Source organism: Leptodactylus fuscus, chromosome 7, assembly GCF_031893055.1.
Source record: "Leptodactylus fuscus isolate aLepFus1 chromosome 7, aLepFus1.hap2, whole genome shotgun sequence".
NCBI classification, from domain to species: Eukaryota; Metazoa; Chordata; class Amphibia; order Anura; family Leptodactylidae; genus Leptodactylus; species Leptodactylus fuscus.
In genome coordinates, this window is record NC_134271.1 from 10513061 (window position 1) to 10637378 (window position 124318).

General features: G+C 44.2%; 1 protein-coding gene across 2 annotated transcripts; it reads right to left on the bottom strand.

The window, feature by feature from the left end:
* Positions 1-11704: 11704 nt before the first annotated feature.
* On the bottom strand, positions 11705-119369 carry DENND2B (DENN domain containing 2B). Of its 2 annotated transcripts, XM_075280966.1 has the most exons (21): positions 119273-119369; positions 88474-88590; positions 61644-61748; positions 47582-48766; positions 46998-47134; positions 37896-38044; positions 36688-36903; positions 36514-36610; positions 36384-36428; positions 35853-36037; positions 32607-32716; positions 32172-32241; positions 17812-17889; positions 17015-17155; positions 16788-16936; positions 15685-15862; positions 15447-15488; positions 14693-14804; positions 13806-14045; positions 13593-13679; positions 11705-12106 (listed from the first exon to the last, which is right to left on the bottom strand). In XM_075280966.1, exons 3-21 carry the CDS (start codon positions 61721-61723, stop codon positions 12072-12074), a joined length of 3336 nt encoding a protein of 1111 aa, XP_075137067.1. In that variant the 5' UTR covers positions 61724-61748; positions 88474-88590; positions 119273-119369; the 3' UTR covers positions 11705-12071. The 2 variants fall into 2 exon arrangements, with proteins under 2 accessions (XP_075137067.1, XP_075137068.1); XM_075280967.1 differs by lacking the exons at positions 88474-88590; positions 119273-119369 and adding an exon at positions 85248-85495.
* Positions 119370-124318: the final 4949 nt, after the last annotated feature.

The window sequence follows — 124318 nt, forward strand, 5'->3', positions numbered from 1 at the left end:
GCCTCTCCTCTCCTGACATGGCTGATAAAAGATAGTAATAGATTGTATTCCCCTGTCCTACAGTCGGCCTCTCCTCTCCTGGCTGATAACAGATAGTAATAGATTGTATTCCCCTGTCCTACAGTCGGCCTCTCCTCTCCTGGCTGATAACAGATAGTAATAGATTGTATTCCCCTGTCCTACAGTCGGCCTCTCCTGACATGGCTGATAACAGATAGTAATAGATTGTATTCCCCTGTCCTACAGTCGGCCTCTCCTCTCCTGACATGGCTGATAACAGATAGTAATAGATTGTATTCCCCTGTCCTACAGTCGCCTCTCCTCTCCTGACATGGCTGATAAAAGATAGTAATAGATTGTATTCCCCTGTCCTACAGTCGGCCTCTCCTCTCCTGGCTGATAACAGATAGTAATAGATTGTATTCCCCTGTCCTACAGTCGGCCTCTCCTCTCCTGGCTGATAACAGATAGTAATAGATTGTATTCCCCTGTCCTACAGTCGGCCTCTCCTGACATGGCTGATAACAGATAGTAATAGATTGTATTCCCCTGTCCTACAGTCGGCCTCTCCTCTCCTGACATGGCTGATAACAGATAGTAATAGATTGTATTCCCCTGTCCTACAGTCGGCCTCTCCTCTCCTGACATGGCTGATAACAGATAGTAATAGATTGTATTCCCCTGTCCTACAGTCGGCCTCTCCTCTCCTGACATGGCTGATAACAGATAGTAATAGATTGTATTCCCCTGTCCTACAGTCGCCTCTCCTCTCCTGACATGGCTGATAAAAGATAGTAATAGATTGTATTCCCCTGTCCTACAGTCGGCCTCTCCTCTCCTGACATGGCTGATAACAGATAGTAATAGATTGTATTCCCCTGTCCTACAGTCGGCCTCTCCTCTCCTGACATGGCAGATAACAGATAGTAATAGATTGTATTCCCCTGTCCTACAGTCGGCCTAAGTTATCAGCTATGTCAGGAGAGGAGAGGCCGACTGTAGGACAGGGGAATACAATCTATTACTATCTGTTATCAGCCATGTCAGGAGAGGCCGACTGTAGGACAGGGGAATACAATCTATTACTATCTGTTATCAGCCATGTCAGGAGAGGCCGACTGTAGGACAGAGGAATACAATCTATTACTATCTGTTGTCAGCCATGTCAGGAGGGGAGAGGCCGACTGTAGGACAGGGGAATACAATCTATTACTATCTGTTATCAGCCATGTCAGGAGAGGAGAGGCCGACTGTAGGACAGGAGAATACTATCTATTACTATCTGTTATCAGCCGTGTCAGGAGAGGAGAGGCCGACTGTAGGACAGGGGAATACAATCTATTACTATCTGTTATCAGCCATGTCAGGAGAGGAGAGGCCGACTGTAGGACAGGGGAATACAATCTATTACTATCTGTTATCAGCCATGACAGGAGAATACAATCTATTACTATCTGTTATCAGCCGTGTCAGGAGAGGAGAGGCCGACTGTAGGACAGGAGAATACAATCTATTACTATCTGTTATCAGCCATGTCAGGAGAGGAGAGGCCGACTGTAGGACAGGGGAATACAATCTATTACTATCTGTTATCAGCCATGTCAGGAGAGGAGAGGCCGACTGTAGGACAGGGGAATACAATCTATTACTATCTGTTATCAGCCATGTCAGGAGAGGAGAGGCCGACTGTAGGATAGAGGAATACAATCTATTACTATCTGTTATCAGCCATGTCAGGAGAGGAGAGGCCGACTGTAGGATAGAGGAATACAATCTATTACTATCGGCGGCAATTTAGGTGCAAAACCGGTTCACAGTATAACAGAAATGAACTCCTTAGGGAACAGATTTATGGCAGTATGAAAATCACTAGACCTCTCCTGGTTATTTTGGTAGCCGTGTTATGGGGGCACTGTGTGGTGCGGTTACCTGTACCCTGTGAGAACTTGCTCCCCTGCTGGATCAGTTGCAGGATGTTACATCAGTCTCAGGAAAGAGACATCGGGGGCCGTGACTGCAGCAGCGGTGGTAATAGCAGAGGACTGACAACAGGAGAGTGTCTGGAGACGCCCATACACATTAGACAGTCGGTCGATCCCATGTGCAGGTTTGTCCGATACACAATGTGTATGAACAACTACAATTACACTGCGCCTTTACTGGAGCATATTGATGCTGATACTAACACAGCTTACACTAGCATTTGAGTCCGCATGGGAACTTTAAAGACGGAGGCAGGCACAGAGCTCAGAGTCATCGTGTTGATCTGCCTGATCATTGTTCCTGTGGCTGTGATTACTTTCTGACCCTCCTTTCTATATTTGTGATAATCTTGGGGTGATCGTGTCAGCTAGAATCTGTGACCCCATCCGGATAAAACATCACTATCCAGTCATGAGGCCATCATCCGCTGTAGGAGGAGAGCAGGGGAGAGGCCACGACTCCACCTTCCCAGGCAACACATCCTCCTCATCAATCTGTGAGACTCCAAGCAAACTCCACTCAACCCTGGGACTGGAGACTGCGCAAGTCTCACAACTGGACACTGCAGGATTAGAACTGGCAACCCAGGAGATAAGCACCAGCAGCTTGACCTCTGAGCCACCAGCAGCATCCTCAGCATGAGCAGCTGGAATCACCGGAACCCTTAGAACAGGGATAGGGAACCTTCGGCTCTCCAGCTGCTGTGAAACTACAACTCCCAGCATGCTCCATTCACTTCCATGGGTGCTCCAAGAACAGCAGAGCAAGTATGCATGCTGGGAGTTGTAGTTTTGCAACAGCTGGAGAGCCGTACGTTCCCTACCCCTGCCTTAGAAGAACCAAACACAATCAGGAACGTCCACAAGGAAGTCGTCCAGTCTGATGGAAATAACGCTTTTCCTGCAGGTCTCACCATCTGCAAGATCTCTGCTTGCTGTCAGCGAGTAACTAGAATGCACAACTGGGGGTTTGTTACAGGGTGAAGGAGAGAAATGAATTTATAGAGGACTGTCCACACTGGATACATTGTGACACACCCTCAGCTGTGGGATATAACAGGTCAGGACAGATTCCTGTGCAAAGAATTAAAAGACGTTTACGTGTTGTGCGTCAAATTTGTTTTTTAGTAAAAAGCAGCAAATTGACCTTACAGCGGGCTCCACTGTGATGAATTTGGCGCACTTTTTGGTGGTCCGGTCCACTTTCATCCCAACATTAGGACAGAAACAATAAATCTGCCCCACAGTCTATTAGGAAGTGTCAGAGCTGGACACTGGCGCCATCTACAGTCACTGACTGCAGCTGTCATCATTCCTCCAATCTTGTGACAGCGGGGAAGTTATACAATAATCATGAAGAGCCCTCCAACAATACAGTATATAAGTATCCTGGAGAGTACAGGGAAATTACAGCGCCCCCCATGGATCGCGCACCGACATTGACCGCATCTTTATTCTCATGAGACTTATCTTCGGCGTCCCTTCCAAAGCGGGGTGAACCCAGCCTAACTATAGAAAGGTGTCCCCCCTCCCCAGCCAAATAAATAAATAAAAAGAAACCCCTCCCACTTATCTTTGGTTGTGTGATGGGGCCCCCCTAATTAGGACATGCCTGTCCCTTTTGGCAGCTCAAAATATCCTCTTATTTAGCACCCACATAGTATAAAACCCTCTCTCATTCTGCCTCCAGCTCTGCAAAACAGTGATAACCACTGAGCCAACATGCTGCCCTGGTATAAAAACCCCTTTCTTTTGGCCCACACACAGTATACAAACACCCCCCGTACATTACCCTTTTTCCTGGCCCCCACATGATATATGACCACCTTTTTCTGGGCCACCACACAGTATATGACCCTCGTTCTCTGGCCCATCACATGGAATATGATCCCCTTTTCCTGCCCCCCACAATGCAATTGACCTCCTTTTTCTGTCTTTCATTGCAGTATATATCCATCACACGGTATATGACCCCCTTTTCCCACCCCCTCCCCCAGGATATGATTCCCATTTCCTTTACCCCCCCCCCCCAGTATATGATTTCCCCTATTTACTTCTCCAAACATCTTATGAACCCCCTTTATACACACCCCACACACAGTATATCACCCCTTTTTTAAAGTCCACCTGCAGTATTTAACCCTTTTTTTAATTTTTTTTTTTTTTTTTTTTTTAACCCCACACAGTAGTGGACGATAAGTTTGGCTGACCTGTCCACACTCCTGTGCAGGCTGGCTCTACTCCTATCTCCAGGGTGTGCTGTAGCCAAAGCTGAAGAACAATGTAACCCTGTATGTAGCAGAAGCAGGGGAGGACAGGGCTAGATCAGCAATAAGTAGCTGTAGATGAAGAAATTAAAAAAAAAAAAAACGCTCCCCCTTCTTCCCCCCAGTGTATTGTATGAGGCACCGCCTGAGCCAGGTAACCTCATGGAAGATGTGTCCTTGTCCGAAGGACTTAAAAAAAGGACAAAATCTGCAGTATGTAAATTTAGGTATCGTAATCCACATCTTCAACCTTGTCTAGATCCCCTTTGGCATCGCCCATTCCCTATCATATCCCTTTGTGTCCCCACACAATATAATACCCTTTTAGTGCCCCTCCCCTTGTGGTCCCCACATGTTCTCTTGTGTCCCCTACAGTGTAATCTCCCACTCATTGTGGCCCCGTATAATGCATATTTAAAAAAAATAAGTCCTCATTTTGCCCCATTTTTCCCCCACTCCTATCATTGCTTGTGTCTTGGAAGTAGTAGGTCTGATATAGTGGCATCACTGCATCCCCTCTACCTGCTTCCAACTTGCAGGGGAAACGGGGGAGGGAATGGCTCTCAGCTCCACTAATACACCTGGCTCCATCTGTGTCCAAAAAACACATAGATGGAGCAGAAGCCAAGAAATACCTCCTGTCACCTGAGAAAGTGGGACAACACCCAGAATTCAGGACTGTTCTGCTGTATTGAGATCAGAGCTATCTATATCTGTGGGCGTCATATCATCCCTTCCAGGACTCCTCCTCCAAAGGACAAAGGTCACACCAGATATTGACGGGATTTATATTTTCTTCATTCACTTTGTATTTTGTTAACTGACAAAAATAAACTATTAACCCTTCTGTTACTGAAAGCATTCTTACTGTAGGGCATTTTTCCCACACTTGCCTAAAACTTTTACACAGCAGTGTGCATATGTGTCTATAAGGATATGCGGGGGAAGGAAGGTCCCAAATAATCCTGACAGATTCCCTTTATCACTGTGTTATCTGTGCAGTTACATAGGACTGCCGGTGACATCTACTACATTACCTGTACTCAGAGAGTTATCACTGTGTTATCTGTGGTGTTACATACGACTGCCGGTGACATCTACATTACCTGTATATAGAGAGTTATCACTGTGTTATCTGTGGTGTTACATAGGACTGCCGGTGACATCTACTACATTACCTGTATATAGAGAGTTATCACTGTGTTATCTGTGGTGTTACATAGGACTGCCGGTGACATCTACTACATTACCTGTACTCAGAGAGTTATCACTGTGTTATCTGTGGTGTTACATAGGACTGCCGGTGACATCTACTACATTACCTGTATATAGAGAGTTATCACTGTGTTATCTGTGGTGTTACATAGGACTGCCGGTGACATCTACTACACTACCTGTATATAGAGAGTTATCACTGTGCTATCTGTGGTGTTACATAGGACTGCCGGTGACATCTACTACATTACCTGTATATAGAGAGTTATCACTGTGTTATCTGTGCAGTTACATAGGACTGCTGGTGACATCTACTACTTTACCTGTATATAGAGAGTTATCACTGTGTTATCTGTGGTGTTACATAGGACTGCTGGTGACATCTACTACATTACCTGTATATAGAGAGTTATCACTGTGTTATCTGTGCAGTTACATAGGACTGCCGGTGACATCTACTACATTACCTGTATGTAGAGAGTTATCACTGTGTTATCTGTGGTGTTACATAGGACTGCCGGTGACATCTACTACACTACCTGTATATAGAGAGTTATCACTGTGTTATCTGTGGTGTTACATAGGACTGCCGGTGACATCTACTACATTACCTGTATATAGAGAGTTATCACTGTGTTATCTGTGGTGTTACATAGGACTGCCGGTGACATCTACTACACTACCTGTATATAGAGAGTTATCACTGTGCTATCTGTGGTGTTACATAGGACTGCCGGTGACATCTACTACATTACCTGTATATAGAGAGTTATCACTGTGTTATCTGTGGTGTTACATAGGACTGCCGGTGACATCTACTACATTACCTGTATATAGAGAGTTATCACCGTGTTATCTGTGTGTTACATAGGACTGCCGGTGACATCTACTACATTACCTGTACTCAGAGAGTTATCACTGTGTTATCTGTGGTGTTACATAGGACTGCCGGTGACATCTACTACATTACCTGTACTCAGAGAGTTATCACTGTGTTATCTGTGGTGTTACATAGGACTGCCGGTGACATCTACTACATTACCTGTATATAGAGAGTTATCACTGTGTTATCTGTGGTGTTACATAGGACTGCCGGTGACATCTACTACATTACCTGTACTCAGAGAGTTATCACTGTGTTATCTGTGGTGTTACATAGGACTGCCGGTGACATCTACTACATTACCTGTATATAGAGAGTTATCACTGTGTTATCTGTGCAGTTACATAGGACTGCTGGTGACATCTACTACATTACCTGTATATAGAGAGTTATCACTGTGTTATCTGTGGTGTTACATAGGACTGCTGGTGACATCTACTACATTACCTGTATATAGAGAGTTATCACTGTGTTATCTGTGCAGTTACATAGGACTGCCGGTGACATCTATTACATTATCTGTATATAGAGAGTTATCACTGTGTTATCTGTGGTGTTACATAGGACTGCCGGTGACATCTACTACATTACCTGTATATAGAGAGTTATCACTGTGTTATCTGTGGTGTTACATAGGACTGCCGGTGACATCTACTACATTACCTGTATATAGAGAGTTATCACTGTGTTATCTGTGGTGTTACATAGGACTGCCGGTGACATCTACTACATTACCTGTATATAGAGAGTTATCACTGTGTTATCTGTGGTGTTACATAGGACTGCCGGTGACATCTACTACATTACCTGTACTCAGAGAGTTATCACTGTGTTATCTGTGGTGTTACATAGGACTGCCGGTGACATCTACTACATTACCTGTATATAGAGAGTTATCACTGTGTTATCTGTGCAGTTACATAGGACTGCCGGTGACATCTACTACATTACCTGTATATAGAGAGTTATCACTGTGTTATCTGTGGTGTTACATAGGACTGCTGGTGACATCTACTACATTACCTGTATATAGAGAGTTATCACTGTGTTATCTGTGCAGTTACATAGGACTGCCGGTGACATCTACTACATTACCTGTATGTAGAGAGTTATCACTGTGTTATCTGTGGTGTTACATAGGACTGCCGGTGACATCTACTACACTACCTGTATATAGAGAGTTATCACTGTGTTATCTGTGGTGTTACATAGGACTGCCGGTGACATCTACTACATTACCTGTATATAGAGAGTTATCACTGTGTTATCTGTGGTGTTACATAGGACTGCCGGTGACATCTACTACACTACCTGTATATAGAGAGTTATCACTGTGCTATCTGTGGTGTTACATAGGACTGCCGGTGACATCTACTACATTACCTGTATATAGAGAGTTATCACTGTGTTATCTGTGGTGTTACATAGGACTGCCGGTGACATCTACTACATTACCTGTACTCAGAGAGTTATCACTGTGTTATCTGTGGTGTTACATAGGACTGCCGGTGACATCTACTACATTACCTGTATATAGAGAGTTATCACCGTGTTATCTGTGTGTTACATAGGACTGCCGGTGACATCTACTACATTACCTGTACTCAGAGAGTTATCACTGTGTTATCTGTGGTGTTACATAGGACTGCCGGTGACATCTACTACATTACCTGTACTCAGAGAGTTATCACTGTGTTATCTGTGGTGTTACATAGGACTGCCGGTGACATCTACTACATTACCTGTATATAGAGAGTTATCACTGTGTTATCTGTGGTGTTACATAGGACTGCCGGTGACATCTACTACATTACCTGTACTCAGAGAGTTATCACTGTGTTATCTGTGGTGTTACATAGGACTGCTGGTGACATCTACTACATTACCTGTATATAGAGAGTTATCACTGTGTTATCTGTGGTGTTACATAGGACTGCCGGTGACATCTACTACATTACCTGTACTCAGAGAGTTATCACTGTGTTATCTGTGGTGTTACATAGGACTGCCGGTGACATCTACTACATTACCTGTATATAGAGAGTTATCACTGTGTTATCTGTGCAGTTACATAGGACTGCTGGTGACATCTACTACATTACCTGTATATAGAGAGTTATCACTGTGTTATCTGTGGTGTTACATAGGACTGCTGGTGACATCTACTACATTACCTGTATATAGAGAGTTATCACTGTGTTATCTGTGATGTTACATAGGACTGCCGGTGACATCTACTACATTACCTGTATATAGAGAGTTATCACTGTGTTATCTGTGGTGTTACATAGGACTGCAGGTGACATCTACTACATTACCTGTATATAGAGAGTTATCACTGTGTTATCTGTGCAGTTACATAGGACTGCCGGTGACATCTACTACATTACCTGTATGTAGAGAGTTATCACTGTGTTATCTGTGGTGTTACATAGGACTGCCGGTGACATCTACTACATTACCTGTACTCAGAGAGTTATCACTGTGTTATCTGTGGTGTTACATAGGACTGCCGGTGACATCTACTACATTACCTGTATATAGAGAGTTATCACTGTGTTATCTGTGGTGTTACATAGGACTGCCGGTGACATCTACTACATTACCTGTATATAGAGAGTTATCACTGTGTTATCTGTGGTGTTACATAGGACTGCAGGTGACATCTACTACATTACCTGTATATAGAGAGTTATCACTGTGTTATCTGTGCAGTTACATAGGACTGCCGGTGACATCTACTACATTACCTGTATGTAGAGAGTTATCACTGTGTTATCTGTGGTGTTACATAGGACTGCCGGTGACATCTACTACACTACCTGTATATAGAGAGTTATCACTGTGTTATCTGTGGTGTTACATAGGACTGCCGGTGACATCTACTACATTACCTGTATATAGAGAGTTATCACTGTGTTATCTGTGGTGTTACATAGGACTGCCGGTGACATCTACTACACTACCTGTATATAGAGAGTTATCACTGTGCTATCTGTGGTGTTACATAGGACTGCCGGTGACATCTACTACATTACCTGTATATAGAGAGTTATCACTGTGTTATCTGTGGTGTTACATAGGACTGCCGGTGACATCTACTACATTACCTGTACTCAGAGAGTTATCACTGTGTTATCTGTGGTGTTACATAGGACTGCCGGTGACATCTACTACATTACCTGTATATAGAGAGTTATCACCGTGTTATCTGTGTGTTACATAGGACTGCCGGTGGCATCTACTACATTACCTGTACTCAGAGAGTTATCACTGTGTTATCTGTGGTGTTACATAGGACTGCCGGTGACATCTACTACATTACCTGTACTCAGAGAGTTATCACTGTGTTATCTGTGGTGTTACATAGGACTGCCGGTGACATCTACTACATTACCTGTACTCAGAGAGTTATCACTGTGTTATCTGTGGTGTTACATAGGACTGCCGGTGACATCTACTACATTACCTGTACTCAGAGAGTTATCACTGTGTTATCTGTGGTGTTACATAGGACTGCCGGTGACATCTACTACATTACCTGTATATAGAGAGTTATCACTGTGTTATCTGTGGTGTTACATAGGACTGCAGGTGACATCTACTACATTACCTGTATATAGAGAGTTATCACTGTGTTATCTGTGCAGTTACATAGGACTGCCGGTGACATCTACTACATTACCTGTATGTAGAGAGTTATCACTGTGTTATCTGTGGTGTTACATAGGACTGCCGGTGACATCTACTACATTACCTGTATATAGAGAGTTATCACTGTGTTATCTGTGGTGTTACATAGGACTGCCGGTGACATCTACTACACTACCTGTATATAGAGAGTTATCACTGTGCTATCTGTGGTGTTACATAGGACTGCCGGTGACATCTACTACATTACCTGTATATAGAGAGTTATCACTGTGTTATCTGTGGTGTTACATAGGACTGCCGGTGACATCTACTACATTACCTGTACTCAGAGAGTTATCACTGTGTTATCTGTGGTGTTACATAGGACTGCCGGTGACATCTACTACATTACCTGTATATAGAGAGTTATCACTGTGTTATCTGTGGTGTTACATAGGACTGCAGGTGACATCTACTACATTACCTGTATATAGAGAGTTATCACTGTGTTATCTGTGCAGTTACATAGGACTGCCGGTGACATCTACTACATTACCTGTATGTAGAGAGTTATCACTGTGTTATCTGTGGTGTTACATAGGACTGCCGGTGACATCTACTACACTACCTGTATATAGAGAGTTATCACTGTGTTATCTGTGGTGTTACATAGGACTGCCGGTGACATCTACTACATTACCTGTATATAGAGAGTTATCACTGTGTTATCTGTGGTGTTACATAGGACTGCCGGTGACATCTACTACACTACCTGTATATAGAGAGTTATCACTGTGCTATCTGTGGTGTTACATAGGACTGCCGGTGACATCTACTACATTACCTGTATATAGAGAGTTATCACTGTGTTATCTGTGGTGTTACATAGGACTGCCGGTGACATCTACTACATTACCTGTACTCAGAGAGTTATCACTGTGTTATCTGTGGTGTTACATAGGACTGCCGGTGACATCTACTACATTACCTGTATATAGAGAGTTATCACCGTGTTATCTGTGTGTTACATAGGACTGCCGGTGACATCTACTACATTACCTGTACTCAGAGAGTTATCACTGTGTTATCTGTGGTGTTACCATACACAGTCCTGCTATATTAATGTCACCACCTGTCAAAATCCCGAATAACCCCCTTTGGCAGAGCGGACCGCTGCGAAACGTGCAGGAAGAGAGGGGATGTTGTGATGATGTCACTGGGATGTTGAGCCATGCCAACTCCAGTGCCGTGGCCAGCTGCGCTAGGTTACGCAGTTGAGCATCCATGGCGCGAACAACCCGATCTAGGTGGTCCCACAGATTCTCAATTGGGTTCAAGTCTGGGGAATTTCCTGGCCAAGGGAGGAGGGTAAACTCATCCTGGTGCTCCTCGAACAACACACGTACACTGCGAGCTTTATGACACGTCGCATTGTCCTGCTGGTAGATCCTATTATCCTGAGGAAAAACATTTTACATGTAGGGGTGAACATGGTCCGCAAGGATAGATGCATACTTGTGCTGATCCATCGTGCCTTCCACAATGATGAGTGCACCCAGATGGATGATGATACGCGCCTTCTGAGATTGGTTATTTAATATTGACGTCAACAGTAGGTGGTGGTCACATTAATATGACTGGTCTGTGTATTACTGCAGATAATATTGCTGTGTATGGCCGAGGTGTGTGTTGTGTGCAGTGTGAATGACAACATGACCTCAGCAAGGCTTCAATCTCAGCGTTTATTACGTCAGGCACATTAGTCGCACTGCTCGCTACGATCAGATCTTCTTCATTGGTGCAGTCATAGTGCAAGTCTACTGACCATAAAACAGGAGGAGAGTGCAGAGCGAGCAGCCGCCATCTGTACACTATTCACCTCGCGCCTTCCGCTCCATTTACCACAGTTCTTTCGCTTCATAAAAAAATGACAAGTAAAAAAAAAAAAGCCACAATATTTACAAATCCATAAGTGGTGATTCCCGATCGCTCAGTCTCTGCCCCCCTTATATCAGTCCACGGGGGTCATGTGGTTTGTTATCTGCAGCTCTGATGCCACTGGCGTTGTCCAGAGATGAAGCTGCCGGCACCTCAGTTCTTCTTATGGAGAAACTTCATCTTGTTTCCTGTGCAAAGTCATAAATAGTCAGAGGCCAATCTCTCCGAAAAGAGAAAAGAGGCTATCACATCTCCTGTAAGGCTGGAATCTCACTGCTGCCCCCTGCTGGATCAATGTCTATACAGTGTACTGTATGTGATATAGGGGGGTTACTAAGGAGAATGACTGTAGGACAGGTGAATACAATCTATTACTATCTGTTATCAGCCATGTCAGGAGAGGAGAGGCCGACTGTAGGACAGGAGAATACAATCTATTACTATCTGTTATCAGCCATGTCAGGAGAGGAGAGGCCGACTGTAGGACAGGGGAATACAATCTATTACTATCTGTTATCAGCCATGTCAGGAGAGGAGAGGCCGACTGTAGGACAGGGGAATACAATCTATTACTATCTGTTATCAGCCATGTCAGGAGAGGAGAGGCCGACTGTAGGACAGGGGAATACAATCTATTACTATCTGTTATCAGCCATGTCAGGAGAGGAGAGGCCGACTGTAGGACAGGGGAATACAATCTATTACTATCTGTTATCAGCCATGTCAGGAGAGGAGAGGCCGACTGTAGGACAGGAGAATACAATCTATTACTATCTGTTATCAGCCATGTCAGGAGAGGAGAGGCCGACTGTAGGACAGGGGAATACAATCTATTACTATCTGTTATCAGCCATGTCAGGAGAGGAGAGGCCGACTGTAGGACAGGGGAATACAATCTATTACTATCTGTTATCAGTCATGTCAGGAGAGGAGAGGCCGCCTGTAGGACAGGGGAATACAATCTATTACTATCTGTTATCAGCCATGTCAGGAGAGGAGAGGCCGACTGTAGGACAGGGGAATACAATCTATTACTGCCTGTTATCAGCCATGTCAGGCTCAGGCTTACTGTAGAGCAGGGGTGCCCAATACGTCGATCGCGATCTACCGGTCGATCGCAAAGGACGTATGGGTTGATCGCGGGCTGCAGCCAGGGATCCCCGGTGTCTGCTTGTTCACAGCGCAGGTTGAGAGTTGACTCTTAGCCTGCGCTGTGAACAAGCACTCCAGACACTTGCAGGCCGGGCACCAGCAGTTCCAGGGGATGGAGGGAGCCGGGGTGCTGCTTGTTCACAGCACAAGCTGAAAGTCATCTCCGGACACTTGCAGGCGGGGCTGCCGCAGCCCCGGCCTGCCAGTGTCCAGAGATAACTCTCAGTCTGCGCTGTGAAGAAGCAGACACCGGGGATCCCTGGGCGGCCACAGAACAGCTGTCTTCTGCACTCGCGCTCTGCCCGGCCCTACCCACATGCCCGGCCATGCCCACAGACACGCCTGCCCCGCCCACAGGCATGCTGACAAAAAGTGGGTGGTAGATCTTTTGTCAGGTCAGTTTCTAAAGTAGCTCACATGCAGAAAAAGTGTGAGCACCCCTGCTGTAGTGGCTTTGGGGTCCATGCGTATGGGCACAGGGGGTATCCCAAGAACCCCTCTAGCACAATAAGCCAGACTCACCGAGGCCTCTCCAGAACTTGTTGACACCGCTCTGCTCGTGCTCCGGCAGCTCCTCTAAGTATTGCTCCACCCGCTGCTCAAACAGACCTGGAAGGAGAAGCAGAGGATATGGGTTATTTATTCAATACTTAGAATATGGGTCCAGGATCTAGTGCGGAGTAACTTGGGGTCACGTGCAAGATGGGAATCGAGGTCCATGGTGTTATCACTCACCTTTGGCTCGACATTTGCGCAACTCTCTGTCCTGGATAAACCCAGCAAACATCTGAGACTCCATGAAGACCTCTAGAAATCGGCGGATACTCTTGGAGGCCACAGATTTGCGGAATGCTTCTCTCTGAAAGACTCGCTCCCCTCGCTCGTTCTGAGCCAGGAACAGGGAATAATGGCCAATGGTCTCCACAAAGAAGCGGATGAAGACCTCAGACACGAGACCGTTCAGCGTGTTACACTCTGTGACACGGAGAGAAAGAGACAGCGTTACTGATGGGGCGAAATTATCAGTCGCATCCTCAACAATGAACCATTTGTCACCTGATGGTTTGGAATCTGAGCAATCCGCCAGGTGAATCACATCCCAGATCATCGGAATCTCACCGTTTACACTACACGTGGCATCTAATTCAGTTGAATTTATGGGTTAACCTTTATTTGTTTGACAGTCATGGTCCTGTATAAGAGGAGCTTATTGATCTGCACAGCTCGTTACAGTGTGTCAGCGCTCTTTTTTTGGTTATTGGCTGTGTACAAGAGGAATTTTCAGCCACTGAAAGTGAATGTTCACAGATAGCAAACCGAGATCTTGAAAGTGATGCAGAATTGAAACATTATATGACATTTACGAAGAGTGGTGCTTAACACACTGGTCTATATCGATGGAACGCTGGCATCAGATGTTCCACAACTATTGAAGGGGTGCAAGCTCCCCCGAATGTGGTGCATCTCAGAATTCAAGTATATACAAGCTAAGAGCTGGCGCAGAATTCAGGCATCGTTTGCACAGTCACGGATATACTCTTCTCTCCACCTCAGTCAGGCAGTCACTGATGTTGTGTTGTCCCTCTTTAGGCTTCCTCCATGTATCTCATGACCGCACTCACCTTCATCTGTATCACTATCCGAGTCCTGACTGATCAGCTCGCCTTTCCTCTCCAGCGCCTGCTCCAGAGCCGCCTGCAGCTTCCGGGGTAACAACGCATCCTCATCATCCATCTGTAAACAACAGAGCAGACATCACTCAAATGCCCAGATATCCAGGCCTTAATATCCCACTAAGGGCCCCTCAGTCTAAAGTCCGGGGCCAGCAGAAGCCACAGTTCACACTGAACACCTCCTGCCTGTGATGGCAAATTTCAGGTTCACATCTGCACTGGAGCCTCGGTAAGAGAGTCTACCACTGATTCTGTCTAAAACTGTCATAGAGAAAAGTCCTGTCTATAGGGTGTGCAGGTAACCCCTTTCTCAGTGGAATGGCGCTCCTTCTTTCGGGTACCCATGCTGATCCAAATGATGGAGAGATGAACAGTAGTGTGTACCTAGCGTCAGTTCACACACTGAGATCTTTCTGCTTTTTTCATGTTTTTATTTTCACTTGTTTTTGTGCTTGTGACATCTGAAAAACCTTTATCTGTGGCAGGATCTTACCCGGCACACGTAGCAGCCGCGCACACTCCGACAGTCAGATGTGGTGAACTGCGGCATATCTGATTGTCAATGTCAACTCTGCTGCATAGTGAGGACTACGGATATCTCATCTCCAGTAATAAGAAATTGTCTCAGATCTGACTTCATGGTCAGCAATCAATGATACAATCTCAAATCGCAGCATTAACCCTTAAGGTGCTGTAAACTCACCTGTCTTATAAATCGATCGGAGCCGAGATCCACCATCAGTGCCTACGAAGAGAAAGGAGAGTCACATGACAGGTTAGCATAGGTGACATGGTATAGCTGAAGACACAGCTCAGTCATCCATCCCTGATAATGAAAGGTCTGCTGCGATTCTCTGGAGCTGGACCCCTGCGATACTGAGAACTCCGCATGAGACAGCCCAGTTTTCTATTGACATACTGGACTTCAGTTTTGTTCTTACCTCTTCTACCGGCAGCTCCTTCAGTTTCGGCAGAGAGTTGGAAAGCAATCCGACCAGGAAGGGTGTCGGGCAGCATACGATGTCTATCATGGAGGAGGGCAGGACCGGGATGAAGGTGTGTTGCCAGGAAAAAGGGTAGAGAAGAGCTACAACAGCATGAGAGCAGCTGGACAGAGTGCTAAGGAGAAAAGGGGAGACACAGGGGTCACATAAGGGGTCTTCTCTTAATCCGCTGAACACAGGACTGGCGAGAACAGTCTATGGTTCCCTGTTATCAGCCATATGTGACTGATATCAGTCGTTTCTTTTCTAACCCTTCAGCACTGATACTATATATATATATATATATATATATATGTATGTTAACCTGTAGAGGGCACTAAAGCTTAAGTGGAAATACTAGAGCAAGATCGGATGTCCGGCCAATAATCACAGAATAGAAGTATACTCTGTGGTAAAGCTAAAAAAACTTTTGCTGTCTGGCATTGCAGCACTTGCGTTTGTACATTTACAGAGAATAATGCCACCCTGGACTATCAGGACCAGCTATGTGATACTAAGATGCTATGTAACTGCTGCACAAGCATCCACAATAGCACTGACTCCCTCCGTGCAGCATGTCCATGATACTGTAGAGGAGCCGGTGCAAGGAGTGATCTGGGCGGTGACATCACTCAGTGTTAGGCTGGGCTGCGCCTGTCCAGTTCCCACGCTTCCATGTCTGGATAGAACAAGTGGCCCCCACTAAGCTGGGAGGGTGAGATGAGTGGGAATGAACGCACAGCTCTATATGTCCACTCTGAAAATATCTGTACAATGTGCCAGGACGAAGCCCTTCTATAAATAGTGATATCAGATCAAGCGGGGTGGTTATGTCCCTGCTCCTAGACAGCAGTGATGTACTACTGGATGCCCCATCCCATAAGTGAGGCCATGATATGTCTGGAGAGCAGTGACTCAATATATGACATCATCACCCCACTCTTCACCGTTATGTGACATCACCGTATGGCATGTTAGGAGATATAATTCCACCATAGCTGGACAGTTGCAGGTTGCTGGCTTAAATACTTGCACCAGGTGCCGCCATGCCCTGTCCTTACCTCAGCTTCTCTGCCACAAATATGACTCTTCTTTCCAGCAGCAGCGAGGCAAATATCCGGATGATCTGTCGGACACTCAGACATCTGAAGAGACATTCGAAATCCACATGTTCCAGCCGTGAATCCATTGGTCTCCGCAACTCGATGACCTAAAAGGGACAGTAACATGTATGAAAGGTGGAGGTGACCACACGAGCGATAGTAAAGATACAAGACGGCTGCTGTACCTCGTTCCCTGCGCCTGGGAGGAACGTCTTCACCCGGATTGTTTTCCCAGGAGCCGGAAAGGGAGACTCCATCAGACTTCTCATAAACGGATAGACAAGTGCAGCAGAAATCCCTCTCCTCCGCTCCACCTCATCAAGGATCTAGATGCAGAAGAACAAATAACACATCTAGTAAGTACAGACCTTGACTAAGAAGAACCAGGTCTAGACCCTCCAAGAGTACAAGCCACAATACTGCTGAAATCCCAGACATTATATAAGGTTATCAGAAAATCTTACATGGAGACCACAGGAAAACTTGTCTCTGCTACATCTGTACAGATCTAAAACCTTGTCTAATATGGACATCTGTGTAGTGTAGGGACCTCTGTACGAGCAGGGACGCACCATGGAAGAAGCAAAACATCAGTGAGTTTTCTCTGTATTGACTGACGCCAACACAAATACGTCTGAGCTCTGCGCTCCCAGCAGTATGGCGGGATGAAATGAAGAGCTTGAGTATTACGGAACTTAGTGGTTTGGCCTGGACACAGCGGTATTTCTGTCCATTCTTACGTCAGGAGTATAAGAAACGAGCTGGCACTAAGTACGGTCCGGTGAAATGCCGCATCTGAGCACCCAGGTCAGGACAAGCGCCAAATGTTAAAAATCCTACAAGAATTTGCTGCAGTCCTCTATGATGGATCAGATGGATAAAACCTGAAAAGTTGCACAGCTGATAAGAGCTGGATGCCCTATATATTGTGGGTTCGGTGCTCACGCCATCTTCACCTCCACATTAGTTGTTGCCCTCTTACCTTGGAGAACAGGTCGAAGCATCCCAGCCGGCTGATCACACAGTAAACCTCGGGGAGCCGGGGACCCTTCCCACTGGGCTGTGAAGAGAGACGTGAGAAAAAAGTATATATCAATGGGAAGAAGTCTGTGAAACCCCCAAAGTAAATTGTGCACCCTTCTCCCCCTCCCCCCCAGCGCCATTAATAACCAGTGGAAAACTCCATTCATGTACACAGCACAGAGGTCAAAAGTCGCTGCACATGGACCTGGCTTTAATAGGGGGATGTATTGAAGCAATACAAAATCAAAATATGGTTAGTAAAGTGCACATGTCAGGGCCGGCACCTCGCAGGGGAACACTCTGCTGATATTAAGAGGTTTGCTGAAGATGATGGCGGCCGTCCTCCCCATTCATTATCATATTGTGGTGGCTCCGCAGCCTGTAATTTGGGTTCTCCAGGCTGTAATTTGGAGCCGGTCAACGCTGCACTGACATTAATACTAAGCCAGATACAGTTAATGTTATTCTAGAGCAAGTTCAGGGCTGTGTGCAGCACGGCGGGTGGTCAGGAACACTCGGCTACTCTCCAGCACTGCTACAATACAGGAGGAGAATAAAACCCGTATTATTAGTGCCAGCCTGTCAGGGTTATCATCCTTGTAGAGGAAATCCTGGATTCCTGTTCACACGAATAGGATATTCACAAGTTCTAGAACTAATCTGCCACGTGGGAATATTTCCTAAAACATGATGGAACGTCAGAATTGTGAGTGCAGCTCTGGATGTGCTTAGGGTATGATATATATGTTATGAGTGCAGCTCTGGATGTGCTTAGGGTATGATATATATGTTATGAGTGCAGCTCTGGATGTGCTTAGGGTATGATATACTGTATATGTTATGAGTGCAGCTCTGGATGTGCTTAGGGTATGATATATACGTTACGAGTGCAGCTCTGGATGTGCTTAGGGTATGATATATATGTTATGAGTGCAGCTCTGGATGTGCTTAGGGTATGATATATACGTTACGAGTGCAGCTCTGGATGTGCTTCGGGTATGATATATATGTTACGAGTGCAGCTCTGGATGTTGTTAGGGTATGATATATATGTTACGAGTGCAGCTCTGGATGTTGTTAGGGTATGATATATATGTTACAAGTGCAGCTCTGGATGTGCTTAGGGTATGATATATATGTTACGAGTGCAGCTCTGGATGTGCTTAGGGTATGATATATATGTTATGAGTGCAGCTCTGGATGTTGTTAGGGTATGATATATATGTTACGAGTGCAGCTCTGGATGTTGTTAGGGTATGATATACTGTATATGTTACGAGTGCAGCTTTGGATGTGTTTATAGTGTATATGATGAGCTGTAACTTACAATATAAGTAAAGCTGTCATTACTTACAAAGTTACTCTGCAGATGATATTGGGATGTAAATGGTTTTCTAAGGTGGACCTGAGCAGTAATGGTGAGGAGTCGCTTCCTGACGCAATGAAGATTCATCATCTTCATCCACAGGTTAATGATACAGAATGAGCAGGAGACAAACCTGCGCCAGTCACATATCAATGTAAATGTGGTCAGAAAAGGTCAGAGAGTGAGCCTGAATTATAGACCGATAAGTTCTGTTGTGGGTAAATTGTATGACTGGTTTCTAAGAGATGCTTTATCTGGACTGTGTTAATAACCGTATAATACAGCATTACCTTGGGTTTATAAGGAATTGGTCCCTTCACACTAATCTGATCAGTGAGGACGTAGGGTCTAGACTGGACTGGGGTAATGGGTGGACATTGTACAGTGCCTACAAGTAGTATTCAACCCCCTGCAGATTTAGCAGGTTTGATAAGATGCAAATAAGTTAGAACCTTCAAACTTCAAACAAGAGCAGGATTTATTATCAGATGCATAAATCTTACAAACCAAAAAGTTATGTTGCTCAGTTAAATTTTAATAGATGTTAAACATAAAAGTGTGGGTCAATTATTATTCAACCCCTAGGTTTAATATTTTGTGGAATAACCCTTGTTTGCAATTACAGCTAATAATCGTCTTTTATAAGACCTGATCAGGCCGGCAAGTTTTCAATTGGGTTAAGGTCAGGAAACTGACTAGGCCACTGCAACACCTTGACTTTTTCCCTCTTGAACCAGGCCTTGGTTTTCTTGGCCGTGTGCTTTGGGTCGTTGTCTTGTTGGAAGATGAAATGACGACCCATCTTAAGATCCTTGATGGAGGAGCGGAGGTTCTTGGCCAAAATCTCCAGGTAGGCCGTGCTATCCATCTTCCCATGGATGCGGACCAGATGGCCAGGCCCCTTGGTTGAGAAGCAGCCCCACAGCATGTTGCTGCCACCACCATTCTTGACTGTAGGGATGGTATTCTTGGGATCGTATGCAGTGTCATCCAGTCTCCAAACGTCACGTGTGTGGTTGGCACCAAAGATCTCGATCTTGGTCTCATCAGACCAGAGAACCTTGAACCAGTCTGTCTCAGAGTCCTCCAAGTGATCATGAGCAAACTGTAGACGAGCCTTGACATGACGCTTTGAAAGTAAAGGTACCTTACGGGCTCGTCTGGAACGGAGACCATTGCGGTGGAGTACGTTACTTATGGTATTGACTGAAACCAATGTCCCCACTGCCATGAGATCTTCCCGGAGCTCCTTCCTTGTTGTCCTTGGGGTAGCTTTGACTCTTCGGACAAGCCTGGCCTCGGCACGGGAGGAAACTTTCAAAGGCTGTCCAGGCCGTGGAAGGCTAACAGTAGTTCCATAAACCTTCCACTTCCGGATGATGCTCCCAACAGTGGAGACAGGTAGGCCCAACTCCTTGGAAAGGGTTTTGTACCCCTTGCCAGCCTTGTGACCCTCCACGATCTTGTCTCTGATGGCCTTGGAATGCTCCTTTGCCTTTCCCATGTTGACCATGTATGAGTGCTGTTGACAAGTTTGGGGAGGGTCTTAAATAGTCAGAAAAGGCTGGAAAAAGAGATAATTAATCCAAACATGTGAAGCTGATTGTTCTTTGTGCCTGAACTGCTTCTTAATACTTTAGGGGAGCCAAACAGAATTCTGGTGGTTTGAGGGGTTGAATAATAAATGACCCTCTGAATAAACTTTTCACAATTTAAAAAAAAATTAAACAAAGAAATAACATTCTTTTTTTGCTGCAGAGCATTTCACACTTCCAGGCTGATCTACAGTCCAAATGTCACAATGCCAAGTTACTTCAGAATGTGTAAACCTGCTAAATCTGCAGGGGGTTGAATACTACTTGTAGGCACTGTATATCTTTATTATTCTAAAGCATTTGAATTATGGAATTATGGAATCTGTACCTGAGACACACTAACCATGAAGTGCTAGAACTGCTAGTAGGTACATAATCCTACCCCAATGTGGACTGATGGACAGGTCATTCAACTACATGTGAGTGGTGAGAGAGACCAAGCTCTTACTACAGTGTAAGAGTCCAAAAGGAATGAACGAGACAGTCTATTAAAGGGGTTGTCCCATCTCAAGGATCTTATCTATACTGGTAGCTTATGTGAATTGAAGAATTTTCTTAAATATATTGCTTTACAAATTCTGCTTTGTTTGCCTGTTTATGTGAATTTATTCCTCCCATTGTTTACACTGCGTTGCTATAACCACGGACCTGGGAGATAGGACAAGTGACGTCACTTACTCAGACAGGACAATCCATTCAGCTAATTGTATTTTGCTGATAAAGCCAAGTCTGTTATCTCTCTAAGTAAACACACAGATAACACGGAGTCCAAGAATCTACAGATTATCTGACCTGCGAAAGTGTTGTGTGTCCCGTTCAGCAGGAGGGAGAGAAATACAGGAAGTGAGAAGCAGACACTGCATACAGCCTGGCTGAAAGGCTGAGATAGGTGAACCCCTTTAAGACCAGTTGTGATGCCACCTGTCAATCTTTCTGAGAGACAGAGGGAAGGAATGCATTATAAGGAGTATGCTACAGACAACTAAAGGATTGAGTTATATACAAGAGTCTGTGCTGTTGTAACAAGTTGTGTGTCTCTGCCAAAAGTGGAACTGGTAAGACCTGTGCCTCCACAAAGACATGGAACTTGCAGGGTGTATGCTGTCATCAAGCGATTGTAATTGCCACGCTATATACCTCTTGTAAGGTCCTTGTAACCACTAAGCCTGTTACCTCCTGTAAGACTGTTGTAACCACCAAGTATTTGGTGCTTCTCATAAGATCCTTGTAACCATTAAAGCCTCTTTCAAGATCTCCATAACTACCATGCCTTTTGCCTCTTGTAAGATCCTTGTAACCACTAAGCCTATTGCCTCATGTAAGACAGTTCTAACTATTAAGCCTGTTGCCTTTTAGAAGATACTTGTAAATATTTGATCCTTGTAACCAATAAGCTTGTTTCTCCTTGTCGGATCCTTGAAACCAACAAGACTATTACGTCTTGTCAGATGCTTGTGACCACTAAGCCTGTTGCCTCTGTAGAAATGTTGTAGCCACGAAGCCATTGCCTCAAATATGAGCAAACAGATGTTCCTGTTATATTTCCTCGTCGGTGGGCCCCAAGACACTGTCAGGACCATTCATTTTGAGAAGGAGTGACAACTTTAGAAGCATTATAAAGACGTGTGACATTGGATGCCTCTTACACATCACCTGCTATACACAAGGTCCGGGTTGTCTCTGTTGTCACAGCCCCGACCACCTGCAGTGTTATTCCTGTTTCCAACATCATAGATCCAGCTATTTTTACCGCTCCGATTTCCTGGATATTTCGGCATCTACAGAGAATTCCTGCCGGGATAATCTACCTGCCTAAGACGATTACATCTGAAGGCAGCGAATGACACAGGAACAGGTGCAGAATCCTACATTTCCAGATCTCAGCACATCGGAGGGACGTGATCTCTTCTTTTGTCCATATTAGGCAGGAGACACGGCCGGCCATGGTGATTAAATCAACTATGTTGGATTTTGGTTAAACCCCATTGTGTCAAATCTGAAGGAATTCTGAATGCAGCCAGGGGTCCTGGAAAGACACCAGGAAAGAGCGCGGGTGCTGTGTGCCAGTAAAAGCATCACATTCCTGAGTCCCGCAGCAGTCCAGGAATAATATCTGCTGAGAGCTCAAAGAATCCACATCATGAAATCTCTCCGGCTGCATAGAGAAAGCGTTAGCTTCAGGGACACTGGTGACTTTCCATTGTGAAATCCGGGAAACTGGAGAAGGAGAGGTCGCTACATGTCGTGAGGAGTCAAACCTGATAGACACAACCACCGGAATATTATTGTTATTCCTCAATCAACTCCTGACCCAATGACAATCAGACCTGTCTATAATAATCTCTGAGTGTATGGTAACATGTCCTCACTGTGCAGGTGGAGGAGGGAAGGAAGCATGGAGAAATAGGCACAGGAAAGGAGGAATAAAGAGAGGAACAAGGGGGAATGAGGAGTGGAATAAGGGGGAATGAAGAGTGGAATAAGGGGGAATGAAGAGCGGAGCAAGGGGGAATAAAGACTGAAATAAGGGGGAATGAGGAGTGGAATAAGGGGGAATGAAGAGTGGAATAAGGGGGAATGAGCAGTGGAATAAGGGGGAATGAGCAGTGGAATAAGGGGGAATGAGCAGTGGAATAAGGGGGAATGAGGAGTGGAGCAATGGGGAATGAAGAGTGGAATAAGGGGGAATGAAGAGTGGAATAAGGGGGAATGAAGACTGAAATAAGGGGGAATGAGGAGTGGAATAAGGGGGGGATGAAGAGTGGAATAAGGGGGGGATGAAGAGTGGAATAAGGGGGAATGAAGAGTGGAATAAAGAGCAGAATAAGGGGGAATAAAGAATGGAATAAAGGGGAATGAGGAGTGGAATAAGGGGGAATGAAGAGTGGAGGAAGGGGGAAAAATAGGCACAGGAAAGGAGGAATAAAGAGTGGAGCAAGGGGGGGAGAAGAGTGGAGCAAAGTGGAGGAATAAGCATAGGAGAGAGTGGAAGTAAGAGTGACATAAGCGGGAATAATGAGAACAGGGAAGGGGGGAATGAGTGCAAGAGGAATAGGAGACTGAGTGCAGGAGAAGGAGCAAGAGGAGGGATTGGCAAAAAGGAAGGAGAACAAGTATGGGGGGAAACGTGGGGGGTGGAGATGAACATAGAGTAGGTGGAAATGAGAGATGGAGCAAAGGGGAACAATTATCTTAAAAGGAAGGAGAATAAGCACAGAGCCAGGGGAAAGGACTGTAGAAGGGGAGATAGCGGAATGAATGTAGGAGGAGGGGAAATGGGTACAAGTGGAGGAAGGAAGGAAAAATAAAAGTTATATTAAAAAAAAGTAAAATTTATTCAGGAGTTAGCAATAAGCAAAGGGGATGAGGGGAAATTGAGCACAGATGGAAAAAGGAATAAGCAGAGGAGGAGGAAGGAACAGGAGGAAAGAAAGGAGTGAGCCAGGTATAAGCAAAGAGGGTTAGGGATTGTACAGGAGGAGGAATGTGGATGACGACATTAGGTTGGGTTTACACATGGCCGCCTGGTGCAGGTCTTGATGAATTTATCTATACACATCATGAATTAAAGCTAAAGACTTTTCTGCTTTTCCTATTATATATAGTTTGACTAAAATAATGTATAGATGCCAATTGTCCCATATTTGCTAAAACAGTCCCTAATTTTCGCCAATAGTCCCGGGACACGTTGTCAGTCCCAACCTGAAGGTGGTGAGGCAATGCCATGATTTACAAACCTCCACCTAGGCGGTCAGGGGGCCCATACATTTTATGAGCGTTGTCCAGGACACAACTTATATGACCTTATTTTACCAACTTCAGAGTTTGGTCAGTATAAGGTGCCTCAAGGACTTCCAGTTTTGCAGAGAGCCCGGCAGTCGCTGGTCGATGTTACATCATGAATTCTCGAGTAATCAGATTATCAATAATGAGGAAATGTAAGTGATCCAGATCCTAACCCCGGTAATGACTTTATTCCGGGCCCTGTTTGTGTCTTACAATGTTAGTCTCCATAGTGATCTATGAGTAATCTCCGAGATTTGCCAATACAATAAGAAGTGAATGTAAACCACCCGTAGCTCGAATCCCAGAGCCGCAATCCTCAAGACTTCTCAGGCCTTTCACACGAAGTGATGTGTGATCTCAGGCTCTGAGGTTTTGCTCCTCTGGAAGAGGAATTGTACCCAATGGCCTTCGCTGTCGCCTACAGACCGCATTTCTATAAGGGACGCCGAAGCGGCGCAGTGTTACACAATGATTTATTTGGACCGTAAAGTGAGCGAGTCCTCATGCGATTCCTGTCCTAAGAACTTCAGTCACTCCATCAATGACTAATGACTGTTCTGAGTAATTGCAGCTCAAGTAGTTCCAAGAAGACGGCTCAATCCCTCTTCTAAATACATGGTCAGGGGCCAACACCGTCTACACGCTATCTAGGAATCTTGGAGCTGATATTACACAGTATCTTGTACCAAGTTAGAGTAAATTTAAAGGTCACAAACATCAAGAGTACATATAATTTATGAGGCTCCTCTACTTCTCCTTACTAAACTGACCTTCACTCTGAAATCTCTGCCAAATCCATCTTGACCTTCCAAGACAGACTGCAGCTCCACATACTATGGGAAATCATAGCAGCTAGTCGTCGGCCACCAGCTCTCGTGATGCTGATGTCTCGCTACCAAAAATGATCTGCTCTCGTAACCCTGTAAACTCAGATGATTGCAGAAGAATACCCAATTCTGAGGATCCACCAGCTCTTCTACAGTCGGAATGTCTCGTAGGTTTAGTGCAAGGTTGGGATGGATTTCTTGGCAGCGGTGATGGGAGTTTTGGAGTATCTGGTAGTCCGCACTGCTTTAGTGCTGACTAGAGATGAGCGAACACTAAAATGTTCGAGGTTCGAAATTCGATTCGAACAGCCGCTCACTGTTCGAGTGTTCGAATGGGTTTCGAACCCCATTATAGTCTATGGGGAACATAAACTCGTTAAGGGGGAAACCCAAATTCGTGTCTGGAGGGTCACCAAGTCCACTATGACACCCCAGGAAATGATACCAACACCCTGGAATGACACTGGGACAGCAGGGGAAGCATGTCTGGGGGCATAAAAGTCACTTTATTTCATGGAAATCCCTGTCAGTTTGCGATTTTCGCAAGCTAACTTTTCCCCATAGAAATGCATTGGCCAGTGCTGATTGGCCAGAGTACGGAACTCGACCAATCAGCGCTGGCTCTGCTGGAGGAGGCGGAGTCTAAGATAGCTCCACACCAGTCTCCATTCAGGTCCGACCTTAGACTCCGCCTCCTCCGGCAGAGCCAGCGCTGATTGGCCGAAGGCTGGCCAATGCATTCCTATGCGAATGCAGACTTAGCAGTGCTGAGTCAGTTTTGCTCAACTACACATCTGATGCACACTCGGCACTGCTACATCAGATGTAGCAATCTGATGTAGCAGAGCCGAGGGTGCACTAGAACCCCTGTGCAAACTCAGTTCACGCTAATAGAATGCATTGGCCAGCGCTGATTGGCCAATGCATTCTATTAGCCCGATGAAGTAGAGCTGAATGTGTGTGCTAAGCACACACATTCAGCACTGCTTCATCAAGCCAATACAATGCATTAGCCAGTGCTGATTGGCCAGAGTACGGAATTCGGCCAATCAGCGCTGGCCAATGCATTCTATTAGCCCGATGAAGTAGAGCTGAATGTGTGTGCTAAGCACACACATTCAGCACTGCTTCATCAAGCCAATACAATGCATTAGCCAGTGCTGATTGGCCAGAGTACGGAATTCGGCCAATCAGCGCTGGCTCTGCTGGAGGCGGCGGAGTCTAAGGTCGGACCTGAATGGAGACTGGTGTGGAGCGATCTTAGACTCCGCCTCCTCCAGCAGAGCCAGCGCTGATTGGCCGAATTCCGTACTCTGGCCAATCAGCACTGGCTAATGCATTGTATTGGCGTGATGAAGCAGTGCTGAATGTGTGTGCTTAGCACACACATTCAGCTCTACTTCATCGGGCTAATAGAATGCATTGGCCAGCGCTGATTGGCCGAATTCCGTACTCTGGCCAATCAGTGCTGGCCAATGCATTCTATTAGCTTGATGAAGCAGAGTGTGCACAAGGGTTCAAGCGCACCCTCGGCTCTGATGTAGCAGAGCCGAGGCTGCACAAGGGTTCAAGCGCACCCTCGGCTCTGATGTAGGAGAGCCGAGGGTGCACTTGAACCCTTGTGCAGCCTCGGCTCTGCTACATCAGAGCCGAGGGTGCGCTTGAACCCTTGTGCACACTCTGCTTCATCAAGCTAATAGAATGCATTGGCCAGCGCTGATTGGCCAATGTATTCTATTAGCCTGATGAAGTAGAGCTGAATGTGTGTGCTAAGCACACACATTCAGCTCTACTTCATCGGGCTAATAGAATGCATTGGCCAGCGCTGATTGGCCAGAGTACGGAACTCGACCAATCAGCGCTGGCTCTGCTGGAGGAGGCGGAGTCTAAGATCGCTCCACACCAGTCTCCATTCAGGTCCGACCTTAGACTCCGCCTCCTCCAGCAGAGCCAGCGCTGATTGGCCGAATTCCGTACTCTGGCCAATCAGCACTGGCTAATGCATTGTATTGGCGTGATGAAGCAGTGCTGAATGTGTGTGCTTAGCACACACATTCAGCTCTACTTCATCGGGCTAATAGAATGCATTGGCCAATCAGCGCTGGCCAATGCATTCTATTAGCGTGAACTGAGTTTGCACAGGGGTTCTAGTGCACCCTCGGCTCTGCTACATCAGATTGCTACATCTGATGTAGCAGTGCCGAGTGTGCATCAGATGTGTAGTTGAGCAAAACTGACTCAGCACTGCTAAGTCTCTGCATTCGCATAGGAATGCATTGGCCAGCCTTCGGCCAATCAGCGCTGGCTCTGCCGGAGGAGGCGGAGTCTAAGGTCGGACCTGAATGGAGACTGGTGTGGAGCGATCTTAGACTCCGCCTCCTCCAGCAGAGCCAGCGCTGATTGGTCGAGTTCCGTACTCTGGCCAATCAGCGCTGGCCAATGCATTCTATTAGCCCGATGAAGTAGAGCTGAATGTGTGTGCTTAGCACACACATTCAGCTCTACTTCATCAGGCTAATAGAATACATTGGCCAATCAGCGCTGGCCAATGCATTCTATTAGCTTGATGAAGCAGAGTGTGCACAAGGGTTCAAGCGCACCCTCGGCTCTGATGTAGCAGAGCTGAGGGTGCACAAGGGTTCAAGTGCACCCTCGGCTCTCCTACATCAGAGCCGAGGGTGCGCTTGAACCCTTGTGCAGCCTCGGCTCTGCTACATCAGAGCCGAGGGTGCGCTTGAACCCTTGTGCACACTCTGCTTCATCAAGCTAATAGAGTGCATTGGCCAGCACTGATTGGCCAGAGTACGGAATTCGGCCAATCAGCGCTGGCCAATGCATCCCTATGGGAAAAAGTTTATCTCACAAAAATCACAATTACACACCCGATAGAGCCCCAAAAAGTTATTTTTAATAACATTCCCCCCTAAATAAAGGTTATCCCTAGCTATCCCTGCCTGTACAGCTATCCCTGTCTCATAGTCACAAAGTTCACAGTCTCATATGACCCGGATTTGAAATCCACTATTCGTCTAAAATGGAGGTCACCTGATTTCGGCAGCCAATGACTTTTTCCAATTTTTTTCAATGCCCCCAGTGTCGTAGTTCCTGTCCCACCTCCCCTGCGCTGTTATTGGTGCAAAAAAGGCGCCAGGGAAGGTGGGAGGGGAATCGAATTTTGGCGCACTTTACCACGTGGTGTTCGATTCGATTCGAACATGGCGAACACCCTGATATCCGATCGAACATGTGTTCGATAGAACACTGTTCGCTCATCTCTAGTGCTGACTCTTGAGTCCTTCAGTGAACAGTGTTCCTGTTTTCTTACTTGATCTCCCTGGGTAGATATGGGACGGTGCCCAGGCCTCGTTGTTGGCAGCGTGCCCTCACTGCCCCTTGCTACGTGTTCACAGTTAGCGCACAACTCAACAGTTTCATTCCTTTTACTGACTGTGAAGTGTTTTCCATTTTCTGTTGATATAAAATACCAGAAATTATGATCTTCTATAAATATACAAGTTTTACTGGAGAGCACCGAGCCCAGAATTCTTATCAGTCGGTTGGACGTGGTCCAGCGATGTGTTTGTGGCCAGATTAGTGTCTGTGACACCCAGTTACAGTTTCCAGCTTTGTGATAACGCCTCCGAAAAGTTCTTTTTTGTTGTTTTTTTCAGAAAACGACATAAGAATTATGGCTCCTGACGGTGAGGATCAGCTGGGGAAGTGATCGCAGCCAAGATCATGTTATAGATCAAAGATAAAATATTCCAATTCTTGGAAGGTAAAGCAATCCAGTCCACCATAATGGTTCACGCATCCCTCTCCTGTACAGACTTTGTGCTCCTGATGGTGGGGGATTGGTTTCCACACTAGACAAGGTTGTGGTCATTCTCTCCAACACACTTATTTTCCCACACCAACGACTGTGTCAGACTCCACCAGTTTGTCCGATATCCTTTACCTTGGCTTCCAAGGATGGAGAAGATTTCGTATAGAGAATTTAATATTGATGCGTTATGAGTTGAAAGTCTATCACTTTAGGACTAGTCTCCTACAGGGAAGAGCGATGTGTTATATCCAGAGTTTTCTTATAACACCTTGACACAATGCTAGATTCTAAAAATAGGCAGTCTATAGGTGACATACATGGCTGGTACATCCCTATTCCTCATGGCCTGTCTAAACCTACAGCAGCTTGGTACATTCCCATTACTCATGGGCAATAAGAACGGTCACCACATTGGTACATTCCCTTACTCAGGGGCAATAAGAACGGTCACCACATTGGTACATTCCCTTATTCAGGGGCAATAAGAACGATCACCACATTGGTACATTCCCTTACTCAGGGGCAGTCTAAACCTGCACTACGCTGGCACAACAGAAATCTGCGCTGAGCTGGAATATGGGGCCAACATATACCCCCCTTTCTTATTGGGCCATCTAAACCTTTCCTAGACATCGTCATCAGTCTAAAGTTGGACAGAACTGGCTGATCCATCTTCTTCATGCAATAGACTGGCACATCCCCATTAGTCATGGACAATCAGAATTTGCACCACACTGACGTATTTGCCCTACTTCAGTGTAACCTGCGTTGGCCTGACACGTTGCCCTTGCTCCTAGGCAGCCTAAATGCATCTGCCTTCTTCGTTCCCTTTCTTCATGGGTGGCCCTTACTTGTAGATAATATGGACCTGCACATTTTCATTTAACCCCAGTGTTAGTAAACAAAGGTCACCCTGGCTGACATTCTTACAAGGATGTGCATGGGAGAAATGAACTAGGATTTAGCGCCGGTTCACATCCCTGCTCTCCACTATCAATGGGTGGTTTAGATTTTTTCATCTGGCCCCCTCTCTCCTTTGTTTCCCCTGAACATCCTCCACTTTATCACCATTGGAATCGTCTCATCTCCAGAACAATATCTGATTGGACGGAGATCACTTATTTGGCTCAGAAGACGCAGAAGACAAAAGTAGATCATTCATTCTAACAAAACAAGAACATTTATTTCCAGGAGACGGAGACACAAATATTATAAGATCTGCTGAGAAACAGCATCATTTATGGGAAGAGTCTGGAGTAAACTCCATCTGTCCCCACAGCAGTCCCACCAGTCAGCAGAAGCCAAAATAATGAGAGGAACAGAGACCCCAGGAGACATATACCACCCCGTAGGTGCCTGCACATGTACCAAGAGAGCAAAGAATAAGAGGTCACAATAGAAGCACACTGTCATACTGTATCTAAGCCTACCAGGAGTGATACTGTCTGCCGAACTGTGTATCTAATCTTAACATGCATGATAGTGTTGCTGTATCTAACCCAATAGTGTTATTGTTTGCCAAGCTGGTTTAGCTAATTCTATCATGTGATAATGTCTTCCGGGCTGTGCATCTAATCCTACCATGTGTGATACAGTTTGCTGAGCTGCTGTATCTAATCTTAATGTGTCACTGTCTGCTAACCTGGCATAGCTAATCCTACCATACTGTCTATAAAGCTGCTGTATCTAATCATATTGTCTCTTACTATCTGCTGAGCTGGTGTATCTAATCCTGCCAGCACTGTATCTAGGCACTGCACCCCCCATTCCTGCCCTGTGTGCCTGGCTGTGCTCCCTGTAGCTGTGCTGACACGCTCTATGACAATAACATTCCTGCGGGTTGCGCCGTCTACCAAACAAAAGCTGTAAAGGAAAATAAGAGATTTGATTGCACAATCGCATTGTACAACTTCTGAGGAATCCTGAGCGTGGACACAGGTCACCAGGGAGATGACAATAACAGTCCTGTGACAACAGTCATGGAGGGGTCAGATTTTAACCATTTGATATCCCTCAGGTGTTACAGGCAATGGCGCAGTTCTGGGTCCGTCCTTTCTCCCAGAGTTCATCGTTGTGTCATGAAGAGTCAAGAAAGCTGAGTGATCACTACTGTGGCCATAGTAATGGTGGCCACTCATGGTTGTCCTCAGTTATCCACAGCCGAGGTTACACTGAAGAGGGCTGTAACATGGGTCCGCCACCTTCTTCATCTACCTGATATGGATCCCACTGTTGTTATATTACTATCACTTATGTAACAGTGTGTATTACCGTGATGTTATGTTACACAAATGACGTGTCATGGCTGACAGGTAGATCTGCTATTGACTCAAGAAACATCCCACGTAAAGCGTTGCAGGGTAGATATGGGGTAGAGTAATGGGTGAGGGTTTTGTACTGTATTCTAGTAGAGTGTGATCATAGAGAGCCATGGCTGGGGCATGGGGTAGTGTGGGGTCAGCCCGGCATGTATACACCCCCCATTAACATCAGCAGAGGTCAGTCCCGCGGACGGGTGCCAGCTTACTACGCCATAGTCAGCTAGCAAGTGGCGGGAGTAGCATATGTATTTACCATGCGCAACCCTTTGGCCATAGGGGTAGTCTATGGTTCCGGTTCCAGTAGGGCCGTGACCAGCCATAGAAGAGACTGCTGCTGTGACAGAGACTGGTATTGAAGCCGCCGATGCCAGTGAAGTGTCACAGACCGAACCACCTGCTTGCTCTTCTAATTGCCTTGTTAGTTGCTACTAAGGAGTGATAAAACCACTCCAACACCAAAGAGCCTTTATTTAAAGGGATTCTCCAGCCCACAAGATTTCAGAACAAGACAACTCAGGCTAAGACTTCCAGGTCCACCTTTATCAGTTCAAGGGGAAACCAATCATACAGTAAGTAACTTACAATATCAGGTACTTACCAGTAATCGCCGGCAGTAGCCAAATCTCCTGCTGCCATCTTCACCCGTCAGCATGAAGGAGAAGGTCTCACTGTAACAGAAGACACGCAGCTATATGAGAGGAGGTCCTCACATCTAAATGGATTTCACAATTTTTCCAAATAGTCCAGTTCTACCACACAGTGTCGGGCTGAGATTTCCTGGGCACAGCAGATAAAATGATTCTGAGAGCCCACTCTCCAAAAACCCTAGACAATACACCACAGTCGTCTTCATATTTAGGGGTCTTCTGCTGGACCATTTTTTGTCTTAGAGCCTGGGCCACTTGAGGATCCTCTGGGATTCCAGTCGGCCAGTCTGACACTTCTACCATATGTGTTACCATGTCCCTCAGGTACCTGGCACTAGGATTAAAGGAGAAAACCTGACATCTTAAAAAGATGAGGAGACTCCTACCTGGTGTATTCAGACACTGGCACCCAGTCCCGGGCATCTGGAAAACAGAACTGAGGAATGGCTTTCAGTCTCTCCTCTGCCTCCCGCACCTGCTTTGTGGGGCGTTCTAGCTGTGAAAGTAACAAGGTAAAGAGGAGAATACAGGCAAATTACAGCATAGAAATAGAATCTCCATAGGGGGCAGTATTATAGTAGTTATATTCTTGTACATAGGAGCAGTATTATAGTAGTTATATTCTTGTACATAGGAGCAGTATTATAGTAGTTATATTCTTGTACATAGGAGGTAGTATTATAGTAGTTATATTCTTGTACATAGGAGCAGTATTATAGTAGTTATATTCTTGTATATAGGAGCGGTATTATAGTAGTTATATTCTTGTACATAGGAGCAGTATTATAGTAGTTATATTCTTGTACATAGGAGCAGTATTATAGTAGTTATATTCTTGTACATAGGAGCAGTATTATAGTAGTTATATTCTTGTACATAGGAGTCAGTATTATAGTAGTTATATTCTTGTACATAGGGGGCAGTATTATAGTAGTTATATTCTTGTACATAGGAGTAGTATTATAGTAGTTATATTCTTGTACATAGGAGGTAGTATTATAGTAGTTATATTCTTGTACATAGGAGCAGTATTATAGTAGTTATATTCTTGTACATAGGAGCAGTATTATAGTAGTTATATTCTTGTACATAGGAGGTAGTATTATAGTAGTTATATTCTTGTACATAGGAGGTAGTATTATAGTAGTTATATTCTTGTACATAGGAGCAGTATTATAGTAGTTATATTCTTGTACATAGGAGCAGTATTATAGTAGTTATATTCTTGTACATAGGAGCAGTATTATAGTAGTTATATTCTTGTACATAGAAGCAGTATTATAGTAGTTATATTCTTGTACATAGGAGGAGTATTATAGTAGTTATATTCTTGTACATAGGAGGTAGTATTATAGTAGTTATATTCTTGTACATAGGAGCAGTATTATAGTAGTTATATTCTTGTACATAGGGGTAGTATTATAGTAGTTATATTCTTGTACATAGGGGCAGTATTATAGTAGTTATATTCTTGTACATAGGAGTAGTATTATAGTAGTTATATTCTTGTACATAGGAGTAGTATTATAGTAGTTATATTCTTGTACATAGGAGTAGTATTATAGTAGTTATATTCTTGTACATAGGAGCAGTATTATAGTAGTTATATTCTTGTACATAGGAGCAGTATTATAGTAGTTATATTCTTGTACATAGGAGGTAGTATTATAGTAGTTATATTCTTGTACATAGGAGTAGTATTATAGTAGTTATATTCTTGTACATATGGAGGCAGTATTGTAGTAGTTATATTCTTGTACATAGGAGCAGTATTATAGTAGTTATATTCTTGTACATAGGGGGCAGTATTATAGTAGTTATATTCTTGTACATAGGAGTAGTATTATAGTAGTTATATTCTTGTACATAGGAGGTAGTATTATAGTAGTTATATTCTTGTACATAGGAGTCAGTATTATAGTAGTTATATTCTTGTACATAGGAGTCAGTATTATAGTAGTTATATTCTTGTATATAGGAGCGGTATTATAGTAGTTATATTCTTGTACATAGGAGCAGTATTATAGTAGTTATATTCTTGTACATAGGAGCAGTATTATAGTAGTTATATTCTTGTACATAGGAGCAGTATTATAGTAGTTATATTCTTGTACATAGGAGTCAGTATTATAGTAGTTATATTCTTGTACATAGGGGGCAGTATTATAGTAGTTATATTCTTGTACATAGGAGTAGTATTATAGTAGTTATATTCTTGTACATAGGAGGTAGTATTATAGTAGTTATATTCTTGTACATAGGAGCAGTATTATAGTAGTTATATTCTTGTACATAGGAGCAGTATTATAGTAGTTATATTCTTGTACATAGGAGGTAGTATTATAGTAGTTATATTCTTGTACATAGGAGGTAGTATTATAGTAGTTATATTCTTGTACATAGGAGCAGTATTATAGTAGTTATATTCTTGTACATAGGAGCAGTATTATAGTAGTTATATTCTTGTACATAGAAGCAGTATTATAGTAGTTATATTCTTGTACATAGGAGGAGTATTATAGTAGTTATATTCTTGTACATAGGAGGTAGTATTATAGTAGTTATATTCTTGTACATAGGAGCAGTATTATAGTAGTTATATTCTTGTACATAGGGGTAGTATTATAGTAGTTATATTCTTGTACATAGGGGCAGTATTATAGTAGTTATATTCTTGTACATAGGAGTAGTATTATAGTAGTTATATTCTTGTACATAGGAGTAGTATTATAGTAGTTATATTCTTGTACATAGGAGTAGTATTATAGTAGTTATATTCTTGTACATAGGAGCAGTATTATAGTAGTTATATTCTTGTACATAGGAGTAGTATTATAGTAGTTATATTCTTGTACATAGGAGCAGTATTATAGTAGTTATATTCTTGTACATAGGAGGTAGTATTATAGTAGTTATATTCTTGTACATAGGAGTAGTATTATAGTAGTTATATTCTTGTACATATGGAGGCAGTATTGTAGTAGTTATATTCTTGTACATAGGAGCAGTATTATAGTAGTTATATTCTTGTACATAGGGGGCAGTATTATAGTAGTTATATTCTTGTACATAGGAGCAGTATTATAGTAGTTATATTCTTGTACATATGGAGGCAGTATTATAGTAGTTATATTCTTGTACATAGGAGCAGTATTATAGTAGTTATATTCTTGTACATAGGAGGTAGTATTATAGTAGTTGTATTCTTATACATAGGAGCAGTATTATAGTAGTTATATTCTTGTACATAGGGGGCAGTATTATAGTAGTTATATTCTTGTACATAGGAGCAGTATTATAGTAGTTATATTCTTGTACATAGGAGGGAGTATTATAGTAGTTATATTCTTGTACATTGGAGTAGTATTATAGTAGTTATATTCTTGTACATAGGAGCAGTATTATAGTAGTTATATTCCTGTACACAGGAGCAGTATTATAGTAGTTATATTCCTGTACACAGGAGCAGTATTATAGTAGTTATATTCTTGTACATAGGAGGTAGTATTATAGTAGTTATATTCTTGTATATATGGGCAGTATTATAGTAGATATATTTTTGCACATATGGTATTATAGTAGAATTAGCATGATAGTATATAGTATTATAGTATACTTTGGAACATACATACCTTGGGGAACTGATACGTGACCTCAGGGATGTAGGTGTTTTTTGAGGGTTTTTTCCTCATAGAAACTACGACAAAATACTCAAACAGTTCTCGCTCTTGCCATTCGATCAGTTCCAGCTCCAGTGTGCGGTAACTGGGGGCTCGGTTTAGCATGGACTGGATGAGGACCAGGCGCTGGGTGTGTGCTAAAACGAGAACCAATGGCCAAAAATCAATAAACGTTATCTACGAATTGTGACACAACAATAAACGCAGGTGATGGACTACACGTGATGAATATCAGGATTACACAATTTATATGTAGAACTTAATATTATCTGTAGATATTTTTTAGAATCGTATATATTTTAGTGACAAATTTTGCGTCTCAGCTCCTTTTGTGATGGTCGGTGACTTCTGTGGGTTCTGAGGTTCTGACTTAAATCCACCCCTTATTTCTTCAGAGGCTCAAGCTGATTTTCTTTCTCCCCTCCATATTTTACACTACAGCTCCATTTCTAATTCCCCAAAGTATAAAGCCCACAGGTTCACCTTTGAATCGGTCGTCTGAGTCGCTTTCGCTCTCGCTGTTGTCATCTGCACAAAGAAGAAAATATTAGTTGTGAACATCTGGCAGGATTATAGAAAGATCCTATAGAAGGATTGTCACATTATTCACTACCTCGCAATGACGCCGTCTCCACATTGGACATGGAAAGTTTTTTCAACCTTTTCTTGCCCCGTTTGGCGCTAAAGATGGAGTTGATCCTTTGCACAAGCTGTATTATACAGGTCAAAGGTCAGGAGTCAGCCAAATATCACCTGGACATCTTGCTCAGCAGCATCGAAACCTTACCTTGGGGATCCGCCGGGCCCTACGCGAAGTCAAGATCCCACTTGTAGTGCTGAGGCTGTCTTCATTCAAGCTGGAGGGAGAGGGCGGGATGGTCAGCTGTGCCAGGAGCAGCATGTCATCGTGGCTGTGCCGCTTCGGCAGGCGGGCTGTACGGTGACCTTTCCTCTCAGAGGAGTTACCGACTCGCAGTGAATGGCTACCACACTTAGACGTGATCTAAAATGAAGAAAGTGGACATTAGAAACAGAAAGAGCAAGGAGGAAAGGGGTCACAGGTAAAAGGGGATAATTTAGGGACAATAAGAACCAACAATCTCATATACCCCCTTCCCAGTAACCCGCACTAACATAGCAAACAGGTAAATGTTAAAGGGGTTAAAAATTTTCTCTACTTAAGATAACAAACTTTTTTGTAATTTAATGCAGTAAAAATTGTACAGAGTACAGTGGCTTACATTGCAGGTCGCATCCAAAAAAAAAGGCAGAAATAAAGTTATATAAGATATGATATGACCGATATCATGAGCAGAAAACTTTGTAATAACTGATGTACTAAGATACTTTGGGGATCCCCTCTGTAAGGCCTCTTGGCCTACATGTGCACCCTGCAAGATCCCGTATTAGCAGGATCAGACATAGATGCATGTATCATGTTCATACAGAGCAGGTTGGTACGTGTATGACCAAGGTCTGGGTATAGATGCTTGTGTAATGTACATACAGAGCAGTCTGGTGCAAGTATGAACAGATCTGGGTATAGATGCATGTTTAATTTATACACTGAGCAGACTAGTATATATATATATATATATATATATATATATATATATATATATATATATGAACTGATATGAGTATAGATGCCCATATTATGTATACACAGAGCAGACTAGTATATATATGAAATGATCTGGGTATAGATGGACATATTATGTGTACACAGAGCAGACTAGTATATATATGAACTGATCTGGGTATAGATGCATGTATCATGTACATACAGAACAGGCTGTTACATGTATGAACTGACCTGGGCATAGATGTGTGTGTCCTGTTATTACTGACATTAGACTGGATGATGGAGGGGCCCTTTAAAGGGTCTCACTGAACACATCCTATAGGAGACTGTCCCTGAAAGACTCATCCTCCACATACGTATCTGGCAGTCTATAGGTTCCTGGCTACATGATGTAAGTATGGGGTACGTACCTGGGTGGGCGTCGTGTACTTCCTGTCTGGCGTCCTCAGCATCCTGTTTGAAGGCTGCTTCGCACTGTCAGGTGACAGCTGGGTCTTGCGGGCTGAGTGTCGTCCCTTCAGGTCCACATCCTCGTAAGGGTTTTCCTTGGGTGATTCGCCTTGTTTTTTAACAGAGAAGTAAAAACAGAGTCGAGTTTAGAAAAATACGAAGAAGTGAAATGAACAAGAACTCCGCTGCAAAATCTCCGAAGATTCCTGCGTGACTCATTCTCCCATCTGCAGCTGGAATCTGGCACCGCGTCCACCAGGACGCACACACAAAAAGAATTCAGGAGAGTCGCTGCAGAGATCAGCCAGCTGCGCCGTGTCTCTGGACTAGGCTCTTGTAAGCGGGAATAGCGCCGGTCTTCCCAGGGGCTGCCATCTAGTCTGTGACTAATGATGTCTTATAGTTAAAGGGCTGATTAACCTTTACAGCACCACAGTCATCTGTGCCAAAAAGATGTGGGAGAGGGACGGGAGCCTTAGTATTAATAGACCGGAGCTGGGCAGGACAAGAAACTGGGCAGCCAAGGGAACGTGTCGGGTCTGGGGTAGGATTTAGACATTTCAAACAATCTGAGGGCATGAACCCACCAAGGGTCTAATGTGTATGGGAGCGACATGCACGATTATGGGGGCTGGGGAGGAGGGGGGGGGGGTTAGACAGCTCTGGGCCAAAAAAGTCAAGCACTGGATATCAACCTGCTCTGTGCCTGGGGATACGTCCAGATGGGATATAGATATATATATATATATATATATATATATATATATATATATATACACTGAGACTATGTGGGCAGAAGATGGTGCAGAGACTGAGCCCGGGTTTCTAGTGCAGTTTTGCAAACATAGCCTAGAACAATGGGGCCGATCGCGATAAGGCTATGCTCTACGGTTTTGGCAGCGAGTCTCCTGCAAGATCCGGCAGGACGCCTCTTTTATCATTGCAAGAAAATGGGAGGCAGATTAGAGAAGGCTGCTTCACTATCCTCTCCAAAATCCTCCACGTGAACAGATCCTTATTATAGCAGCCAAGCGGATGAGATTTCTATAAATCTTAGGTACACAAAAAATCCAAAAATACAATTTAAAGAGGGCTCACATAGAAAAACCAAATCTACTGTTTTCCTAAAACAACGCCACACCTGCGTAAAGGTTAGGCGTGGTATTGCAGCTCAATCTCATTCACTTTAATAGAGATGCGTTACAGTACCAGATGCAACCATTAAGCAGGTGTGGTGCGGTTTCTTAAAATGAAGTGGTAAGTTTTCCTAACACTATACAAATTCGAAGGTTATAGCAAATTTTAGCCCATTTTGGTTTCAACCTATGGATAAGAGACCTAAGACAATGCTGTTGGCCTGATCGGATGGCGATATTCTTGCCATGTTCCCATCAAGTGTCCTCTCTCCATATCACGCCACCGCGTCCTGCGGGAACACACAGAGCAATGACGACAAGATTTCCAGATCTCTGGGCTTTTTCACGAGAAATTGACACAAATGTCCCAGCCAAGTGCGGACAAATTCTGTAGGAAACAGAAAGATAAGAGCCCCTGTATCTGATCATGTGTGGGGTCGGATGAATCGCCCATCCATGTACCCGGCCTGGGGTAGGAGGGCTGAGCGCCAAACAGGAAACCAAGAAGGAGCTGTGGAAAGCTGTAAGGAAAGGCAGGCAAAGAAGACGATAAGGAGAAGAGGTGGAAAGTCATCTGAATGTTATAGGGCAGCAGCACAGAAAGAGAGGTATGAATAAAATACTCTGTGCTGCTGGAGACTCTGCTCCTTCCACTATGCAATGCTCAGTCTGTGGCCTCCCCTATTACATCAGCACACTCCCCTCCTGAAATACTCTGTGCTGCTGGGGACTCTGCTCCTTCCACCACTGATAATAATTCTGCGTCCCTTAATAAACTAATTATTCCAGCATTCCCGCCGTCGCCGCCTTCTTCGTCTCCCTGACCCAAATTAATTCAATGATTTTTGGAAGTGAAGTGATTTATAATTTACTCCATATCTGTTCAGGAGCTCAGACTGCGCCCGGTCCGCCCCGGCTGATCATCCGCTCCTCAGGACACATACGAGGGGTATACGGTGACTGCGCTGACACCGCCGGCGACTTGTCTTCTCGGCCCTCACTAATGGTTTATACAACAAGACGAGACACTTGGCGCCCGGCCTCGGTGCCGCTCTACATGTGGATGTGGTTTGTCGCTACGTACTGCGGCTCCAGACACCGTATGTGCAGGTTGCCAAGTCTCCCATTAGGGACATCAGACGGCCATGATTGAGGCATAAACGAAAAATGATCCGCTATGAAGTGAGCGCCACAAAAAGTCGCCAAATCTCAGTTACGCAGCAATGACCAAGTACTGACGTCGGGGTCCAGTCACCCCGATGCCACAAACATGTTGAATATGGCTACTTATTATTGGGCCCTACCTAACAATTAAAGGAATTCGGTGTAAGGAGCCCCGAGGAGCCACTACTCAGATTTCCTAGAGCACAGGGGATCCCCAAAGGATATCCTTTAACCCTCAGCTGCCCTGTTAGATTGGTTTAGGGTTGGCACATTCCTGTGGGCACCGTATTGGCCGCCATATTGATGGTCATCCAGCTTTTCTAGAAACAGATACAACTAAGAAGCAGCTAAATAGAATTTCACAGAGGAGGAGTCGCCAGGACTTTGGAGGAAACGCTCTGTAATGCTTTCTCTTTCAAGGACACTTTGACCTTTCCTACTTGCAGACTGTACAGATGTGCTCCGCTCACATCCCAAGCTGTCATTCCAGTGCTGCCTTCTTCTGACTGATCACTTGGCTTACAGATTTATGGATTTGATCCGTGTCCAGCAATTACTGATCTGTAAGCTGAAGCTCTGCTCTGAAATAACAAACCAGCCTTAAATACTCAACGGCCAAGGCTTTGCTTTACATTGTCAGCTCTGGTAGCAATTGGAGCACAGGAGGAAACACAGATTGTGCTCCACCCAATTATCATGTTGTGTTTTCTTAGTTGCATGGAGGCTCCCGGCTGCGCTGCCCCTTTAAATAAAGTAGTCATGGTTTTCTGTTCTAGTTTGTGTCATTTATATACTCATATATCAGCAGCCTTGCTTTACTCATCTTACACTGATGTCAAAAGCTGTTATAGCACACCTTGTACTCCAGTCACTTCTAAAACTGCATCCACAAGTTTGCTGTTCTATCACGTTTCACGCCTGAGTCACATCCAGAGCTGCAGTTACAGTTCTGCAGTCATATCATGCTTTATACTACAGTCACATTTCTGCTGTTACATCATGCTTTATACTGCAGTTACATCCAGAGCTGCAGATTCCGTTCTGCAGTCACATCATGTTTTATACAGCAGTCACATCGAGAGCTGCAGTCTCCGTTCTGCTATTACATCATGCTTTATACTGCAGACACATCCCGAGTTGCAGTCATATTTCTGCTGTTACATCATGCTTTATACTGCAGTCATACCCAGAGCTGCAGTGACATCATGCTTTATACTGCAGTCACATCCAGAGCTGCAGTCATATTTCTGCTGTTACATCATGCTTTATACTGCAGTTATATCCAGAGCAGCAGTCACATCATGCTTTATACTGCAGTCACATCCAGAGCTGCAGTCACATCATGCTTTATACTGCAGTCATATCCAGAGCTGCAGTCACATCATGCTTTATACTGCAGTCACATCCAGAGCTGCAGTCACATCATGCTTTATACTGCAGTCACATCCAGAGCTGCAGTCACATCATGCTTTATACTGCAGTTATATCCAGAGCTGCAGTCACATCATGCTTTATACTGCAGTCACATCCAGAGCTGCAGTCACATCATGTTTTATACTTCAGTCACATCCAGAGCTGCAGTCACATAATGCTTTATACTGCAGTTATATCCAGAGCTGCAGTCACATCATGCTTTATGCTGCAGTCACATCATGCTTTATACTGCAGTCACACCCAGAGCTGCAGTCATATTTCTGCTGTTACATCATGCTTTATACTGCAGTTATATCCAGAGCTGCAGTCACATCATGCTTTATACTGCAGTTATATCCAGAGCTGCAGTCACATCATGCTTTATACTGCAGTCACATCCAGAGCTGCAGTCACATCATGTTTTATACTTCAGTCACATCCAGAGGTGCAGTCAGATAATGCTTTATACTGCAGTTATATCCAGAGCTGCAGTCACATCATGCTTTATGCTGCAGTCACATCATGCTTTATACTGCAGTCACACCCAGAGCTGCAGTCATATTTCTGCTGTTACATCATGCTTTATACTGCAGTTATATCCAGAGCTGCAGTCACATCATGCTTCATACTGCAGTCACCCCCAGAGCTGCAGTCTCCGTTCTGCTGTTACATCATGCTTTATACTGCAGTCACATCCAGAGCTGCAGTCACATCATGCTTTATACTGCAGTTATATCCAGAGCTGCAGTCACATCATGCTTTACACTGCAGTCACATCCAGAGCTGCAGCCTCCGTTCTGCTGTTACATCATGCTTTATACTGCAGTCACATCCAGAGCTGCAGTCACATCATGCTTTATACTGCAGTTATATCCAGAGCTGCAGTCACATCATGCTTTATACTGCAGTCACCCCCAGAGCTGCAGCCTCCGTTCTGCTGTTACATCATGCTTTATACTGCAGTCACATCCAGAGCTGCAGTCACATCATGCTTTATACTGCAGTCATATCCAGAGCTGCAGTCACATCATGCTTTATACTGCAGTCACATCCAGAGCTGCAGTCACATCATGCTTTATACTGCAGTCACATCCAGAGCAGCAGTCACATCATGCTTTATACTGCAGTCACATCCAGAGCTGCAGTCACATCATGCTTTATACTGCAGTCATATCCAGAGCTGCAGTCACATCATGCTTTATACTGCAGTCACATCCAGAGCTGCAGTCACATCATGCTTTATACTGCAGTCACATCCAGAGCTGCAGTCACATCATGCTTTATACTGCAGTTATATCCAGAGCTGCAGTCACATCATGCTTTATACTGCAGTCACATCCAGAGCTGCAGTCACATCATGTTTTATACTTCAGTCACATCCAGAGCTGCAGTCACATAATGCTTTATACTGCAGTTATATCCAGAGCTGCAGTCACATCATGCTTTATACTGCAGTTATATCCAGAGCTGCAGTCACATCATGCTTTATGCTGCAGTCACATCATGCTTTATACTGCAGTCACACCCAGAGCTGCAGTCATATTTCTGCTGTTACATCATGCTTTATACTGCAGTTATATCCAGAGCTGCAGTCACATCATGCTTCATACTGCAGTCACCCCCAGAGCTGCAGTCTCCGTTCTGCTGTTACATCATGCTTTATACTGCAGTCACATCCAGAGCTGCAGTCACATCATGCTTTATACTGCAGTTATATTCAGAGCTGCAGTCACATCATGCTTTACACTGCAGTCACATCCAGAGCTGCAGCCTCCGTTCTGCTGTTACATCATGCTTTATACTGCAGTCACATCCAGAGCTGCAGTCACATCATGCTTTATACTGCAGTTATATCCAGAGCTGCAGTCACATCATGCTTTATACTGCAGTCACCCCCAGAGCTGCAGCCTCCGTTTTGCTGTTACATCATGCTTTATACTGCAGTCACATCCAGAGCTGCAGTCACATCATGCTTTATACTGCAGTTATATCCAGAGCTGCAGTCACATCATGCTTTATACTGCAGTCACCCCCAGAGCTGCAGTCTCCGTTCCATTGTTACATCATGCTTTATACTGCTGTAACGCTCCAGCAGTCGCTGAGGATCTGGCGAGGTTTCTGGCTAGGTCCCGGCTCCAGCAGCACAAGCACAATATTATCTTCCCACATACAGATCTGGTTTCTTTGAGCTTCCACCCGTTTCCCAGGACAGACTGTTCCCACACAGACAGATATCACCTCGTGTGTCCTGCAGGATGGGAACTAACCTGGTGCAGCTGCCGAGGTCGTGCAGGAACGGCGTTGGCACCGTGTGCACCTCTCCTGACTACACAAGGGTCATGTATGTTGGCGTGGAGACATTGCACTCATTCTGTCAGGTATAAAATAAACTTTCCCAATAATCCGGACTCAGACTCCACCGTTTTGTGTCTACAGCTCTAGTGCAGACGTATGTGTCTCTATGGTTACAGACACATACGTGTAGTCTGATCCGCCTCCTTTTCTACATTGGAATATTCCCATGCCCAAACTCAGCCCTGAGCTCCCACTGCTCTCCACAGCAGAATAGTGAATGCAGCTCTAGATGTGAATAGAGTAGAGTACATGATGTCACTCAGAATTAGTGCCAGGTAAGCCAAGGTAATGTTGTAGTGTAACCTGGTACAGCTCTGACTTATGTGCCATCTGTTAGTATTGCTGACACAATGGTAAATGGCGCCACGTAGAGCGCGGTTTGATTCCGGTCTGTGCAGTCGGCCGGTGGTCTCTGCTGAGTGAGATACGTGAGATGATGGGTGTCCTCAGCAGCCCCCGGACGACCTCAGCGCTGTTTATTTGTGCAGATGTGCAGGATGCTATAGATTAAATATATCAGCTCTGCAATCTAAATCTCAGTCACCGACCTGTGCAGGGGGAGTAGTCATGTCTGGAGATGGAAGACGTGCACCTGTGCACCCCCGACTCTAATATTAACCCTAAATATGGCCAACTTCCTGAACATAAGAGAAGCGTCAGTCCTTCCTATATAGGTGTCAGTGTCCACTGCATTTTATTATATTCTATTTATACACAAGAAAACAAAGATCAAGAAACAGCCAACTCGGATGAAAACAAGACACAATCGAACGTTATCTCCGATCAACAAGTCACAGGTTATACGGAGAATAAAGTATATACCGACCCTGAACAGGCAGGGAAACTAAGCCTGTAAAGTAGTGAGCGCAGCTCTGGAGTATAATACAGGATAAGTAATGTAATGTATGTACACAGTGACTGTACCAGCAGAATAGTGAGCGCAGCTCTGGAGTATAATACAGGATAAGTAATGTAATGTATGTACACAGTGACTGCACCAGCAGAATAGTGAGCGCAGCTCTGGAGTATAATACAGGATAAGTAATGTATGTACACAGTGACTGCACAAGCAGAATAGTGAGCGCAGCTCTGGAGTATAATACAGGATAAGTAATGTAATGTATGTACACAGTGACTGTACCAGCAGAATAGTGAGCGCAGCTCTGGAGTATAATACAGGATAAGTAATGTAATGTATGTACACAGTGACTGCACCAGCAGAATAGTGAGCGCAGCTCTGGAGTATAATACAGGATAAGTAATGTATGTACACAGTGACTGCACAAGCAGAATAGTGAGCGCAGCTCTGGAGTATAATACAGGATAAGTAATGTAATGTATGTACACAGTGACTGTACCAGCAGAATAGTGAGCGCAGCTCTGGAGTATAATACAGGATAAGTAATGTAATGTATGTACACAGTGACTGCACCAGCAGAATAGTGAGCGCAGCTCTGGAGTATAATACAGGATAAGTAATGTATGTACACAGTGACTGCACAAGCAGAATAGTGAGCGCAGCTCTGGAGTATAATACAGGATAAGTAATGTAATGTACGTACACAGTGACTGCACCAGCAGAATAGTGAGCGCAGCTCTGGAGTATAATACAGGATAAGTAATGTAATGTATGTACACAGTGACTGTACCAGCAGAATAGTGAGCGCAGCTCTGGGGTATAATACAGGATAAGTAATGTAATGTATATACACAGTGACTGCACCAGCAGAATAGTGAGCACAGCTCTGGGGTATAATACAGGATAAGTAATGTAATGTATGTACACAGTGACTGTACCAGCAGAATAGTGAGCGCAGCTCTGGGGTATAATACAGGATAAGTAATGTAATATATGTACACAGTGACTGTACCAGCAGAATAGTGAGCGCAGCTCTGGAGTATAATACAGGATAAGTAATGTATGTACACAGTGACTGCACCAGCAGAATAGTGAGCGCAGCTCTGGAGTATAATACAGGATAAGTAATGTAATGTATGTACACAGTGACTGTACCAGCAGAATAGTGAGCGCAGCTCTGGAGTATAATACAGGATAAGTAATGTATGTACACAGTGACTGCACCAGCAGAATAGTGAGCGCAGCTCTGGAGTATAATACAGGATCAATACAGTTTAAATAATAGTGAGTGCAACAACAGATTTCACATGGATTTCGGTGGGTCTGGTCCTGCTGTGGCTCCATGGCATAGTAGACATCTATAATGATCTGTATGGTACGTCTATAGATCTGCTTCTTTTGTTCCCTTACAACAATGTTCCTTCTAAGATCTGTCTGATTTTAGCTGAACTGTAATAAAAGCAAAACTTTCAGTCTCATATTTTAGGAGGAGGGGGAGTCAAACCCCTTTCAGACTGATACCTCTGAGCTGATCACAGGAGAGGGAGATAGTGATCAGTGAGACAGAGGAGGGCTCATCCTGTCCACAGGGAGAACAAACACGAGGACCGTCCAGAGGTCATGGCGCCGCGCTCAGCCCGGAGATGGATCTCTCTTTCTTCCCTGCTTTATATAAATACATTCTGGAGCGCGGCCATGGATTATTCCTCATAGACGACTGCTCAGCAGACAATGTGTTTCCAATATCGGCCTCCGCTGAGCTTTCCGTGTAACTTATGACTAATGAACTCGCACTCACTCCATGTTTGGCGAAGGCTGAGAATTGACGCCATTGGCTAGGCTATCCCCAAAACTTGAAATCTCATAGGCTGATGACAAAAATTCATAAAATCTCTATTCATTTAAATCTGTATCTGGGAAAGTTGGGTGATGACTTATATAACTGCGGTTACAGCTCCCACGAGGTGTCAACCAACTTTCCAAACTTACTTTCTCAGTTTGGAAATTTCTCAGTTGCATACCTCATGTGTATATCAATGATTTCATGAACAAACCTGCTGTTCAGGAACCTAGGAAAGCTGAGTGATAACCCCAGTGCTCCTTATACAGTTTATACAGAAACATCATATTCTTACCTACAATGTCTTCGTAGGCATTCTCTTCTAAAGTGCTTTTAGAACCAGAGCGACGCTTCTTCTCAGTACCATTCTCTACCGGCGAGGGGGAACCCAAGGACTGGACACTGGAGGTGTCTTCAAACTCCAGAGAATTTCTGAAAGAGAGAAGAAGGGTCAGAGATCAAGAGGAAAGGCCTACATAAAAATACATAATCTGAACAGGGGATAGACTTTATGCTGCTATAACCTGGGTATATACTGTATATAATTCTATATGTACAGCTGGTATAACCCGGGTATCTCCTGTATAATAATATATATGTACAGCTGGTATAACCTGGGTATCTCCTGTATATAATTATATATGTACAGCCGGTATAACCTGGGTATATACTATATATAATTCTGTATGTGCAGCCGGTATAACCTGGGTATCTCCTGTATATAATTCTATATGTACAGCCGGTATAACCTGGGTATCTCCTGTATATAATTATATAGGTATAGCGGGTATTAGTTATACATCTTCTTGTATATTCTGATATGGACCCTGCTGATATACCCTGGGTATTGCCTCTATATAATAAGTTCATATACTGTACCTGCCCTGAGATCTGCGGTGATCTTTCTTGGGCCTCCTGGTGACAGGGGGTGCCGGCGTTGAAGGGAGCGGAGGTGGGGACACAGGGGATGAGGGAGGAGGTAGATTATTGGGGTTGTTCCTGTGGCTTTTGTCAGCTTCATACTCAAATGTCCTTTTGGGTTTGGGGACAGGGTTCACGTCAGCTGCGGGGCTCTCGGGGGCCGCAGTTGGACTACTTGAGTTTGCAGTAGTTCCTTGTTTTGCTTTTGCATTTTTCTCATTATTTTGCTCCTGTTCATTTATTGTATTTACATTCCCGGATTTGTCGCTGGGACTCTCCAGAGTACCTGAAGTTATGGAGCGTTTTCTCCCAAGGTCAACACTGAAACAACTGCTGGGCAGCTGCGGCAGACCCATACCCGGGTTCTCCTTTAGCGCCTGCTCGATCTTCTGGATCCGGTTCAGCACCGCAGAAGACTCTTTCCTGGGCCCCCTTACAAAAGCATTGGCGGGTTCTGTTCTACTCGGCCGCCTTTCATACCGATGCAGAGAGTCTCGCTCTGACGCCGTCGTCTCCTCCTCCTCTGTCTCCGGGTAAGAACACTCAGAAAATGTTCTGCTCATTCTCCGGTATCCTTTAAAGTCAAACGTCTTTTCACTGCATGGCGACGCCAGCATGCTGGGGCATCCTTCACTGGTGGAGCGGTCACCCTGGTCTCCTCTGTCCACAAAGAGGCTGAGACGTGGAGACGCTTCTCCTCTGCACTCCCATTCTGAAATTTTACGCCGAATGTCTAGCACCTGTGAGCGGACAGCAGTTCTGTTGTGCGGTCGGTTGCGCTGATTTGCGGCAGACCCCAGGGACAGGGTGCTCCGGTTGATCTGGCAGTTGCCTATCACATCACCATCCTTGGCCTCCAGGACATTTTCTTTCTGGTTTGGGCCTTTAAATACGGAAAGTCTTTTATCCAGACAAGCGACGCTGACCGATTTGGACAAGTGGTTGGAGGTATCGGCCCCTGGAGATCGCAGGCGGGGGTCTCTTACGTTTGAGCCTCTCAGGGTCCAGTCTTTGATGACCAGCTTGTTGTTGTTGGATATGTTGGGGAACCTGCTGGCTCTGCAGACCTCCTCGCTGTCACTGAGAGGATAGGACGGGGTCCTGATCGGAGACAAGACCGGTGGAGGAGACACCGACTGAGACCTAGAGAAAGGAAAACACAAACATGAGCCCGATATTCATTGCAGCTGCAGAAATGTGACCAATGCAGTATTGGATGTTGGTGCAGGAAGGGGTCATAGTCAGGGAGCAGATGAGGGGCCGCAATGTGAATTTTCCACCAGGCCTCAAAATCCTGACCAAAAAACCCTGTGTGAACCTACCCTTAGCACAATGACCTAGCCAACGGTCGTGTGCAAGGGGCCTTAGATCGTACCTTGTGAAGGCTAACCCCTTGCTATGTACAGTAGCAACGCAGGGGGTGCGAGTATAACCAATCCCGTTTACTTGCAGCAACTAAAATCTCTAGCGAAAAGTGACGTGAACCTACAACATGCCAAAAATAACCGTGGGCTTTACCTGTGGATTTCACCCTATGAAAGGTTGTTAGATAAGGGAGGACTGCAGAGAAATCTAACTTTAAGCCCCATGTACACAACCGTGTGCGCCATCTGAAGGCGCCTGAACCCATGTTCTTTCCCGCTAAGCCATGGCCCCCTTGTGAAATGCAAAGCAAAAATTGTCAAAAACCTCAAAAATAAAGTGTGCACAGCAAATTAAGGCCTCACGAACACCAGGAGAACAATATAACAAGTGTAAAGTAGTTCTGAAGCCTGAGGCTGCACTACTGAGATATCCTGATGACATAACCCCATACTCTCATGTCTGTCTGTTTATGCAGACCTAAATCACCATATGAAACAATATCTGCGTCCAGCGTGGTGTGAACAGCGTCAGCCATGTGTATATGTGGTGATTTCCATGCACATGGTCAGACGGCTGCATCACCAGACCCATTCATGAGATACCGAGACTCCTCATCAACGCCATAAAAAGCCTTGGTGCAGAGATCTCGAAGTTCTCAGGTACTTAGATCCCAACACACATCACCCTGACAAACAGTCACAGACAAGGGGCGGCCACGCACAGCTCAGGGCATGGATTGATGGGGTGTCAGGAGACGGGCAGTGACATCTTCCTGAGCGTGTGCCAGACTGGAGGCGGTGGATCTGTCCGCCGCTGACAATATCCTGGAAGGACCCAGACTAATATGGTAAAGACTAAAAGAACTACGCCCCATGTCTGCTTTACCGATGAACTCAGAGGGGGGACACCCAGAGCAAAGCAAGGAGACCCCGACCCAGGAGCTCCACCACGGATCACTGGACCGATGATGTCATACAATAGATATTTATCTGTTTCTGCTGGGGATTATACTTTGTGTTTTAGGCCTTTGTCAGTTTACGATACCTGATCGCTGTCAAATATGGGATTAGGCTACGTCTGTCTGATCCCCTGACAGACATGAGCATTTGGGTCTGCATGGGGACCCTAAAGACGGAGACCCGTGGACCCCACAGACTGTAATAGGGTCCGCCAGGTTATAGGACTTGCAGGATTTTTATCTCCGATGATTTTAGTTGGAATCTGCAGAGCGGAGACTCCAACGCAGATGTAGAGTTCAACCTTAATGTCCATTGTTCTGGTCCATCGGAGAGCTATAACACTGCATAGGCAGACTGCTAACAAACAGAGCCTGACAGATCCAATTACCTATAATGGGGGCCATCAGGTATTCGTCATTTTAAAACTGAAACCAGCAGATGGAAAAGCCATGCATGGAAATGTGAACATAGCCGGAGCTCGCAGACGAAAAAGTTCTGAGAACACAAGTCTGTGTCCGGGAAATGTAAAGGGAGAAGACAACGGAGACCCGACAGACCTCATAATTACCGATGGAAGAATGAATCCATCTAGGATGGAACAAAAGACCAGATGAAATGATGCAGGTGTGAATGCAGCCTTACTGCTAATAACACGCATGTATCTAGGGTTTCACAATGTGTCGCATTCACAGCAGGATTTGAGCGGAGTTGCACCATTGTCCGCTGCTCGAACTCTCCCTGCAATGACGTCAGGGTCGAGCGCAGTAATCCCCATTCTCTAAACACAAGTGAACGGCCTCTGCAGCTCGGCAAACAAATCTCAGGCTCTCATATTATTCCTTTACAGTTGTCTACTTGGAACTGTTGATTTTGAGTGGACGCCAAAGGGAGACGCCGGTGACTGTGCCGATCACAGCGCAGCAATACGGGCTGAAGCAGAGCCCTGCAATGTCACTGCTGACAATATGGCGGACGGCGCTTCTAGTCAGGACAGCAGGGGACATCTGCGTGTATGTCAGTTATGTAAATGCAGCTAAATCCTTGGAAAGTTCTGTGTTCGACTTGTTTACATCCAGAAGATACAAAGTAAAGAAAAAGTGTCCCGGCTTTATTCTCGAGGAGCAGGAACCTTCTATACAGCAATAATTGTAATGTGACAATTGTGTAAATGCCTCCACACACCACAGAGGAAGCAATGCTACAGTGTGCAGGTCTGTGCAAACATATACAGGAATTACTAGAAATAATACAGAGATAAAAGCAGATCCCAACATCCCACAAGATATCCCCAGCTAGTGATTCATTGTGCAGAATGTGACAAGTAACCGGACAGTCCCAGAGCAAAACCTTCACCGATAACACCCAGTAAGGGAAGGTTAGAGATAATACACACAGTGATGTCACAGTACAGGGATAATACACACAGTGATGTCACAGTACAGGGATAATACACACAGTGATGTCACAGTACAGAGATAATACACACAGTGATGTCACAGTACAGGATAATACACACAGTGATGTCACAGCACAGAGATAATACACACAGTGATGTCACAGTACAGGGATAATACACACAGTGATGTCACAGAACAGAGATAATACACAGTGATGTCACAGTACAGGATAATACACACAGTGATGTCACAGAACAGAGATAATACACACAGTGATGTGACAGTACAGGGATAATACAGACAGTAAATTAACAGTAGGAAATTAATACTGAAAGTAATGTAACAAAGTAAGGATACATATTACATCTTCCTGAGTCATCACTCACTACATCTTACGTATAATCAGACTGGGCCCCTTAGTTGTGGGGCCCCACAGCAGCTCTTATATCTCTTCCTTTCTACCTCCATCTACTCATTTTTATTTTACTGGTTCATAAAAACAAAACAATCTACAGTGATGACATTAGAGGGGGGATATAACTCAAGAAAGTAGGGTCTGAGGCAAGCTGGGTGGCAACCCTCGTAACAGCCTGCAGAATATATATACGGCGTAGCATTACACAGCTAGGAGTTCTCCCTAAATCAATAAAGATCCCCAATAATAAGGAGACATCTGCCTTCAACACTGCTACAGAGAACTGCAATTCATTCTGAGACAGCTGGGTGACTGTCCCTGTAGCAGTAATGGCTGCCATGTCACTGTCACCCAGGTTTCCCAGAGACAGATGATAAACACCGGGGACTTCATGCCCCATATATCCCTTGCCCCACCTGACCATATCCTGCAGCCGCACCCATATACCTGTGTGACTGAGCACTAACCATATAGAGAGCGGTCATCACCTTCAGGATATAGCAGCCCTGGGAATATGGGGTCATCCAAACCTCCTGCAGGTGCAGCCCAAATCCAGCAGAGTCACTTGGTGTATTCCCTGCGCCTGTACCTATAGGTGTGCCCTACGTCCAGCTCACCTGAGATCTCACAGCCGGGAAGTACCCAGAATGCCAAAGGGCGGATTAGTCTGCTCAAGTGTGAGATTAACCCCTGCTGGTGGTATAAGAAGTGCAGTACTGATAATAATGTCACCAAATATTATATTATACAGGGATAATACACACAGTGATGTCACAGTACAGGGATAATACACACAGTGATGTCACAGTACAGGATAATACACACAGTGATGTCACAGTACAGGGATAATACAGTGATGTCACAGTACAGGGATAATACACACAGTGATGTCACAGTACAGGGATAATACACACAGTGATGTCACAGTACAGGGATAATACACACAGTGATGTCACAGTACAGGGATAATACACACAGCGATGTCACAGTACAGGATAATACACACAGTGATGTCACAGTACAGGGATAATACACACAGTGATGTCACAGTACAGAGATAATACACACAGTGATGTCACAGTACAGGGTAATACACACAGTGATGTCACAGTACAGGGATAATACACACAGTGATGTCACAGTACAGGGATAATACACACAGCGATGTCACAGTACAGGATAATACACACAGTGATGTCACAGTACAGGGATAATACAGTGATGTCACAGTACAGGGATAATACACACAGTGATGTCACAGTACAGGATAATACACACAGTGATGTCACAGTACAGGGATAATACACACAGTGATGTCACAGTACAGGGATAATACACACAGTGATGTCACAGTACAGGGATAATACACACAGTGATGTCACAGTACAGGGATAATACACACAGTGATGTCACAGTACAGGATAATACACACAGTGATGTCACAGTACAGGGATAATACACACAGTGATGTCACAGTACAGGGATAATACACACAGTGATGTCACAGTACAGGATAATACACACAGTGATGTCACAGTACAGGGATAATACACACAGTGATGTCACAGTACAGGGATAATACACACAGTGATGTCACAGTACAGGATAATACACACAGTGATGTCACAGTACAGGGATAATACACACAGTGATGTCACAGTACAGGGATAATACACACAGTGATGTCACAGTACAGGATAATACACACAGTGATGTCACAGTACAGGATAATACACACAGAGATGTCACAGTACAGGATAATACACACAGTGATGTCACGGTACAGGATAATACACACAGTGATGTCACCGTACAGGATAATACACACAGTGATGTCACAGTACAGGATAATACACACAGAGATGTCACAGTACAGGATAATACACATCACTCATCGAGAGGACAGGGGGCTGAACATGCCCAGGATGTTATACAGGAGATTATAAGACACAGACTGCCCCCTGTCTGTACATCCAGAGCGTGACTGTCTGGCGTGGGGAAAAAGCGAGGGACTTTCCATAGGAAAATTTACAGACAACCACACACATAAAATGTATAAAAATCCTAAGACTAGAAGGAGCAAGTCACGCAGAGAAGTTCAGGAGAGGAGTGTGCTGATCTTATAGCAGAAGTCACAGATGGAGTGTTACATAGTGGAAGGAGCAGTTCACAGCAGCACAGTTTATTTCAGGAGAGGAGCCCATTCAAGTTAATGGTGCAAATCAATACAAGCTAAGTTTCTCTTTGATACACACACACAACCCGCCTTCAATACTACAAACCACACCCTATTACAGATAAGCCCCACCCTCTGATATTCTGGTCTCGGGGCACTTTAAGAGCGCTGTTGTGATGTCTTATATTATAGCAGTACTCCTCTCCTAGATGCCTTATATTATAGCAGTACTCCTCTCCTAGATGTCTTATATTATAGCAGTACTCCTCTCCTAGATGTCTTATATTATAGCAGTACTCCTCTCCTAGATGTCTTATATTATAGCAGTACTCCTCTCCTAGATGTCTTATATTATAGCAGTACTCATCTCCTGTGATGTCTTATATTATAGCAGTACTCCTCTCCTGTGATGTCTTATATTATAGCAGTACTCCTCTCCTAGATGCCTTATATTATAGCAGTACTCCTCTCCTAGATGTCTTATATTATAGCAGTACTCCTCTCCTAGATGTTTTATATTATAGCCGTACTCCTCTCCTGTGATGTCTTATATTATACCAGTACTCCTCTCCTAGATGTCTTATATTATAGCAGTACTCCTCTCCTGTGATGTCTTATATTATACCAGTACTCCTCTCCTAGATGTCTTATATTATAGCAGTACTCCTCTCCTAGATGCCTTATATTATAGCAGTACTCCTCTCCTGTGATGTCTTATATTATAGCAGTACTCCTCTCCTAGATGTCTTATATTATAGCAGTACTCCTCTCCTGTGATGTCTTATATTATAGCAGTACTCCTCTCCTAGATGTCTTATATTATAGCAGTACTCCTCTCCTAGATGTCTTATATTATAGCAGTACTCCTCTCCTAGATGCCTTATATTATAGCAGTACTCCTCTCCTAGATGCCTTATATTATAGCAGTACTCCTCTCCTAGATGCCTTATATTATAGCAGTACTCCTCTCCTAGATGTCTTATATTATAGCAGTACTCCTCTCCTAGATGCCTTATATTATAGCAGTACTCCTCTCCTGTGATGTCTTATATTATAGCAGTACTCCTCTCCTAGATGTCTTATATTATAGCAGTACTCCTCTCCTGTGATGTCTTATATTATAGCAGTACTCCTCTCCTGTGATGTCTTATATTATAGCAGTACTCCTCTCCTGTGATGTCTTATATTATAGCAGTACTCCTCTCCCAGATGTCTTATATTATAGCAGTACTCCTCTCCTAGATGTCTTATATTATAGCAGTACTCCTCTCCTAGATGCCTTATATTATAGCAGTACTCCTCTCCTAGATGTCTTATATTATAGCAGTACTCCTCTCCTGTGATGTCTTATATTATAGCAGTACTCCTCTCCTAGATGTCTTATATTATAGCAGTACTCCTCTCCTGTGATGTCTTATATTATAGCAGTACTCCTCTCCTGTGATGTCTTATATTATAGCAGTACTCCTCTCCTGTGATGTCTTATATTATAGCAGTACTCCTCTCCTGTGATGTCTTATATTATAGCAGTACTCCTCTCCTAGATGTCTTATATTATAGCAGTACTCCTCTCCCAGATGTCTTATATTATAGCAGTACTCCTCTCCTAGATGTCTTATATTATAGCAGTACTTCTCTCCTAGATGTCTTATATTATAGCAGTACTCCTCTCCTAGATGCCTTATATTATAGCAGTACTCCTCTCCCAGATGTCTTATATTATAGCAGTACTCCTCTCCTGTGATGTCTTATATTATAGCAGTACTCCTCTCCTAGATGTCTTATATTATAGCAGTACTCCTCTCCTGTGATGTCTTATATTATAGCAGTACTCCTCTCCTGTGATGTCTTATATTATAGCAGTACTCCTCTCCTAGATGCCTTATATTATAGCAGTACTCCTCTCCTAGATGTCTTATATTATAGCAGTACTCCTCTCCTGTGATGTCTTATATTATAACAGTACTCCTCTCCTGTGATGTCTTATATTATAGCAGAACTCCTCTCCCAGATGCCTTATATTATAGCAGTACTCCTCTCCTGTGATGTCTTATATTATAGCAGTACTCCTCTCCCAGATGTCTTATATTATAGCAGTACTCCTCTTCCAGATGTCTTATATTATAGCAGTACTCCTCTCCCAGATGTCTTATATTATAGCAGTACTCCTCTCCTAGATGTCTTATATTATAGCAGTACTCCTCTCCCAGATGTCTTATATTATAGCAGTACTCCTCTCCCAGATGTCTTATATTATAGCAGTACTCCTCTCCTAGATGTCTTATATTATAGCAGTACTCCTCTCCTAGATGTCTTATATTATAGCAGTACTCCTCTCCCAGATGTCTTATATTATAGCAGTACTCCTCTCCCAGATGTCTTATATTATAGCAGTACTCCTCTCCTGTGATGTCTTATATTATAGCAGTACTTCTCTCCTAGATGTCTTATATTATAGCAGTACTCCTCTCCCAGATGTCTTATATTATAGCAGTACTCCTCTCCTGTGATGTCTTATATTATAGCAGTACTCCTCTCCTAGATGTCTTATATTATAGCAGTACTCCTCTCCTGTGATGTCTTATATTATAGCAGTACTCCTCTCCTGTGATGTCTTATATTATAGCAGTACTCCTCTCCTAGATGCCTTATATTATAGCAGTACTCCTCTCCTAGATGTCTTATATTATAGCAGTACTCCTCTCCTGTGATGTCTTATATTATAACAGTACTCCTCTCCTGTGATGTCTTATATTATAGCAGTACTCCTCTCCTAGATGTCTTATATTATAGCAGAACTCCTCTCCCAGATGCCTTATATTATAGCAGTACTCCTCTCCTGTGATGTCTTATATTATAGCAGTACTCCTCTCCCAGATGTCTTATATTATAGCAGTACTCCTCTTCCAGATGTCTTATATTATAGCAGTACTCCTCTCCCAGATGTCTTATATTATAGCAGTACTCCTCTCCCAGATGTCTTATATTATAGCAGTACTCCTCTCCTATATGTCTTATATTATAGCAGTACTCCTCTCCTAGATGTCTTATATTATAGCAGTACTCCTCTCCCAGATGTCTTATATTATAGCAGTACTCCTCTCCCAGATGTCTTATATTATAGCAGTACTCCTCTCCTAGATGTCTTATATTATAGCAGTACTCCTCTCCTAGATGTCTTATATTATAGCAGTACTCCTCTCCCAGATGTCTTATATTATAGCAGTACTCCTCTCCCAGATGTCTTATATTATAGCAGTACTCCTCTCCTGTGATGTCTTATATTATAGCAGTACTCCTCTCCTAGATGTCTTATATTATAGCAGTACTCCTCTCCTGTGATGTCTTATATTATAGCAGTACTCCTCTCCCAGATGCCTTATATTATAGCAGTACTCCTCTTCCAGATGTTTTATATTATAGCAGTACTCCTCTCCCAGATGTCTTATATTATAGCAGTACTCCTCTCCCAGATGTCTTATATTATAGCAGTACTCCTCTCCCAGATGTCTTATATTATAGCAGTACTCCTCTCCTAGATGTCTTATATTATAGCAGTACTCCTCTCCTAGATGTCTTATATTCTAGCAGTACTCCTCTCCCAGATGTCTTATATTATAGCAGTACTCCTCTCACAGATGTCTTATATTATAGCAGTACTCCTCTCCTGTGATGTCTTATATTATAGCAGTACTCATCTCCTGTGATGTCTTATATTATAGCAGTACTCCTCTCCCAGATGTCTTATATTATAGCAGTACTCCTCTCCTAGATGTCATATTATAGCAGTACTCCTCTCCTAGATGTCTTATATTATAGCAGTACTCCTCTCCTAGATGCCTTATATTATAGCAGTACTCCTCTCCTAGATGTCTTATATTATAGCAGTACTCCTCTCCTGTGATGTCTTATATTATAGCAGTACTCCTCTCCTAGATGCCTTATATTATAGCCGTACTCCTCTCCTAGATGTCTTATATTATAGCAGTACTCCTCTCCCAGATGCCTTATATTATAGCAGTACTCCTCTCCTGTGATGTCTTATATTATAGCAGTACTCCTCTCCCAGATGTCTTATATTATAGCAGTACTCCTCTCCTAGATGTCTTATATTATAGCAGTACTCCTCTCCCAGATGCCTTATATTATAGCAGTACCCCCCTCAGATGTCCTATATTATAGCAGTACCCCCCTCAGATGTCCTATATTATAGCAGTACCCCCCTCAGATGTCTTATATTATAGCAGTACTCCTCTCCCAGATGTCTTATATTATAGCAGTACTCCTCTCCTGTGATGTCTTATATTATAGCAGTACTCCTCTCCTAGATGACTTATATTATAGCAGTACTCCTCTCCTAGATGTCTTATATTATAGCAGTACTCCTCTCCTAGATGTCTTATATTATAGCAGTACTCCTCTCCTAGATGTCTTATATTATACCAGTACTCCTCTCCCAGATGTCTTATATTATAGCAGTACTCCTCTCCTGTGATGTCTTATATTATAGCAGTACTCCTCTCTTAGATGACTTATAGCAGTACTCCTCTCCTAGATGTCTTATATTATACCAGTACTCCTCTCCTGTGACGTCTTATATTATAGCAGTACTCCTCTCCCAGATGCCTTATATTATAGCAGTACTCTTCTCCTAGATGTCTTATATTATAGCCGTACTCCTCTCCTGATGTCTTATATTATAGCAGTACTCCTCTCCTAGATGTCTTATATTATAGCAGTACTCCTCTCCTAGATGTCTTATATTATAGCAGTACTCCTCTCCTAGATGTCTTATGTTATAGCAGTACTCATCTCCTGTGATGTCTTATATTATAGCAGTACTCCTCTCCCAGATGTCTTATATTATAGCAGTACTCCTCTCCTGTGATGCCTTATATTATAGCAGTACTCCTCTCCCAGATGCCTTATATTATAGCAGTACTCCTCTCCTAGATGTCTTATATTCTAGCAGTACTCCTCTCCTAGATGTCTTATATTATAGCAGCACTCCTCTCCCAGATGCCTTATATTATAGCAGTACTCATCTCCTGTGATGTCTTATATTATAGCAGTACTCCTCTCCTAGATGTCTTATATTATAGCAGTACTCCTCTCCTGTGATGTCTTATATTATAGCCGTACTCCTCTCCTGATGTCTTATATTCTAGCAGTACTCCTCTCCTGTGATGTCTTATATTATAGCAGTACTCCTCTCCCAGATGTCTTATATTATAGCAGTACTCCTCTCCCAGATGTCTTATATTATAGCAGCACTCCTCTCCCAGATGCCTTATATTATAGCAGTACTCCTCTCCTAGATGTCTTATATTATAGCAGTACTCATCTCCTGTGATGTCTTATATTATAGCAGTACTCCTCTCCTAGATGTCTTATATTATAGCAGTCCTCCTCTCCTGTGATGTCTTATATTATAGCAGTACTCCTCTCCTGTGATGTCTTATATTATAGCAGTACTCCTCTCCTGTGATGTCTTATATTATAGCAGTACTCCTCTCCTGTGATGTCTTATATTATAGCAGTACTCCTCTCCTGTGATGTCTTATATTATAGCAGTACTCCTCTCCTGTGATGTCTTATATTATAGCAGTACTCCTCTCCTGTGATGTCTTATATTATAGCAGTACTCCTCTCCTAGATGTCTTATATTATAGCAGTCCTCCTCTCCTGTGATGTCTTATATTATAGCAGTACTCCTCTCCTGTGATGTCTTATATTATAGCAGTACTCCTCTCCTGTGATGTCTTATATTATAGCAGTACTCCTCTCCTAGATGTCTTATATTATAGCAGTACTCCTCTCTTAGATGTCTTATATTATAGCAGTACTCCTCTCCTAGATGTCTTATATTATAGCAGTACTCCTCTCCTAGATGTCTTATATTATAGCAGTACTCCTCTCCTAGATGTCTTATATTATAGCAGTACTCCTCTCCTAGATGTCTTATATTATAGCAGTACTCCTCTCCTAGATGCCTTAGCCTCAGGACAGAAGAGAAAGGTAATTACACTGCAGGATGGATAATTATGTGGCGAGGAGGATGACATGACAATTTGTCCTCATATAAAGCAGAAACACGATAAACACGATGAATGGGATTACCGCATTTCACAACCCGACATCCCCTGCGGCCATGAGCCGTGCACATTTACATAAGGTGATTCAGCCGGTTCCCATATTACAGAACAAGAGGTGACGGCTTCAGTGACTGCGCCTATGAGCACGCTCTCACCTGAGGGTGAGGAGTGGGGGGTGACATGGAGGATAATGGTGGGAATGTGCACAAAATCACCCCCGGGGTGGAGATTAGTCCTGGAACTTCTGCAGAATGTAATTCCTGATAATCCCATCAAAAATACAGAGGTGGATTTACTCATAATCTGAAAATGCGCCAGCCTATGACAGTGGCCGATCCTGGTATAGATTGGGCACATACACTTATAAGGCATTCATGTCTTGCCCACGCTGGACACAATGAATGGTACCTGGGGGCGTCACAGCATTTGGCAGGACGGCTCCATTACACAGCGATCTGATCTGTCCTGATGTATCAGCTGCAGACTGCCGACTGTTATATACTATAGCCTGTAATCTGCTGCCAACAAATCCAAAATATACAGCAAGAAACATTGGAAATACTAAAGAAAGCCACTAGGGACTGGCACAACCCTGCCGCTAGAGCGAGCACCCACAGCACAGCCCAGCTCCAGGGATCAGACATGTTGGGTCCAATATGTTTCTGGACTACAGAGGCCTCTTCTTCACACGTAGGAGCAGCCATAAGATGTGACATGTCATCCCGTGAGTCACACAATGCAGACAGCATGAGCTGTGATTATAGACATGCCGGCAGCACTGCTTAGTAGACATGGCCGCCCCTGCCTTAATATACCCTATATAATGTAGTGAAATATGCGGAACGCTTTCTGGACGAGCGCCAGCACATCAGATGGTTCTAACATGAATTCCTTCATAGGGAAAATATTTTGTGGAGCAGACGGCGGATATTTCAGGAGAAACTGCAGCAAAGGAACAAATTACAGAATAAGGTGGGGGACGACTGTGACCTCCCAGAACAGAGAGTGGAGGAGGAGCCTTGGGGGTCACCGAGAAAGCCCCATCACCTCTGCAGCTGCTAGACTGTAAGCTCTGAAGACCAGGACTCAAGTGTCACCCCAAATGTTAGTGTTTCATTGTCCTGTACCCCAAGTGTCAGTGCATCATAATCCTGTACCCCAAATGTCAGTGTGTCATTATCTGGTGCCCCAAGTGTCAGTGCATCATTGTCCTGCACCCCAAGTATCAGTTTGCCATTGTCCTGTACCCCAAGTGTCAGCGTATCATTATCCTGTACCCCAAATGTCAGTGCATCATTGTCCTGCACCCCAAGTGTCAGCGTGTCATTATCCTGTACCCCAAATGTCAGTGCATCATTGTCCTGTACCCCAAGTGTCTGTGTCATTGTCCTGTACCCACAAGTTTTAGCGTGTCATCATCCTATACCACAAGACTCATTATTCTGTACCCCAATTGTCAGTATGTCATCGTACTGTACCTCCAAGTATCAGCGTGTTATTATCCCGTAAAACAAGTGTCAGCGTGTTATAAATGTGTACCCCAATTGTCAGTGTCATTATCCTGTACCCCCAAGCGTCAGCGTATTACTGCCCTATACCCCAAGAGTCCTTACCGTTGCAGAGTGTCCGGCGGTATCCTACATCCACCAGCAGTTTGAGGGATGGCTGCATTTTTGTTGGCGGTCATGGTCATTTCTGCCCTGTCTGGACCTAAGTACCTGGAATAGAAGGAGGTGCAGGAATTAGAAGCTTTGTCTGATCACACGATATTGATGCAATTCTCCTGAGTTGTCATCTCTCATTATTACAGACAGTATGTCCATTTGGTTTGTTGTATGGCGACATTCCCCGTACCATTCTACTCTTTACTTGCCTGTGTGTCCGTCCTTACAGTTCTGGACTAGAAAGCCTGAATGACCCGAGCTATAGGTATGAGGTTATAGACCGGGAGTAGTGGTGCACACACTGACTGTACATGATATGCCAGTAACAATGAGGCAGTGGTGGCGATGAATGGGATAGTCTTCTAGTCTTTCCAACCCGTCCTACAACAGCCGGAACCATCAGGACTGAACTTTAGGATGGTGGAAATTCCGCTATGAAAAGGTCACAGAGATGCCGGACCCTCCGATGACAGAAATGTGACATGAATCACCACAGCTCCTCAATGCTGCCCATTAGGTGTCGTTAGTATCGCAGCGCACATGGGAAAAAGGCATTAGATTTTACTCTTTTTTGCATGTTTGAAGATTTGCACAGATTATTTGTCATTGCATGGATTTGGAGATTCCTATTCAGAACAGGGACCCCATAGGGAACTAGAGTAAAGTTGGGTGGGCTCCTAAGTATCATGTGACTATTGAACATTCAAATCAATGCAAATATGTGGTGTGCCCCTTTATGTAAGCAATTGGTAGGGCCATTGAGATGTAACCCCCCCACACACATATCTAGATGTCTCAGTGACTTGTTAGTATTGTTCAGAATCCATTGTGACTAAGGTCAGAGCTCCACTTTCCTGATACATCTCCTAGAAATGAGTAAAGGTATTGTCTTCCTGCAACCACTAGAGGGAGCTCACTGCAGTCAGTGATCAATATATAGAGAGTATGCAGTGAGCTCCCTCTGGTGGTGGATGCAAGTAGACAAAATGTAAACACCTCTGCAGGGGATTGGGATTCAGTATTAGGAAATATTTCATAGATAAAGATAAGCAGAACGGAACGCGGGAACTATTTACATCCCAAAAATCAAAAAGCCGTTCTGGAGCGGACAAAGGGAAGGAAGAGAAATATCTGACGGCTTAATACACAACACATTGTGCAAAGCCACGAAAATCACAGCGGTGTAATCCATTATAGTAGGAGCCATGCTTCCCTGCAGAGACCTGTGAGGGCTGTCTGCTGGGACATGTAGTCCTATAGAAGCAGGTGATGGGTGGACGGGCTACATGTTCACTAAATCATTTACTTCGTATTGATCTTGCCTAAATAATGTCTATTTCATCTACACCGATAATGAACTGCCAGGGGGCAGTAAAACAGGCCAAGAATTAACAGGAAACTATAACTCTGAGCAGCTCTGGGTGTGACTGGAGTAAAGGTGACAGTACAGCTTAGATAGCTGCTGGCCGAATCAGGCTTGTTCAGCTGACTGTGCCCATGTATGCTTGGTTTACAGGTGTATGTATATGTGGTCTGTATGGGGAGGACAAGAGACCGGACCACTACTAGACCACTCTGTAGCCCTCCAGACCACTCTACACTACCCTGATTCCTCTGTCCCCCTTCAGACCATTCTGACGTGTCCATCCCACTCTGTACCCCTTCATAACCATCTACCCTGCCAAGACCCCTCTGTACCCCTAAAGACCACTCTAACCCATCCAGACCCCTCTGTACCCCTTCAGACCACTATACCCTGCCAAGACCCTCTGTACCCCTAAAGATCACTCAAATCCATCCAGACCCCTCTAACCCGTCCAGACCCCTCTGTACTCCTTCAGACCACTCAAATCCATCCAGCCTCTCTAGACCACTCTAACCCGTCCAGACCCCTCTGTATCCCTTCAGACCACTCTAACCCGTCCAGACCCCTCTGTACCCCTTCAGACCACTCTAACCCGTCCAGACCCCTCTGTACCCCTTCAGACCACTCTAATCCGTCCAGACCCCTTTAGACCACTGTAACCCTTCCAGACCCCTCTGTACCCCTTCAGACCCCTCTGTACCCCTTCAGACCTCTCTGGGCCCCTTCAAAATGCTCTAACTTGTCCAGACCCCTCTGTATCCCCATCAGGCCACTCTGACCTGTCCACACCCCTCTGTACCCCTGCAGACCCCTTTGTCCCTCAGTCCTAAGGGTTGACATGAGACCCGCTTACATTCATTTATAGGGTTCTACATGCACTATAAGCCTCCATGATGACAGATTTCATCCGCTCCTTAAGGCTGAGGCCCCACGTTGTGGAAAAGCAGCTTTTTTGTTGCAGATTTTTCTATATACAGCAATATCTTCAACAACAACAAAAATCAAAAAATCCGCTCATCCACCACGTGGGGCCTTAGTCTTGAGAAGATTTCCTGAAGACGAGCCATAAGATCCCTCGCTGAGCTTGTGATGTACGCGGAAGATCTCATCACCTTCCTCAGTCCATGAAGATGCGGCTCCATGACAAGTGTCTGGGGTTCATCCAAGAGCCGCTCCAGTGGGGAGGGGTCCGCGGTGTTGAGAAGTGCGAGTTATAAATAGGGCACATTTATTTATTGACGCGGCGTTTACGGCCAGTAATATCATTTCATTGTTTCATGACTTACAGACAAGATTTATAAATAAAACCGCCCGTGCTCCAGACCACAGTGAGACGTCATGTGACTCCCCACGAGTATGGAGAGTGTGGGGGGAGGGGACCCCGAGGCGGCCTCCGACATTACATTTATGACTCCCATAAATAGACATGTTATATTCCTGCATAATGCTATAAATATTAACAGCTGGACGTGGAATGGCCGACAATGAATCCACGCCCCCGCTGCACAGCGCCTCGGAGATCAGAGGCAATCACTGCACCATTGTGGGGGCTCAGGTGTCCTGAGCCGGAAACTACTCCATATTGTACTGTGACAAAACTAAACACTCATTCATAGAATAGGGGATAAGCTGCAGGTTAGTGGGGGCCGTCCGCTCAGACCCCCACATATCAGGAGAACAGCAGTGGTCGGGCCGGTGTGTGCAACGTTGCAGTCATATCAATGGGAGCTCCGCAGATAACTGATGTGTAGCATGCGATATTGTGAGAAGGTGGTCAGGCAGAGTGCTGGAGTCCCGGTATATCTCCCCCAGATTTCTGACTTATGTGTGGTCCAGGGTGGATCTGGAATAGGTTTCGACCCCAGGTGAGGGTCATGGGCTCATTACCAGCAGAGCCTGCACTTCAGGGCAAATCCCGGGAGCGAGAGGAAGTGCCTGGCTCTGTCCTGAAATACTGAGAGCCTGGTGAGACCATTCTGGGATATTTTGTTTGTTCATTTAGTTAGTAGTAAGCCACTTGTATAGTTAGCTTTTTACTGTTTAGTTAGTGTTCGGACGGGCAGGATTTTGTTTGACGTTTTTGCCTGAAGTTAAAGCTGTATTTTATTTTGCTTATTCTGTACCTGACGTGAAGGTTTATTTGTTTTACTGTTTTTCCAATTAAACCTGTTTGCACCTCATTTTGTGTCCCTGTCTCTGACTGGTTGGTTGCACACCATTGCTGCAACTGAGCAATTTTGCATGTAAAATATATACATATATATACACACACGTGATCAGACATGAGATCCGCATACTTTATATTACAGTACAGCTATTCATCTATTACTACTGACAACCAGCCCGTATATCATGTCTGAGAGGTTGTCACAGCCCCATCCCCTGTTACTGACATCACTGATATAATATAATAACGTGATCAGACATGAGATGCCGCAGCTCTTGCACTGATAAGACTCAGGTCATCCACATATGAAATACACTGATTTGCCTCACATATACAGGGTTTGTTACAATGTATCAGTACAGGTAAGAGCAGCCTTAAGTTTAGGACAGCAGAGAGATTTGTGCAGCCGCTGGGTTTAGTACATCTAAGGCCCGGTTCACATCTGCATTCGGGTTTTCATTCGGGGGCCCAAACGCAGATGTGAACCGAGCCTTATATTCCAGGTAAAGGAGTGAGATGAGGAGGATGAAGAGGATGAAGAGGATGAGGAGGATGAGCGGCGGCTTTACTCATTTGCTGTTGGATTGACATCAATGACATAATTAGATTAGAGGTAGAATTGGTGTCCGGTCACATGGGCTGCAGTTACTATTCACAGTGCCTGGCGCAGCGCTCAGCTGTAAGGTCGGTTTCAATTATGGCACCAAGTGATCCTAAAATAATTCAGGAATGATCAAATCAATTGTCATTTTTAAGAAAAAACTCCCCCTGGATTACTGTCTTCTGTGTGTCAGTCTTCACTGTAGTTCTGACATTCTATTCATAAACAGCATAGCTCAGGATAAAGATAACTTAGCTCCGCCCATATATGGCAGTGTAGCAGACAAGTGACTGTTGCTTTAAGAGCATTCTTTTACTACAAGTCTATGCACACGGCGCGGTCACGTCACAGTTTTGCCACAATATTGTAGCTATAAACCAGGATCTGACTGCACTGTGTGAATAATCCCTAATACCACGAGTCTGCTGCCTTGACAGAGAAACACAAAACTTGTCCAAATTTGCTTTTAATCACTAAAAAAATCCCGAACAGGGGGAGGAATCTGCGAGCGAGGAGAAATCCCGCATGTTTCCAGTCTCTGGATGGCCAGATGTCCCTATTTGGTGGGGAATGTTCTGAATCACAAGAGATAATTACATGGAATAAAACCTCTGCCCAAAGAGGAGCGGGGAGCGTAGCACACAGCAGAGGATTAGATACACCGCTCAGCAGACAATGTCACAGAGGAAAAGATTAGATACACAGCTGACAGTGTTACATAGGATAGGATTGGATACATAGGAAAAGATTAGATACACAGCTCAGTATACACTATCACACAGGATGGGATTAGATACACAGCTCAGTATACAGTATCACACAGGATAGGATTAGATACACAGCTCAGCAGACAGTATCACACAGGATGGGATTAGATACACAGCTCAGTATACAGTATCACACAGGATAGGCTTAGATACACAGCTCAGCAGACAGTATCACACAGGATAGGATTAGATACACAGCTCAGTAGACTGTAACACACAGGATAGGATTAGATACACAGCTCAGCAGACAGTATCACACAGGATAGGATTAGATACACAGCTCAGTATACAGTATCACACAGGATAGGATTAGATACACAGCTCAGCAGACAGTATCACACAGGATAGGATTAGATACACGGCTCAGTATACAGTATCACACAGGATAGGATTAGATACACAGCTCAGTATACAGTATCACACAGGATAGGATTAGATACACAGCTCAGTATACAGTATCACACAGGATAGGATTAGATACACAGCTCAGCAGACCGTATCTTACAGGATAGGATTAGATACACAGCTCATCACACAAAATAGGATTAGATACACAGCTCAGCAGACAGTATTACACAGGATAGGATTAGATACACAGCTCAGTATACAGTATCACACAGGATAGGATTAGATACACAGCTCACTATACAGTATCACACAGGATAGGATTAGATACAGCTCAGTATACAGTATCACTCAGGATAGGATTAGATACACAGCTCAGTATACAGTATCACACAGGATAGGATTAGATACACAGCTCAGTATACAGTATCACACAGGATAGGATTAGATACACAGCTCAGCAGACAGTATCACACAGGATGGGATTAGATACACAGCTCAGTATACAGTATCACACAGGATAGGCTTAGATACACAGCTCAGCAGACAGTATCACACAGGATAGGATTAGATACACAGCTCAGCAGACAGTATCGCACAGGATGGGATTAGATACACAGCTCAGTATACAGTATCACACAGGATAGGATTAGATACACAGCTCAGCAGACAGTATCGCACAGGATAGGATTAGATACACAGCTCAGTAGACAGTATCACACAGGATAGGATTAGATACACAGCTCAGTAGACTGTATCACACAGGATAGGATTAGATACACAGCTCAGCAGACAGTATCACACGGGATAGGATTAGATACACAGCTCAGTATACAGTATCACACAGGATAGGATTAGATACACAGCTCAGTATACAGTATCACACAGGATAGGATTAGATACGCAGCTCAGTATACAGTATCACACAGGATAGGATTAGATACACAGCTCATCACACAAAATAGGATTAGATACACAGCTCAGCAGACAGTATTACACAGGATAGGATTAGATACACAGCTCAGTATACAGTATCACACAGGATAGGATTAGATACACAGCTCAGTATACAGTATCACACAGGATAGGATTAGATACACAGCTCAGCAGACAGTATCACACAGGATGGGATTATATACACAGCTCAGTATACAGTATCACACAGGATAGGCTTAGATACACAGCTCAGCAGACAGTATCACATAGGATATGATTAGATACACAGCTCAGTAGACTGTATCACACAGGATAGGATTAGATACACAGCTCAGTATACAGTATCACACAGGAAGGGATTAGATACAGCAGCTCAGCAGACAGTATCACACAGGATAGGATTAGATACACAGCTCAGTATACAGTATCACACAGGATAGGATTAGATACACAGCTCAGTATACAGTATCACACAGGATAGGATTAGATACACAGCTCAGCAGACAGTATCACACAGGATAGGATTAGATACACCGCTCAGCAGTATCACACAGGATAAGATTAGATACACAGCTCAGTATACAGTATCACACAGGATAGCATTAGATACACAGCTCAGGAGACAGTATCACACAGGATAGTATTAGATACACAGCTCAGTATACAGTATCACACAGGAAGGGATTAGATACAGCAGCTCAGCAGACAGTATCACACAGGATAGGATTAGATACACAGCTCACAATACAGTATCATACAGGATAGGATTAGATACACCGCTCAGTATACAGTATCACACAGGATAGGATTAGATACACAGCTCACTATACAGTATCACACAGGATAGGATTAGATACACAGCTCACTATACAGTATCACACAGGATAGGATTAGATACACCGCTCAGCAGTATCACACAGGATAAGATTAGATACACAGCTCAGTATACAGTATCACACAGGATAGTATTAGATACACAGCTCAGTATACAGTATCACACAGGAAGGGATTAGATACAGCAGCTCAGCAGACAGTATCACACAGGATAGGATTAGATACACAGCTCACTATACAGTATCATACAGGATAGGATTAGATACACCGCTCAGCAGTATCACACAGGATAAGATTAGATACACAGCTCAGTATACAGTATCACACAGGATAGGATTAGATACACAGCTCAGGAGACAGTATCACACAGGATAGGATTAGATACACAGCTCACTATACAGTATCACACAGGATAGGATTAGATACACAGCTCAGTATACAGTATCACACAGGATAGGATTAGATACACAGCTCAGTATACAGTATCACACAGGATAGGATTAGATACACAGCTCAATATACAGTATCACACAGGATAGGATTAGATACACAGATCACTATACAGTATCACACAGGATAGGATTAGATACACAGCTCAGTATACAGCATCACACAGGATAGGATTAGATACAGCTCAGTATACAGTATCACACAGGATAGGATTAGATACACAGCTCAGTATACAGTATCACACAGGATAGGATTAGATACACAGCTCACTATACAGTATCATACAGGATAGGATTAGATACACCGCTCAGCAGTATCACACAGGATAGGATTAGATACACAGCTCAGTATACAGTATCACACAGGATAGGATTAGATACAGCTCAGTATACAGTATCACACAGGATAGGATTAGATACACAGCTCAGTATACAGTATCACACAGGATAGGATTAGATACACAGCTCAGTATACAGTATCACACAGGATAGGATTAGATACACAGCTCACTATACAGTATCATACAGGATAGGATTAGATACACCGCTCAGCAGTATCACACAGGATAAGATTAGATACACAGCTCAGTATACAGTATCACACAGGATAGGATTAGATACACAGTTCAGCAGACCGTATCTTACAGGATAGGATTAGATACACAGCTCATCACACAAAATAGGATTAGATACACAGCTCAGCAGACAGTATTACACAGGATAGGATTAGATACACAGCTCAGTATACAGTATCACACAGGATAGGATTAGATACACAGCTCAGTATACAGTATCACACAGGATAGGATTAGATACACAGCTCAGGAGACAGTATCACACAGGATAGGCTTAGATACACAGCTCAGCAGACAGTATCACACAGGATAGGATTAGATACACAGCTCAGTAGACTGTATCACACAGGATAGGATTAGATACACAGCTCAGCAGACAGTATCACACAGGATAGGATTAGATACACAGCTCAGTATACAGTATCACACAGGATAGGATTAGATACACAGCTCAGTATACAGTATCACACAGGATAGGATTAGATACACAGCTCACTATACAGTATCATACAGGATAGGATTAGATACACCGCTCAGCAGTATCACACAGGATAAGATTAGATACACAGCTCAGTATACAGTATCACACAGGATAGGATTAGATACACAGCTCACTATACAGTATCATACAGGATAGGATTAGATACACCGCTCAGCAGTATCACACAGGATAAGATTAGATACACAGCTCAGTAGACTGTATCACACAGGATAGGATTAGATACACAGCTCAGTATACAGTATCACACAGGATAGGATTAGATACACAGCTCACTATACAGTATCACACAGGATAGGATTAGATACACAGCTCAGTATACAGTATCACACAGGATAGGATTAGATACACAGCTCAGTATACAGTATCACACAGGATAGGTTTAGATACACAGCTCAGTATACAGTATCACACAGGATAGGATTAGATACACAGCTCAGCAGTATCACACAGGATAGGATTAGATACACAGCTCAGTATACAGTATCACAGATTATACTATTAGATACACAAATGTTCAGGAAACAGTATCGCACATATGACAGGATTAGATACACAGCTCAGCAGACAGTATCACCCATCATAGGATTAGATACGCAAACGCTCAGAAGAAGGTCTCACACATGACACACATTCCAAAAAGGAGCACAGCATGGAGTGTACCACACAGCAGAGGATTGGATACACAGCTCGCCAGACTGTAGCACTTGATAGGACTGGATACACAAATGCTGAGAAGACTATATCATACATGATAGGATTAGATACACAGCTCAGCAGACAGTAACACACATGATAGGATTAGACACACATGTAATGCTCAGTGTCGCCTCCTCAGACTCCAGGCCGTGTCGTGGTTCTGCGGCCACTACACATGTGACTCTGGAGCTTCTGCTATGCACATTACTGGCACGGGGGTGACTCATTGCGAGATTCGGGACTTGTGTCTTCAATTTGAGCAGTGACGGTCGCGCCACCAATCTCTGGATGTTCCAGATCACAAAGTACTTTTCCAGGAATTCAGAAAAATAGTTTTTTGGCTTGTGAGATGAATAGAAAGGACTAAAGAGTGACATGTGTGATACAGCCTTCTGAGGACAAGGCACTGCTAACCCAATGTATCTAAGCCTATCATGTGTCATACACTCTGCTGAGCCACTGTATCCAATCCCATCATGTGTGATACAGTCTGTATAACCCCTGCCATGTTACGTTACATGCGGCTGGTCTCATGCGGTTGCTATGTACACGGACCCTGGATGTAATGGATTGCTGTGTGGCTCGGGGCCCGGTATATACACAGCGATCAATCTGACTGATGATGTCATCTGCTACGAGAACTGTCAGTGGAATACAATATTGCCAGATAATTGTCTGCAGCTGTGAAACACGCACAACCCCGGAGTAAACGCCGCCTGACCGCCAAAATATTTCTCCTCTGACATTGTCCCGGTGAGTGGAGACTCTGCTGGCCATGATAGTAAGGACAATACCTATACATACTTTATATATCACTACACTCACACAGTATGGGGGGCGCTATAGCTCTGATACCCACAATCCAGGACCGAGGCGATCACATGTGCGGACACTGCTAAAAACCATCACCAGCTATATCCTAATACCTTTACAAGTAAGGGGGAGGGGGCGACAAACCAGAGGGGGTCTGACAATAGGGGGGTATGTAAGGGAGAGACCTAGGAGGGTGACCTAGGCCACAGACCGTCCCAACGCAAACAGAACCAGGAGGAACCTGCGGCCACAAGGGGGCAGTAATCAATGTGTCCTGCAATTCACTCTAATTCTCGCAGGCCGAGTGACCCGCCGCTAAGAGTCGCTGACGCCATTGATGTTCTCACTTTTATAAAACACTTTTTACACATCAATGAAGGTCAGTGAACCTTCCTTATCGATGGAAAGCCCATGCAGGCATTTCTAGTTGTATCTTATACTCGGAAAGCTGGGTGACAAACAATATGGCTGTCGTTACATGCAAGTTCTCTACATCCTTATTGCTATATACAGTACACGCCTCACTTAACAGATCTGTTAGTCAGGATCCTAGAAAGCTAGGTGTGTGTTCATTTTTCCCAGCGCTTTAATGTTTCCCAAGGTCCAGGCCCCCATCTGTATCCCTGCGCAGTACGGCCTGATGTAAGGGTGCACGAATATGGCCGTGTGCATGTGCCTGGTCTGTGGCGCACACAGCACACATATGATATTCGTATACCGCCCGTGTCTCCATGGACCCATCCTGGGCTGTAAAACCATCAGGAATAAGACCTGTCATGAGTTTTACCGCAGGCGGACGTCCCCATACACAGACACGTAATAATAAACGGATGTGTATGGGGCTATAGAATAGGACAGGTCAGTGTGATAGAAATGAAAAACACGGCGCTGTGCAAAGCACATGGTCATAAAGACGAAAAAAGATGTTTAGGGCCCAATCGCTGCCTAGTGGAGGAAAGGGAGTCTCCCTCCCCGCAGGCATGACGCTGAAGACACGGATTTCTATGGATCTAATGCACTATGTAACTATATTGTATCTAATTCACACTGTACCAATGACTGTGGAGTAAATAATTTTACCAGAATCTCTGCATTTGTTTGGTATTGCGCCCCAACCAGGTGGAGGTGTAACTGAGGTCATATTGCTTTTCCACTAACCAATGCAACTGAAAACAACTTGAACACCCTGCAATGTAATAGAAATACGTGCAGAAGATCTAGTTTCTCGTGTAATTCTCATCACTGGACCCGGCCGGGCAGCAGCGATCTATTAATGACAGGCAGTACTAATGAGGGACATTACTTTCTGCAGGGATTTGGGATGTCTTCCTGCTGCTGCTGGGCAGTATATAGTATAGTATAGTATAGTATAGTAGAGTAGAGTAGAGTAGAGTAGAGTAGAGTAGAGTATAGATTGCAGAATTACTAGTTGCTCTCTTCTCTTACACATCTTGCTGCCTAGTCCCGGATGGAGGGGACATACTATATAGTGGCCTCATGGTTTCCTGGGGTGCCCGCTGCCGGATCTGTTATCACTCTCACCACATGGAACCGATAGTCTTGCGTTTACTTCTCGGATGGTTGTGAGCTGTTTACATATTTTGGGAGGCAAACAGTGCAGTCCTCCCTGGCTCGCCACCCGCACGGCCACAATGCCATATGGTTTCATTTTAACCATACGATTTTCCTTGTTTAGAGCAGGAATGGAGGCAACAGACGCCTGGCGGGGGACAGCGACATTAACCCTTCCCGTCCCAGTGCAGGTGTGAGACTGGGGGGAGAAAAATTAAAACCAGTGCAAAGGAAAACTGGAGGAGCTGCCAACATCCGAAAGACAAATGATATCTGGATGAGATCGGTTGTCACGAGCTGCTATATCGTTTTGGTCTTACGCTTGTTTTCGTAATTTCCTCCCATTGTGACCCCCTCAGGCTCTAGGACCCCGATAGCCATACCCTCGTTCTAATCACAGCCTTTGACTTGTTACAATGTATCAGTGAAGGATTCAATAAATTGGTGCAGTTAGTATCTAGCACAGAGAGAGTGACCTATACTGATACACTGTAACAAACACTAAGCTGTGTCAATACTTTTACAAAAGGGCAGCATACAGACGACTGGTGCTCAACCACATAAAGCGCCCCCTACAGAAGACCTATTTCCAGACTAGTCCTTACACACCCCGGTGCTCCCCGCAGATTCGGCTGGCTATGATCTCACTCTTACACTCCCCATGGTTTTTATCACATTACCCCCTCCCGGTGAATTCTACAATCTAATCTCTCAGCGGCAGTGTGCACGCTCCCCAGTCAGAAGCCGATTATGCGAGTGGGATATTTTTGGCCCGTGAAGGGGAAACTAGAGCACCTGCGGGAATCCCACACAAGCCCTGATGGCCCAGCTGGCACAGAGGGCAGGTGACGCCAATACACAAGGCTGGCTGTACCCTCCGTCCCAACACTTAGCTGGTGTGTACAGATGTATCCCTACTATTCTGCCCACTGCTTGGCACATTGCCCACCGGGCCTGGCACACTGCCCACCATGCACTAGACTGATGCAGTGACATATATACACGATGGGAATATAATTCAGTGAATTTCTATATAAGGCCCTGTTCATGCTGTGAGCCTTACTATTAGGATTTCCCACCGGGAACCTCAGATATAAACGCTTACGTGACGTCACATACCGACAGCCATCGCCTCACACGTGACAGTAATCCTATCCTGCAGGGTATACGGGCTATACTGTCTCTCACCGTGTATAGAATAGGGCAGGAAGAAAACTCTGATGAAAACCAACCAAACGGTCTGCGCCTCTGTAGGATGAATGGGGGTCTATGTTTATACCTGATAAGAGGGGTCCCGGAGGTGAGACCTGCAACTATCTACAGAAGAGGGCTGCCTATTCCCAAAAGTGAATGGAGGGACAGGGTAGGTAGCTATGGCTATTTCTGTAACCCCTGTACAAAGGAATGGAGAGACTTGCGCATGCGCGACCTATCTCCATTCACTTTTAGGAATAGACAGGGCTCCGTTCTCGAAACACATGTGGGTTCCAGAGAGGGGCAGATCATTATGGCATATCCTAAGGATATAGCCAAAGCTGCAGAGATGGGAGTACCCCTTTAATATATCTCCCTCCACGGTGACATAAGCTTGTACTGTCTCCCTACTACACTGCACCTAATGATAGTGAAGGCGCTCACATGGAGACCCCCTAGGTGCCGCAGCCCAATACCTGGCTCAGATCCAAACCTGATGGATTTCTTCACAACCACATTCACTCTCATGGCAGTGTCTGTAAAGCGCTGCGGAATATGTTGGCGCTATACATTCAGCGCAACATTTACAACCCTAATGTAGTGTGGCGACGAGCTGGCGGCTTCACATGGATAGAAGTTTCTGCGACAAATCCCACAGATCTAACTACTTTGTTAAACATATTACCGTATACACATGAGCAGCGCCATGTCTACAGCGGGTCCCTGGGGTATCTATGAGGGTAGGGGGTGAATTCTACATTTTCAGGTGCGATACATCCTTGGACCACTGGTACAGAAGGCGCAGGTCCCTTGGTATAAGCACGCCTCTATTTAGACAAAACATTTTCCCAGCACATTCCTGTCTCTCGTGTACAGGGGGCGCCGAAGGACACATAAAAATAGAGCCAGTATTTCCAATTCCATAGATCCTGTCAGTGGCAGCTCCCTTGTGCTACACATCCAGGTCAATGTCCTGAGAAGCTCAGAGGAGAGATCAGCGATGGTAACAAGTACCCAGATGTCACAGGCTGAATCTACAGCAAATCTACATCTCTACCTAGTGTCTTATACTCCAAACACAACTAAAGCTGCATTCACAATCCTGTTGGCTGCAGCTTGGGATGTGTCTCAAATAAGTCTGCGATCCCTGCCTGGACCAATGGAGTCTCAGATCTGTAGTGATCGGTGACCTGCGGGGGAGACTGGTGATTTCATCTGATCCCCAAATTCACAAAAATGTTCAGAGCGCCCCAAGGGTGACCCCCGCAGTGCTGATAAGCGGGCACAGCGTATTCCTGGCATGCTTGGCACTGGGTACAGGACAGGGCTGAGCAGGTAGCTGTGATATCACTATGTATTTATGGATCAGAAGGAATGTACAGAGAACGGGAGCAAAAACCGCAGAGCGGCCGCCAACACCCGGGCGGACACAGACATGAAGCGCCAGCCCCGCCAAGTACTGCAGGTATTAAAGAGGAACTACACCCGAAGTATGGCAAAATACTGATAATAAAGACACGTTACTAAATGTTACTTTGTTACTTACAGAGGCAATGGCAGAAACAATCAGAAGGTTCAGAGACAGGCGAGAGGAACAGAGACAGCCAAAGTCAGGAGGGACAGAGACAGACAAGAAGAACATGCAAAGATGGTCAGGGGGACGCAAACAAAGACAGAGGGACAGAGACAGGAGGGAAAGAGACAGACGAGAGGAACAGAGACCACCAGGAGATACAAAGATGGTCAGGAGGGACAGAGACGAACAATAGGAAACATAAAGGTATCCAGGAGGGACAGGGATGGAAGAGATACGGACACAGACAGTCAGGAGGGACAGAAACTAGAGAAAAAGGGGCACTTGGGGGGACAAAAGACAGAGGGACAGAGACAGGTAAGGGGACAGATGCGGCATCAAGAAGAATAAAAACAGGAGGGAAAGTGTCAGAGATGGGGCAGCGAGGGAGGGCACTGGAGGGCATCAGCAGGGACAGTTATAGGATGGGCAGAATAAACACCAAGTAAGGCCATGTGGGTTAAGTGTATTATCAATAGGTAAAATGCCCAAGAATTTCCTGACCTATAGGGGGCGCTGTGGAGAATGTGAAACTTACATGCTTTACAAATCAGCCAGTCCCTGGCAGTTTGTGGGCGCACAGGACAGGATGTAATAGCGGCACAATGTGCCAGTGTTGTATAATGTTATCAGCGCTGCCGCCACCTGCAGCCTTATCACTGAGGTTAGATACAATCACACGCAACACAGAACTGTGCGGCCATTGTCAACCACAAGGTCACCCGTCCATCACAGAGCGAGGCCGAGCAGCAAATCGATAGAATAAGACGTATATATGTACGCAGGGCCCCAGCACAATCCTGCAGGCTTCTATAGAAAACGGACATGTATTAAGAGGGCAGAGGCTAAAATCCAGACAGGCCTTCATACAGCTGAGGGTTTGCTACAATCCATATCAACAGCACAGATTGTTCTCTTATCCTGAGGATTTGCTACAGTGTATCAGCGCAGTTAAAACGTATCTGTCTAGATTCGGGAGATGTGTGAGCTGCTGATGTCTCTATGGGTTTCAGGGGCAGTCATGTGTATTAGTTAAAGAGGCCACAACGTTCAGGTGAGCAATGCCACCTCTTCAGCTGAATACTGTGCATTTCCTAGTCCTGCAGCTCAGCCCCATTGACTTGAGTGGAACAGAGCTGCTGATGTACCATGTGACTAATGAATATGACAGCTGATATGCAGGGGTCCTGGGTGTCGCACCCCCACCAATTACATATTCATGGCTTAAGTTAAAACCCCTTTAATGGGCAAAATCGATAAAAAGAACATTCAGACGTGAAAAACCAAAGTGTGAATTAGCCTTTAGTCTAGAGTCCAGGCCATTCTGGTTCACATGTCACATCACTGGACTGTCTGGACCAGAAGCAACTGTAACAAACCCTCAGCGGGGAGAGGTATTAGGCCTTGCGGAGCTGCTGCCAGTGCCCACGGCAGCCATCACTGACATCGGCCAATGATTGACTGTAGCAGTCACATGTTGTTGTGTGATGTCACCACCGCAGCCCCATTAACAAAAACATGGCGGGGGTTCAGGAGGTAACACATTCCCTGACTGTGGCCACTTTGTCTCTGAAGCCAGACAACCCTTTGAACCAGATGACATCTTTACGGTTGGAGTTCCTCTCGGACCTTCACCTGACTGCAGACCCCAGACCTTCAATGATTCCAGGCATGGGTGATCCCTACCAGGAGGTGTAGGTCTGTAGCGTCCCCTTCTGCAGTCAGGCAGCTGCGAGGTGGCAGGATTTCCAGTGGTACGGAGAAGCTGTCACGACCTTGGGGAGTAAGCCAGAGATATAATTGATTTCCCGGGGAGGCGGATAACGCAGCCACCAGGTGCCGGCCTACGCTTTCCCAATTGATTAACATTTTTGATCATGGTTCATGGCCGGGCTGCGATTCCAGGATTAGGGCTCAGGACAGATTAACGCTCACAGACGAGACTGACGGGGTGAGGAGATGGTTGGGGTGTACAGTCTGGTGTCCCCCCACTGCTGAATTCTGGCACAGTACCAAATCCAAGCAGCTGCCTCAGTATGGGGAGGAGGGGTGTAAACTTCACTGAAGCTATAGGAGCGACTGAGTTTCTCTGCAGGGGAGCGCTGCAGGTCCTCACATCGTGTCACGTTGGGTAAATCTGAGAATTCAGATTTCCCCTAGAATGTTAGGCACCCCCTCCCCCATAATAACACTGTCACTGTATAATGAGACGCTGCAATTTTCAGTGTCACATGACCTGGGCAGAGCTAAAGTGTGGTCCGGTCTATCTGTATTTGCAGAATTATGTATGCAGCTCTGAAGCACGCAACATAGAATCCACAGTAACGGTAAACTGGTGACTTCTGCAAATACATGATATTGTGCGGATATTGTATATACTATGGATATGTCTCTGATGACCTTTAGGGGGTGCTCTGGAGCCTGCACTATCAGGACAATCAGATGTTTTCAGCCCAGACTGACCTGCGACGCTGACACTTGTTATCTGTCTAGACGGCATCTTGTAGAGAAGAATCTCCCGCATCCTCCCCACCCTTAATAACCAGGCGGGTGACAATGCAACCACCAGGGGTGAAACACCTGAGGTCACAGGTCAAAGACAAAAATCATGGCCACAGGAATGGTGCAATACCAGGTGGAGAAAAGAGAGGGGGTGTCAGACAATGTGTAAAAATAATCACACACAAAATACAATTTCAGCCAAAAGAAGATCTGACAAAATTAGAATTGTGGGAACTTGGTTTTATAGAAGAAGTGAAATTGCTTCAGACAGTCCAGCTCTGGTCTCCAGCAAAGCGCTGCAAGGTATGAACATGGACGTGTCAGCTGAGACTACAATTTCACTGTGTGACGGGTGAACTACACGTCCCAGCCAGTGCCATAAATGTCCGATTGGCGATAAATCTGACAACTAAGCAGGAGCAGGAAGTGTTGTGATATGGTGGAGACATTCCTGGGGAACCCTTGTGGGTGCGGGCAAGCATTATACTGCCGAAAAATGCCATGAGAGAAAACAAATATGACCGCAGGATGTCCTGTACATATCACTGAGTTGTTCGTGTCCTCGTATCACTACTAGGGGTGACCGACTGTCCTATGGGATGGCCCCCACATCATCACACCAGCAGGGGGCAGTATGTCTCACCACGAGGCCTCCATACTTTAACTTGACTGTCACCTGATCCCAAACAGAAACTGAATTCATTGCTAAAGACGATACAGTGCCTGGTCGGAGAAGTCCAGATTTCTGTTCCAGAACACTATAAAGCATCGGACCCTCATGTGTAGCAGCCTTAGATGTACAGAGAACATCACAGGTAAAGTGAGAAACACTCACAAGGAACAATCCAGAAGTTAAGCTATAGACATGGAGAGAGAACTGGTTCATGGACCCCTGAGATGTCAACATTATGCCTGTGGGGTTACTGAACCATTCAGCTAGAAGAGCTAACTTTCTGGGTGAAGACAGGTAATCTGGCATGGTGCCCGGCCACTGGCTTGGATCCCGGCAGGCGTGGTGCGTGTCTGTTGTCAAGGTCAATGTAATTTCTAGTGAAGGGAAGAGAAGTTTCAGCAGGTACAAGATATGTGAAATACTAGAGATGGACGGAGCAAGAAGCGGGTACTCAAGGGCCAAGCAGCCAAGAGGTCACCATAAGCTCCTTGAGATGATGGGGATCGGTGCTAGGCTCTACCTGAAGCTGCAGGAGGTCCCGCCAGTAATTCAGAAGAAGAAAGCCTGGTGTAAGAAGGTCAGCGACTCTGGACAATCACTTTCCATCTCTGTGTCAGGGTTGACATATCCGTATAACCAACAGGATGGAAAAGCAAAATGTAAATCACATCAATATTCGGTGTGACCTTTGCCCTTTGGAGGAGGAGTCCTGGAAGTGATGATACGGCCCCCACAGATATAGCCCTGATCTCATCATCATCCAGTCTGTCTGGGATGACATGAAGAGACAGACGGATTGGAACGTCTGTGCTTAGTTCTCCAAGATGGTGCGAACAACCTCCCTGCCCAGTTCTGCCAAAAACTGTCTGCAAGTACCGAGAACAAGTGATTAAAGTTAAAGGTCACACCATATATATATATATATATATATATATATATATATATATATATATATATATATATATATATATAAATATTGGTAAGATAATCAGTATTACAAGTTGGATCGATCAGAGGGAAATATCCGGCCCATCAGCTTATTGCTAGGTTCACACCTGCGTTTGGGTTTCCGGTTACGTTTATGGGGGGGTTCGCATGTGGACTCCCCGAACGCAAACCTAATCTACTTAAAAAAGAGGTGACCCACGAAACCTGCGTGCGCCATAGACTATAATGGACTCTACCGGACTTCTGCCCAGTTTCTGCTTCTCCCCATTTTTTAAGCGGGTTTGGCGGCGTTCAAGCGCTGGTGTGAACCCAGCCTATACCAGACACACATGGCGTCTGAAATATTACATAAAGATAGAATTATTACATCTTATTGCTAGATCAATCCCTGCAGGACATGTCACTGTACAAAACAATGGTGCCGGGGATGGTGCCAGCTTCTATTACCAAAATAAGTTGCTTGTCTTATGCAGTGTATGGCGGCACTACTATATATAATAATGCAAAGCGAGACCCAGCGATGCGTCCCATACACAGCCTAGATAGACAGCTATGAGATCATATAGCTATGACATTGATGGATATTTCTGTAATGCTATAGGGAGGAGGCTCCCATCCGGCCATTGCTGGGGATAATCTGATTTTCGGTGTGTCCCTCCATGAACTGGCAAGCTCTGGTGTTTGTGTTTTTTTTCACCAGCCTTTCTCTGAAGCGAGCGGAAACTGGAGAGCAAGAGCAAAGGCGGCCAATCCCCGGGCAGCGTCATTGTCCCAAGAAGACAAAAGGCGCTCTGTGTGCACCCCGGGCCCTCTCTAATCTGCTCCTCCAAAATGGACTGACTGACAAGCAGCCAAAAACGCAGCCTCCAATGGCAACCCCCTCCCCTAGCCTGACAATAGCCCAGCAGCCGCCGCCATCTTTACGTCCCCTTTAAATGTCTCCTCTAAGTTTGTTTGTTTACACTTCCTGCCCTGGGCAGAAATTCCTGACTCAGGATCATTAGCAGATGCAGCAGAGAACACCAGACATTTCTTTCTTTCTTAAGTCAGATTCTTATCACTGGGTCTTGGCCCTTTTATTCTGCAAGTCTCCCCTTTGTCATCTGTTAACTCTGTCTGCCCTGGTGAAGTTCACAGCTACGAGCTGCAAGGGACACACGCCTTCCAGCACTGAAATGGTTAGCGCCAGGACATGTGGAAGTTTCTATAGGTTCCAGCTCCTTCAAAACAAAGCGGCACAACACACAGGAACCGACTGTCAACAGGATCCTGGAAAACAGAAAAGGAAATTGCTGCAGGTCCCTAAAATAGGGCCCCCTCCCCATGTTAGTGCTCTTTGTACGCTTCACAGTCCACGTTCTGCAAACTGCACATGTACGATATAATACAAATGATTACAGATTTCTTCAAGTTGCAAAGAGTAAACGCCATTAAGGATGGGCGATGACACCTCTGACAACATCGCCATATCAGATCACATGTAAGACTGCAATACCATGAATCACATATATTAGACTTGTTGCAGATCGCATGTATAGGGTCCATTTTCACAAAGCAATATGTCATATCTAAGATGAGCACGGATTGTTAGGGAACGTTCACACAGGACGACTCAGCTAATGAATATTCAACATGAAAATCCAGCAACGAGTTTGAGCTTCAAACTGGTATAAGTATATGAGAACCATCACAGGTCTTTTACAATTCATACCCAATGCACTACAAGGATGAACCCGCAGCATGAACTGACAATCTGCAGGGCAAGAAGCTTCATAACAAGACAGATGGGGCTGCAGGTTTCAGTGGCACCATGAGGGTGAGATTTGCTATGACTGTCATCCCCGATACTGGTACTGTATGATGCAGCGAGCGCTATACCAGTGCGGATGCGGATGGCAAGTTAGTGCAAGCGATTCCACTTCTGAAATGAGAATCGTCATACACATTACAATGAGCTCAGCGCTTTATAGTATCAGGGTATTTTATTATTCTGTGTATTAGGAGTCTGTGAAAAGTGTTTTATAAAAGTCACTGCAGAAACAGAGACAAAAATATCTGTCACTAGAATAAGTATCAACGTATCAGTGTGACTGTAAGGTATACAATGTATCAGTGTGACTGTAAGGTATACAATGTATCAGTGTGACTGTAAGGTATACAATGTATCAGTGTGACTGTAAGGTATACATTATATCAGTGTGACTGTAAGGTATACAATGTATCAGTGTGACTGTAAGGTATACATTGTATCAGTGTGACTGTAGGGTATACAATGTATCAGTGTGACTGTAAGGTATACAATGTATCAGTGTGACTGTAAGGTATACAATGCATCAGTGTGACTGTAAGGTATACAATGCATCAGTGTGACTGTAAGGTATACAATGCATCAGTGTGACTGTAAGGTATACAATGTATCAGTGTGACTGTAAGATATACAATGTATCAGTGTGACTGTAAGGTATACAATATATCAGTGTGACTGTAACATACAATGTATCAGTGTGACTGTAAGGTATACAATGTATCAGTGTGACTGTAAGGTATACAATGTATCAGTGTGACTGTAGGGTATACAATGTATCCGTGTGACTATAAGGTATACAAAGTATCAGTGTGACTGTAGGGTATACAATGTATCAGTGTGACTGTAAGGTATACAATGTATCAGTGTGACTGTAGGGTATACAATGTATCAGTGTGACTGTAAGGTATACAATGTATCAGTGTGACTGTAAGGTATACAATGTATCAGTGTGACTGTAAGGTATACAATGTATCAGTGTGACTGTAAGGTATACAATTTATCAGTGTGACTGTAAGGTATACATTATATCAGTGTGACTGTAAGGTATACATTATATCAGTGTGACTGTAAGATATACAATGTATCAGTGTGACTGTAGGGTATACAATGTATCAGAGAGACTGCAATGTATACAATGTATCAGTGTGACTGTAGGGTATACAATGTATCAGAGAGACTGTAAGGTATACAATAGATCAGTGTGACTGTAAGGTATACAATGTATCAGTGTGACTGTAAGGTATACAATGTATCAGTGTGATTGTAAGGTATACATTATATCAGTGTGACTGTAAGGTATACAATGTATCAGTGTGACTGTAGGGTATACAATGTATCAGTGTGACTGTAAGGTATGCAATGGATCAGTGTGACTGTAGGGTATACAATGTATCAGTGTGACTGTAAGGTATACAATGTATCAGTGTGACTGTAAGGTATACATTGTATCAGTGTGACTGTAGGGTATACAATGTATCAGTGTGACTGTAAGATATACAATGTATCAGTGTGACTGTAAGGTATACAATATATCAGTGTGACTGTAACATATACAATGTATCAGTGTGACTGTAAGGTATACAATGTATCAGTGTGACTGTAAGGTATACAATGTATCAGTGTGACTGTAAGGTATACAATGTATCAGTGTGACTGTAGGGTATACAATGTATCCGTGTGACTATAAGGTATACAAAGTATCAGTGTGACTGTAGGGTATACAATGTATCAGTGTGACTGTAAGGTATACAATGTATCAGTGTGACTGTAAGGTATACAATGTATCCGTGTGACTATAAGGTATACAATGTATCAGTGTGACTGTAGGGTATACAATGTATCAGTGTGACGGTAAGGTATACAATGTATCCGTGTGACTATAAGGTATACAATGTATCAGTGTGACTGTAGGGTAAACAATGTATCAGTGTGACTGTAAGGTATACAATGTATCAGTGTGACTGTAAGGTATACAATGTATCAGTGTGACTGTAAGGTATACAATGTATCAGTGTGACTGTAGGGTATACAATGTATCAGTGTGACTGTAAGGTATACAATGTATCAGTGTGACTGTAAGGTATACAATGTATCAGTGTGACTGTAGGGTATACAATGTATCAGTGTGACTGTAAGGTATACAATATATCAGTGTGACTGTAACATATACAATGTATCAGTGTGACTGTAAGGTATACAATGTATCAGTGTGACTGTAGGGTACACAATGCATCAGTGTGACTGTAAGGTATACAATGTATCAGTGTGACTGTAAGGTATACAATGTATCAGTGTGACTGTAAGGTATACAATGTATCAGTGTGACTGTTAGGTATACACTGCATTGGTGGGATCATTCCTATATAAATATACATTGTATCAGTGTGACTATGACTGTAAAGTATAGATTGTATCAGTGTGATCATTCCTAAAGAGTATACATTATACCAGTGTGACAATAAAGTATACATTATATCAGTGTGATCACTCCTGTATAAGTATACATTATATCAGTGTGATAATTCCTGCATAAGCATATACGTTATATCAGTGTAACTATTCTTGTATAAGTATACATTATATCAGAGTGATAATTCCTGTATAAGCATATACATTATATCAGTGTGACTATTCTTGTATAAGTATACATTATATCAGTGTGATCACTCCTGTATAAGTATACTAAGACTTGATGTTGATATCATTGCAGCATACAGTTGTGGTCAGAGAACAGGAGGTAACTAAATCTCATACTGATGTGCTACAATAACTCCATGATGTCACTGACTGAACCGAAGGTGATCAGTGTGAAAAATCTGGATTTTTAATTCATGGGTCCCGGTAATCTGTGTACTGTGGTCGGTTGCTGCTCTTTCCATTTCCACAAATCCAAGGCTATTCTGTATTTGCTTAATAGGGTTATCTCTAGAATAGATCCACAATGTGCAGCATTACATCACTCCGCTAATGTGTAACCGGCTCAGCCCTTAACCCTTTCTGCAGCACATTGCACAGCGATGATGATGATCTGCTACTTGGTATGTAACCCCTCCGGACATAGCCACGACATACAGTGAAATATATATATATATATATATATATATATATATATATATATATATATATATATATCATAATAGACAATAAAAGCAAAGAACGTCACCATGGGACAAAAAGAGACAAAACTCTTGCCAGACTCAGCAGAGAGGAGAGTGGGGGTTGTAATGTTTTACCTCCAGGGTGCAGCTCCGTCCTCTCCGCTCCATTCTCAGCTTTGTATTTCCCACACAAATCCTTATCCTATGGGCAAGTCCTGTGTAATCTCAGCAGATCAAGACCCCTGGGAGACTGTGTGAGCCCCACATCTGTCTCCTGTGACCTCCTCCCACACCAGGCTGGACCTCTCCTCCTTGGCTGACCAGGGCAATGGTCACATCGATGGAAATGGCCCCTATGTGAAGTTTGTAGCCCCCACCCAGCAGCAACAAGCTCCAGCAAAGAGCAGAGTGTCAGGCAGCAGTGTGCGGAGAAGTACAACCCCTCTCCTCCTCTCCACCCCCAGCACATCCAGTGATAGCGGAGCAGCAGGAACTACAACACAAAGAACTTTCTATATTCATTTACATACGGTTCCCAGCAAAAACTTTCACTTACAGGAGGCATCCTGATAGCAAAGGCCATGGCCCAAGGGCCCAGACTGAGGTTCTGCTTTGAATCCCATGCCTACACATTGCAGACTGAATGCAGAGCACTTCTAGAATCGCTTCTAGAGTTGTAGCCCCCATTACTAGGTGCTGGGAGTCATTTGGATCTGCATTAGTCAACAAAACAAAGACCAGAGATATAACCCAAATGGATATCATGCTACCAACAGCCCCTACCGACAGCGGGAAACCAGGGCCACCACGGCATTTTTTATTTTTCGGGCAAAAAATAGTGCTAAGGATGTGTTCATATCTACACTCAGGTTATAGGAACAGAAAAACAAAAATAACAGCCGTGCAGGATCCATCACATGACAGACACCAATGGCACCTGATAGACCCCTTTGTCTATAATGGCGTCGGTTGGATTTCCGTCATGTAAATTTTTTTAGATCTTTTTGTTTTTTTCAACACAAATGTGAGCCTAGCCTTCATCATTGTCAAATATGATGGCATGAGTAACAGATTTCTGATGCAGATGTGAACACAGCCTTAAAGGGGTTTTACAGTTTCTAATATTGATGGTTTATCCTTAAAACAGCCCATCAATATGGGATGTGCGAGGGTTTGACTCCGCATACTCTGAAACTACAACTTCCAGCAAACTTCACTGACTTCTATAGGAGTTCAAAGAACTTCAGAACAAGTTTGCATGCTGGAGGTTTTTATAAAAATTACAAGAGTTGCCTACCTCTGTACTATGTAAGCAGGGGATGTGACGCTGATAAATGCAGGCTTTATGGGATGGAATGATAATATTAATAATTGGATGTCCCCATACCGACGATCGCTGCTCCACTTAAGTATATAACCATTGGCCAATACATTATTATCACCAATCATTGCTGGACACTGGGCGCAAAATCTGCCTGTGTGAAAGAACCGATAGACTGCCCAATGTAAAATATCTGATTGTGGCATACTGAAATGACTGAGGGGATTCAGGAGCAACTATTTACAACCCCATCAACATTCCCTGCAATTTATAAACACTCATCAGTTTCAATGCACACTAGAAATTGGTGGGAAAATGCTCTATTACAGGGGAATATCAAAAATGGGCTCCAGAAAAGAGGCCCAAGGATAATTAGAGTCCAGTAGAGAGGCCTGAGGATAACTAGGGCCCAATAGAGGGGTCTGAGGATAACTAGGGCCCAATAGAGAGGTCTGAGGCTAACTAGGGTCCAGTAGAGAGGCCTAAGGATAACTAGAGTCCAGTAGAGAGGAATGAGGACAACTAGGGTCCAGTAGAGAGGCCTGAGGATAACTAGGGTCCAGTAGAGAGGTCTGAGGATAACTAGAGTCCAGTAGAGAGGTCTGGGGATAACTAGAGTCCAGTAGAGAGGTCTGAGGATAACTAGGGTCCAGTAGAGAGGACTGAGGATAACTAGAGTCCAGTAGAGAGGACTGAGGATAACTAGGGTCCAGTAGAGAGGACTGAGGATAACTAGGGTCCAGTAGAGAGGACTGAGGATAACTAGAGTCCAGTAGAGAGGACTGAGGATAACTAGGGTCCAGTAGAGAGGAATGAGGATAACTAGGGTCCAGTAGAGAGACCTGAGGATAACTAGAGTCCAGTAGAGAGGTCTGAGGATAACTAGGGTCCAGTAGAGAGGACTGAGGATAACTAGAGTCCAGTAGAGAGGACTGAGGATAACTAGGGTCCAGTAGAGAGGACTGAGGATAACTAGAGTCCAGTAGAGAGGCCTGAGGATAACTAGAGTCCAGTAGAGAGGCCTGGGGATAACTAGGGTCCAGTAGAGAGGCCTGAGGATAACTAGGGTCCAGTAGAGAGGTCTGAGGATAACTAGAGTCCAGTAGAGAGGTCTGGGGATAACTAGAGTCCAGTAGAGAGGTCTGAGGATAACTAGGGTCCAGTAGAGAGGACTGAGGATAACTAGAGTCCAGTAGAGAGGACTGAGGATAACTAGGGTCCAGTAGAGAGGACTGAGGATAACTAGGGTCCAGTAGAGAGGACTGAGGATAACTAGAGTCCAGTAGAGAGGACTGAGGATAACTAGGGTCCAGTAGAGAGGAATGAGGATAACTAGGGTCCAGTAGAGAGACCTGAGGATAACTAGAGTCCAGTAGAGAGGTCTGAGGATAACTAGGGTCCAGTAGAGAGGACTGAGGATAACTAGAGTCCAGTAGAGAGGACTGAGGATAACTAGGGTCCAGTAGAGAGGACTGAGGATAACTAGGGTCCAGTAGAGAGGACTGAGGATAACTAGAGTCCAGTAGAGAGGACTGAGGATAACTAGGGTCCAGTAGAGAGGACTGAGGATAACTAGAGTCCAGTAGAGAGGACTGAGGATAACTAGGGTCCAGTAGAGAGGCCTGAGGATAACTAGGGTCCAGTAGAGAGACCTGAGGATAACTAGGGTCCAGTAGAGAGGAATGAGGATAACTAGAGTCCAGTAGAGAGGCCTGAGGATAACTAGGGTCCAGTAGAGAGACCTGAGGATAACTAGAGTCCAGTAGAGAGGCCTGAGGATAACTAGAGTCCAGTAGAGAGGCCTGAGGATAACTAGGGTCCAGTAGAGACCCAGGAACAGTAATATCAACCTCTATGGCTACATCACTGGTCTCTATTACATGTGAGGGAGACATAGAGATCACTGCAGAATAAATGAGACATAAAGATGTCGTTCTCATCAATCACAATATACATCCCGATAAATAAAAGGAGATCGATTGAGGTTATAGGAGACTGATATATGACTGCTGGGGGTATATGAGCACTAAGGGATCTTACCTGGATATGGGCTCTGTGATAAGTGGTTAAAAAGCAGCAGGCTCCCAAGATCCTTACATCCTTCTACTAGTGTAGACACAAATGTGTGGGGGGTCGAGAGTGAAATGTTATCAGAGCCTGCAAAACAAAGAGAAAAAGAAATAAGCATAATAATAACTAGAGCAATAACATTCAGATATACAAAGGATAATGTATATACAGGTGACAGAGCTCAGAGATGTGTGTTATGAGGTTCTGCAGTAGCTAAGGTGCGCATTGTGAGGCTCTGCAGCAGAGGAGGTGAGTATTATGAGGCTCTGCAGCAGCTGTGAATTGCATACTGATGTTCTGTAGTAGTTGAGGTGAGTATTGTAAGATTTTTCTATCATATTACAGATATGTCACGGTTCCTTGTGATGTGCCTTATAAAGAATAGTAAGAAAGTTTTCCTATTTGTAACAGTGGATGATGATGATACATTTGTTACGCTAGCACAGTGCTGGTACTTGTAGTTCCACTTCCAGTTTAGAACATGTTATTGGCAGTGAATCACCAGTCATGGGGAAATGTTCTTCTGTATCTCTTACAAAGAAACATCTTTCTCCAATGGAAATACTCTGGTCACTGTCACATATCTCCAAGATGGCTGTATACTTAGTGCACTGTCACTTTAAGAGCCAGTAAATATGAATAAAATGTATCATTCAGGAACGAGAAGGAAGGACCATGTGACCGGCGCCATAAACAAAGCGTCTGTGTGTCATGAGCCACAAAGTAACTGCAGGCTTAAATCTGAACAATCCGGATCTGTGACTTACAGCTACATCTGTGCCCACACATGGCGCTATTGCAACACCAGTATGGCGATCACCCAGCTTTCTACACACCCTGAGAAACAGGAAAATGTAGATCAATATATGATGTCATATCCCCCTAACTAGTGTTAGTCTTTACTATGATTCTAGTATTGTATTCATGAGCAAGGTATAATAGGGATAATATCAGTAATAATGATGCTGAGAAAAAGTAATAAGATATAATTACAGTATTCCCAGCAATGGGGCAAATTTACAGCATGAGTCTGAGACGTCTGGCCTTGGATGTCTCATGTCTAGTCATCTGTATGGACAGCACAGTCCTATGTGCAGAATCTCAGTCCTATAAAGAGACAGCGCAGTCCTAAGTACAGGAAGTGCAGCCTGATGTATAGGCAGCACAATGCTATGTACAGGTAGCCCAGGCTTATGTACAGACAGTACAGTCCTATGTATGGAAACCCAGTCCTATGTACGGACAGCTCAGTCCTATATACTGGCAGCCCAGACCTATGTACAGACAGTACAGTCCTATGTACGGACAGCCTAGTCCTATATACTGGCAGCCCAGACCTATGTACGGACTGTACAGTTCTATGTACAGACAGCACAGTCCTATATACTGACAGCCCAGTCCTATATACCGACAGCCCAGTCCTATATACTGGCAGCCCAGACCTATGTACGGACAGTACAGTTCTATGTACGGACAGCCCAGTCCTATATAGTGGCAGCCCAGTCCTATGTACAGACAGTACAGTTCTATGTACGGACAGTACAGTCCTATATACTGGCAGCCCAGTCCTATATACTGGCAGCCCAGACCTATGTACGGACAGCCCAGTCCTATGTACAGACAGTACAGTTCTATGTACGGACAGCCCAGTCCTATATAGTGGCAGCCCAGTCCTATGTACAGACAGTACAGTTCTATGTACGGACAGTACAGTCCTATATACTGGCAGCCCAGTCCTATATACTGGCAGCCCAGACCTATGTACGGACAGCCCAGTCCTATGTACAGACAGTACAGTTCTATGTACGGACAGCCCAGTCCTATATAGTGGCAGCCCAGTCCTATGTACAGACAGTACAGTTCTATGTACGGACAGTACAGTCCTATATACTGGCAGCCCAGACCTATGTACGGACAGCCCAGTCCTATATACTGGCAGCCCAGTCCTATATACTAGCAGCCCAGTCCTATGTACAGACAGTACAGTTCTATATACTGACAGCCCAGTCCTATGTACAGACAGTACAGTTCTATATACTGACAGCCCAGTCCTATGTACAGACAGAATTCACTTTATGAACAATCGCCAGCACTTGTGAACGTATCAGAAATGTATTTAGTATTTACAAGTGATTAGTGACATTCAGGCACTTGTACATATTACTAATGATATTAGTACATAATGATCCATAAAATCGGAGTCCAGATTATAAGGCAATAAAATATTGGCAGTACCTAGGCCGGGCTCACTGCGTATCTTTTATTGCCCTGTGATGGATCTTATGGATCATTATGTATTAGTATGTACAAGTATCTGGATGTCTGTACTAATCACTAGTAATACTAAACACATCTCTGATATATCGGTGAATGCTGCGGGTCCTTCTTAAAGTGGATTCTGGTACTTTCCATCCTCCATAATCACCCTAAAGACTCTAAGGAATGACCGACATGTTTTCTACATACACGTTGCACTGAAGATGGGAACTGACCAATCTACTGCCGGCCATACACATGTAAGCCCCATGTCTGTACATGTGCTGCCTGGTACATGTGTACAGAGCAGAGGCCTCTATCTGATCATGCACAAGAGGCCATGACCTATACCTATAGCATGGGGCCATGTATATAGCATGACCTGCTGGAAGGTGACTGGCCCGGAGGGTGAGTGTTCTCTTCTGCTCCCGGGATGTGTTATACATGTTATACATGGCTGCGGACATCTGATAATAAGCCTCATAAAATGAAAACGTATTCTGTGGACATTGATACACATAATGGTTCTGAAAAGTGACTGCGGAGGTGGAGGTGATACGTTACAATGTAACAGTGCAGGGTGTTCTGCTTTGTGAACATTCTGTCGCAACTAGCTGCATGGTATGCCGATGGAGTGCACCGGTATCCTGCTCCGGATTAGGCCCGAATGAATAGGCCTAATCGGGAGCGAGTCTCGCACTGCGGACACCGAATCAGCTGCTGAATCTGCGGGAAGAAGAGGTACGTCGCTTCTTTTTTCCGATACTAGCTAGCGGAAAAAAGAAGCGAGCGGCTCCCACTGAACTCAATGGAAGCCCTTTTTGGCATTGGATTTTGAGGCGGATTCCGCCTCAAAATCTGCTGCCAAAAAACTCCGTGTGAACGAGCCCTGAAACTACAACTCCCAACAGGCTCCATTCACTTCCATGGGAGTTCCAAGAACAGTACGGGAAGTATGCATGCTGGGAGTTGTAGTTTTGCAACAGATGGCGTGCTGAACGTTGCTTACCCCTGGTCAAGACTGATATACTGTAACAAACCCTCTGCTGTGAGAAGTAGGGACAGCGATACCATATGTGAACATGTGCAGCTCAGCGGTAAGGGGGCCACTGGCACACAGCAATCTGCAAAAAGACTTGTGTGAACCCACAGACAGGAATAAGAATAGCGCCATATTCTGTGCATGGTTTCTATAGCCTATGGACGTGTATATGGGGTCATAGAAATGAATAACTCCATATACTATCCCCCATTATAGATCCATAAATGGAGACAATATATGGAAAACAGCTATGTTCATGCGCACAGGTCCTTAAAATAGCCTCCTCCTGTGCATTTAGGCCATGTTCACACCAAAAGTGGGTTATTCCTACATAATGAAGATTTCGGGGTTACACACAGGAGTGCTGAGCAGCAGCATTTTTGCTGATGTCATACTTGTGGTATTTTTACATATGTTGCACACTTGCCGCGCCCTACAAGAACACACTGAGCGCGCTCCGGCCTGAACCCGGCAAGAATGTGAATTAAAACAATCGGTTCAGTCATTTAAGCGAAAATTTCATTTTAGTAAGAAGCTGCGACCCCGTCCCATGTGAGAGTCCAGCGCTCTGTGGCAGTGCTCCCCCCCCCCTCCCACATTATAGTGAAAATTAGATTCATCTACTCTTGGAAAGCTGGGTGGCAACTGATACATCCAACAGGGAGTTGAAGCTGTCAGCTTAGTACATTTGCTGATCAGTAGTCTGGAAAAGATGGGTGACCACTGATCCCCAATTTGAACAGGATTCCTGAATGGAAATTACACAGTAATTTCAAGCACCCCCATTGTATCTATAACACTGGTAGAGAGACCCTTGGGACCCCTCAGGCTCCAGGCCCGGTAGCCATTGCTATCTCTGCGCCCCCTATAGCTACACCCCTGCCTGCAGGTTTTACGAGGTATTCCCTGGGAATTCATTGATATCCATTACAGCCTAAAATTGCTCAGCAGGAGGACAATCGGCCCCGTGCAGAGAGAAGAAGACAATTCTATGAATGTATCAGGAGCTGGGCCGAGGATACGTGTAAATCAGGACCAGATCCAGAGGCCGCGGAGATCAGTCTGGATACTGTTAACGCCATGAAGAAGCCGGAGACATCATTTCTACAAACAAAAGGGTGTGTAGACTTCTGCAATGTACGTTTCTACCTTCTCCTATAAAAAAAATGGAACAACAATATTCCTTTATTTAGAGTCCTACCATTTTCGGGTATCCAGCTCCTATACAGACCTACCGTATGTGTCTACATAGTTCTATACTACTAACTCTATAGAACGTCTTTCATACAGTTGGCGCCGTTTGCTCGCCCCATTTCCCTCGCACACGTTACATAACTTTTCCGGCTGCGTTTCGTTGCATACATGTGGTCACTGTCCGAAAATGAGACTTCTTATACATATGTATCAGTCTATGGAAATGACAGCGAGGAGCAAACGACATGCCAGGGGCTTGTCAGTCAGACAATGGTGCCACACAGTGGACAAGAATATAATCGCACTACAGCGCACAGGAGGAAGCTCTCTATCCTAAGAAGTCTTCAAGGTCTACTCCGCTGTTTCTGGGATATCTTTGCCTTCTACATACAATAGATACAGATCCATTAAAAACCAGTGGGATCCATTAGGATCTGTTATAGCGGGTTTGGTGTAGTCACCAGTCTGGAGAGAGCAGCCAGGATTGATGAGAATCCCTCCAATCTACTATCATTCCAGAAGGAAAAATCTGCACGGAATAAAAAACAGAGTGGATTCTAAAATCTGCAGAACAGTCAATATTTGTTCCAATTTTACCTAAAAACTTGCACATTACACGGAAGTTAATCCTTGTTCGGATCTGTGCGCAGCCTCTGATTTCTGATGCATATCTATTGCAAAATGTATATTGACCTGGGGCAACACGGTGGCTCAGTGGTTAGCACTATAGCCTTGCAGCGCTGGAGTCCTGGTTTCAAATCCTGCCAGGAACAACATCTGCAAGGAGTTTGTACGTTCATTCCGTGTTTGCGTGGATTTCCTCCTATTCTACAAAGACATTCATTTGTGCAAATGCCACTGATCCATGTGGGGGCCATAAAATGGAACAGGTCATATTCCTGCAACTCGGTCCATCTATTCCATTAATAAAGTCCATGGCAAACATGGACAGCACGCAGCTGCCATCTCTGTACTGTCTGTCCCGTTCTCACAGACTCTATGGTGAAGTGGATGTGTGGAAAATATTCATTGCAATTCGCTGTAGATTGCATTGTAAACGGCGAAATCCGCAATGGAAACTGCCAGCCTCAAGTGATATGCTGGATTTTACATCCATACCACATAGATTACAAGATTAAAATTTATTTTGCTACTATAAATGCTGCAAATTTTACACTGGAAGTTTCAAGGCCGAAAATCTGGTTTGTATTTGTATGGTACGGACATAACCCTGTGTGATGTGAAGTCACAGGAAAGTGTCAATCCTATCGGAAGACAGGTGGTGGGGGAACCTGTTATACAGGAGGGGGCAGGGTGTCTCCAGGTACTGTTTTGGGGGATCTTGCATACTATCCAGAGGCATCACTGAGCCTCCAGTAAGCGGTGCAGGAAACTTGCTGATCAGCAGAAATCCAGCAAAGAGGTGCAGAGGTCGGGAAGTCAGTGCGTGACTCACAGTTTGTAAAGTTTGCTCCAAGAAAGTTTTGGCAGTATAGTTCGGCCGCAGTCCGTCTGTTCAGGTCCCAGCTGCTCACGAATCCAGGATCTGCCAGGACAGGGGTCTACATGCTGCTTCATCTTGTAGACACATCACTCCCGTCTATTAAAGGGAAATTCCACCAAGCTGTAGCTTTACCAAAGAGCAGCTACTGGGAAGTCTCAACCCTAGGGGCTGCCATGTACACGTGCCACCAAAATGGGCCGAAAGTGGACTATACTGGAAATCAGGGACAAGAAATGACTTAGATTCTGCTTGGATTCATTTGATCCAATAGAGACTAGGATGGAGTACCGCTTAAAGTCGGTTCTCCCTGGTGTGGCTCTAGCAGATGGCACTACCCTGGTTCCAGTTGTATTAGCTGTGCAGTCTCATTTGTTGTTGCAACGTTGCCCGAGTTGCGGTCACTAAATATGGTCTGATGTGGACATAGGGTTGTGCCTTATACTAAAAGATACGGGAGGGAAAAGGGACACTGAAGCCAGCGGCGCCACCTACAGGACAAAAAACATCCTTTAAGTCACATTATCAATAATTGCCTTTACATCCAATGGACATTCAATGTGTATGGAGAGTTCCCCCTGCCCCAAATCTTGTGTTGTGCTCCAGAACTCTCCTGCCTTCAGCTACTTTCTGTCAGCCATATTTGCTCCCTTGGAGATAATATCTTGGTCACCAAGTCTAGGTCTGTCTGTAGGTAGTCACTTCTGTCTTATCCTCCTATCTTAACCTGTTAGCTCCCCCTGGCAACCCACCAGTAAGACATCCCTCCGACCCACCTACCCCTGCAGGGACATGCCTCACTTAGCTATATACAAGTAGCCCCGCTACTCCAGCACTGCCTGTAGGCGATAGATCATGTATGTACACCGCAGTATACTACCTAAATATTCCCTACCATCATGTTACAGCCTGTTAGGTTGTATCCATAAGGGCCAGCAGTGCACAGTGTAGCTAAAACTAAAATCTTACATTTCATTGTAAACCACACATCCTCCCTTCTTCAAAGACCCGAAAACTTTTAGGAGTTGTTGGAAAAAATTATTCTCCTCCTTTGTTACATTTTTCTGTTTTCATCAGCTGCTTCCTGCCGCACACATGACACCGCAGTCAGGTCAGCGCTGGACGCTCACCGCAGGGTGGTACAGGGATATCAGATACCCTCAGTACCACGGGAAGATGTGGACTCAGCAAAAAAAACCATACAAAAAATATTCTGGAGCCCAACGATAAATCAACAGGTATAGAGGCAGCAGTGGGTACATAGGGGAGCAGCAGCATGTTCTGGAAAGGAGGGCGAAAGCAATAACAAGGGTTAAGAGGTTGCACAAAAGGGGAGGGGACTAGGTGTCAGAGGTCAGGGCCAGCTAAAACAGAGCTCTCTTCACGTGGCAGCGATGACCCTGAGGTTTTTGAGGGGGAAAAAAAAACAAGTCTATGGGATAAAACTGCAAAACTCAGCAAAAAAAGATCTTACTAAAAACTACCAATGTAATGGAACCCAACAAAAGTATCACAATAGTCATATGGTATATCTGTTTCCAATAGGGATACTTTGTTTTGTACATTGTTGTATGGGGTACATGGGCCCCTGCAGGGTTACATTGTATATTGTTGTATCTGATACACGGGCCCCTGCAGGGTTACATTGTATATTGTTGTATTGGGTACATGGGCCCCTGCTGGGTTACATTGTATTTTATATTGTTGTATGGGGTACATGGGCCCCAGAAGGGTGACACTGGATTGTATATTATTGTATCAGTTATACGAGTCCTGGCAGGGCTACGTTATATCATACATTGTTGTATCAGGTACACAGACCCCAGATAGGTTACACTGTAGGTTGTTGTATCAGGTACACAGACCCCAGATGGGTTACACTGTAGGTTGTTGTATCAGGTACACAGACCCCACATTTTATAGTACATTATAGTACACAGGTCCCAGCAGGATTACATTGTATTGTACGTTGTTGTATCGTGTACACAGACTGCAATAAGGTTACATTGTATCATACAATACACGTGATGGCGTACTGGGATGATAAGTACACAGTGATGTCATATTGTCTGATGATGTCACAACTGTCTACTATTCTGCAGGCTAGGACTAAGAGTGCTTACAGTCATGTTAACATGGAGATCTTCTCATGTACATATCCACATATGTTTACTCCGTTATTACACGCTACATCTGGTTTCTCATTTAGTGACGGTGCAGTAAGTTGTAAAGTAAAGGTAATGAGATTCCTGTCCCAAAGGACAGAGGGAGGAGTGGGCTGCTATTTGCTGAATATCCAGGGATCTCAGCACCAACAGATGGGAATTAACCCTTATACCACTTACAGCAGGAATACACAACCTTTACTGGTGCGAGGGCCACCGTGTCTGACTGATCCAATCCCAAGGGCTGCAATAAACTTAAAGGGGTATTATCCTCTGCAACATTTATAGTGTATCAAAATAACATGCCATAAACTTGTATCGGAGCTGGATTAGGAACCCCTTCTTTCCATGAGGAGGAATGTGCACGAACCCCCCTCTCCTGGTCAGGAGATCCTCATTCTGATAATTTAAAGGGGATCCCCGAGATAGCTATATTAGCACCATTTGTACTAGCTAGTCCCTCTATAGCACTGCAGCCCTCTCCTTTATTTCTGACATGAGAAATACTATACATGTGAGCAACCACCAGATATCGGATGTCATCCATGTGCCGTCTGTACAATTTTACTATGGACCGGGCACATGCAGACACGCGTGTGCATGTAACCTAACAAATACAGGGGCCAACCCCGTAAATCCTATTGAGACTTTGGAGAAAGGGACCCCAGCACTGAATGGCTTCTTGTTTCCCAGGGTACAGTCGTTGGTTGCTGTGAGCGCCTACTAATGGCAGCTGCAGGCAGTAAGAAGATCTGGGTATATGTTTGGCCTCATGCACTTGGCTCTTCCAATGGTGGGTTCACCATGCACTTGGCTCTTCCATTAAAAAAAATGGTAACTGACTTGTCCTACACACTTGGTTGTGTGCATGAGGCCTACGTGAAAACACTGTTCCAACCTCTGTAAAGATATAAGATGAAATGATGGTTTTCTTTGACTTTCCTTACAGCTCTCAGTAGGGGGCAGTCTAAGTGACTCATTTTTACTATGTGGCCCATTGATTTCTATGTTACGCCCCTGACAAGACCTGGACCTTTCAGAGAAATTCTGACAGCTGCACATGTCATCTGTAGCCATAACCTCCATTACACACAAATCGAAGCAAATTCAATGATTAGCAGATGTGAATGTAGATCTAAAGCCAACAAAGCACAAACCTCACCGGCTCTCTATCCAGGCCGCAAAGTGATCAGACACCTGGAACATCAGGACTAGAGAAATATAGAAAAGCCGCAGATTCCAGATTGTTTTACAAGTCTACACATAAAGCACAAAGTCACTGATACACATTTATATTGTCTACTGAGACGTGACGTCTACAGAACAGTGAGCGCAGCTCTGGAGTATAATACAGGATAAGTAATGTAATGTATGTACACAGTGACTGTACCAGCAGAATAGTGAGCGCAGCTCTGGAGTATAATACAGGATAAGTAATGTAATGTATGTACACAGCGACTGTACCAGCAGAATAGTGAGCGCAGCTCTGGAGTATAATACAGGATAAGTCATGTAATGTATGTACACAGTGACTGTACCAGCAGAATAGTGAGCGCAGCTCTGGAGTATAATACAGGATAAGTAATGTAATGTATGTACACAGTGACTGTACCAGCAGAATAGTGAGCGCAGCTCTGGAGTATAATACAGGACAAGTAATGTAATGTATGTACACAGTGACTGTACCAGCAGAATAGTGAGCGCAGCTCTGGAGTATAATACAGGATAAGTAATGTATGTATGTACACAGTGACTGTACCAGTAGAATAGTGAGCGCAGCTCTGGAGTATAATACAGGATAAGTAATGTAATGTATGGACACAGTGACTGCACCAGCAGAATAGTGAGCGCAGCTCTGGAGTATAATACAGGATAAGTAATGTATGTACACAGTGACTGTACCAGCAGAATAGTGAGTGCAGCTCTGGAGTATAATACAGGATAAGTAATGTAATGTATGTACACAGTGACTGCACCAGCAGAATAGTGAGCGCAGCTCTGGAGTATAATACAGGATAAGTCATGTAATGTATGTACACAGTGACTGTACCAGCAGAATAGTGAGCGCAGCTCTGGAGTATAATACAGGATAAGTAATGTAATGTATGTACACAGTGACTGTACCAGCATAATAGTGAGCGCAGCTCTGGAGTATAATACAGGACAAGTAATGTAATGTATGTACACAGTGACTGTACCAGCAGAATAGTGAGCGCAGCTCTGGAGTATAATACAGGATAAGTAATGTATGTATGTACACAGTGACTGTACCAGTAGAATAGTGAGCGCAGCTCTGGAGTATAATACAGGATAAGTAATGTAATGTATGTACACAGTGACTGCACCAGCAGAATAGTGAGCGCAGCTCTGGAGTATAATACAGGATAAGTAATGTATGTACACAGTGACTGTACCAGCAGAATAGTGAGTGCAGCTCTGGAGTATAATACAGGATAAGTAATGTAATGTATGTACACAGCGACTGTACCAGCAGAATAGTGAGCGCAGCTCTGGAGTATAATACAGGATAAGTAATGTAATGTATGTACACAGTGACTGTACCAGCAGAATAGTGAGTGCAGCTCTGGAGTATAATACAGGATGTAACTCAGGATCAGTACAGGATAAGTAATGTTATCAACTGTTATGGCCAAGGGGAAGCGGCCACTTAGCCTCCATTTAATGCACTGATGCCACAAGCAGTAATATAATGTAAAGCTGAACTGAATGCTCAACATTACAGTGGCTCATGTGAAAAAAATGGAGCCCTAGCTGCGGTCAGAAGTCTCTAATATCTCTATATCAAACCTGTACAATTCCTACTCCCGCCATTATATGTTAATCCAACCATCACCAATAACAAGATAACAAGAGCCAGTTTAAGGCTAGGCATGGGAAGAAGATTATAACCATGGTTAGACAATGTTCCCTATGTCCTCTCCTCAGACGCTTGTCCTTGGACACAGAATGAATGTGTTCTAGATATTTTGTTCCATGTTTTTATGATTGCAAAAAAACAGAAAGAATGAACATTTCTGTTATTCTGGGCAATAGATTCTCTTCAGGTTACAGAGGACAGTGAGCAAGATGTTTAGTAATGTCTGACAGAGCCTTGTTCAGGTTATTACCGATTATACTCGATCTGCTTTACCCACTCCATTCATCGATTCAGACATTATTGTTTAGTAGATCAGTCTGCATTGGCGCGAGGTGCACCAAAATTATGGAGCTGTATGCCTTGTAAATATTTTGGCGCATCTCGTGATGTCTGTGCGCCAGCATCTAAAATCTCCGCCAGTTGTACATTCCCCCTTATTCCTCCTTTTATGCTGCAGGAGATTATCAGGATATATTTTTCTGGACATGGGAATGTTTAGACTCATATTGATCTGTAGACAATGCTGCGTCCTGGACGTCTCCCCAGAATATGACAGAAAGTATGAGATGTTCTAACAACTGAGGCAATTGTGGAAGTTTCCATTAGTCTGGGACTTGTACGGTGCTGGAATATGTGCGCGTCATATCAGGTCATACATAGACCATTACTACAGGAAATCTAAAAACCTTAAAGGAGAACACGGCACAAAATAAAGGGGCGATGAAGAACACTTGGGATACAGGGAAATTATACACTGACATTTGTGGTACCGGAGAATGACATAATGACACTCTGGAGACAGGACAATGACATGCTGACACTTGAGGTATAGTATAATGTCAAGCTGAGACTTGGGGTACAGGATAATGACACGCTGACACTTGGGGTACAGGATAATGACACAACACCACTCGGGGTACAGGATAATGTCACGCTGACACTTGGGGTACAGGATAATGACATGCTGACACTTGAGGTATAGTATAATGTCAAGCTGAGACTTGGGGTACAGGATAATGACACAACACCACTCGGGGTATAGGACAATGTTACGCTGGCACTTGGGGTAGAGAACAATGACACGCTGACACTTGGGATACAGGACAATGACACGCCGGTACTTGGGGTACAGGATAATGACAGGCTGATACTTGGGGTACAGGATAAAGACAGGCTGACACTTGGGGTACAGGATAATGACAGGCTGATACTTGGGGTACAGGATAATGACAGGCTGACACTTGTTGGTACAGGATAATGACAGGCTGACACTTGGGGTACAGGATAATGGCATGTTGAGACTTGGGGTACAGGATAAAGACCCGCTGATACTTGGGGTACAGAACAATAACATGCTGACACTTGGGGTACAGGATAATGACAGGCTGATACTTGGGGTATAAGATAATGACACACCAACACTTGGGGTACAGGATAATGACAGGCTGAGACTTGGGGGTACAGGATAAAGACCCGCTGATACTTGGGGTACAGAACAATGACACGCTGACACTTGGGGTACAGGATAAAGACCCGCTGATACTTGGGGTACAGAATAATGACAGGCTGACACTTGGGGTACAGGATAAAGACCCGCTGATACTTGGGGTACAGAATAATGACAGGCTGATACTTGGGGTACAGGATAATGACAGGCTGATACTTAGGGTACAGGATAATGACAGGCTGATACTTGGGGTACAGGATAATGACACGCTGACACTTGGGGTACAGGACAATGACACGCTGATACTTGGGGTACAGGACAATGACACGCTGATACTAGGGGTACATATTAATAACACACTGACACTTGGGGTACAGGACGCTGATCAGTTATACATATGTTATCTTGCTATATGTGTGGTCCATAGATGACTACAGGTAGGTGACATAAGTGACTTACAGCTGTCTCTACCTGCAGAATTAATATTCTGACTCTCACTGAGGTCCCAATTGCTGCTGAACTGTGACCTGATATGTATGTATACAATGATTTCACAGAGTCCAAACCCAGGAGAGTCCCAGATCTGAGCCGACCTCCTCCCGACTCCCTGACAGTAAATGTTACCAGATCCGACTTACTCAAATATTTACGTAAGAAATAAGAATCCGGGATTACGGCGGCTGAAGTCACGAAGTTCTTGTTTTCCTTGAAATAAATGTTTCCTTGCGATAATGGAGAGGACAAATAAACAAGAGTCTGATAATTTGCGTCTTATAGAAGCCGCCCGGATCCGTCTATGACTCATCTTCTGCCTCTTGGATGCAAACCGTGCAACAGATGTCGTGCAAAGTAAGGGGGGCATTTCAGGGGACAAGGGGGTAGCTATAGGGGGTGCAGAGGTAGCAATCGCTACTGGGCCCTGAGCCTGAGGGAGCACAAAGGAATCTCTACAATAAAGGAAAACACCAGTATTATAGATAGCACATGGTAAGTGGGGACCCCATTACAGATTTTGCATTGGGGCCCAGGAGGTTACAGTCACGCCTCTGTTCAGCACGAAGCTGTGCACAGAGGGGGCATCTGGCTCTGATGTATAGCAATGCGACCCTAGCTCTGGACTGATGCAATATAGCAAAGTCTGAACCAGCAAGGAGCTGCTACTATGGGGGTCACCTCCTTTGGGTTTATCTGATCATTTACAAACAAGTTCTAGTACAATTCTGTGCAATACAGGTCTACTCTATCTGGGGTTATGGTCCTATTTGTCCTGACTTTTCTGATAAAACACTAGCATTACAGTGAAGACTGACACACAACACACTGCTAAAAAACGAACAATGTCATATATGTGGGAAAAAAGCAGGAAAGTGCTTCATAGACAGGATTGTAAAGCAATGAAGAAGCAGAAAAATGCTTGTAGCGATGACCGGACTCTAGATTTCTTTGTCAGGTGAACTGTAGAAGACTTCTGCCGCCGCTGATCCCTCCTGGTACATAGGTAAGGGTGCAGGACAGATGAACCAAATGATACAGCAGGCGGAATAAAAGGATTTCCAGGATATCTCCTAGTATTTCCTTAACAAAGTATTTGTTCCTTAACTAAGAACATATCCTGAGAATATTCTGCCTTTTGCATTATACTCAGTTACAGTTTCACATTGTGATGAATCCGCTATCACACTGTATTATACTCCAGAGCTGCGCTCACTATTCTGCTGGTACAGTCACTGTGTACATACATTACATTACTTATCCTGTATTATACTCCAGAGCTGCGCTCACTATTCTGCTGGTGCAGTCACTGTGTACATACATTACATTACTTGTCCTGTATTATACTCCAGAGCTGCGCTCACTATTCTGCAGGCTTCAGAGCTGAACACATTCCGTCATGGCTTTCCGCTCCGGATTAGGCCCAAATGAATGGGCCTAGTCTGGAGGGTGGTGTTGCAAGGCGGAATCCGCCTAAAGAAAGGGCAGCTCACTTCTTTCTTCTGTGAGCAGGAACATACCGCTAATGGAAAAAAGAACGTTAGTGGTCTACATAGATCTCTATTGTTAGGGGGTGGATTCGGCGTCAACTAGCCCTAAGGTAGGAAACACTAACTACCCCCATCATAGGAGCTCATCTCAGCTTCAGGTACAGCCAAGCGCCATTAAGGAGTCTGACAATTCTGTTTTTTAACAGTCGTCATACCTGCCCCTGCGCTTTCTGGGTCTTTCAGTCCGGCACTTGGTCACAAACAGAGCGACAAAATGTCAAATAGCCCCCAAAATGGCCAAATTATGGTGAACGCCACAGTAAGAAATATAGAAAAAAAAATAAAAATTGACAATGAAATCGAAAATCGTCCAAATCGAGATTTTATTTTTTGGCTTCAAGGGTCACCTTATACTGCCATGACACTCGCCCATCAAAGCACAAAATGAACTCGCATTGTGCAATTCATGTTGCACAATCTGCACGTGAGCAGAAATAGCGATGGTGTACGAGTATTATGAAATATTCCTTCCAGACTTCGGTGACGTCCTGCTCCACTTTCAGCTTCTCAGGGGGGACTTTATGCTTTTACTTTTCTATCTCTTATGTTTCCTATATGGAATGGGATCATTCCCAATGCATCTGGCAAAAATTTGCAATCCTAATATAAAACATATCCCTAATTCCCTGCGCAGACAGTGCAGCGCTCTGGGTAGGAGGCTCCGGACCATCGTGAGAGCAGGGGAAGCTTCCATTACAGGACTATAGGACTCCCCTTATCGCTGCGATTATAAACCATTGCATATACATTTATATATAGATTTAATGTTCCTACATATACTGCAGCTAGATGCACAAAGTATAAATCTCCAGATGACAGCTATATAAAGATAAACTATAAACATGTACATGTGATAAAAGGAGAAGTAAAAGAAAATGATATACAAGCCGTAAATCACACAAGCCATAACCAGTCTGGAATCCTCCTTAAAGAAACAAAGAGATAAAACTAATGTATACATCAAGAGATACATATGTATACAAATATAGACGAGACTTCACCCCATTCGCTAGACAGAAGCGATGACATCACTGAGAATGCCGCCTATCCATTCACTAGAGAGCAGTGGTGACATCACTGAGAATGCCGCCTATCCATAGACTAGAGAGTAGCGGTGACATCACTGAGAATGCCGCTTATCCATATACTAGAGAGCAGCGGTGACATCACTGAGAATGCCGCCTATCCATTCACTAGAGAGCAGCGGTGACATCACTGAGAATGCCGCTTATCCATATACTAGAGAGCAGCGGTGACATCACTGAGAATACCGCCTATCCATTCACTAGAGAGTAGCGGTGACATCACTGAGAATGCCGCCTATCCATTCACTAGAGAGTAGCGGTGACATCACTGAGAATGCCGCCTATCCATATACTAGAGAGCAGCGGTGACATCACTGAGAATGCCGCCTATCCATTCACTAGAGAGCAGTGACATCACTGAGAATGCAGCCTATCCATATACTAGAGAGCAGCAGTGACATCACTGAGAATGCCGCCTATCCATTCACTAGAGAGCAGTGACATCACTGAGAATGCAGCCTATCCATATACTAGAGAGCAGCGGTGACATCACTGAGAATGCCGCCTATCCATTCACTAGAGAGCAGCGGTGACATCACTGAGAATGCCGCTTATCCATTCACTAGAGAGCAGCGGTGACATCACTGAGAATGCCGCTTATCCATATACTAGAGAGCAGCAGTGACATCACTGAGAATGCAGCCTATCCATATACTAGAGAGCAGCGGTGACATCACTGAGAATGCCGCCTATCCATATACTAGAGATCAGCGGTGACATCACTGAGAATACCGCCAATCCATTCACTAGAGAGTAGCGGTGACATCACTGAGAATGCCGCCTATCCATATACTAGAGATCAGCGGTGACATCACTGAGAATACCGCCTATCCATTCACTAGAGAGTAGCGGTGACATCACTGAGAATGCCGCCTATCCATTCACTAGAGAGCAGCGGTGACATCACTGAGAATGCAGCCTATCCATTCACTAGAGAGCAGCGGTGACATCACTGAGAATGCCGCCTATCCATTCACTAGAGAGCAGCGGTGACATCACTGAGAATGCCGCCTATCCATATACAAGAGAGCAGCGGTGACATCACTGAGAATGCCGCCTATCCATTCACTAGAGAGCAGCGGTGACATCACTGAGAATGCCACCTATCCATTCACTAGAGAGCAGCGGTGACATCACTCAGAATACAGCCTATCCATTCACTAGAGAGCAGCGGTGACATCACTGAGAATGCCGCCTATCCATTCACTAGAGAGCAGCGGTGACATCACTCAGAATGCCGCCTATCCATTCACTAGAGAGCAGCGGTGACATCACTCAGAATGCCGCCTATCCATTCACTAGAGAGCAGCGGTGACATCACTGAGAATGCCGCCTATCCATTCACTAGAGAGCAGCGGTGACATCACTGAGAATGCCGCCTATCCATTCACTAGAGAGCAGCGGTGACATCACTGAGAATGCCGCCTATCCATTCACTAGAGAGCAGCGGTGACATCACTGAGAATGCAGCCTATCCATTCACTAGAGAGCAGCGGTGACATCACTGAGAATGCCGCCTATCCATTCACTAGAGAGCAGCGGTGACATCACTGAGAATGCCGCCTATCCATCAGTATAAGAAAGTAGTGCAGACTCTGCATTTCTACACAGTAAAAAAAAATGCATAAGGACTCACTTTTGACACACAATGGGTGTATTTTTTGTGTACGCAACAGAGCTTTCCCAGAACAGAGAAAAAGTTTAGAAAACAAAGTGTGAATAGAGCTTAAGTTTCATGTATAGAAGAACGAACTACTACTAGCAAAGTCAGCTAGTAACTGAATGCACAGGCCGGTACCTGTATGGCAGGGGGGCGCTGTCGGGGTGACTGAGTTCAAGCCTTTGGCCTGACACACGTCACGCAGTATCTTCCCCTGCACAGTGGCCTTGGCAAGTCGTCTGTCTGGCTTCTTGTGGCAGAGTAACACACAGTATACTGAACTTTGACATTTTAGCAAAGACAAATCTGCCTTAGAAAATATTGAAATGGTTACCACTACCTGCATGCTATATTAGTATCATAGTAGAGTCCAATGTATATTGTGTCCCACGGCTCCACGTGACAGCTCTAGTGCCCAATATACAGAGGTACACAGTTCTTCGTGCCTCGGCCTTAATAAATGAGAAGTGTCTGACTTCCCCTCGGAGTTGTGTACACCTTGCTGAATCTTCTGGCACCAGGGCACAGTGAACGTGCTGAGATATGTGCACCATCATCCATGGCAGGAAGTGCCAGAGGCAATCTGTCATGTTATAACACCAGGAGATGCTGCCTGTATACAGAGAGCCTCTTGTTTGTCTGTCCTGTCGTCATGGGAATCACCCACGGGACCCCGACACAGATCCACTGAGGAATTGCGCAAGTCACAGATCTGCAGATCATCTCCGCGCCCCGAGCTGCTTCTTGGATTAGAAAAGTCACCAAAAATTTACACTGGGGCAATGAACACGTGAAAAGGTGACGCAAAACTATAACAGCGTAAAAAGCAAATTCTCAGGAATCAATGGGATTGGTGCCAGATTATCAAATATTCTGGATTATCAGACAGTCATACAAAAGTCTACAGGACTGTACATAATGGAGCAGTATATAGTGATATATGTAGTCACAGTGTCCCATAGTATACAGCACGTCTCATACAGGACTGTATATAATGGAGCAGTATATAGTGATATATGTAGTCACAGTGTCCCATAGTATACAGCACGTCTCATACAGGACTGTATATAATGGAGCAGTATATAGTGATATATGTAGTCACAGTGTCCCATAGTATACAGCACGTCTTATACAGGACTGTATATAATGGAGCAGTATATAGTGATATATGTAGTCAGTGTCCCATAGTATACAGCACGTCTCATACAGGACTGTATATAATGGAGCAGTATATAGTGATATATGTAGTCACAGTGTCCCATAGTATACAGCACGTCTCATACAGGACTGTATATAATGGAGCAGCATATAGTGATATATGTAGTCACAGTGTCCCATAGTATACAGCACGTCTCATACAGGACTGTATATAATGGAGCAGTATATAGTAATATATGTAGTCACAGTGTCCCATAGTATACAGCACGTCTCATACAGGACTGTATATAATGGAGCAGTATATAGTAATATATGTAGTCACAGTGTCCCATAGTATACAGCACGTCTCATACAGGACTGTATATAATGGAGCAGTATATCGTGATATATGTAGTCACAGTGTCCCATAGTATACAGCACGTCTCATACAGGACTGTATATAATGGAGCAGTATATAGTGATATATGTAGTCACAGTGTCCCATAGTATACAGCACGTCTCATACAGGACTGTATATAATGGAGCAGTATATAGTGATATATGTAGTCACAGTGTCCCATAGTATACAGCACGTCTCATACAGGACTGTATATAATGGAGCAGTATATAGTGATATATGTAGTCACAGTGTCCCATAGTATACAGCACGTCTTATACAGGACTGTATATAATGGAGCAGTATATAGTGATATATGTAGTCAGTGTCCCATAGTATACAGCACGTCTCATACAGGACTGTATATAATGGAGCAGTATATAGTGATATATGTAGTCACAGTGTCCCATAGTATACAGCACGTCTCATACAGGACTGTATATAATGGAGCAGCATATAGTGATATATGTAGTCACAGTGTCCCATAGTATACAGCACGTCTCATACAGGACTGTATATAATGGAGCAGTATATAGTAATATATGTAGTCACAGTGTCCCATAGTATACAGCACGTCTCATACAGGACTGTATATAATGGAGCAGTATATAGTAATATATGTAGTCACAGTGTCCCATAGTATACAGCACGTCTCATACAGGACTGTATATAATGGAGCAGTATATCGTGATATATGTAGTCACAGTGTCCCATAGTATACAGCACGTCTCATACAGGACTGTATATAATGGAGCAGTATATAGTGATATATGTAGTCACAGTGTCCCATAGTATACAGCACGTCTCATACAGGACTGTACATAATGGAGCAGTATATAGTGATATATGTAGTCACAGTGTCCCATAGTATACAGCACGTCTCATACAGGACTGTATATAATGGAGCAGTATATAGTGATATATGTAGTCACAGTGTCCCATAGTATACAGCACGTCTCATACAGGACTGTATATAATGGAGCAGTATATAGTAATATATGTAGTCACAGTGTCCCATAGTATACAGCACGTCTCATACAGGACTGTATATAATGGAGCAGTATATAGTAATATACAGTCCTATGAAAAAGTTTGGGCACCCCTATTAATCTTAATCATTTTTAGTTCTAAATATTTTGGTATTTGCAACAGCCATTTCAGTTTGATATATCTAATAACTGATGGACACAGTAATATTTCAGGATTGAAATGAGGTTTATTGTACTAACAGAAAATGTGCAATATGCATTAAACCAAAATTTGACCGGTGCAAAAGTATGGGCACCTCAACAGAAAAGTGACATTAATATTTAGTAGATCCTCCTTTTGCAAAGATAACAGCCTCTAGTCGCTTCCTGTAGCTTTTAATCAGTTCCTGGATCCTGGATAAAGGTATTTTGGACAAACAATTCAAGTTCAGTTAAGTTAGATGGTCGCCGAGCATGGACAGCCCGCTTCCAATCATCCCACAGATGTTCAATGATATTCAGGTCTGGGGACTGGGATGGCCATTCCAGAACATTGTAATTGTTCCTCTGCATGAATGCCTGAGTTGATTTGGAGCAGTGTTTTGGATCATTGTCTTGCTGAAATATCCATCCCCGGCGTAACTTCAACTTCGTCACTGATTCTTGAACATTATTCTCAAGAATCTGCTGATACTGAGTGGAATCCATGCGACCCTCAACTTTAACAAGATTCCCGATGCCGGCATTGGCCACACAGCCCCAAAGCATGATGGAACCTCCACCAAATTTTACAGTGGGTAGCAAGTGTTTTTCTTGGAATGCTGTTTCTTTTTGGACGCCATGCATAACGCCTTTTTTTATAACCAAACAACTCAATCTTTGTTTCCAAAATGAAGTTGGCTTCTCCAAATGTGCTTTTTCATACCTCAGGCAACTCTATTTGTGGCGTACGTGCAGAAACGGCTTCTTTCTCATCACTCTCCCATACAGCTTCTCCTTGTGCAAAGTGCGCTGTATTGCTGACTGATGCACAGTGACACCATCTGCAGCAAGATGATGCTGCAGCTCTTTGGAGGTGGTCTGTGGATTGTCCTTGACTGTTCTCACCATTCTTCTTCTCTGCCTTTCTGATATTTTTCTTGGCCTGCCACTTCTGGGCTTAACAAGAACTGTCCCTGTGGTCTTCCATTTCCTTACTATGTTCCTCACAGTGGAAACTGACAGGTTAAATCTCTGAGACAACGTTTTGTATCCTTCCCCTGAACAACTATGTTGAACAATCTTTGTTTTCAGATCATTTGAGAGCGGGCTGTCCATGTTCGGCGACCATCTAACTTAACTGAACTTGAATTGTTTTGTAGAAAGAAATGGTCCAAAATCCCTTCATCCAGGATCCAGGAACTGATTAAAAGCTACAGGAAGCAACTAGAGGCTGTTATCTTTGCAAAAGGAGGATGTACTAAATATTAATGTCACTTTTCTGTTGAAGTGCCCATACTTTTGCACCGGTCAAATTTTGGTTTAATGCATATTGCACATTTTCTGTTAGTACAATAAACCTCATTTCAATCCTGAAATATTACTGTGTCCATCAGTTATTAGATATATCAAACTGAAATGGCTGTTGCAAACACCAAAATATTTAGAACTAAAAATGATTAAGATTAATAGGGGTGCCCAAACTTTTTCATAGGACTGTATGTAGTCACAGTGTCCCATAGTATACAGCACGTCTCATACAGGACTGTATATAATGGAGCAGTATATCGTGATATATGTAGTCACAGTGTCCCATAGTATACAGCACGTCTCATACAGGACTGTATATAATGGAGCAGTATATAGTGATATATGTAGTCACAGTGTCCCATAGTATACAGCACGTCTCATACAGGACTGTATATAATGGAGCAGTATATAGTAATATATGTAGTCACAGTGTCCCATAGTATACAGCACGTCTCATACAGGACTGTATATAATGGAGCAGTATATACTGATACAGTCCTATGAAAAAGTTTGGGCACCCCTATTAATCTTAATCATTTTTAGTTCTAAATATTTTGGTGTTTATAACAGCCATTTCAGTTTGATATATCTAATAGCTGATGGACACAGTAATATTTCAGGATTGAAATGAGGTTTATTGTACTAACAGAAAATGTGCAATATGCATTAAACCAAAATTTAGTACACAGCACGTCTCACACAGGACTGTGTATAATGGAGCAGTATATAGTGATATATGTAGTCACAGTGTCCCATAGTATACAGCACGTCTCATACAGGACTGTATATAATGGAGCAGTATATACTGATATATGTAGTCACAGTGTCCCATAGTACACAGAATGTCTCATACAGGACTGTATATAATGGAGCAGTATATAGTGATATATGTAGTCACAGTGTCCCATAGTACACAGCACGTCTCATACAGGACTGTATATAATGGAGCAGTATATAGTGATATATGTAGTCAGTGTCCCATAGTACACAGAATGTCTCATACAGGACTGTATATAATGGAGCAGTATATAGTGATATATGTAGTCAGTGTCCCATAGTACACAGCACGTCTTATACAGGACTGTATATAATGGAGCAGTATATAGTGATATATGTAGTCACAGTGTCCCATAGTACACAGCACGTCTCATACAGGACTGTATATAATGGAGCAGTATATACTGATATATGTAGTCAGTGTCCCATAGTACACAGCACGTCTCATACAGGACTGTATATAATGGAGCAGTATATAGTATTATATGTAATCACAGTGTCCCATAGTATACAGCATGTCTCATACAGGACTGTATATAATGGAGCAGTATATAGTGATATATGTAGTCACAATGAACAGTACAGTCCTATGAAAAAGTTTGGGCACCCCTATTAATCTTAATCATTTTTAGTTCTAAATATTTTGGTGTTTGCAACAGCCATTTCAGTTTGATATATCTAATAACTGATGGACACAGTAATATTTCAGGATTGAAATGAGGTTTATTGTACTAACAGAAAATGTGCAATATGCATTAAACCAAAATTTGACCGGTGCAAAAGTATGGGCACCTCAACAGAAAAGTGACATTAATATTTAGTACATCCTCCTTTTGCAAAGATAACAGCCTCTAGTCGCTTCCTGTAGCTTTTAATCAGTTCCTGGATCCTGGATAAAGGTATTTTGGACAAACAATTCAAGTTCAGTTAAGTTAGATGGTCGCCGAGCATGGACAGCCCGCTTCAAATCATCCCACAGATGTTCAATGATATTCAGGTCTGGGGACTGGGATGGCCATTCCAGAACATTGTAAGGCTGCATTCACACGGAGTAAACGCTGGCGTTTTTTGTGTGTTTTTTGCACATAGCGCCGCGTTTACGCCGCGTAGCGTCGCGTTAACGCCGCGTATACGCCGCGTTAACGCCGGGCAACGCCACCGCTAAATAGCGCGGCGTTAACGCGGCGTATACGCGGCGTAAACGCGGCGCTATGTGCAAAAAACACACAAAAAACGCCAGCGTTTACTCCGTGTGAATGCAGCCTAATTGTTCCTCTGCATGAATGCCTGAGGATTTGGAGCGGTGTTTTGGATCATTGTCTTGCTGAAATATCCATCCCCGGCGTAACTTCAACTTCGTCACTGATTCTTGAACATTATTCTCAAGAATCTGCTGATACTGAGTGGAATCCATGCGACTCTCAACTTTAACAAGATTCCCGATGCCGGCATTGGCCACACAGCCCCAAAGCATGATGGAACCTCCACCAAATTTTACAGTGGGTAGCATGTGTTTTTCTTGGAATGCTGTTTCTTTTTGGACGCCATGCATAACGCCTTTTTTTATAACCAAACAACTCAATTTTTGTTTCCAAAATGAAGCTGCCTTGTCCAAATGTGCTTTTTCATACCTCAGGCAACTCTATTTGTGGCGTACGTGCAGAAACGGCTTCTTTCTCATCACTCTCCCATACAGCTTCTATTTGTGCAAAGTGCGCTGTATAGTTGACCGATGCACAGTGACACCATCTGCAGCAAGATGATGCTGCAGCTCTTTGGAGGTGGTCTGTGGATTGTCCTTGACTGTTCTCACCATTCTTCTTCTCTGCCTTTCTGATATTTTTCTTGGCCTGCCACTTCTGGGCTTAACAAGAACTGTCCCTGTGGTCTTCCATTTCCTTACTATGTTCCTCACAGTGGAAACTGACAGGTTAAATCTCTGAGACAACGTTTTGTATCCTTCCCCTGAACAACTATGTTGAACAATCTTTGTTTTCAGATCATTTGAGAGCGGGCTGTCCATGTTCGGCGACCATCAAACTTAACTGAACTTGAATTGTTTTGTAGAAAGAAATGGTCCAAAATACCTTCATCCAGGATCCAGGAACTGATTAAAAGCTACAGGAAGCGACTAGAGGCTGTTATCTTTGCAAAAGGAGGATGTACTAAATATTAATGTCACTTTTCTGTTGAGGTGCCCATATTTTTGCACTGGTCAAATTTTGGTTTAATGCATATTGCGCATTTTCTGTTAGTACAATAAACCTCATTTCAATCCTGAAATATTACTGTGTCCATCAGTTATTAGATATATCAAACTGAAATAGCTGTTGCAAACACCAAAATATTTAGAACTAAAAATGATTAAGATTAATAGGGGTGCCCAAACTTTTTCATAGGACTGTATATAATGGACTATATACTCATATACAGTCATTATGCTGTGCCGTACAGTACGTTCCCACAACTGTGTCCATTGGCAAACAATGAAGAGAGAGGTGGTAGTCAGGTGTCAGTAGTCGGGTGTCAGTAGTCGGGCGTCAGTAGTCGGGCGTCAGTAGTCAGGTGCAGGCTACATGCTGCTATTCATTTAGCAACTCACTCATGAAAAACTGCAAAATGTGAATTGTTGTATGACTAGTACAATCTGATTATTGCATAGGATGGATCCAGAACAGGGATGATGGCTGATTGTGAAGCTGAGGACTGTTTGACCGCAAAGTCTTATAATACATGAATTCATTTGTATAATAAATAATAATAAATTATCCCTTTAATCACAGGTCCAGACCATACGTTTCGCCGTCTTCCCAGCATCCATCTCATTCCACCCCAGACTTGTCCCATCTCTTCACAGCCACAAGGATCTGCCAGGAGCTGGCTGTGAATCTTATGACTGCAGCGTCCTCTCCGGATGTGGGAAGAGTGAAGATGTTTACAGAGCGGTCAGTGGGGGCTCACGCCAGAGAGGGCTGCACCCCAGTATGGAGATGATTATTTTACCCCCTGCCCCTGCTGTTTAGAGACCCATTAAAGATGGAGAAGAAGAGGCCATTATAAAACAGATGCACTTCAGAACATAGCACAGATTCCAGAGGTGACCCCAGCAAAGAGTTTCCATGACACATCTAGTAACACAAATAACACACCGGGCACAATCCGTACAAAACATGTCCTATGATCATCCACCGCATCATAAGACCCCCCCCCATCAACTACATTATTACACCATCATTCCAGGAACAGTGTGATGCAAGACCTCTGCTTCATATAGAGAAGGGTGTGATATCATCAGGTCATAAACAAATAGTGGAGGTGTCTAAACCCACGTAACCCACTTACGTCACCTCCCCCAAAATGGAGCCCTGACCTTAGGAATAGCATCACATGAGGACAAGATCTGCACACTTAACTCCTGAAATACTTTGTACTGCTGGAGCCCTGCTCCTACAACTGTGTACTGTGACCTCCCCTATAAGACCAGCACATTCCTCTCCTCAAATACACTGTGCTGCTGGGGACCATGGTCCTACTACTATGTACTGTAGCTCTCAGTCTGTGACCTCCCCTATAAGACCAGCACACTCCTCTCCTGAAATACACTGTGCTGCTGGGGACCATGGTCCTACTACTATGTACTGTGACCTCTCCTATAAAATCAGCACACTCCTCTCCTGAAATACACTGTGCTGCTGAGTACCCTGCTCCTACTACTATGTACTGTGACCTCCCCTATAAGACCAGCACACTCCTCTCCTGAAATACACTGTGCTGCTGGGTACCCTGCTCATACTACTATGTACTGTGACCTCCCCTATTAGATCAGTACACTCCTCTCCTGAAATACACTGTGCTGCTGGGTACCGTGCTCCTACTACTATGTAACCCTTAGTCTGTGACCTCCCCTATAAGCTCAGCACACTCCTCTCCTGAAATACTCTGCGTCCCTGGAGCTTTCCCATAGTGTTAGTTTGCAGCCTCCCACATTCCTTTTCTGAAATACTCTGTGCTGTAAAGACGACGCTCCTTTCATTAGGCAACTCTTATGTTCACACAGTGGACTTTTTTTTTTTTTTTGGACTCTTCGCCTCAAATTCCTCTTCTATTTCTGCCCGTTTGTCACCCGTGGCAGAAAATCGCGGCAGCTTTCACCTGCTGATTCAGATCAGATGAGTGATCCTAACCAGCGGAGCGGCTCATGCTGCGAAATTCGGGGCTAGGTAAAGCAGGATGATCATTTTTTTCAGCGTCCGTCTTCGAATCAAATTTGCTGCCCCCTTTGCTTTCAATGGAAGGAAGAAAATCGAAGCAGGGCACTGAATGAGTGCAGAATTTAGCGCTGATTTTGAGGCAGAATTTGCCAACAAGAGTTCCTAAGAGTTCCAGAAGGTCTGGGGCAACTCAACCCCAATTTTACATTCCCCTGCTGTTCTCCTGGCCTCAAATTGAGAATTCCTAAAACAAGACCATGGACTCCAATTTTACCACCTGTGGGCATTCCCCCTCCCCCTTGGTTTATACTCTTTCTTAATATACCTATCTTTGTACCTGACTTTTTAATAAGCCGTATTGTAGTTTTTTCACTTTTCAATAAAATTAATTAAAAATAAAACAACTACGAAAAAACCCAAAACCCTGACACAGGTCAACCAAGGCAAGAATGAATGGGACAAGACCAGATGAGACAAAGACAAAAATGAGGCCAAATGTCTCTTATCTGGGCTCGGCCTCCATGTTTAGGTCTCACTGTTACAGTTATTACAAATACATTAGATACTGAAGTACTGGAGAAAGGACGGGACACGTTAAGGAAGAGTTAAGGCACGGGTGGCCATGGGCCGGGGACGGCTGCAGAAAACCTGCGCTCATTGGATAAAGATGGATATACACAGATAAGCCATAACATTAAGGGAAAGTTCACATGGGGTTTTTTGGTCAGGATATTGAGGCCATATCCGCCTCAAAATTCTGACCAAAAAGACGGCTCCCATTGAAATCAATGGGAGCCGGTCAGTTCTTTTTTGCAGGAGCCATGTGTTCCGGCTCCCGGAACAATAAGCAACATGCTCATTCTTTTAGGCGGATTCGCCTCGCAACATCCGCCTGAAGACATTCCCTCCCAACTAGGGCCATTCATTTGGGTCTAATCCGGAGTGGAGTGCACTGCACTGGCACCCAGTTACAGCTACCCGTATTTGGGACCGGAACCTGATTCCGGTCCAAACAACTCCATGTGAACTTACCCTAATACCACCTGCCAAAAATTTGGAAAGTTCCCCTTCTCTGACCCTCTCAAACTGATTTAGGTCTGGAGAATTTGGGGCCATGTCACCAGCTCCATCTCTGTGTTCAGCTCCTTAGACCATTCCTTTATACTACTGGCATTATCCTGCTGAATCAGGGGACACCGTGACCATAAGCATTGTACCAGATACCTGTACAATGTTTAGGTAGGTGGTACATGTCACAGTAAATTGAACATGTCAGGGAGGATGGGGGAACACGGTGGCTCAGTGGTTAGCACTGCAGCCATGCAATGCTGGAGTCCTGGGCTTGAATCCCACCAGGAACAACATCTGCAAGGAGCTTGTATGTTCGCCTCAGGCTTGCGTGGATTTCCTCCCATTCTAAAAAAGACTCACTGATAGGAAAATAAATTTTGAACATGTCCATTCTTCTCGATCCAGATGGCTCCTACACACATTATATGTTCTGCTGCACCCTAAAATGATTGAAGGGCTGGCTATTCATAAATGATTTGATTTTGCAGAAATATTGCAAGATTGAACATGCACAGCAGCTCATTCCCCAGTCACCTCTCTGTCTACACAGCAGCTGCCAAGCATGTATAACAGCCCTATAGCTGTCCTATATGGCTCACACGTTCAGGCCCTTTTCACTAAAAATTCAACACACCGCAGCTTGCCTGAGCCATCAATAAATGAATGAGTTCTGCCCATCTGACCAGCAGCTTGGAACGGTCCAACCAAGACGGAAATACCTCTTTAGGCCAAATATACAGGGCATCGCATTGCCTCCACCTGCCGCCTTCTTCCCATAGTGCCCCCTGGTAAGTGACGCACATGCATCCAGGCTTTTGTGTGATCCATCAGACCGGGCACCTTCTTCCATTCCTCCAGTTCTGATATTCAGATGCCCCTTGTAGGCAATTTCAGCAGTGGACAGAGTTGGGCATGGGTGCTCTGACAGATCTGCAGTTAACAACCTGTGATGTCCAGTATAAGATTGCAATGACACTCTATTACCTTACACCTAATAGCGCTGTGACCTGCAAGCTCCTCTGACCACTGCCCTGTTGGATTCCATGCCGCAACATTCACTACTAGTAGGCGCTGGCAGCGTGACGTTCGTGATCTTAAAACACAGAGTAGCCCTAGACTTGACAGACACCATTGATATTATAGGGGCAGAGCAATATGGGGGTACTTTATAGAGTGCACATATACACACCAACTCACTACTAGTCAGATGCTTCTTAGTAACAGACTGCAGACTATTGCACCATGCCTGTGTGCTCTTAATGCCCTCTCATGTCCATAGACTCCAGTTCTCTTCTAATCTAATGGAGCCTATAGTGCTGCTCATCCTGAGTCACCTGGATCATAAAAAACATGCTAGGAATGAAGTGAAGATTGTAACAATGACGGGACAGAATTAGATTGCCAATCAGAATATGTGAAAGGTTGCGTGACGAGTGTTAGTCATTAGTGATGATCAGCCATCATCTGTCATACTTCAAATGGGAAGAATAATGACTTGGGGCTTTGTTTACATCTGTGTTACTTTGTTTTGTCTAATTGTCTTCTTACATCTTCGGGCGATTGTTGGCCTTGATGTTTCTTGTTGTCTGTTTATAAAAACTTGCAATAAAACTTAGAACTCCAAAAAACAAAACAAAACAAAAAACTTGGGGCTTGCAATTCCAGGTAAAACAAACTGTTGCACAAAGTAAATCAGATTTCTATGGAAAGCCCCAGGTCCTAATCTAGTCACATGACCTCACAAGACCAATAAAACAGGTCTACAACAACCTGGTAACAATCCAGAAGGCTGTGACTAAAATCAGATCTCTATAACTGAGAATAAGAACAATATAACCAGACTAGAGAAGGCCATGGTGTTGCCAAAATCATTGCCTGGAAGGAGTTAAACTCTGATCTACCGGATCCCATCATGTGACCTGTATATAGATGATCCTGATCCAACTACACTAATTACAATGACTGGAATAACAGCAGATACAATGTGTCAGTCAAGGAGTATATCTCTCTGCTCTCAACCTGTTATGGCCCACATCACCAGGTAACTAAAGGGGTACTCTCAACAGACTCCCCCACAATGCACATCGCCCCCCAACCCACCTAGTAAGGCGGCCACCAGACAATAAAAAGAGAACTGGCTGCTCCTTCCATATCAGTGAATGGAGAAAGATATGGACATTGACGGTCACCTCTCCATCTGGATGTGGCAGTGTCTCACAGGTCGGGAGTCCCAATTTTTCAGATAGGTGGAGTTTTAAAAGTAGAACCGGCATTTATAGCAATAGCCTGCCCATATGCCAGAAATAGGTCTGCGTTGGCAAAACTACTTGAGGTCATTTTAACCCCTTACATGAGACATTGCAAGGCAAACCACTGAATCAGGTGCAGCCTCTCTATATGCATCATCATCTGCATCTGATTCCAGATGTTCCTGTTACATACACAGCAGAGGAGGAGAGTCCTACTGTATACATCTTATAGACGCTAAACACAGAAGCAGAAGATGGGAGACCTAATGTATACATCCTATAGACGCTAAACACAGAAGCAGAAGATGGGAGACCTAATATATACATCCTATAGACGCTAAACACAGAAGCAGATGGGATACCTAATGTATACATCCTATAGACGCTAAACACAGAAGCAGAAGATGGGAGACCTAATGTATACATCTTATAGACGCTAAACACAGAAGCAGAAGATGGGAGACCTAATGTATACATCCTATAGACGCTAAACACAGAAGCAGAAGATGGGAGACCTAATATATACATCCTATAGACGCTAAACACAGAAGCAGATGGGATACCTAATGTATACATCCTATAGACGCTAAACACAGAAGCAGAAGATGGGAGACCTAATATATACATCCTATAGACATCACGCATGATACAGTTTCATGAATTGTGTATCCAATTCCATTGTGTGAATCGGTCTGCCTAGCTGTGTATCCAATTCCATCATGAGTGATGCCATCTGCTGAGCTATGTATCTAATCCTATCAGGTATGATATTGTTTGCCAAGCTGATGTATATAGAGGTATAGGTTTATCTGCTGAACTATAGAAATTGACATATTACACATCACTCTCATGTCCCATTTTTTTGGCAGCCATTTCTCTGAAATTGCAGCAAAACAAAGAAAACGTGTCAACTCAGTCCTACAATAACTTTTTTTAAAATAAAAAGTTCTGCTACATCAGACAACCTTTTACAGCCTTAGCCCTAATACTTAGGACAAATTCAGCTCTGCTACATGAGGCAAATTCAATTCAACTACATATGCGCGAAGCAGCTCTGCTACACCTGTATGTGAGCCCCTCACCCTGGGATGATGAGGTACCACGTAACCCTTTGTATCCCTCTCTTATCCCTATCCCGTCTTGGTACCCTTCGATATCATTAGATATAAATCCCACGTACCGGTTTGTGCCCTGAGCTTGTGCCCTGGAGCTGCAGCTGCAGAACTGCACAAGATCTTCCTTCCAGCTCTGATCTCTCAGCCTGAAACTAATTTTTGTGGAAACTGGGAAAAAAAAAAAATTGCAAAGACAGGAAGTGGGGACGAGCCGTCACTGGGAGATGAATGTGAAACACTAAACCCAAACCGCCAGGAAAGGAGCTGAAGGAGGGGGAATGGTCTGGGAGGATCGCCACTCTGGAGCTCCAAATGTGCCAAACCAGAGCCACAAGTGCGCACCTCAGCAACGCTCCCCAATATAAAGAGATCCCTCATACAGAGTAGATGGACAGGGGTGAGGAATATGTCTAGTGGAGATTTACTGCCAAATCAATACAAATAAAAAGCTTTCTGTGTTTCTGACTTATTCTGGGATCCTACATAGGTAACAGAGGTGGCAACCATTAAACTAGCCAATACAAAGACCATAGCCCTGGTCACCCAGCTTTCCACAAATCCTGAATGAATCACATCCCTCTCTGCTTTTTCCATCTGTGTGTCAGTCTTCACTTTATCTCTGCCATTTTAGTTGTCATGAAGTTGCTGAGACTGAACAGTTCAATAAGGCTGCATTCACACGGAAGAAAATGGCGCGGATTCTGTGTTGATTTTGGCGCGCAGAATTAGCGCGGAATCCACGTTATATTCAGTGCGGATAAAAAGCCTCCCCATAGAACGAGCTGAATCTAATGCGGATTCCGTGCTAATTCCGCGTGGATTCACACCAAGATCAGCGTGGAATCCGTGCCATTTTCCTCCGTGTGAATGCACCATAAAAACCTCTTATGCAAGAGAACAGTAATGAATAGAATTATGGGATAGGTATTGAACAAGAAGCTAAAATAAACCGAATTTCAACTGCTGCAGTATGAGCTACAAAAGAATCATGACAATGTTTCCTTGTTCCACTGCCATACATCTAATGAACCAAAAATAGACCTCCATGTATGCACAGAACCTAAGACAGATCTATATGTGCACTCCCAGGGCTGCTAAGAAGACAGTATAGACCTCTACGTATACCCCAGGGGTGCGGAGATGATAGTACAGGCCTATGTAGATCTCCACAAGTACCTCCAGGTGTGCAGGTGATACAGTAAGAATCTCCATGTGTACCCGAAGGTGTGCAAAGGATACAGTATAGAGCTCCACATGTACCCACAATTTTCTGAATACAGTATAGATCTCCACATGTGCTCCTAGCTATGCAGAGGACACAGAACAGATCTCCACATGTTCCTCAAGGTGTACAGAGCACACAGTATAGATCTTCAAATGTACTCCCAGATCTCCACATGAACCCGGGAGGTACGCAGAGGACACAGTATAAACCTCCATGTGTACCCCAGCTCTGTTGAGGGCTAAGTATAAATCTCCACATGTACCTCCTTGCGTTCAGGACACGTTATAGACCTCCACTTGTATTCCCATGTTAGTAGAGGACAAAGTATAGACTCTCCACCTGTTATCCCAAGTGTACAGAGACTACAGTATAGATATCCACATACACCCAGGTGTACAGAGACTACAGTATAGATATCCACATACACCCTGGTGTACAAAGGAAGCCGTCCAGACCTTGACCTGTATTCCCAGGTGAGAAGAGGACACCGGATTTTCTAGAATTGTTTATTTCACTGTGGGTATGTGCTAAACAAGGAAGAAGATGGAATGATGTTTATTTCAATTCCAGATTGGGATTACTGTTTTATCTCAGTATATTGGACACAGAGCCTGCAGCTGGTTTTAATCTGGGGAATATTTTGGAATGTGACACAGAAAATGCTGCATTGCTGGAATGATAGTGATACAATGGAAAGGGATCTCTTCCTGCCAAGTACTAAGATGCAGGGCATAAAAACCTCAGCGTCCTAAGACTGTAGCGTGGATAGTGCTCAGTGATGTAAATCACATCCGAGCAGCAGAAAGGCAATAGTCACTACCAGGCCATTAACTGTAGATCTATCGCAACCCCTGACCTGACAAGACATACTCGCACTACATCACTGAGGATTTGCACAGGTATTTCCATATTACATTACACTACAAGACGAATGTATTTGATTCTACAAATCTCACCCAAATGCTGCAGATTTTCACCAATGGATTTCACCACTTTCTGTGCAGCCCGATCCGTGAATAACCTATGCAGATCTTGCTGCAGATTATCGATGAGACTCAAAAAGTTTCCCACTGTATGTGTCTTAAACTTGAAGATTGCAGTTACAGATACATCTATACACAGAAACATTTAGAGTAGTTACCCGGATTCTAAGATTGATGGCCTATCCTTAGTATGGACCATGAATATTAGATCTGCAGGGATCCAACACAGGGGATCTATGGAGCATCTACCAGTCTATGGGGCATCTATCTTTGCAGTACCTACACTTTGTATGGCGTGTGAGAAGCGCAGCCCTCCCGTGCTGACTTGGTACCGATCTGCAGTAGTCCTCGATGTCAGACCCCCACAGATCTAATATTGATGGCATATCCTAATCTTAGAATTCAGAAAACCCCATGAACTCTCCTCCTCCGACTTTCATGTTCATGAACAGCATGTAAGAAATGCAGTGAATACTGACACAGCAGCAGAATTGATAATTGTACATTGTATTGCGGCTGTGCTTAGTATTGCAGCTCAGTCCCATACATCTGAAAGGAACTAACACTTTGTTTACATATGCGTTGTCCTATCCATTCTTCTGGTCCGTCGCAGGAAAGCAGACAGTAATAGATCCATGAAATGATGGACATGGACACAAACAGATCCTGAGGGACTCATCAACTAAAATGGGGTATGTCGGCTTTCTGTTTTTTTCATTGAAATTGTCGAACAAAGATGTGCTGCAAGCTGACAGATCTGCGCTAATGGACACCAGGCGCAAATGTGAATGTGTGAATGTAGCTTAAGCTGCAAACAGACATTAAATATGATGTTAGATGCCTATGAAGAAGAAATGGCAATTGTTCAAGCATCTCTGTGGCTTTGATCAGCTAATAAGCCGGGTAAGAGGTGTAGGGACCCCCCCCCTCCCAAATGCTATTGATGACCTATCCTGAGGATTGGCTCTACCTCTTGTGACTGCTACAGCTAATCTCAAAGGCTTAGGGTAAGTTCACACAGCGATTCTTGGTCCGGAACATGAGGCGGAGGCCGCCTCAAGATCCGGACCTAAAGCCAGGTATCCGCGATTGAAAGCCAGTGCACTGCACCGGCATCCAGCTGCGGATACAGCCTCAAAATCCTGACCAAAAAAAATACGTGTGAACTTACCCTTAGGTGGACAACAGTTGACATGGCATCACTAAAGCAACAAAATGTCACATACATGAATTTTCACATACCCTCCAGGATTTGTGGTGGTCGAAATGTGGCGCCCACCAGTATTCACCGAGGACTGCAGTCACCAATCTGCTGGATACCTGTTAGAAGAAATGATAGAAAGAGCTCAGCTCTTAGGTCACATGAGTGACAACTGGGTGGAGCCAAAGCACGGTCTGTTTCTGAGGCAATCGAAAAGCAAAAAAGCAAAGTTGAGTATTTGTATATTCAGTATTGAACCAGAGGCCCCAAAACAAGGTGAACCCGGGACAAAAGCCTCTGCTGCTTTCACCTGGATGAAGAACTTAAGTGTCCACAGTAACCAAAGAAAACTCAGCTCCATTTCTATAAAAAAAAAAAAACATCTGGCAGTCTAAATGGATTCCTGCAGTTTTGACTTTGCACTAGCTTTCTGATACCTCTCCAAGATTGTATGCTTAATTTATATCTGTGGTTTTTTTTGTAACCTATTCTGTGGTTTGGGTCAAATGATTGGTCTGAAGAGAGTGATAACCTCCCACCCCACAGTTTATGACTCTGGGAGTAGCTGCTTTCTGTCAGTATCTCCTGTTATGTTCTGCAGCACTTTACAGACATTGTCAGCCCTATAGAGCTCACAATCTAAAATTTTCATAGTATGTCTTTTGGCCTGTGGGAGGAAACTGTAGTACCTATAGCAGCCCACACAAACATGGGGATAAAAGACTCCAGGTGTTGTCCTTGTCTAGATTTGGACCCAAGACTCTAACACTGCAACGGAACGGTGCTAACCAAAGCTAGGTGGTGGCGGTTAGGTAAGGGTTAAAAGAAAATGGAAAACCAGATTTGAAAGGGGAGGAACTTGCAACAGGAAAGCTGGGCTTATAAAGCGGAGCATGTTGGAGGAGGAGCTTATTTTTGCACTAGAGGAAACCCATATGGTCTATTTCTCTGACGTGCACTGTTAGGGCAGGCTGTCCTTCATCTTATGTCCAGAGGTAAAGCCGGGGCAGAGGCAAATTTACTTCTAAATACGCCAGAGAATTGGTATGAGTTATATCTGAAGTCTACGCCATTCCCTGATTTTGGTTTTGGCACATGGAAGTGGTCGGACCCCTTTAAATAATTCAGACACATCTTGTGCCAGTGGTGCAATTAAGATTGGTGGAGGAAACACCAGTACTAATAAATTCTTCCCATTGGACCTGGAGGTTCCTGTTGGGCTGGTGTCATAGGGACAAGTACAGAACAGCTGTTCTAGCCGAATCTAGGTGCGGGAAGATACAGCAGTGGACAGCTAGTACATGCAAGTAATAGGAGTGGAGCTGCACTTCACCAGAACCTCCGCTATGCAGTGGATGTGGCTGCTGCACTGCTCCTATTATTTGGATAGGAGGGCCTGCATCCACTCCCCATTCACTGTCATGGTAAGTTCACACAGGGTTTTTTGGTCAGAATTTTGAGGCCGTATCCGCCTTAAAATCCTGACCAAAAAGACGGCTCCCATTGAAATCAATGGGAGTCGGTCAGCTCTTTTTCCCGGGAGCCGGTCTGTTCCGGCTCCCAGAAAAATAAGTGAGGTGCTCATTCTTCAGGCCATTTCGCCTCACGATTCGGCCTGAAGACACCCCCTCCTCCCGACTAGGCCCATTCATTGCACCTAATCCGGAGCGGAGTGCACTGCAGCAGCATTCAGTCGCGGCTA

Bases quoted from the DNA above. Each gene is read 5' to 3' on its own strand.
- DENND2B (XM_075280966.1), bottom strand. From the start codon at position 61,723: ATGACCATGACCGCCAACAAAAATGCAGCCATCCCTCAAACTGCTGGT. The intron at 48,767-61,643 runs GTAAGGACTCTT...TCCTTTCTCTAG, and splicing joins CCGCCGGACACTCTGCAACG to GTCTCAGTCGGTGTCTCCTC. The intron at 36,611-36,687 runs GTAAGGTTTCGA...TGTATAATACAG, and splicing joins GGGCCCGGCGGATCCCCAAG to CTTGTGCAAAGGATCAACTC.